Below are 142,576 nucleotides of genomic sequence, written 5' to 3' on the forward strand. Positions count from 1 at the left end.
TAAAATTACGATTAGGATTTATTTGCATAATTACCACAAGAGAAGCTCTAGGTACGTGCTGAGCAGTGCAAGAGAATACTCATGGCTTTTCTTCTTCGCACTTCTGTGTCTTGAGGTTGGTTTGCTCTTGGTGAATCTATTAAAGCTTTTAGTAACTCAATGAGGCAGGAAAGCATTTGTTACAGAATGAATGCATATATATGTATATGCATATTTGTTCCATTGACTGTGGTAAGAACATATGGCTGAGTAAGAGCCAGATCATCCTTGTAATTGTAGTGTTGGCTGGAGAAGGATTCAGTAGGTGGCACTTAACCTCTTCATGGCCAAGTGAGCTGAAGTCCCGGTGTGTCTGTAGAGGGAATGCCCTTGGGATTTGTTTCCCCAGGGCTGTGTCTGAGAGAGGCCAAAGTCCCCATATAAATTTATATTAATGGTCTCTTCCAACCTGTGCTGCCCAGTGTGTCCTGGCCACCTTCCAGCCCCTGCAGAGATCCAGGGCCAGAGCCTTGCCTGGTGCCTGGGTGGCTCTGTTGACTTTGCTGATTTATATCTGCTGGAAATGGAGAGTGTGGAGCACACCCAGCCCATGATGGGGCAGCACTGATTGAAACCAGCCAAAGAGATGACAGCTCTTCCTCTTAATATTTCAATTGACTCTGGCAAACTTGCCTCTCTCCTGTGTCTCCTAAATCAATGTGTAAGTGCTGCTGACAGTAATTCCCACTTTTGTTTGGGCAGATGGCTGCCCTTCACCAGGCTGTGGTGTTTATACCTGCTCAGTTTGCAAACACTTCTCTGCTGCAGCCTCCCATTGAGCAGGAGTTTTCCTTAGCTGTCATGTTTGTGAGATCAAAACAGTCTTTGTTGAGCCCTGCTCAGATGTGAATGTTTTTATATTTCAGGAGGGCCACTGAAGCTGGAGTGGAGGTGTTGGTGCAATGGGTGCTTTGCTCAGCAGGGATGCTTGGGATGAGGGTTGAACAATCTCAGGGGGCTGGATGCTCCAGAGTGGGGTCTGAGAGCTGGTGTTCAGACCCTTGTATGGGTTTGGAACTCATGCTTATGGATCCTATGATGTTTTCATTGTATGTTGAAGTAGACCCCTACGTACTCCTATTAGCACACAGGAAACCTCCAGGCTGGAAGCTGCACTGGGGGTGCTGGAGACACAGATTGTCCTGTGGCTCTGCTGACTCTTGTTTGGCATAAAGAAGCACCTGCTGCTTTTTGGTTTGTTTGTTTAGCTCCTGTCCTAGATGCTACCAAAAATCTGCAATCCACCACTCACTCCCCCACCTTCAACACACCCTCCCTGGTGCAGATCCTGTGGTCCAGCTGTTCTGCTAAGGCAGGCTAATGCACAGTTCAGATAAAACAGAGACAAATAATAAAACTGATCCTCTCTCTCCCCTTTTCTCTGGTGCCCAGGGAGAAGATGCCATTCCACCATGTAACAGCTGGCTTGTTGTACAAAGGCAACTACCTGAACCGCTCCCTCTCCGCTGGCAGTGACAGTGAGCAGCTGGCAAACATCTCTGTGGAGGAACTGGATGGTGAGCAATGTCCTTGGGGTTTTCCAAAGGAATCTGGGAGTGGGGAAAGGCTTGATTTCACCTTCTCTGTGGTGGTCATGCAATAACCAGAGAGACTGTCCCCGTGAAGCAAGGGGTAAAAGGCAGGCCAGAAGGGAGATGGCTCAGCAGACTTGGGACAAAGGAAAAGGCCCTGAGCAAAGCTGGGTTCAGAGCTGGAAGATGATTTTAGCCTCAGATTTTGTCCTTTGGCCTAGAAATAAGGCAAATGTTTGAAGGAATAAGGCTGCTTTTTATGGGCAAATCTTTGCAAGAGAAGAAATTCAGCTCATGTTTTTATAAGGATGTTTTTAGCCTTTCCTAGGAACCTGCAGAGCTGAATTTATCTTCCTAGCAAGTCTGGTTTGCTTTGTGGCCTTTCAGAAGTGAGGTTTCTCTCTGTCTCAATATAACAAGGTATGCAGAGTTGACAGGTGGCTTAAGAAGCTGGAAAGAACTTTAAAATTCCCTTTTCCAGGTCAGTGATTGGGAGCACAGACTGGCTCAGGCTGGCAGAGGCTATCAGGAAGGTTGTCCACTTCCACTCCATCGTTTCCTCCCTGGTTTCCAGCTGGTTGCTGCTCATCCCTTCTGCCCCATTAGCCCAGGTGGACTCCCAGTCTGGGTTGGGGTTGGAAGGTCTCTTTTCTCAGCAATTTGTGGCTCACCAGTGTCAGTTCTAAGCAGAAGGTCACATCACTGACTGCTGGTCTTTGAGGGCTATGGAACAAACTCAAGTTCTTGGTTTGCTTCCCAGTGGACATTTGGTACAAGCAATGATTATAACTGGGGGTCCCAACAGAGACCTTGGTGAGGAGATGAGCAGGGAAATAGTGCAAGGTGGGAGCTGTTCTTCTACCACAGGTTGGAAACATTTTGGCAAAACACAAGGGCAAAGTTTCTGCCCACCCTCCCCCTTTTCACCTGAGATTTGGTAAATCAGACCTTAGTTTCCAAGCCATTTCAGCTCAGAGCCTTTGGATTTGGTTTTGTGAGCTTTGCATTAAGTTGTTTTCAGTAGAAACAGGGGTTTTCTGGGTATTTGTTGCTGCTTCTTCCCAGTGGGTATGTGCTGAATGTGGTTCAGGTGAAATAGGATACGGAAGAAACCACTTTCAGAGCAGCTTAGCTAAGACCGCAGGAGCAGCAGGACTGCAGGAGTGTCTCCTAGGCTCTTCTCCAGGGTTACAGGAGCTTTTTGGCTTGAAGCTTGGAGTTGGAGAGCAAAACTGACCTGGCTTAGTTTAAGTGCATCCTGACATGACAAATTTTATTGCAAAGTAAAGCTTAGCAGTTGTCCCTTATGCAGGATAACAGGGGCTGGCTGAGCAGATAGAAGGACATTGGGTGAGGTCTTGCAGTTTCTCTGATGCTGAAATGCTGAAAGAAAAGGGTTTTTCTGCTGCTCCCACCCTGCTTAGAGCACATTTGCTGTAATTGCTGTTGTGATTTGCTGGCAGCTGTCAAGAGCTGAGTCAAGTGGCACCAGGGCTGCACCCTGCTCTGGGGGCCATCCCATTGCAGGAAGGAAACTTTGTCCTTGGTTTGTTCCCCTGCTCTTTGCACAGGAATGGTCTGTGGCTGGATGTGGGAAGGAAGCCCAATCTCCACCCCATCCTTTTCAGCTCTCCCTGGAGCCTGGGCAGCCCTCTCAGCATCGCTTTCCCAGCAGGAAAAGCAGCACCCAGGAGGCTGCAGATCATCTCAATTAATGGCAAATGAGGAGAATGAGGTGTAGAGGAGCAGGGTTAGGAGAAGGCAGCAAATGCCAGTACTGCAACTGTTTCATGGGCTGTGTGCCCCATGGTAACTGGGAGGTGGCACAGAGTCCATTCATCTCTGATCACAAAGTGTGTCCCCCTTTTCTCCAGAGTACAGCTCTTTAACTAATCATCCTTTTATTCCCTGGCTGTTAAGCACAGGCTTCTTGTTCAGATTTAGTTGTAATATTTTTTTTTCCTGACAGCCCTATGCTTCCCAAACACCTCTTTCTGAGGGCTTTGTGCCTTTGCCGTGCCCCAGTTCTGAGCTGAGCAGGGAAGAGCTCACCCCCAGGCCAGTTTTTTCCACTTGCAAACACACAAGTGGTACCAAATTGATCTGTGTATGCTGAAGCCAGAGCAGCAATAAGAGCCTGGAGATACTTTTCTGTGTTCCAGCTACCAGAGTACATCCTAACCACTGGAATTATGTGTAATATTAGGTCAGCAGTTGCCATCTAACTGCAGTTTTTTACTAATACCACGTCAGTGCCTGGGTGTGCTGGTAATTGGTGAAGGTGCTCAGTGCCCATACCCACAACAGAAATCAGAAATAGGCTTTCTGCCTTTAAGCATAAACTCTCTCAGGGTGTGTAACAAAATGTTCTTCCTTGAGAAGTTAATGTCAGTGGATGGGAGCTTTGTGGATATATCAAGCTGTGATAGCTCGATGCCAATAACATATTTGCATTTAATCTTCCCAGCTTGGAAAGAGATGCCAAATTCTCCTTGGTTTCTTTTTCAATGAGATTTTGGTCCTGAGGGAGTTCTAGCCTAGTGAGAAATTCCAGTCACACACATTAAATTATTGAAGGTTTAAAACTGGGGAAGTCAACGGGAATTTTCTACAATGCTGCTCCCAAATCAGGGCTCCAACAAGTGCCTGATCTGTCAGGTTTTTTTCCAGTGGATTTTTTTTTCTTTTTTTTTTTTTTCTTTTTTTCTCATCTAGCACTGCATGTCTCAATGCTGTCCACTCCATGCTTGCAACTTGCAGGCTGCATTCATTTCAAGAATGAAAAATATTTCTGACTTCAAGTAACATAAGAGAGAAGGAGTCTGGGTTTTTGGTGTGCATCACAGAATGTCAGGTTGGAAGGGACCTCAAGGTCCAACCCTTGTATATTATTGTTTATCTGAGATGCATCAGCACCATCTCAAGCTGAGACTTAAAACTTTCCAAAGTGGGGGAATCCACCCCTTCCCCTGGGAGACCATTCCAAGGTCTGACTGTCCTCCTGGGTAAAACTTTTCCTCTTGTGTCCCATCAGAATCTCCCCAGGAGCACCTTGTGCCCATTGCCCCTTGTCCATGGGACCCCTTGTAAATCAGGAGTCTCCATCTGCTCTTTAAGTACTGACCATGGTCAGAAGGTCTCATCTGAGTCTTCTCTTCTCAAGGCTGAACAGACACAGTTTTCTCATCCTCTCCAGATCATCCTCATGCCTCTTCTCTGGACCCTCTCCAGCCTCCCCACATCCTTTTTGTACAGCAGGGACCAAAACTGAACACAATACACACCAGGTGTGGAGGATGCTGCTCTTGCCTCTTTTCCCACCCGTTATTTTTCTCCTATGAAAACTTTTCTGATTTACATCAGCCATCTCTCTGCTCTGGTTTTTTTTCCCATCCTGCTTTAAATCCAGTGCTGGCAGCAGAGCTTGTCTGTCCCTAGCAGCAGTGTTTGCTCTCTGTGGTTCTGTAGTAGCAAGAGGGTTTTTAGAAGCTGTCACCAGCACAAAGGGCATTAACCTGCAGAAAGCTCTAGCAGGCAATACTTAACTTTGTAATATCAAGGCAAGGATGGAGTTGGAAGTGGCACTCATCCCTACCCTGGCTCTTAGGGACCACTGTGGGGTCTCTTGGAGGGATGTAATCGCCATCCATTGCTCAGTAGTTTTTTGTGCATGAGATTATAAACTAAGGCTGTGAAGATTTGTTTAACATAGATATCTCCTGGCTGTTGCTGGTTGATATCAAATTGGGGCACAGTTTGTGCATACTCTGTTGTTTCCCATCCCTTTCAAAGTCAGCTTCTGTCTTCGCATTACAAACTGCTAGGAGTATTTTTAATAAAAAATGGTGGATGGAAATCATCATGTCAAGTTTGAGTCATCCACCTCCATAGGCACTATCTAAAGGGTATTGTCAGGAGGTAAAAACATTTCCATAGTAGGAATCTAAAAAAATGTCACCTGAAGGGAGGCACATGCATTCTAAGTAGGATTTGCAAATAACATCTGTGAAATGCGTGCTCCTCAGTGCCTCACAGTGAAATGTGAAATGCAGCAGCTATTTGTCCAGAAAGACATCAGGAGAAATCCTTACCTGGCTCTGATGCCTTTAAATCATCAGAGTCCTTGCAGGAGGAGATGAGGCCATTGGCATCTGCTGCCTCAGGCCACAGAGCCCCTGCCCCAGCTGGCATCAGGGTATTTGCAAAGCTTCTTCTAGGCTGGGATATGTTTTGTGTTGTTGTCTTTTTTGTGATTGTAGACATCAACCTGACTGGTTTGAATCAGTCCTTGAAGTTGAGATCCAGAGTGGGAAGGGCAGTGCCTGGTTTTGCCTGCCTAAAGTGGAGACATCAGCAGAACATCCCCATAGGATGGGGACAAAGCTGCTGGCTGCAGGAGCTTGGGGTGCAGGAGGCTTCCAGATAGGGATATGAGGACTTCCCCCTCCCAGGGGACTTATTTTATCATTATAGATTACAGGTGACATTGCAGGATGTGCTTTACCTGGTTCCTGCTTCTTCCCAGCAGTCCTTCCTCTGTCACCTCTGGAAGCTCCCAACTGGGTTGTTCTTTTCTGGGTTCCTGTATAAGTCAGCCATGAGCAGCTTTGGAATATACTGGGAAACAGCTCTTGAAATCATTTAAAGAGCACCTTTAACTGATGCCTGTACAGATTTTAAATAAAGAGTTGTCTCCCACATGCTAATAATGCAGGAAAGGCCACGTGGGTGAAAGTGGCAGTGGCAGTCCTGGGTCCTTGCTGAGGAGCAGGACCAGGTAAAATAATTCCACATCACAAACACAGCCATATGATCCTCAAAAAAAAAACCAAACAAACCAAGGGTGTTGACCCTCTTGTGTGTGTCTGATGTGATGATCCTTGGAGGGTGGTGGGAAGGACAGGAGTGGTGCTGCAGGCTCCTTGCAGGCTCCTGTGGGGTTCTTGTTGAGCAGAACTCTGTGACTCAGGCGGATCAGAGCTGATCCTGATCCCAGTTCCCTCTGGTGCTATTAGGAGCTTGGTAAGCAGCCTTTTGCTTGCTTTGGGGGGTTGTGTGACTCCTCCTGTCTCTCTCCGGGTCTTGAATTTTCCCTGGGAAAAGATTCCAGCAGAGATTTGAATCCTCCTGCTGGGCTGGGCTGAGGACAGACAGATCTCCCCCAGCCCCAGCAGCCTGAGTCATGTTGGCAGAGGTGGATGAACTCAGGTGTCCCAGATGAGATCAAATAAATGGTGCTTTGGAGCAGTGATGAGCTCCAGGAGGGAACCCAGTGGCATCACTCACTTGACTGACTCATGTAGCAGCAACAGGATGAGCCTGCTCCCATTTTTCTCCATGAGATTAAAAAAAAAACACTTGGAAAAGTGGAAAGAGAAAGCATAAAGAGGAAAGAGCAGCCTGGCAAGGCCAGAATTCCAAGGATGTTCTCCTGGGGCAGGAGGCATAAGGAGAGGGAGCCTGTGCTGGGAATGGCCCCACTGATGGGCAGAGTGGATTTGTGGCTGTGTCTCCAAGCCCATCCTTCAGTGGAAGCCCTGCAAGCAGCCTGGTAATGAAGTGGATGAAACTGTATAAAACTCATTTTCTTTTCTGCAGAGTTCTTTTTAATGAGAGCTTTATCCACATTGTCCTCTCTGGGGGTGATCATGGCTGGAAATGCAGTAATCTCTGTCCTGTATTGCACTTTAATGGTGTTTTGTGTCTCTGAATGGAAAACTGTGACATTGCTCTGCAGATTCTGCTGTGGACTGAAGCAGATGTATCTCACATTTCTGCTGAGCTCCTTCTGCTCATTTTCCAGTTATATATTTTAATTACAGTGCAGGTTTCCTTGGGACTCAGTAGTTTTAAGGGTAGAACAACTTCCATTCAAAAATGGGAAAAATAGGTGCAGAAATAATACTCTGTAGAGGATTGTTTTGGGATAAGGTGCACATGAGCTCCAGACAGTGCATGTCCAGAGGAAGAGCAGAGTTGCTGATGGAGAAACTGTGGGTGCCTGGGTCAGGCTGAGTGCCAGCTCAGCCCAATGGGGTTCCAGGGAATTCCTGAGGGAAATTTATCATTGCCATAGAATCCCAGACTGGGTTGGGTTGGAACAGACCTTAAAACTCATCCAGTTCCAACCCCTGCCATGCTCAAGGACCCCTCCCACAGCCCAGGGTGCTCCAAGCCCCATCCAACCTTCAACACTGCCAGGGATGGGGCAGCCACAACTTCTCTGGGAAACCTGGGACAGGGGCTCAGCACCCTCACACCAAACAATTTCTTCCTTATATCCAATTGCAATCTCCTCTCTTGCAGCTGGAAACCCTTCCCGCTCATCCCATCCCTCCAGGCCCTTGTCCCAAGTCCCTCCCCAGCTTTCCTGGAGCCCCTTCAGGCACTGGAAGGTGCTCTAAGGTCTCCCCATTGCAGCCTTCTCTTCTCCAGGCTGAACAACCCCAACTCTCCCCCTGGCTCCTGAGCTGCTCCAGCCCTTGGATCATCTTTGTAGCCTCATTAGAAGTCTCCAGATTCCAGTAGATCCTCAGGGAGAAGGTGATAGGAAGCTATGGACTGGGGAAAAACTCCAGAATAGCATTTCCACCCTCTGTGGAAATGTGCAGCTGTACAGCCCAAGCCTGACACCAAGCAGGTTGATCACCCAGGTCCCTTCTTTGGGTACAGCTTTGGCAAGGCTTTGCAGAGGATTTGTTCTCCCCCATCCCACTGCCAAGGGGGGATGTTTCATGTAGGATCTCTGCCCCCAAAACTGAAGACCCCAGGCATCAGCATCATCTCTGAGGAAAGCATCCTTAGAGCAGGAGAGAATAAACACAATGAGATTGGCTGCCAACAAATGAGAATGGCAGGGACACCATCTGGACAACAATTAAAGGGATTGTTTGACTCCAGCTCTGCTGACACAGTTACAGAACTGGTGAGTGAGTTACCAGTGGTGGTTTTCAGATATCCTTGGTCAGAGGCTTGAGAGTTTCTGGCTCAACGTGATGGAGGAGGAGTCTCTGAGCTGGGATGAGATGATTTTGGGGAGAGGCATGTTGACTGTGTCTTCACCCAACTCCCTCCCAGTCTGCTGGGCTGTCTCTCAGTGCAGAGAAGTGCTGAGGTTTTGGTGCTTCCTGACGTGGCATGAATTGTGCTGGGCTCTTGCAGCCCTTTTGGGTGCTGGCCTGGTGAGCCAGCTGAGAACTCACTGCCTGGATTGCCCCAGGCCACAGGAAGGGAACAAATTCAGATCAAGAGCTAAACATGCTTTAAAAGGCATTTAAATCTTGCTGTGACACTTTTATTCCAATTTTAATATGGATTTTTAATTTTTTATGCAAGATCCTAAGATGGATCATTAATTTTACAAGTTCCTTCAATCTCTTGCCTTCAAACTGTGGCTTTAGCAAGTCCTAGGAGGCTGTTGTATGGGCTGAGGGCTCTCATCCTTACCTTGTTGCCTTGCAGATGTGCTCCCCAGGCAGTGGCTTTTAGTGCCTGGGAGGAGGGGGACCAAGGAAGGGCTTCTTCATCCCAGCCCTTCATCCCACTGAGCTCCTTCCCAAGCTGCAGGGCTGAGGAAACTTCAGCTCTGTGGGAGCCACACCAAGTCTGGAGGGTCAAGCAGTTGATCCCCAGCTGAAAATTTCTCTGATAAACCATTTCTTCTCATTTAAACCCACAAACCCAGACTCTGCCTGAGACATCCCCTCACTGGTGCTGAGCAAACCCTTGGCTGTTTATTTAATTTCCAGTAGCCTCCTGATGGGTGCTGGACTGGGAGGTTGCTGCAGGGCAGGCAGAAGGTCCCACCAAGCAGGCTGGAGATGAATCCCAGGGCAGGTGCTGGTGTGGTGGTTGTGAAGCACAGGAGCAGGATGGACCCCAGGGTGTCCTCAGCCCCAGCAGGGTTCTGGTCACACAGTGGCAGCTTCAGGCTTCACAGGTCCCTCCTCTGATGACCCTGATTTTGAATACTGGGGGGTCTGGAGGTTGTTGTGCTGCTCTGTCTGCTGTGCATGAGCCATCTTTGTGGTTGTGATGTCTCTGTCCCCCCGAGCTGTGGGACTGAGATTTCAGGCAGGCTGTGTTAGTTCACTGTGGCTTTTGGCACATCAGGTTTAATCAAGTCACAGCAACCCATAAGCAAACTGCAATCAATTCCCTCACCTCCATGGGAGCTGCCACCTCACCAAAGTGCAAAAAGCCTCTGTCTGCCCTGCATCTGCACACTCTCTGTAGAGAAGCATTCAGAAATAGGTTTCCCCCCTGAATGAGGAGGTTTAGGAGTTAAATTTCCATATGGAGAAGCAGGAGTCCAGATACCTATTTATGGTTTTTCAGTGGGTATGTTTTAGTCATCTCTGATGCTTTAGTGCCTCAGTTTACCTGGCAGCAGTGATACTTGTGAAGGAGGAGGAGAGCAGCATGTCCACCACTGACTGGGGAGCTGCAGGACCTCTGGGTCAAGCATCACCTGTGGAACTTTCTCCCCATGGCTTTGCTTTGACTCCCTGATCCCTGCACCCCTGTGCCTCTGGTCACAAAGGAGCCCATTGGTGACATGGGAATGGGGACTGGGGAAGGTTGGATCAGATCCTTGTGCTCCATTCCAACCTGGCATTCCGTGACACTGAGTGGCACAGAAGGTGCTGGCTTGGCACAACACTGCTGCAAAAATGACAAGGAGAAAAACTTAGTGCTGGGGAGAGGTTTTCACCTGGCTTTTTTGAAGGTAAATTTTGGAATGCTACCCGAAGTCATGTGATGTCAAGGTTGGTACCAGCCAGCACCTTGGACCCTCTGTGTGCCGAGGCCATCACTGCAACTGCCCCTCTTCATCCCTGCTGGTTCAGCTGATGGTGCCTGTGTTCCCAGACCCCTGTCCCAGGTTTCCCAGAGAAGCTGTGGCTGCCCCATCCCTAGCAGTGTTGAAGGTTGGATGGGGCTTGGAGCACCCAGGACTGGTGGGAGGTGTCCCTGACCATGGCAGGGGGTTAGAACTGGATGGGCTTTAATATTCCTTCCAACCATTCTGTGATTCCATCATTCTGAGGATGAGGCCAGGGGCTTGGCAGAGCAAGAAGTCCAATAGCAGTAACTCTGGGAATTCCACAAACAGACCTGGCTGTCCTCTCCCTCTGGCTGGAAATCTTTGTTTCCTGGTTTCCCTTGCTCAGCCGTGGGTCCTGAGACCACCTCAGCCCCAAGCTGAGCTGGAAAATGGATGCGAGAGCTGGATTTATTAAATGGGCTGTGCAAAGATGCTCCCTCCCAGGAAAAAAGTGTGAAAAGTGTGAGGTGGGGAAGGCAGGAGGAGTGGAGGGGCTGCAGGGAGGAACGCCGTGTGGGGGAAGAATGGGTGCTGGGCAGGGGGGAGAGGAGAGGGCAGAGAGGTTGGAGCTGAGGAGGAGGTGAGAAGATGGGAAACTGCATCCAGCCTTGGGTTTGCTGTTCCCGGAGCTGGATGAGTTGGCAGCACCCTGCAGTCATCAGTCTGCAGCTCTGCCAGGACCCACTGGCTGCAGCCAGATGGGTGCCGGGGGATGGAGCAGGAGCCCCAAGGGAACCGCAGCTTTCCCGGCTTCGGTGGCATCAAAGGGGATCAGTACGAACCCTTTGAAGTCAGCCTTAGCTCCGGTTCCTTTGGAAACAAAGGGATGGGAATGTCCCGGGGGGAGGAGGATGCTCTGAGGAGGGGATGCAGCAGCCAGACCTCCACCAACATTTGTTTTTCCTTTGTGATACTTGGTGTCAGGGAGGTGTCCCAGAGCGCAGGACACGCAGTGGAGCTCACCCGAACCAGGCAGAGGGAGGTAGATCAGAAGCCCCCGGTACCGATACCGGCCCTGCGGCACCGGCTGAGCTCCCTGCAGCTCCCAGGGCTGCTGCCGGTCCGGCTCCGAGGATTCGCTCTCCCAGCTAAATGAAATAAAACTCTGCTGGGTTTTTTTTGCAGACTGAGGTCAGCCCAAGGTCCTGCACCTCCTGCATCACTGGATGCTGCTGCTCCATGCAGGGCTGTCACCCAGGGCAGCAGGAGGGGTTCAGCCAGGGGTTCTGGAGGTTCTGGGATTCTGGAGGACGAGCTGAGCCAGGACCCTGCTCTCTGCTTCTGTCCCTCATTGATCCCCACAGGGAATCTGTTCTGCTCAGGTCCAGCTGAGAGGATGAGCAGCTGAGGGCCCTGGGGGTGTTGGAGCAGAGGAGGCTGAGGGGAGACCTTCTGGCTCTCTGCAACCCCCTGAGAGGAGGTTGGAGCCAGGGGGGGTCGGGCTCTGCTCCCAAGGAACAAGGAATGGGACAAGAGGAACTTTTGGCACAACTCAAGTTGTGCAAGGGGAGGTTTAAGTTGGAGCTGGGGAACAATTTCTGCCTGGAAAGGGTTGTCAGGGCCTGGCCCAGGCTGCCCAGGGCAGGGCTGGAGTCCCCATCATCCCTGGAGGGGTTTGAGAGCCCTGGAGATGTGGGGATGAGGGACATGGGGTGGGGGTGGCCTGGGCAGGGATGGGGGAAGGGTTGGACCTGATGAGCTGAAAGGGCTTTTCCAACCAAACCAATTCTCTATTTCTGCAATCAAAAGAGAGGGACCAGCAGCAGGACCCTTGTGAACATCACATGAAGGAACACTCAAAATCAATTTTGACATGAGGTCCTCAGGGACCTCATACACACACTCCTGGCACCACTGAGCAGAGGGAACATAGATGGGGCCAGACTTTGGTCTGGAATCCAGATGAGTTTGACAGGTAGTGAGTTCCTTGGTCCCACACCACATCCTGCCTGGAACTGAGGTGTTCCAGCCTTTTGAGGGACAGCCAGGAGACAATGAAGACAGAAAAATAACTTGCAGAAACAGGCATGTGAAATTTTCAATCCTTAGTACTGCAGAACAGCACAAAGTCTTCTCATACAATGTTTCCTTTATTTTGATAAAAATTATGCAAAATAAAAACATGGAAAAACAGAAAGCCTCTGTGGGGAAGGTATTTATGTCTCTCATGTTCTCGTGTGCACATCATTAGGAAGGGATTTAAGGAAAAAAACCCTCTTTCTAATAAGCTGGTAGAACACAAGCCTATTAGCAACATGTAGAATGAAGCAGTATTCTGTATTTTAGGATTATTCTTTTGGGCAATTTCTATTCAATACACTGGGAAACACAAATCTCATTACTTTTTCTTTCAGCTTGATCTAATCCGGGGTATGAGGTTTTGTGAACAGGGTTGGATGGGGAGGGGCAAGAAATACACCTGTGTAACTGGGTGTAATAGCTATTACTTTCCAAAGGGAAAAAAAACTGAAGCATTTTCTTTTCTCAGCAGTTCTTGATGTTTCTACATAAGGAGCAAATTGTGCATTGCAGGGACACAGTAATTTCTGCCTTTGAAATGTGAAACCGTGTTTGCCAAAGTGTCTGATGGGGGAAACATCCATCATAAATACTTAAATGGAGCTTGTCACTGCTTTGTAAATTTGATTTTAGTAGTGCAGAAGGGAAAATGGGAAAATGGAGAGAGGCAGAAGATTTCACCAGCACAGCACTGGCTCCTGCTTTGCCCCATGGGGAGGTGGATGTGTGATGGGCTCAGGTGTCCCTGGGCTGTAGGAACTGAGTCCATTTGGGCTGGCAACCAGAGCTCTGCCTCTCAGACCCAGGTGGGCAAATATGGGATTTGTCAGTTCACTAGCACTGTTTTTTTGGGGTTTTTTTTTTTTGCTGTGTAGTGGGTTGTGGGGTTTTTTTTGTTTTGTTTTTGGTTTTTTCGTTTGTTTGTTTGGTTGGGGGTTTTTTTTTGTGGCTTTGGTGGGTTCTTTTGGTGGGGTTTTTTGGGGTTTTTTTGTGGATTTTTTTGTTTTTAAGAATATAAAAAGTAGGGCAATCCAATTCAGTTTGAGCCAAATGATCCCATTTTAATTTAATTTTTTACTTAATTTTCCTCCAACAAATCAGAAGCCAGAAAAAAACCCCACCTCATCTATTCCAAAACAAAGTGTTTCATTTAAAGTTGGAGCTTTTTAGCTTATTTCTCTTCTGATGCTGTGGCAAACTTGTAGATTTTGGCTCACAGAGTCCAAAAAAAGAGTCAAAGCAAAACTTTTGATTTCAGTGGGAGCTGGGGCTTGGGCAGCTGCTGCCAGCTGAGGAAGTGTCCAGTGAAGCCAAGTGGGTGTTTCTGTAGAAACATTTCAGGAGATAAATTCTCTGGTGATGTTTCTTCTTGTGATGGGGTGAGGACGTGTGGGCAGGAGCCATTCCTCCCATCCTGGCCAAACTGAGGACCATCCCCATGCCTGGGGGCATCTTCAGCCTAGTCCTGTCCTGCTCCTTCCTGCAGCTCTCAGTGGTTTCTGTGGCTTTGTTGCTGAGCTCCTGGGAGCTGCACCCACTCTGATGTTTTGTCCCTGAGGGTGCTTCAGCCCAGCAGTAAAAATAAACAAGGTTTGGATGGAGGGCATCCTCCCCCTCCTGTACACAGCCCATTTGGGGGCTGGTTGAGGAGTTAGGAAGCCAGTGACTTCTTCTGAGTTCATTCCAGCTGCCTCCCAGGCTGCTTTCTCAATGGCTTAATTTTTTCTCTATTCTCCATTTGCTTTCTTTTTCTCTCTCTTTTTATTTATTTTTTTTTTTTTCCCACAAGAAAGAGCCAAGGAAATGGGAGCCAAGTGAATAAAGAGGCTGGTTAAATACAGGGCTCAGGAGGGAAGTTCTGGCTGGCCTCAGGCTTCCCTGCTGTCCTGCACTGAGGTCTGGCATTTTCTTCCTGCCCATTTTTTGCTCTGATTAAAACAAATGGGTGATTTTTGTGTTTCTGTACCTCCTATCAATAAGGGTCCTTTGAATGGGATGAGGTGACATAATGGACATGCAGAAAGATATTGGATTTCACAAGCAGCCTCTCATGTAAAGCACTGTTTAGCATTAACTATCCTGGGATTTTTAGAGCGTTTGGGGTTTTTTTTTTGAGCCAGTGATTGGAGGAATTTTTCTGCAGGTTGAGTTTATTGTCTTCTGTGTAACAGTGGCATGAGTCAAGGCTTTGGGCTGGATTATTTCTGCCTGATGGACACTTGGAGTGTAGTGCTGTGGGATGCCAGAAGTTCTGCTGTGGGAAAGTGTCGGCTCTGTAAGGCACAGGCTGAGAGCTCCCGTGGTGTTGCAGTACCAGAGGCCCAAAGTTGCTGTTTTCAGATATTTTGTGCAGGTTTTGTACCTTCAAATGCTTTGCAGCACACAACAACCACTGGGCTGGACTCACAGTGTTAAGTCCTAGCAAATAAAAAGCTTTTTTGATAACTTGTTGACCTCAGCAGGATGTGTTTCTCCACCAGAACCATGTTTAAAGCCAAATATTCCAAGGCTCTGAGTCTCCTAATGGCCTGGTTGCACAGAGAAGCCCCTCATGAAGTGGTTTTTGAGAGGCTGAAGGGTCGATGTTCTCCTTCCCAGCCAAAGGGAGAGTCTGGGAAGGGATTTGTTTGCAAAGTAAATTGTGCTCATTTCACAAATGTGAAATTCTTGTCCCCTTGGTGGAAGGAGCAAAATTCCCATCAACAAAGTTGGATTTTTTTTGTCACTGAAATCGAGGAACTGACTGATCTTCTTAGATCGTATTTTTTCTTTCTAACAGAAAGCTCTTTAGGGCTGACTTGTAGGGGAAGTTTCATCCTCTCAGCTGGAGTTTCAGCTTCCCCGAGTTGGGGTGAAAGCCTGGATGGACTCATCCTGGGGTATTCCCTGGGATGTTGCTGCATCTGTCTGTCTGTGCACCTGAGGACAGACAGAATATTGACACCTTCTCTCTGCTGCCTGCTGAGGATCTGTAAGTTCTGAATGGCCCCAAACCAGTCCCATCCCACTTTGTTATGGACTTGAGTGAGCCTGCTAGGTAACTGGGCTGCCCAAGGCTGGTGTGGGTGTTTGGATGGAGAATTGATGATGGAAAAGAAAGAGGCTCCTTAGTCCTTTGGGTAATTACCAGTATGCTAATTTCTGTAGTTCATTAGTAATCAACTTTCTGCATTCCCACTTAACCTCTTCCAGCATTTGTTCCTGGGGCCTCTGAGGCTTTGATGGGCTGGGAGTGAAGCAAATTAAAAGAATGGACTAAAAAAAAAGAATCTCTGAGGCAGGAGGGCTGTGAACCTGTCAGTTGGAGCTCTAAAAGGGATTCAGTAAGTAGGTTTGAGGCCAACTTGGACATTTTCTTCCCAGCCATGAGGAGAGGCTCTTTCTGTGGCCCCATCATGGCCTTAGCTCTGCTTTGGCTGCTGATGGTTTCAGACTCCCTGTGACCTCTGACCATCCACACAAACCTCATCCAAAAGGGAGGGAGAAACCCTGCTGTGGTCTCAGCCATGGACATGTGTCCCACTTTGTTCCCTCACCTGGAGAGCTCACTGAGACTTCTCTAACCCCTGATCTTTTATTATCCATGGGGATAGAAGGGCATTTCCAAAGCATGACCCTTGGGAGCTCCCAAGGAGCAAGTCAACCTCTGTAGCTCTCTACAGGAGCTATTGAGGGATCCTAAGCTTCAACCTAAGTTTGAAGTTGTGTGGGAAAATGCTGGGCAGTGGTGAAAAGCTCAAGGACATGAGTAGGAATCTTCAAGCCATAAATACTTGGTGAGTGCTGCAGTGAATTTTTAATTTTAGTGGAAAAACAAGAACGTGGCAGCCAGAAAAAAAAATGCTTCAAAAATAGTAGTAGCCCTTTTGGGGAAAGGAAATGATATTCCACTCAGAACAGCAACCCCAATTAAATGAGAGCCTTTAAACAAGTGAATAGCTAATTACCTAGATAAGGATGAGGATGTTTTGCACATGAAAAACAGATTTATTGGGGAACTTTTATCTATGTACATATGTCCAAGATTATTTATTTTCTTGCCACAAGCCTACAGTTCCTTGTGCTTTGTAAATATTGTGGCTGATGGCTGTAAAGATATCTGGGGAGTTCAGGTTTGAAAGAGGCACATGCTCAACCAGAGTTACCAGAACTGGGGAATTTCATTAATGCTTTGAGGGACTGAGGAGGCTCTGGGGGCATGGCCAGGCCCTTTGCAGCCTTGTTCTAAATAACCCCCAGGGTGTGAATGCAATGAGTCCTCTCCTCTCTAAGCCCTCCTTCTCCTTAGTCGCCCAGCCTGCCTCTGTTGGAAGATATTTTAAATTAAGTTTGTGTCATGATTTGACACAATTGTGCAAGAGGGACAATATATTTCATTTTACTTTGCTGCTGTCATGTGTTGAACCTGACTTGTTGAACATCTTTGTGCCTGCATTGCACGGGGGGGACATGGGTGCCCTTGCACCCACGGGAAGCTCTTCTCTGCTGTTACCTCTCTGACAGAAATTCTGATATCTCCAAATCCCTTCTGATTTGACATTAATAACAACAGCAGAGTTCAGAGGAAGTAGTTTTGGCATCTACTGTATTTAATTTGCAGAAACTTTCATGCAGAGTTTAATTTTGACTGATGAGAGAGGCAGTTGTATGAGTATTAAACTCCATTAATTACAGATCCTGTCTTAATTATAAATGGCTCTATTTTAAAGTGAGTTTTACAACGAAAATTAAGACTTGAAGCAGTTCAATCAATACAAACATCAATTAGACCTGACTTTGTACTCCAATTAATTTATAAATCTTCCCAATGAAGTGTAAAAAGTGTGCCACTTTGTACTCCTCTTGCTGCCATTCTCGGGCATCAGGAGGTCTCAGTGGTTTCATTAGCAGCCTCCTAATGATCAGTGTGGATGGAATAACAAACCTCCCCATGGGCTCCTTTTCCCAAATAAACCAACAGAGTTAACTGCTAAAATGGCCAGTGCTGGCACCAGCAGAAAGAAAAATAAATACTCCTACAAGTGCTGAAATTAGATGTATTTTGTGTGTTTGATTGTGAAGTCTGGGGTCCCACCATGGATAGCTCTGTCCCACTAGACCATGGTTGCTCCAAGGAGCTCTGGGAGGCTCCAGGGTAGGACAGTCACTTGTTACAAATATGAACCCATTTAAGCCCTGTTCAAGTTCAGTGTTTACATCCTTATTTCACAGACAGGCAGTGGGAGGGCACAGTGTAGAGTAACAAGGCAACCAGGTGCCTCTAATTGCCAAGGAGTGGGTGTGAGCTTGTATCAAGTCCACCTGTGCCTGGTTAGGGCAGGTCCCCTACTGAGCATGAGCAGGATCAGGGGGCCAATAAAAGATGAGGCTCACACCCACAGGGGGGTTCACTCTTGGGCTAGGCAACAGAGAGGCCAGGAGCTCTTCGAGCTGCAGGACTGATCTAGGCTGGTTCTACTCTGTGAGCTATAGACTTGGAGCACCGCTCGCAAGTCTCTATTACGACACCTGGTTAGACCTTGAAGCGCCGATCCCTAAGAAAGGTTCATCTTGCTACATCACAGCTCCATTTTTCTGCTGCTTTTCCCACTTGGAATACTTGGTGTGGTAGCTGCTGACTCTGGGGACACTTGTCCTTCCCAACCCCAGTCAGGAGCTGAGGATCCAGTCCAACCAAGGAGTCAGGATCTGCTCCTGGTGCTGTAGCATTGGCTCCTTCAATCCCTGCTGGCACCTCCACTCCTCACTGCATCCGGGCTGAGCTCACCTAGAACACTACTACATTAAACAAACTTCTTCAAACTGGGGAAATGAGAGGACCTGGGGACACCCATGGAGAACCCAAGGATTAATAGAGGAAGCAAAAGACCTTTTTTGCTTCTAAACTGAGTGCAGGTCATCTGCAAGCTGCTGGGAAACAGCAAATCTTAATTCTTGGGGAATCATCTAGGAGTCATCCTCCTCCTCCCTTTGTTAGGAGGATGCCCCTCAGTGGGGTACAGCTGCCACATGCAGGCTCTCAGGAAGAGTTAAACCTTCAGGGAATGACTCAGGAAGCTCTCAGCTTTATACTGGTTCCCAGTGTCTTCTTCTCCAGAGGCTCTGCCTTCCCATCCAGACCTCCCCATCCCCCATGGGTGGCTCCAGCCCTCTTGGACCTGCAGGAAAACGCCCAAGAAACTGTGATTTGACCACGTCTAAAATGGTGTAGGAAGTGAGGAGGGGATGGAGCTGAGCATTAGCTGAGGTTTTAGCTCCTCTCTGGTGAAACTGGGTGTTTGAGTAAAGCCAAGCCCTGGGCTGGGGGAGTGTTTGAAGTTCAGAACCGAAAAGCAAGCGCCAAGCGGGCAAAAACCTGCTCTGAATTATCACCAGTTTTTGTTGTTGTTGTTTGAAAAGCCTTTCAAGCAGAGCCATTTGTGCTGGAGCGAATTCTCCCAAGATATTTTTAGACAATATGAGCAGAAAAAAATATTACTCAAGAGCAAGCTGTTTACAAAGCTGCTAACCTTGTTCAGTGCTAGTAAAACTCTGGGCTTGGTGTGCTGTGGAGCAGACTAATTACTTGACAGAAATGATGCAAGGATGCAGTGATATCTTTCCCAAGTGCTGCACCTTGGCTTGGCCCCACTGCTGGCCCGGGGACAGCTTTGGATATAACGAGGTGTGAACGTGCAGAATGAATTTCTGCAGCTTTTCCATTAGAGCAGGGGAAGGGAGGCAGGGAAGAAGCAGACCCTGCCAATTCCTGCCCGCTCTCTCTCCTCTCCTCCTTTCCATAATGGGCCCATTCTGCAAATGGTGAATCCAGCCCTTCCCAGCCCAGCTGAGCATCATTGGAGGCACTGCTGGCCCAGCTGCTGCTTCCCTCTCCGTGGGAAGGTGCTGGGAAGGGTCTGGTTGGTTCCTGGTGGAGATGGCTGCTGCTGGCACAGTGTGGGTCTGGTTTTAGGTACCCATGGCTTGGTCTCTGTCACTCCCTTGGCCATGGAGTGGAGTGCACTTAGGCCACAACAACCCCCAGGAGCAAAACCTTGGGGCTTTTTTTGGTTTTTTTAAATTGGTTGGAAACAGAAGTGCTGAGGTACTAACAGGCTGACTCCTGTGTCTTACCTCTGCTGTCAGAGTGGTTCCAAAGAATGTTTATCAATATGGTGATAGGTGCTTTATATGTAAAAGAAATATATATATAATAAATAAATGTAAAATTATTATATAAATATAAAAATAATATAAATATAAATATAAATATAAATATAAATATAAATATAAATATAAATAAATATATATTGAAAATTTGGAGAGGGACCTGGGGGTGCTGACTGACAGCTGGCTGAACATGAGCTAGCAGTGTGCCCAGGTGGCCAAGAAGGCAAAGAGCATCCTGGGCTGGATCAGGATGAGTGTGACCAGCAGGACCAGGAGGTGATCTTACCCTTGTACCCAGCCTTGATGAGGCTGCACCTGGAGCACTGTGTGCAGTGTTGAGCACAAAGGACAGGAAGGCCATGGAGGTGGTGGAGAGGGTGCAGAGAATGCAACCAAGCTGATCAGGGGTCTGGAGAAGAGATCTTGTGAGCAGAGGCTGAGGGAGCTGGTTCTGTTCAGTCTGGAGAAAAGGAGGGTGAGGGGAGGTGTCATTGCCCTCTCCAGCTGAAAGGCTGCAGTGAGGGGGGTGTTGGCCTCTTCTCCCCAGGGACTGTGATAGGAGAAGAGGAAATGGGTTCCAGTTGTGCCAGGGGAGGTGCAGATTGTGTAAATTTCTTTCCTGAAAGTGTGGTGAAGCATTGGAACAGACTGACCAGGGAGGTGGTGGAGTCACTGTCCCTGGAGGTATTAAAAAACTGGGTAGATGTGGAGCTTCAGAAGATGATTTAGTGGTTAAGGTGGTGTAGGCTGATGGTTGGACTTGATGATCTTGAAGGTCCTTTCCAGCCATGATGATTTTATGATAGCCATTCCCCATGTACATGTACATGGATGTACAAATGTATTTAACAGCAGAGTTTGGGATGCTGAGGTGAATAGGGCATATTGAGGGTTGATGAGGACTCCTAATGACAGGAGATCCCAGTTTCTCCCAGCAAACCTCGCTGATCAGTCCCTCTGATGAGGGCTGGTGATGTGACCAAGATCCTAGCCCTAGTATCCTGCTCATGGAGATCTTTGGGAAGCTCCTGTTACCCTGGGAGCTGCTCCCAGTGCTGCTGGTGGCTGCAGTGAAGTTAGGTGAGATTTCCATCTTCAATATTTTGGTGCTTAATTTTGGGGGCCTGGAGGTTTCTTTAATTCTTTTCTACTGAAAAGGGCTCAGCCAACAGTCTGAAGATCTTCTGAAGGGTTGGGTGGAAGCCCAGTTTTTCTGATGACCACTGAGTGGTTTTCAGTGCCCAAATGGGGCAAGGTGGGAGTTTAGATTCAATGAGGTTTTGTGCTAGTGAGACAAAGACTTTCCAGCCTGAACACAGCTGAAGTTATGGTGAATCCAAGTCTATACAGTGAGAGATTGATGTGGAGAATAAGAATGAGGAACAGTTGTTTGCTGCCTGTTCCAAAACAAGAGCTGAAAAATGTCAGATGGAAGTTGGAGGAGGTGTTTCAGAAGAAGAGAAAGAGGAACATCTCAGATTGCATGGTTAAACCATGGGACTCCTTGCCACAGGACAGATAAAATTAAATGTGACCATAGAAGGAACTGGAAAAATTTGTAGAGGGGTTGGGACTGTTTTAAGAGAACCCTTGGCTGCGTGTCAGATGTTCTCTGTCCTGTTGTCACCATCCACAGACATGGACACACAACTGCTGCTGCTAACTGGAGTCCCATGGTTGGCTTGGGCATTTCAGGGCCTCTTCCCTTCCTTGGGAAGATGTGAACTTAGCTGGAGAAAGACTGCTCTAGGTTGGCTTCACCCAGGCTTTGGGTGGAATATCCAACCTTGTGAGAGCCCTTCCAGTCCCTTGCTGCCTTGCTGGGGTTTGTGCAGTGCGTGTGTAAGAAGCAAGATGGGAGGGAACAGAAGAGGGGAAGCAGATGTGCCCCAGCAATGAACACACTCACCTTCTTGGGATTTTTCCTTTTTTCCTTTTTTTATTTTTTTTTTTTTTTCTGCATTGTTATTTAAATAATTTAGAAGAGAATCTCACATGGAGAGGAAGAACAAGTTTCTGTCCTTCTCCCACCCCCTCGGTTGTGATGTGATGGTTGTGATGTGATGGTTGTGATGTGGTGGTTGTGATGTGATGGCTGTGATGTGATGTGATAGCTATGATGTGATGTGATGGTTGTGATGTGGTGGTTGTAATGTGATGGTTGTGATGTGATGGTTGTGATGTGTGGTTCTTGGTGTCCAGGACCCTCTGGTGAGCTGGAGCTCAGAGCCCCTCTGCAGGGAGCTGGCAGCTGGGGTACAGCCTCGGAAAGAGCACAGCTGGGATTTCCCTCTTCCTCCTTACCCTTGGCCACTGGGAAATCCCCTGGAGCTCCTGGCAACTTGCAGCTCTTGCAGCAGCTTTCCTGATAGCTCTGGGAATGTTGGGTTGGTGTAGTAATGTCTGCAGGATACGAGGCATACTTTGGGGAGGGATGCAGGGAGAGAGGTGGGAATATAACAGAGATATTTTAAATTTTATTTTATTTTTTTTCCCCTGTGACTTTTAAAAACTTCATCTTCTCTGAACTGCCTTAGAGATGTTGCTGCCCTGCCACGGGGTCCTGAGCCAGATGTTTCCTTGGTCCTCTGTCCCCAGAGGTGCTTGCCCAGCAAACTCCTGACTGAAACTGTGAAGGTGTTGGAGCAGCTCCTTGAGCTGCCCCTCTGGAACAGAGGAGCTGCCAGTGGGGCACATTTCCAAATCCACTCCTGTGCTGGATCTGGGGAGTTGTGTGGCAGAAAGGGATTAGTGCTGGAGCATTTTTCTTCCTGCAGTTGGTTTCTTTATGCTCAGAATCTAAACTAGGGACTTGGTTTTCTGGCAAAGCTGCCAAGAGCTGTCAGGTGGTTTCTATTCCCTTCCCTTCCCTTCCCTTCCCTTCCCTTCCCTTCCCTTCCCTTCCCTTCCTTTCCTCTCCGTCTCCCTTTCCCTTTCCCTTTTCCTTTCCTCTCTTCCCTCTATTTCTTAATAATCTAAACAGATTCATATTTGCCGGAAATGCTTCCAGAGTAACTTTATTAAACAGCTTCATGATCGTCATGGGAAATTCGATGCAGTTTTAATCTGGAATGGGTTTCACTTCACACTGCACCTCGACACCAGGGGTTTTAAGGCCAGTGCTGTGTGAGTACCATGTCTGCAGCGTGGGTCCTGCATGTGTCCTGTTACGATATATTGTGCCTGCTGCTGCTAACACCACTCTGCGTGGCTGTGCCAATGTCTCGTGTTTGCAGCTAAATCATTTCAGTGTTACCAATGAGCAATAAAATCCTCCCTTGGCTCTTGGCAGCCGCTGGTGCCTGCAGGTGTGTGAGATGCTGACCCAAGGAACTGGCGAGGCTCAGCTTGGCCAGAGGTACTGCTCCCTCAGCCCCTCCTTTAGGGTGTTTATTTCAGCCACCCAAGCCAGCAAATGAAGCACACACATGGTGTCCCTGCATGGCCATCCTGGGACCCCACTCCCACGGGAGTCATACCCTTTCCCAGTCCTGTGCCGTGCGTTTGTCTCTTGAGCTTCCTACAGGCATTTGTGCAGGTGGCAGGGAAAGGAAAAGCCTGGTGAGTGAGAAGGGTGGTGGGAGATGGGGCTGCTGCTCCAGGATGTAAATCTGAATGGTCCCTGGTGTCCCTTCCCCCTGCCCTGGAGTGCAGTGAAGTCACTAGGACACGAGGAGCAGCGTGCTGAGGCTGCACGGGGGCTGCTGGGCAGTGAGACGTGGGGGAGCTGAGATCAGTGGGAGCAGAGGGGAGGTTGAATTGATTTCCTTTTCTTTTGAGCTGCCAGGAGAGATGGAGAAGAAGTCCTGCTGTGATTGTAAGAGCTCCAAGGAGCTGTCTGTGTCTGTTTATGTGATGGTGGAACAGCAGGTACTCACCCCTTGGCTCACAATCCCAGACTGGTTTAGGTTGGAAGGAACCTTAAAAAGCTTTTCCTGCTGTGTCATGGTCAGGGACCCTTCCCGCAGCCCAGGGTGCTCCAAGCCCCATCCAACCTTCAACACTGCCAGGGATAGGGCAGCCACAGCTTCTCTGGGAAACCTGGGACAGGGGCTCAGCACCCTCACACCAAACAATTTCTTCCTAGGATCCATCTCAATCTCCCCTTTTTCTGTCTGAAACCATCACCCCTCATCCCATCCCTCCAGCCCCTTGTCCCAAGTCCCTCCCCATCTTCCCATCCTTTGTGGAGCCCCTTCAGGCACTGGAAGGTGCTCTAAGGTCTCCCCATTGCAGCCTTCTCTTCTCCAGGATGAACACCCCCAACTCTCTCAGCCTGATTCCAGAACCTCCTCCAGAGCATCCCTGTGGCCTCCTCTAGACTGAGGCTTCTTCTGAGCCTTTTGCTCCCATCCCCTCTTGAGGCAACTGTGGTGCTTGCAGAGCACTGAGCTGCTGGTCCATGTTTCTGGATGAGCTGGAATTGTCACTGTGTGGCAGCACCCAGGACCTGCTCTTGGCCACCCAGCAATGTGAGATGTGGCTCCAGGAAGGAGCATGGTACAGCCTGGAGAGCTTTTCCCTCTCTTTTCAGTACCGAGTTTCAATCCAAATGCTTTCAGGGTGAGGAACTCCCTGCCCTCACTTCTGGTGGGGTTTAACCACCAGGGTCTTTATCTCAAGAGCACAATGCAAAGGAATGTACCAGTGCCTATACTTCCAAACTGGTCCTCTCCTCATCCTTGCAGACCCTGTGGCTCTGTCCTGCTCATGCTGTGCTGGGGGAGGCTGGAGATTTCAGCCAAGGGAATCCACTTTCTGGCTGAGTCCCAGGGGCAGGGGGAGAAGGTTTGGTATGGGTTGGTCTTCAGGTGGAACCAGATCCCTGTAGAGAAGCAGAGAGGTAAGAAATCAAATTTAGACTCTGCTGCTATCAGGAATCTTGTTTCCATTTTGTTTCCTGACGTTTTCTCTATGTTTGTGAAGCAAAGTCCCCAGAATTGCTGGGTAGGCAGCACACAAACTCCCCTAGGACAGAAGTTGCTTTGTGTGATCCTCTCAAAACAGTTCCACGTGTGTTCTCCTGCTGAGGACCCTGAAGTGTTATTTACCCAAGGAAAGCTTTCCAGGAGTGTGAGTTTCTGTGTGGGGCTGGAAGAAGCAGATGTGAATGTGGGAGTCAAAAGCCCTTCCAGAACTCTTGTAGGTTTGGAGAAAGGGAGGCAACAAATGGCTCTTCCAGCACTGGGCTGGAAGTGGGCAAGGAAAGGAAGGCTTGCTGTGATCTTACACCTACCCACTGCCTTAAGGCCACTGCTTGAATCTAACCCAGATGGAAGAAAAAGTTCTTTCCATGATATTTTTTTCTTCTTCTCAGCTCTTGCTGCACCTTTTGTTACGTTCAGCTCTTCATTTCTTATCTTGTTCCTTACATGAATCAGACATGCCACACACTTCCCTGACATGTCTACCTACTATAAATACTCTGTCCTTCTGAGGATAGAGAATATGGGATATATATGTGTGTGTGTACACTGATACTTATATATTCTGTATGTCTCTAGAATCCTAAATTCCTTTTTTTTCCCAATATTGGGTCTTTAATGGGAGTGCAGCTATTAGGTACATAAAAGGCTACCGAAGATGACAGTCTCACTGTGCTCATTTTTAATACAAAGAGTACTATGGTTGCTAAGAGACTGATACTTCAAGTTTGGAAATCTTCATCCACACTAGATATATTATCTTGGCAAATTGGACTTTTCTGAGTTGGCAGCAAATGGAAAAGAGTAACTTTTAAAAATAGAGATAATTTAGATGACGTCAAAGACATCTGGTGTCCTTTTCTAGAAATGGGAGCCTATCTAGTTCGCTTTTGTGTATAAATCACTCTTCACCCAGTGTCAGGTTTTACTGATGCCTACATCAGCATCTGATTTATTAATAAATTCCTTTTACATTTCAGATGTTTAATCAGGTATATTTCAATTCCATTTGCTTTGTGTTTACAACAAGTAGCATCTCTCCACTCTGGGCTGTCTTGGAGAACCTCAGCTTTGTACCTCCTGTGCAAAGCAGAATCTCATGGTGCCCAGAAACTCCCACCAGCATCTGCAGTGACTCAGAGGACAGTCACTGATTTACCTTCCTGCTGAATTTGCTCCCCCATCCACACAAGGACCTGGTGGGGTACCCAGAGTCGAGAGGCTGCAGCCTTTGTGACTGCCTGGCTGATGGGCTGCTGCACTCCTCCCAGTTCCCTCCCTGAACTGGTGGGTGCAGAGGAAGAGGAGGGGAGGTGTGCCTGGGCTTGACCATGCCTCAGCAGCCCTGATGTGTTTTGGTCCTGAGAAAGCTGGAGGATTCCTGAGGGTAGGGAGGTTGGAACCAGAGCTGGGAATCAGCTGCTGCCTCTCTCGTGCTGTACATCAGAGGCAGTGGAGGAGAAAGAGCTCAAATGGGCAGCACGAGGCTGGCACGAGAGAAAGGGAATAAATTAAAAATGACTCAAAGAGAGGGTGTGGGAGGAGGTGGCAGCAGGGTGCTGGAGGAGAAGGTTTACACTGGGGCAGTGGGTGCGAGGAGAGGAGGAGCTCTCCAGGGCTGCACGTGAGGAGAGGGATGTGGAGAGAATGAGCAAGGAGGAGCTCAAAGCTCTGCCAGACAGAGGATTTTCCAGCCATAACCTGTATTCTGGTAGCACCTTTCCTAGAGATATGCCAGGGTGCCAGCACCTGAAGTGACACGGATAAAGCACAGCTCCCTGGGTCACCTTCTCTGGCTTGCAGCACTGAGAAGGCTCTCCCCCCACTTCAGCTCCTGTCCTGCTTCCCAGGTAGAGATAAATGGCAGGGTGTGAATTTCTTTCCTCCTCAGTACATCTTCAGCTGGACATCCCCACAGTCAGAAGGTTTGAATTTTAATATCTCCTCGGAAAGGCAATAATTGCATGCAGCCTGTGCACTTGATTACATGTTCAGGTTATGAGACTTGGTGTTATTTTTAGAGGTGTGCGTTTGTTCCAAAGACCAGGAGATACAGAAATGGCCACAGAAATGTGAGCATGTGATTTATCTTGAAAGGATCAAGTGAACATAGAGTCCAGTGATGATAAAGGCAGGTTACATGGTTTTTTCCAAGCTCAGACAATGCTCTGTAATTGTGTATCAGAAGTCATTCAGGTTTGATATCACGCCAGCTAATTAAAACATCTTCTCTGCAAAGACTTACTGTGCTTTCAGCTTTTGCTGTTTCCTTCTCAAGAAACAAAAACCCTCTGAACTACCTCTTATGTTCAGCCCTCACGTTGGCAATAATTTGGATGGGAACCAGCAGATGGGGAGAGGGAGTGCAGATCAAATCCTCATCTTGGTTGATTGGTGCAAACCAGGTTTGTTTCCACCAACGATGGTGGAAGGTAGAGAAGGGTCACATGCTGTGGGCATCTGCTCTCACTCATTTGGGGGGGGCTTATCTCCTTATCCCAGTTCCCTCCACCTCTTGGGTGTCTTATCACTGTGTTCCTTCCACATATGTCATGGGACATGGCTCATAGTTGGTTCTTTGTTATTCATTCATGACCATTTCAGGGTAAGATAAAAAGGGGAATAAAGGACACTTTAAAGTCAGAAAAAAATTGCAGGATAGGTTTAATGAAGTGGTAATAATAATAATGGTGAATTACAAATACATCCAAATATGTGAGTACAGAACCCATACTCTTCAGTTGGACTTTATGTATTTTTAGGTTTATGTACTATCTAGGGGCTTCTCAGGCTGCTCCCAGGACTTGGTTAGTAAAGAAACCTGATCAGGGAACATTTAACTGCTGATCTATGCCATAATTAGGTTCTGGTTTTTGGTGTCCCAGCCCAAGCAGTCAGTACTAGCAAAGGGTTAGAATTTCATTTCTTATCTACCACACCAGTGAGATTTCTCTTCATTTCACCAGGCAGGAGTTGCCAAACTCACTCCTAGTTTTGGGACAGGAAAAAAAAAAAAAAAAAAAGCTACCAAAACGTAAATAAATTCTTCAACATTATTTAAAGTATCTTCAAAGCCTGAGAGTAAAGAGATTGCTTTTAAGCTGAATTGTCTGTGCTTGCCTCCAACACATATTTTATAATTGATTTCTCAAGGACTGCTTTCAGGTGCACACTGGAGAAAAAGTATAGTGATTTATTCTTAGGAATGTTTTATTTTTGTGTGCCTTTGATGTGCAGAAAGAGCAGTTTCATTCCAGGAATCAAACAGGAAACAAATATGAATATTTCAGACTCTCTCCTGGAATTTTGGGAAGGTGCGAGGTTTTTGGTACAGAGCTTTTCTTGTTTGCTGCACAAGATAAACAGAATAAAAAGAAAACAAAAAGTTTCTCCTGCCCCTCCTGTTAAGCATTCCCTAAGAAAAAGCTCTCTCTGGGTTTGCAGGTGAAACCTTTCACATTCTGGGGGTCCTGAGCAGGTCTCTGGATCTCAGTGATCTGATGGGCTGCATTTCATCTCCTTTGGAAATGTCAGTGTCCAGGTCACTGGAGTGAATCTGTTTGTACCAGTGAGCAGCTGCCAATTCCCCGTGCACATTCCTGGTGGGAGATGCTCTCACATGGCTTTGGAACATCTCTGTCCCAGTTCTTTGGCTGGAAATCAGACTGGGCTTGGGTCAGGAAAAGCCTGGGACTACTTGGTGGCCTCGTCTTTAGCCAGCACATCCCAGGGGAGGCTTCTGTGGATGCACACCAGAAATCTTGCTTAAGGTTAACTTAGTAATAAATATTTGGAAAATCCCTGTGTTTTTTTTCTCCCTGTGGCAGCTTCTTGGGTCATAACCTACCCAGCAGAGTGTGAGCTGAAGGAGCACATCTGGGATTTTGGACAGGATTTAGGAAGGAGATTTATTTGGGTCTCAACCTGAACCCTGCAGCAGTTCCTCCAGCACGGCACAGGGTTGCAGACCTGCTCAGGAGGAAATTTTCAGCTGTTTGATGGTGTCTTTGGGCATCCTCCCCTTTTGTTTGTGTATGGCAGCCTGGGAGCACTGATCTTGGACAATACCCTAAGGTATTGATGTGAGCTGTGAGATGACAGCTTGGGGCTGGCAAACCCAGAGTCAGGAAACCATAGAATCCTTTGGTTGGAAAAGGTTGGAAAAGCCCTTTCAGCTCATCAGGTCCAACCCTTCCCCCATCCCTGCCCAGGCCACCCCCACCCCATGTCCCTCATCCCCACATCCCCAGGGCTCTGAAACCCCTCCAGGGATGATGGGGACTCCAGCCCTGCCCTGGGCAGCCTGGGCCAGGCCCTGGCAACCCTTTCTAGGGAGAAATTGTTCCCCAGCTCCCACCTAAACCTCCCCTGGCACAACTTGAGGCTGTTTCCTTTTGTTGTGTGTCTTGTTACTAGGAAGAGGAGACCAAACCCCTTTCACTCCAACCTCCTTCCAGGGAGCTGTGGAGAGCTGAACAGGTACCATCAGCCAGGACTTCTCTGCCCAGAGATAAAAAACACAGAAATTTCATTCCCCTCAAACAGATCCCAACACAGTTCTATCAGAACAACTTCTGGTTTTTGGGATGCACCTTCAGACACAGGGAACAAACATCTCAGATAATGTTACGTCCAGGTCAAAATTCAGATTTTTTAGTGATTTGCAATGAGTTTTCTGCAATCTGCATAAAGAAATACTTTGGAATAACTAAAAAAGAAAACATGCTGAAGCTGTATCAGTTTTGCATTCATGCTGAAAGCATTGCTGTGCTGAGTTTTGGTGCTTCTTGGCCCTAAACAAGTACAATCCAATGATGATTTGTAGTCATATTAGTCAGGGAAAAGCTTTCTCAAATTGCTTTCCACTTTGTAAAACAATAAACTTGGACCAAAGAGCATGGAGGGAGTTAGGGAGCTTGAGCTGATTGTAATTCTTCCGGTGGAAACATTTTCCATCAGAAGAATGCAGATTTGATTACATTCCCATGTTGACAATGGCCCTTTCAAGTGAAAAGAATAGAAGAGCTTCATTTCAGTAAAGCTGCAATATTTTGGTTTGAATTTATAAATTAACTTTCTAAATATTAATTAAAATGACTGTGAAATACTGGGATTTCACCTCAAAGAGACCTCTTCTGGAGACCATTCCTGTTCAGGACTATGAACTTTGAGTTTGTTACACTGCAAAGCCACTGAAAGGAAAACAAACTGAAGGGGAGATGATTTCAGGAATTTTGTCACCTTTATTTCTACCAGGGCATTTGAAATTAACCCTTTTCATCCATCGTGGTCTGATCACATCCCTTACAAAGCTGAGGAGGAGGCAGTGTGCAGCTCAACTGCCCAAAACTCACCCAAACACAGGACTGTGATTTACCACCCAGCAGAGCTCATGGTTTGGACCCCATCCCTTCTGCCTGCATCCACCACTGCTCCATCACCATGCTTTCCCTTCTCCTGCAATGAGCTCTCACATCAATAGGATGAGAGGTGATGCTTTTAAATTGGAAGAGGTAAGATTTAAATGGGATCTTGGGAAGAAATTGTTTGGTCTGAGGGTGCTGAGCCCCTGGTTGCCCAGGTTACCCCCAGAAGCTGTGGCTGCCCCATCCCTGGCAGTGTTGAAGGTTGGATGGGGCTTGGAGCACCCTGGGCTGGGGGAGGTGTCCCTGGGCATGGCAGGGGTGGCACTGAGTCAGCTTTAAGGTCCCTTCCAACCCAAACCATCCTGGGATTCTGGGATCTGCCTGCATTACTGAGAGCTTGCAACCTCTGGTCTGGTCTCCAAAGGAGCCTTCTCCAGCTGATGGCAATTTGGGGTCTATTTGGGTCACTGAGGGGATTTCCAGTGCCATTAATAATGATATCAGTACCATTAATTGGTGTCATCAGAGGTGCTGGAGCACTGTGCTGCATATGGGATAGGGGCTCTCCTGCCAGGCTGGTGGTGGATTCTCAGGGATTTGTGGAGCTATGAAGATCACTGAGGGGTAGAAGTGCTGAGTTCAGAGATTACAGCACTTGTCAGCCAGAGAAGATAAACAGGTTCTCATTTTCACTGCACAACCAAAACTGAAAATTACTGGAACAAAATGCCCCAAAGCAAGGCAAAAAGGTGAGTATTTAATTCACTGCATTGGAGTTTGAGTTTCTTAGCATAAAGGGCAGAAATTACCATTTGTTTCTGGCACTTTGACCTAGGCAGCAGTTTTGGTCTTACTGAGTACTTCCCAGTTTCCATTCCAAATGGAATCAGATCTGCAGTTTTCCTCCTTTTGAGCTAGGATTGTTGTTTGTAGGATGAAGTTCACTTTCCTGAGCCTTGGAACAGTGAAGAGGGAGAACTGGAGAAGTTGCATCAAAGTGAGATTTGTTTTGCTGAGCTCTTGGTGACAAGATACACTTGTAGTGAGGCAATTCATGTGTTATCATCACTTCTGGCATTTGTGGAGAAAAAAGATTCTTTATCCAGGATAGATTCTGGGACTTGGAGAACAGAAAATGCAGAGGAATGGGCAGCTTTGAACCGAAAAACATTAAGTCATCAGTAATTGGGATTCTTCTGCTCACCTGGGGTGCTGATATGGGAGAAAAGCAGTAGAATGAATCCAAGGGGCAGGTGACAAATCTGCTGAGTGGGAAAGGAGAAGAGGGATGCTGGAGATGATTCCTGGGAGGAGTTGGTGGAAGAGCCATGAGCAACATCTCACTGTGGACCTGGAGGTGAGATTGCTCATCTCAGAACCACTGAGCAGCCACTGCCAGGAGCTGAGATATTCCTCTGGCCCTTGGAATAACCCCAGGAAGGACACATTAAGTTGGGTTTAATGTGCCACTGGGTAGCCACTGGAAAGTCATTAAAGGCAGAGGGACTGGGAAAGCAATCAAACTCCAGTACATTTTGCCACAGGTACTGCCTGGCCTGACTCAAGGAGGGAAGGAGGAACTTATTGTCTCTCAGAGCCAGCTCTCAGGGTGTTTGAGATGCTGGTAACAAATGGGCCTCTTCATTGCTCTGTCAAGGAGATTATTCTAAATGGCAGGTACCAACATTTGAATATTGGGCACTAAATTTCCAACAGAGAGTGCTCAAAGTCTAATTAAGGCACTGTTGCAGAGTCTAGGGAAAGAGCTTGAGATGATGGGTGAGGTTATAATTCCTACACAGTTATTGCCAGGCAGGGCTGCAGACTGAAGCTCTCATTTTGGTAAGAAATGCATGAAGAGTATTCTAGCAGTAAATCAATACAGGATGCAAATTATAGATATATATTAAAAAAAGGAAAAAGAAAAAAGTGGGGAGCCATTATCTCTTCAACATTAATGAGAGCCATCCCTAAGCAATCTTGAAGCAAATCACTTTCCTTCTCTGAAACACTCCAGGGTAGAGCCCTAAGCTTATTGCCTATTTATGTCCTGCAAATGTTTCACTTCAGATGATAAATTGGGTATTGCTGTCAATAAACTAAACCAGCAGGTCCCAGATATTACAGGTTTATATCTAGGCAGCTTAAAAAGAAAATGTTGTGAAGCTGAACCCTTCTCTGCGTGGCTCAGTTGTTCCCAGGAGAACATGTGCTGGGTGTGAGGTTCTTGGAAGGGGTGGAAGGGAAAAGGTTTTGTGCCTGCAGTGTGTAAAGGAGGAAGGAAGGATAAAGATTGTTTCCTAATAAAAAGAATGAGTAAAAGAGGAGATTGGGGTTTCTGTGGAAAACAATGAAAGATTATTCTCTCCTTATTCACCTATTTTGTAGCCGGTTCTTAACTTGTAAACAAAAATTGTAACATGCATCTTAAATTTCTCTGCTTTCATAGTGGTGATCTTTCACTGCCAGGAGTTGCTTTTCTTTTTTCTCTTTTGTCTTTTTTCTCTTTTTCCTCTTCTTTCTCTTTTTTCTAATTTTTCCCTTTTCTTTTTTCCTCTTTCTCTTTTCTCATTTCTCTTCTTTTTTTCTCTTTCTCTTTTCTATTTTCACCTCTCTCCTCTCTTCTTTCTTCTCTCTTCTCTCTATTTTTTCCTCTTTTTCTCTTTTCTCTTTTTTTCCTCTTTTTTTCTTCTTTTTTTTTTTTTTTTTTTTTAAATTCTATTTTATTTTCCTCTTTTCATCTTTTTTTTTCACTGTTTATAGTGACCTGTTTGATGATGGCTGCTCAAACAAAGTCTCCTGTTGTGAGCTCTTTGGTTGAGAGAGTGGAATCACAGAGCCAAGGGTGAGCACCAGGAGAACCAGGGATCTGAGCAAGGCTTTAAAACACAGCTTGGCAGAAGATGATCCCTCACCTAAGAGCCGAAATGAAATCACTTTGGCTTTGTGCTTACTGCTTACTGCTGCAGTGAACAATGATAGATTTAGAGTGAAAAAATTCGTAGCATGCTGAGGAGGAAGGGGATCTTCTGAACCTGGATGGTCTAGTGGTGAGGGGCTGGAGGCCTGACAGTTGGACTTGATGATCTTATGGGTCTTTTCCAGCTCTGAGAATTCCATAATTCTCACCTGGCAGCCTGGCCATTTGCATCCTCTCTGACCTCATCCTCACTTCTTTCATCCTGAGTTCATCCCTCACCACTCAGGACCAGCCTGTACCTTCCTCAGGCACTGGAAACCTGATTGTTCCACATTATTTAATGGGAAAGCTCACAGCACAGGATCTCTAACCCCATGCATTCCTCTCTTGCCATTGGAAGGAGCTGAGGGGAGCCCCACTTGTCTCCTGGATGAAATTCTGGCCATAGTAGGGAAATTTAAAGGGGAAAGTGGAAGTTGCCATTTTGCCAAATCCTTCTGACTGCTCTGCAAATCCCTGCTGGGTGTTTGTGAGCAAATGGTGCAGCCCCTGTTGTTTGCAGGAAAAGCTGCTTTTTAAAAGCATCTCCTGTAGCAACAGAGAACATTTATATCATGCATTTACCTGGTCCCCCAGGTCACTTGGCAAGTGCTGAGGGTGTTTGGGAGTGTAACCACAGGAAACATAATTTCCATAAATCTTTTTTTTTTTCTGGAGAAGGGGAAGAACAACAACAACAAAAGAATCTACCAAATTATGGATGAAGAAGTCCCTCTAAGGAAACACAAGACAAAGCATTTGATTTTGAGGCTGAGCTTTCTGAGCTCAGGTACTTGGTCAAGTTGAGTGATGTTGGCTGGCAATGCCCTGACACAGCTCTGCCTCTGATATCCCAGGGGTTTGTGCCCCATTTCCAGCTGCAGCCTTGGTCCTTGCTTGGTTTTGGTGATACTGATGGGAGAGGTTGCTCCAGGCTGCAGTGAAAGAGTTTGGGGATGTTGAGCTGTTTCACTGAGATGGAGAATAACCAAGGGAAAGATTTTGACACCTTCAATTGGAATATGTTGGGGGGCAGTGGAGTCTCCATTCCATGAAGAATGACACTTTTTAGCAATTGGCAGGGGAAAAAAATTGATAACAACAACACCAACAAAACCAAACTGTAGCGGGAGGAGCCCTTCTTGCTCCTAGGGCTGATCCTGAGGCCTCGGGGCTTAGCCCATTCCTGGACGATGTCCCAGGGCTGTTCCTGGGGCTCCGGGATCTACCCCTTCTTGCCTGCTCCTGGGGCTCCTTGAGCTGTGGGCTTCTCCATCCTCACTGAAGAGTGAGAGCTCTCTCCGTGGGTGTCAGCTGCTCTCTTATTGGCCCCCTGCTCCTGCACATGCTCAGGAGGGAGGCCAGACACAGGTGAACCCACACCCACTCATCAATAACTCAGGGCACCTGGTCCTGTCTCACTACACCAAACAACCAAAAGAACCCCAAAAAACAAACAAAAAACCCCCACCCCAAAACAAAACAGAAAAAACCCCAAACACCACCAGTCTAAGTGTAGCAGATGGAGGGATAGAAACTTCCATTAAAAAAAACCCAAACCCCTTGCATAGTAGTTATGAGACTCACTTAACAGTTCACTCAAGGATGTGCTATTTGCAGCTTTTAGATCATTCAGTTTGTACTTTGGTGCCCAAACCTGCAATTAAGTGAATGAGATGACTTGCACGATTTTGGGTGGTGGTATTTCTCCTCTTATTATCCTAATGAAAGTAACCATAGAGGACTTGGGTTGTACTTACCGTGCAGTTAGGAGGTGGTAGTTACAGTGTAATTACAAAATTTATTCTAGTGATGTTTCTACCTGGATCCATCAGCAGTAGCTGGGGTACTCTGAGTCTGAGTTTATTTGCCAGAGAACCTGAATTCATTCCCATCCAGGAAGGAAAGCAAAAATAATGTGTGTAATGAGAAGAGGAGGCTGAGAGGAGCCCTTATTCCCCTCTGCAACTCCCTGGAAGAGGAAGCTGCAGTGAGGGGGATGTTGGCCTCTTCTCCCCAGTGACTGTGACAGGAGAAGAGGAAATGGGTTCAAGTTGTGCCAGGGGAGGTGCAGATTGGGTGGTAGGAAACATTTCTTCCCTGAAAGAGTGGTGAAGCATTGGAACAGACTGCTCAGGGAGGTGGTGGAGTCATTGTCCCTGGAGGCAGTAAAAAAGTGGGTAAATGTGGAGCTTCAGGAGATGATTTAGTGGTTAAGATGGTGTAAGGCTGATGGTTGGACTCAATGATCTTGAAGGTCCTTTCCAACCATGGTGATTATATGATTCTAATGATATCTTGTTACCAGAGGGAAATAATCTGCAAATAAACCTTCTAGCAGGCAGGAAAGAGGGATGAGCAGGGGATGGGTCAGTGCTTGCCCTGGGGCTGTGGAGGGAAGGGCTGGAGAGGGTGGGTGAGGAGTTTGGGTTTGGGTGCAGACAGAAAAACCAATTAATTGCTAGGCTGGGGGTCAGGTCCAGCTCTGCCACTGGTCTTGTTTGTGCTCCTCAGAAAAGTAATTGAATTCCTTTTTTCTTCCCAGAAGAGCTTGGGATCATCAGATGGTTGGGTGCTCAGTGAGGGGGCAGCTGGATTTAAGCTGGATGGGGGCCGAATTTTAGCCACATCCCCCATATCCAGTGCTTGAATGCTTATGTGATCTCAGAAGTGATCACATAAGTCAGAGAGAAGAGATCACTTCACTGAGCAGTTCCCTGCTCCCAGGGAACACAAATCCTGGGGAAACACACTGGGATGAACTCTCTTGAAAACCACACCTCCCAGCTCAGCACTGGGGCTCCAGTGGGGACCATGATGTCCCCACATCCTGGCCCATTGGCACAGTGCTCCTTCCTTCTTGGGAGGCTTTTTGTCCCAGTGATTCTTTCCAGCTTTGTATCATTTGGGAATTTAGTTCTTGTTTTGGCCACTCCCTCTTTGAGATGAGGAGGGATCCATCTGACCACCCTCCTTGCAGGCATCATTGGTGCTGCTGCTGGAAGTCACTGTGGGAGAAAGAAGATTTAGTGCTGCTCAAGTTGTTTGTCAGGGGGAGCAGGTTTGTGGGGAATCACCTTGGACAGAGGAGCAGCCCCATTGTTCCCACGGGCTGGAGAAACTGAGGCAGAGAGAAGAGCACCCAGATCCTGACCTGCTCTCTCTGAGAAGTGATTTTCCTGAGGCTCAGGCTGGTGCCATCACCAGCAACATGGGCTGCCTTCTCCTCTGGAAATATTTCCAGGGTTTGTTGTTGTTGTTGTTTGGGTTTTGTTTTTTTTTTATCTTTTATCCTCTAATTTGCATTGGTTGCCTACATTTGGCAGTAAAAGAAGGTCCTATGTAATGGGCAGGAGAATAAATCTCAAGTGTTTGCTCACAGCCCAGGGAAGGTGTCATCTGAGTGCAGGACTTTGGGTGGCAGCAGAACCCCTGCACCCACCCAAGCTGGGCAAGGGAGAGGCAGCTGCTGGGCAGAATTACAGCCACTCCCCCTCCTTATCCCACCCTCCCAAGCTATCTTGATTCTTCTTTTTAAAGACAAACCAAAATATTGTGTTTACTGACCAGGGCAAAGCATCCCTCTATGGGGCAGCTTCCAACCCAAATGAAAAAGGTCTCAAAGTTTCTCCCTGGCAATGCCTTTGCTGAGAGATTTACTCCATGGACCACATCAGCTCCCAGTTCTGAGCCAGGAGTATCAGTTGCCATGGTGACTTCTTGGGGAAAGGCATATGGGGAAAGTGCTGATGTATTTTTAGCTGTGGGTAATGAGATTTAACAGCTGGAAATAAAGGTGAAGGCCACACAGTGTGCCACAGTTCATGGACCATTCTTTGGGACTGGTTCTTCAGCAGTGTTGATGGGAAGAGCTGATGAGGGGAATGCTCCTGGGGAGGATGCTCAGCCCTGAGACTCCAACCCTGGGTGCTGTGCAGGACAGGAGGAGTCACTACCAAGAAATACTGATTAGGAGGTGATGTTGAACATCAAGATAAAGAGGAGGCACTGATGGAGATTGTAGCTGCTTTGTGTACAGGGTGTTCAACCTATAAATAGCTCTTCAAATATCCCTCTGCACAAGTGGTATTGATAGAGTGCAGAAGGAAATAAAGCTCCAATTTTGGTCAGGAGTTGGGATGTGAAGGGTGCTCCAGGCTTGGTCAAAAGTTTAGGTTTCTGAGGGGTGTGGAACAGTGTTGGAACCCACTTGGGTGGGGGTTTCCTCCTCTGATGGAGGGTCAAAGGTTGCAGTCCCTTTGAGCACCTTCTGAAGTCTGTACCTGGGGAGGGCACCCACTCCTTGTTGGCATCCAGATGTCCTGCAGCCGAGGTCCTGTGCAGACATAATTTATTAGTGTGGTTTGGATCAGATTAAACTCACATGTAAACTTTTCTGAAGGTAGACTCCTATTTTATTTTCTAAAAGACTTCCTCATCTCCCTGCAATTCTTCAGCTGTCAAAAGTTTATTTTAAAATTAATTGATTTTGATGTAATATTTACTGCTCTTCAGCTTTCAGCCCAGCATATGGAAACAGATTTCACTACAGCTGGCAGTGTCTAATGGGATTGGCTCCTGCTCCAAAGGCTCTTTGCATTCTGTATCCATACTTCCAGCCTGGAGCAGCCCCACCATCTTTTGATATCCCTGAGCTTCCACCAGCTCAGGCTGCCAGAGAGGCAAGGTGAAGTTTAAAGAAATCCTATTTGACACCTTCCTGAGCCCAAAGTGTTATTATTACAGATCTGGCCCAATGTTCACCAGCATGAATAAGCTCTACCCTTTGGCTGGATTAAAAATTGATCTTATCTCCCTGTGACAGTCACAGTTGTGGAGATGATCACTGGGCTATTACCCACAGCCCATGGAAACTGAAGCAGCCTTTGCCAACCCACGGGTGCTGTCAAAGCTGAACTTTGGAGGAAAGTGATTTAGAAGCAGACTCAGAATTGTGAAGTGTTAAATAGCCTCTAACAAAACTGCTGAGGAAACCTCTCCTGCTGGGTTATGATGCTCCCAGCTTTTTCCCAGGTCAGCATTCCCCTTGGTGAAGTTGGTACCTCCCAAACCCTGGAGCAGAGGAATGGACACAGTGCCTGGTAATGGCAGCATCTTCTTGTCTGAGGCTTAATGCCTGAACCAATGGCTGATCAAACTTGTTCTATGAAGTCTGTTTCCTGATAAAGAAAAGAAAATTTCTCCTCCCAGGCCCCCCAAAAAACCCCAAGCACACAACAAAAAAACCCAAAACCAACCCTACAGAGTTTTCCCTCCCTCTTCCCCAATAAAATACTTCCAAGTGAAGAGGAAATTCCTGTGAGCAGCATTTCAGCAGACCCTTGGCATGCTGGGTTTTTATGTATCCTCATTACCAAAAGAATCCTGTGTTTTGCTCTCCCCAGTGTGGTACAAGGACTGTTTAACCAAAACTGAGAAATCATCACCTCTTTCTACCCATCCCTGGCAGTGTCGAAGGTTGGATGGGGCTTGGAGCACCCTGGGCTGTGGGAGGTGTCCCTGAGCATGGCAGGGGGTTAGGACTGGATGATTTTTAAGGTTCCTTCCAATCCAAACCAGTTTGGGATTCAGTGACTATGATTTAAAAGCTGCACATCCACACTTGTTGGACAGGGAGAACACGTACATCCAGACTTTGCTTGCAGAAGAGGACATGCTCCTATTCAATATATTTGTTGGAGAGAGTTAGAGCTTCTGTGGCATAAAGTAAATCTGCCTTCCAGACATGCTGAGGGGCTTGGAGAAGGGCTGCAGAACAGCCCCTGGGGCAGGGGTGTGCTGTGCAGGTTTATGCAGGGAGACTTTGAGATCAGGATGGTTCACCCACAGCAGTCCAGAGCAGATGCTACAGAAAGAAGTAGAGTTTGATGTATAATGAAAAAATAATTTTCCAACGATATTTGGCACAGAAAATGGGCAGCGTGGGTGTGGATGGTGTTACAGCTGTCTGCATCCAGAGACAGAGATGTCTGTGCATGAGATGAGGCTGCAGCTCCAGTCCTGGGGTCAGTTCTGGGCCCCTCACAACCAGAAGGACATTGAGGGGTTGGAGTGTGTCCAGAGAAGGGAATGGAGCTGGGGAAGGGTCTGGAGCACAAGTCTGCCCAGGAGCAGCTGAGGGCCCTGGGGGTGTTGGAGCAGAGGAGGCTGAGGGGAGACCTTCTGGCTCTCTGCAACCCCCTGAGAGGAGGTTGGAGCCAGGGGGGGTCGGGCTCTGCTCCCAAGGAACAAGGGATGGGACAAGAGGAACTTTTGGCACAACTCAAGTTGTGCCAGGGGAGGTTTAGGTTGGAGCTGGGGAAGAATTTCTGCCTGGAAAGGGTTGTCAGGGCCTGGCCCAGGCTGCCCAGGGCAGGGCTGGAGTCCCCATCATCCCTGGAGGGGTTTGAGAGCCCTGGAGATGTGGGGATGAGGGACATGGGGTGGGGGTGGCCTGGGCAGGGATGGGGAAAGGGTTGGACCTGATGAGCTGAAAGGGCTTTTCCAACCAAACCAATTGTATGACTTCATGCCTGACTGCAAACACAAGAGGTTATCTGTGTGTCTGGCCATATCATTATGGCCTCCCTGAAATGCCCAAAGCTGCATCATTAACATTAGAGAAGGGAATATGGGAATATGTGCTGCTCCTTTGTCCCACGTGTGCAGATGCATTGACCAGGAGTCTTCCACCACAACACCTCCTCTCTTTTTCCTTCTCCTTTACAGAAATTCGTGAAGCTTTCCGGGTGCTGGACAGGGATGGGAATGGCTTTATATCCAAGCAGGAGCTGGGGATGGCAATGCGTTCCCTGGGGTACATGCCCAGTGAGGTGGAGCTGGCAATCATCATGCAACGGCTGGACATGGATGGTGAGTGAGTCCCTGCTGCTGGTGCCTCTGTGCTGGGACAGGGGGAGGTTCCCAGCCTGTGGGTTTGGTTCAGATAATTTATGGTGACTGAGGAAGTTCTGGAGAGGAAGCTGTGGAACACAGTATCAGGTACGGGTACACAGCTTGATGGAACAGGCACAGAACTGGGAGGCATCAAGGCTGTAGTTGTTGATGTATAAAGAGATAGAGACAGAAGAGAAAAGGGAAAGGAAGAAAGCACCATCCAAAAATAGAGGGAAGGAGGGGAGAGAGGAAAGGGAAAGTCATGACCCAAGGATCCAGAGGTGTTCCATTGGTCTCGTGGTGGTTGTCCAGTCCTAGGAGAGGCACAAGGGTGAGTCTCTCCTCCTTACATGTTACCAATTTCTTGCTGCTCCACAGCCACTTCCCAATCTTTGCTTGTCCTGACTTGGTCTGGGAGGTACCACAGAGTGGTCACCTCCCTGTAGTTTGCTCAAAGCCCCTAATTGTCTCTTCTGAAGCTTTATGGCCTCTCCTCTTATCAAGGATCTCTCTTCCCAAGCTGTCTCTAGGCCTTCAGACTGTTTGACACAAATGCATCACTCATCCTGCTCGTTACAACAACCATTCTCTAGAAGGTTGCAAACATTCTTTTGAAGGCTGTTGTCACCTTTCTCTTTGCACTCTTGGCCCGGTAACACTGGGTGATAAGCTGAGTGCCCAGCCAAGCAGAGCTGCCCAGTCCCATGGCCTCACCTTTCCATGAAAGTAAAAAAGGCTGTGGATGGGAGCTGGGATGTGTTGTAATGAAGTGTGGATGGTTTTGAAGGGAGAAGTTTAGAAGGGTGGAATAATTTTGAGCAAAGTCCTGCTGTGAGAGCTCATTAAACAATTCCTAAGAGGTAATAAAACAGACAGAACCCACCATTAACAGGAAGAGGGAAATGCAGCATCAGGATGCTGGAGCCAGGGGGGATTATTTTTTTTAAAAAACTGCTGCAGAGCTACAGTCAGAGCTGATCACAATGAGCAGACTGTCTTTAAAATGTCCTTGGCCAGAGCAGGAAGGGAGATTTTACTGGTGCCTGAAGCATGGGGTGAAGGTGGGTTTGGGTCCAAGCTTCTTGCCCCCCTCTGCAGGTGGTTGCGTCAGGATGGAAATGCTGAGCAATGGGAGATGGAATTGGGGGTGCTGGTCCTGAGGGGGGAGCTTGGAAAGCTGGTGAGACTGCCGGGAGCAGAGCCCACGGGAGATGGTGTCTGTGGGAATGAAGCTCTCCTGGATCCCTAGGGGTACCTGAGTGCTCTGTCCCTAGGAGATGCAGAGCACAGGAATCCTCATCAGGGCAGGCAGGCTGGGCAGGGGCTGTCTGCCTGCTTTAGGGTGTCTGGCATCTCCCTGAGACAGGGAGACAAAGTAATGCCAAACCTGATGGATAGAGCAGGTCAGTTACTGAAATGATCTCATACCTGAAAAGAAAGAAAAAAGAAACAACATATCCATGACTTTTAAAAAGCATTTTCTTCAAAAATAATCGCTTGTGCCTTGTTCCATTCTGCTGGCCTTCCTGAGCAGACCAGGTGATTTCTCTTTAGGTTTTGCAGCAGCCAGACTCAGCACAATGCCAACTCTTGAGGCCTTTTACCCAAACTCTGCACTTTTTTTTTGGAAAATGAGTGATGTGAATTTGGCTTCCAGTTTTGATTCATCTCCAGTTATTCCCTGACTCTGGGTCTCTTTGGCACTCCTCCATGTGCACTCCTGGTGTGCAGGGACCTGTAACTGGAGAGGTGGGCTTAAAATGTGGAGTAATGGGCTGCAGATGGGAAGTGTTAAATTCCTCTTTGAGACTTTCCAGAATGTTGGATGTGTTTTCTGCAGAGATGGGACTTGATCCTCCATCTCTTCCAGCTCAACAGTTCCAACAGCTCCAAAGGCACAGTCGGGTCGTGCTGGGGTTTTTAATTGTTCTTTTGTCTCAGCTGCCTGATACAGGATTTTGAGCAGAGAGCCTGGGGGCTGGACACAAGTCTGAGCTATGTGAAGGTCAAATGGGCCATACATTAAAAAAAGACAGAGTAATGGGTAGTTCCTCAGGCTCTGAGCAAATAGGGGAATATTATGTGAAAGATTTAGCTTGCCTGTAAATTGAATTAGTGCTACAGGACTTGAATTAATATTATAAAGCTTATTGCTATTTTTTCTGTGATGGATTGTCATCATTTTTTTTTTCTGTGATTTAACTTGAAATATGTAGTCAGAGGCAACAATACTTTCTTCCTTCCTCTCCCATTGTGTTTGAGCATTATTTGGTAGCAGGGCTTCCACCCAGTGAGCACCCAGGGATGTCAGTTGTGCGCTGAGCTCCCAGGGACAGCCCTACCAGCCCTACATTCCTCCCAAGATACTCCTCTTCAGGGCTGCCTCATTTTTCCAAGACTTAGGCTCTGTATCAGATGGGTGGGAAGTCTGGCTGGATAGAAGGTCATGTTCAACATGGAGACTGTTGGGGGTGTTCATCTGAAGAGAAAAGAAAGAGAAGAGAAGAGAAGAGAAGAGAAGAGAAGAGAAGAGAAGAGAAGAGAAGAGAAGAGAAGAGAAGAGAAGAGAAGAGAAGAGAGAAGAGAGAAGAGAGAAGAGAGAAGAGAGAAGAGAGAAGAGAGAAGAGAGAAGAGAAGAGGAGAGAAGAGAGAAGAGAGAAGAGAGAAGAGAGAAGAGAAGAGAAGAGAAGAGAAGAGAAGAGAAGAGAAGAGAAGAGAAGAGAAGAGAAGAGAAGAGAAGAGAAGAGAAGAGAAGAGAAGAGAAGAGAAGAGAAGAGAAGAGAAGAGAAGGCTGCAATGGGGAGACCTTAGAGCACTTTCCAGTGCCTGAAGGGGCTCCAGGAAAACTGGGGAGGTACTTGGGACAAGGGCCTGGAGGGATGGGATGAGGGGTGATGGTTTCTGACAGAAAAAGTGGTGATTGAGATGGATTCTAGAAAGAAATTGTTTGTTGTGAGGGTGCTGAGCCCCTGTGCCAGGTTTCCCAGAGAAGCTGTGGCTGCCCCATCCCTGGCAGTGTTGAAGGTTGGATGGGGCTTGGAGCACTCTGGGCTGTGGGAGGTGTCCCTGACCATGGCAGGGATTGGGACTGGGTGAGCTTTAAGGTTCCTTCCAATTCAAACCAGTCTGGGATTCTGTGTCTCTAGGAAAGGCAGGGGACAGGCTGTCATCCTCCTGCACATTTCCCAGCACCTGACATAAATTATGATGTGTTGGCAGGTAGTGTAGCCAGACATCCATTTCTCCATGCAAGGCTGCTGCCAGGGTCTGCTAATAATGAGGTAGTACAATTGGCAGTGGTTTATATTTAACCTGCAGCAGCCTGAGCAGACCTAGTGCAAACATATGGTTTCCATCAGAAATTACCTTGGGAGAGCCTTCAGACTGCAGGATGGCAGTATGGCTGCATCTGCCATGGTTTATTTAACTGATGGGCTTCAAATAGGGAGCAACCAGAGCTGGTCTGGATTTGGTTTTCATTGCAAACCCTGTTTTCTGTCAGGATAGAGAGGGTGGCTCAGCCCGTGTGGATCAGGCTGAGAAGAGACTGCACTGTGGGAGCAGGATTGTTGGGATGGAGAAAATACAGCTTAAGAGGAGTAACTGCAGTGTGTGCTGGAGTGGTTTTGTGGCTGAGCATAAACTGATCTGACAAGAGCATTTCACACCTGTGTGTCACCCTCTGCCACAGAGGAGCTCACTGAGCTCTGTAAATAACACTGGGATTGACCCCAGAGATGGCCAAGGACAGTTGTGTCTGGGGCTGGAGCCTGCAGCTCTCCTCAGGAGCTCTCAGGGACTGAAGGCAGGTTTCATAATTCATTGCATTTGAAGGCAAAATGGAGTTAGAAAATGCTGCCTGAAGCTCAGTGAAAATGACAATTGCAGAGCTTGTATTTTGCCCAGGAGTTCCTTAAGGTGTCATAGAGCTTTTAATGCCTCCATGGCTCCTGGGTGACTTTCACTGGTGATTTGCCAGCAGTCCTGCCATGGACAGGGTGGAAATGAGAGCAGGAGGAGGGTTGTCCTCAGAGAACATCATGGGGTGATTCTGAGGATGCTCAAGAACTTCCAAATGTCCTCCAAGGCTTGGAGGATGTCTCATGCCATGAAGCCCATGGTGCTTGGAGAGCCCCGGGCTACTCATCTGCTGGGCATCAGTGCCAGGGCACAGCAAAACTGATGCAGATTTGGGGAAGAAGGTGAGAAGTTGAACCAAGAAACATGAAAACGGGACCCCAGGGGTCCCAGGGGGGCTTTTGGCTGGCAGACAGAGCAAAATCTTTTCTTCTGTGGACAGGCAAATGCAAACTCATGGCAAATCCTATAGAGAGAAATATCCAAACCCAGAGGTGGCTACCAAACATTCCCACCAGGCTCACCACATGCTTGCCCATGGCATTGGATTTTTTTTTTATTATTTTTTTTTAGCCCAAACAGCTGAGGAGAGTTTGGGCCACTGGGGCAGAAGATGTTTTGTTCCTGTGCTGAGGCAGGAGATGAGTGGTGAGAACTGGGGGTGGCACATGGGAGGGCTTCAGCCTTGGCCATTCCTTGTCCTGAGGCCACTCCAGGCTCTCAGAATGGCTCTGCTGATGCACTGATTGCCAGGGAGTTCCTAATTCTCACTGGTCTACTCTGAGGGAAAGCATCAGAGGCTGGAATATCCACCGTAACTCCTACAGTGTAAAGCCTTCTCCACCTTTTCTTCCAGGTCTCGTTGCTGCTCTGCAAGGTGTGCTTCAGCTGGGGGAGCACAGCTGCTACAGAGGGAAATGGGAGAGTGGGTGTAAAAAAACTGAATTAGGCAGAAAAATGAGAATCTGCTTGGAATATTTCAAGGCCTCAAGAGAAATCTTATAAATCATCAGAAACACCCTTTTATGAGCTACCTACTGGAAGCTGCTGTGGCATCTCTGTGATGGGGGATGTGAAAGCACCAAAAGAAAAGAGGAGGAAAAGGGATTTGTGGTGCAAAAAAAAAAGCCTCTTTGGGGGAAGGGAGGGGAGGAACAGGGGTTCTGTCACATGTCAGAGCATGAGATTCACATTAGTCCAAATCTTTGCTTACATCTCAGAAGAAGTGGTGCATGACTGTGCCAGCAGAAGGTTGCTCAGGATTGCTGGGCATCTCTCCAATGTGCTGTATGTGCCCTATGGGGACAGATTGTTTGCTTTGGGTCTGGAAATAGAGGTCAAATCTTACCTTAGTTTATACCCTTGATTTCCTTCATTCTTTGCCATAATTAGCTATTGCATTAACATAAACACTGCAGCCTGGGAGAGGTGCATACATTTCTGTCTGCAATCTGGAGGATGACCTGAAACATTCTGCCAGTATATGGAAAGGAAAAATATTTTATATATTTATGTGCTGGAAAAGAAATTATTTGTAAATTCTTCCAGTTGGCAGTAATGCTAATAAAAATGCAGAGAAATGGCACATTAAATGTGTTGCCTTATCTGGGATGCCTAGTCTTGAAGCAGACTTTTGCAATAAAATAGATAAATGTGTGACTTAAGTGTCAAACTGTTTCGTTACAACAGAAGACACTTTTATCTGAGGAATAAAATAAGCACTCAGTGTACTAATTAGAGGAGCAGCTGCTTTCCAGTATCCTGGAAAAATAACTTCAGGCTAACACAAGTAGGGGGAAAAAAAACCCCAGTGTGTCAAATTGTTTATTATAGTACAAATAGGAAATACTTTGATCAAGCGAAAGATGAGCTGGTTTCTTCAGCATACAAGTGAAATACCTGTTACCTTTTTGTGCGTTCTGTGATGCATCAGCAGGAGTAGTAAAAATACAGCCATGACATCCCCATGAGCAATCAAAACCAGTGGAAAGAAATCCCAGTTTGAAATTCTGCATATCCCCAAGCTGCTTTGCAGTGGAGCAAGGGATAAAAGAGGGAGGGAAAAAAACATCAAAAACCACAAAACAAACAAACAAAACAAAAAAACCCCAAGTAAGCTCTTCGCAGGGACTCTGGCAAAAAGGGTTTTGAAGGTCTGCATCTCTTCCAGGTGGCACTTGAGAGGTTCATCCAGCTCTGGGCAGCCCCATGGTAGAGTTGTTGTTGTCTTCTTGTGCTCTGGAGGCAGAAGTTGTGCAGTGAGGCAGACACACACCTCAGGGCTGCATTTGGGAAGGGAATCATGGAATGGTTGGGGTCAGAAGGGACCTTAAAGATCAAGACCCAAACTCCCTTGCATGGGTTAAGCCATAGTGCCATGACATGGCTTTAAGGGATGGTGCACACTGGCTCTCTAAAGTCACTTCTCCAAACTCCTGTCCTGCTGGTGGATGAGGATTTGTGTGCAGATATTGCTTTGGTTTGCTTGCACTTCCTGCCCCAGCCAGGAAAGGGACATGGACTTTGGGTGCTCCATTGGCTGGAGCCCATGTGCTGTGTCCCAGAGATGGGGAAAACTCAAGGACCTGGCCTGGGGGATCTGGAGAGAGAATAAGGAGGTTTCTCAGGTGGCTTGCAGAAGGTGAGTTCCTTGCTCTGAGAGGCTGTGTGGCCAAATGTTTGCTTGTGCTGCACTGGGTGACAACAGGGACATCCACCTGTTAAAAACAGTTTATCTCTTTTTTGTTTTCTTCTCTCCCTCTCTTCTTATTCCCTCCCCTCTTCCAACTTCACTACCATGAATAATTCCTTGTGTTTCAACATTTCAACATGAAACTGTGTAAAATAGTCCAGGCTGCTGGAGGCACACCAGAAATCATTGCTGTGTTCTAAATGGAGAGTTAATGGGAAAAGCCTGGACAGGTTGTTGCAGACTTTGGATTTGTCCTCTGGACTCAAAAGAATTTTATCTGTGAGAAATGCCTGCAGTGTTTCAGCCTCCTTGTCCTCTACAGTGTGTTGCTGAGCTAAGAAACTTGGTCGGTGAGATGGCTTTGATGAGACTTGTCTGTATTTATAGAGGCCACTTCCTCCATGTCTGCTCTGATTTGTAAAATGGAGATGATCATATTATGTGTTCTCACTGCAGAGAGTGAGGAGGAATTCTCATTGCTGGTGGTGCAGCTGGTCAGATTTGCAGCTGAGTACAAAAAGCTTCATAAATGATATCAAATTCTGTCTTCGATGCAGTGCTTGGATGGTTGAGTGCTTCTGGGTTAAATAGACAGGACCAGGGGAATGACAGAATTACAAATCCCTCCCTGAGCCCAGCCCCTCCTGTGCTCCCAGATGGCAGAATCATCAGTATAGCCCAGCACTGAGCACTGAGCTGGCTCCTCTGGATGTGCCCTGTGATTTGGCTGCATTGTCTTTAATTTTATTTGTTCCTTAAGATGCAAAATTCCTGGTGTTATGATTTTGGTTTCACAGAACATGTATGCCCCAGGGAACACACATATCCACAGAATCACAGAATCAACCTTTTAAGGTTGGAAGGGACCTTAAAGCTCACCCAGTCAATCCCTGCCATGGTCAGGGACACCTCCCACAGCCCAGGGTGCTCCAAGCCCCATCCAACCTTCAACACTGCCAGGGATGAGGCAGCCACAGCTTCTCTGGGAAACCTGGGACAGGGGCTCAGCACCCTCACAACAAACAATTTCTTCCTTATATCCAATTGCAATCTCCTCTCTTGCAGCTTAAAGCCCTTCCCCCTCATCCCATCCCTCCAGGCCCTTGTCCCAAGTCCCTCCCCAGCTTTCCTGGAGCCCCTTCAGGCACTGGAAGGTGCTCTAAGGTCTCCCCATTGAAGCCTTCTCTTCTCCAAGCTGTACAACCACATCTCTCTCAGCCTGGCTCCAGAGCTGCTCCAGCCCTTGGATCATCCTTATGGCTTCCTCTGGACTTGCTCCAACAGCTCCATATTCCTCTGGTTTCATGAACCTATGACTTTTTGGCCACCTAAAATCTGTGTTGAACTCTCTGATAGCAGCCCTGATGCATGCAGAGCTCTGGAGAGCAAAAATAATTGAAGTCATGGGGAGTTGGGATGGGATTGTGCTCCTTTTTTATCCGTTTAACAAAAGGATCAAGTGGTTACAACTTACAAGAACTCTGCAAATGTCTGCAAAACAACCCCTCTTGTACCCTAAAGGTGCCAAGGGACTCTGGGGAAAAGGCACAAGGGGCAGAGGGGATGGTGGGGACCTGCTCAGCCAAGCTGGAGCAATCTGGTGCTGGTGCTTGCAGCAGTAACTGGAGCATCCTGTGGCTTCCCAAGGCTGGTATGAAGCTGACAGACTGCTGGGCAGGGGTCTGATGGATTTATTTTATTGTTTCTTTACTGCAGTCTCTGGTTTTGTTAGATTTTATTTCTAGCCAAGCCCTGCCAAGCATCCTGCTTGCTTTAGTGCTGTGGTGGAGCATGGGACATGTCAGAGCAGCAGAGTCTGAGTCCTCTTCAATCACTGCCTCGTGTTTGGCTCCTGGACAGGGTCCCCTTGGGCAAACATGGGGAGTTAATAGATTTTTATTTTTTTTAATGGGGAAGCAAACACAAGTCATCTGCAGCTGTTTCCTCTGCTTTGTGAGATGAGCCAAGGGGCTGTCAAACTGAGTAACTCTCAAGGTCCTTCTCTTGGTGGCATGGTGGATACACCCCCAGCTCTGTCTTCCTGGACTCTGCTTGGGCTTTTCAGACCCCATGGAAATTTCCTTCCCCAGGAGCTGTACAATTTGCTCATTTTCTGTGTGCTGTTGTCACCAAAGCAGAGTCCACCAAAAGCTCCACACAGCCCCTCCCAAACCTGCAGGACATGGAGGTGCCCTGGAGGTACAGAGTGGGCTCCAGTGCAGATGTTTCACTTCTTTCCTCAGCTCCAGTGAAGTTTGTCCTTCCCAAAGAAGTCATTACAGCTGTAGGATGTAGGGCAGAGCTGAGGACCAAAGGGGCTGCTGGACATGTCCCTGCTGTTCCCAAAGAGTAAGAGAAATGAGAAATTGCATTTTTGTACCTATACATCTTGAGAAAGGGTATGGGACACCCCCTCCCAGTGGAGCCTAAACAGAACTTTTTGTAACCTAAACATTCTTGGTATCATCTTTCTCCATCCTAAGGACAGGCTGCATGTCCCATGCCTGTGGATCACAGGACTGGCACCCAGCTGTGCCTTCCTGTCGGTGTTTGGCAAGGTGATGCTTTGTGCCTCAGTTTCTCCACTGCAGAAAAGGCTGTGTCAGCATTGTAGTGGAGCTTTCTCTCTCCTTTTTGGCCAATTTCAGGGATACCTTGAACTAAAACCGTTTTCAAAGTCAGAAGTTTTGTGAAAGGCTTTCCCTGGTTCTCACTGATGGAAGGGACTGAGGCTGTAATTAGGTGGAAAGTCTCTGGGTGGTGCTGGGGAAAGGGCCAGGCTGTTCTCCTCTGCCCTTAACATCTCTGAAACCAAAATACTTGTCTGGGAAATATCCTGTGGCTGGAGCTTTGCTATGCTCATCTTCTGCATCATTTCAGGACCCAGGCTGGGTTGTTACTGTCCAGGTCACAGCAGGGCACACACAGTTACACAGAGAGGGACAGAGTCATTGCAGGTCCCTATTAAGAGAATAAAAATAAACAGGAGTGTGGTGCATGTGCCTGGGATTTGAGCTGCGAAAGACTGGCTCATTATCTTAAAATGTATCCCCTGGCTGCACTCTGGAGATCAAACTTGAGGAAAAAGAAAAAAACAAAACATAAAGAGTGATCAGGGCAGATCCTCATCCCCCGCTAGATGTGTGCATTGGGTTGGTGCCTTGGCAAGAAACTTCTAAAGAGGAGAAACAACCCAATGGTCCTGAGTCTGGCCAAGGAAAAGATTTCTTTAGGAAGCAGTCAGGCCTGCAGGCTCCCAGCTTAATGCACAAGGCTCTGGGAACCAAGTGTAGTCTCTGCCCTGCCTTGGGCATAGGTGATGCGCTCCAGGCACATTTTCCCCTTCTCTTTTTCTTTCCCTCTCCTGCTCTGGCTTTCTCCATTCCAATGGATATTTAATTAGCTGCTCAGATGGGAGACTTTTGGACAGACACTGGTTGACAGCAGGCTGAGGGTTGGGGCTGTCCCATGGGATGGAGGGCAAGCTGGGTTGATGCTGCTGCTCCTCTGAGCATTTAATTAATTCTCTGAAGCTGGAGAGCTCTGTCAGGAGTTTGCTGCTATGTGGGACATGGGATTTACTGCCCCAGCTCATCCCAATCCCTGTCTCCTCCCCCAGGTCTCGTTTGGTTTGGGGGTTACCAGCTGCCTTCTCCCTGTTCAGCACATCCATTGTGGGCAAACTGAGGGTGGATCCTGTGGGACCAGGACCCCTGTACTAGGGGAAGGGCAGGATGGGGCTTGGGCCCCAGGGATGCATCTTGGGTGTAAGGGTGCAGTGGTTTTGTGCTGCAGTGCCCTCCTTGGTGCCCCAACCAGGTGACTGCAGAGCTCTGCCTGCCTCCAGTGTTTGTGTAGATCCTGCTGAACATCCTCTGGCAAATGCAACCTTCCTCCCTTCTTCTCCTCTTCATCAAAGCCATGGGGACAGAGGGAAGACAAACCAGGGAAGCACAACACCTCTGGCAAGAGGCAGTGATTGGACCTGGAAACCTCCTTGGCATGGGGATACAGAGGCACAACCTGATGAGGAATAAACTGGAGCTGAAGGCAAGTAGCTTAGGAAAGCAAATCCCCCTCCAGAAGTACTGGGGGTTTTTGCAGCTCTCCCCAGCATACAAGCCCAACCTGGAGTTTGCCCCCTGGAAGTGCAGTGGTAGTTTTACAGGCTCCTCTATGTCATTAGCACTTTTCCTTTTCCCACATCCCATTGGTTTATTTAGTAGAGCTAATGGCATTTTTAAGAGGTGCAGACACCCCTTCCTCAGGACTGTCACATCCAAATAAAATTTTCTTGGGCTGCAGTGGCTGGGAGAGCTGGAAAACCTCCCGGGTTCTTTTTTTCCTGTTCTTTGCCACCCTTGCCCTGCTGTGCTTGGCATAAGTGGGTGCTGAGGATGAGGTGGGACCTGGTGTTTCCCCACTGCAGCTCCACAGTGGTGGCCAAGCTGAGACCCCAAGGTCTTTCAGCAGCCAGGGAGTGATCAGTGAGGTTGTGATTTTAGCAGGTCCAGGATACCACACCACACGTGTGGTCTTTGGACACAAAAATGTTCCCAGAGAACTCAAAAATATTTTTAGATTCCTTCAGCATCCCTTTTCCATGATGGAGCAGTTAGTCAGGCTCCCACAGTTTGTCCTGGAGCTGTTGACAGTGCATCTCGTTGTTCTTCCTTTTTATTATCACATTTGCCTGTGGTTTTTTCTGTCAGAACTGAGACAGCTTCTTGCAAGGACTGATTCTTTGTGGGTATCTGGAAGCACTTAGTACCCAGCAGATGTTAATGAAATAGTAATGATAAGCAGATCTGATTTTGTCTCTGATGATGTGGCCAGCAAAAGACTGAGCCACAGCTTTAGTCAGGCAAGGTTTAGCCACATGATTGCCAACCCGTTTCTGACTCTGTGACACCAGTGCCAGGATGAAGAGGAAGGAAGATGATAGGGCACATAAAGAAATAAATGCTTTTGGTGATTTAAATCCTAGGGTTAAGCTAAGCTCTGGTGGTCTGCCAAGATCACTCACTCAAGCAGTGGCCTTCCCTTGGCTGGTATAGCTCAGGGATGGGGTGGCATCTGGATAGCATCCTGCCCAGAACCCCTCTGGTCCCACCTTGTCACCTGATGGTCCTCTGCTGTCCCACCTCCCCATATCACCTTGCCCTCCCAGTCTGTAAAGAAGTTATTGCAAGGTGTGAGCTCTCTCATCAGTCAGGGGCTTCAGCACGGGTCAGGTTTCTAAACCTCAGGTGCCTTTTAGATCTGGTGGGAGCAAGGAGAGGAGCAGAGCCACAGCCAGAGGGCACAACCTTCTGCATCCTGGATGGGGCTTTTCCCCTGCTCGTGCCCAGCCCCTCCTGTTGAGGTTCAGCTTGATGAGTTCTTGCTGAAGGAGCTTATGTGAGTTTGGGTGCAGAGTATGGGGGGTGGATGTGAGCACCACACACAGGAATTGGGACTGAGAGGGGTTGGGGCTGTGTGACCACGACTGATGGTCAGGTTGTTGGGGGTGCTGGATGGGGCAAGGGAAGGGGAGATCAGTGCAGACAGCACATGCTGCAGCCTGGAGTTTCCCTTTCTTTTTTCCATCCTATAAAACCCAGCTAAAAGTTCCTTTCTGAATAAGCAGCACACTGCTTGCTCTGGGGTGAGGAGCACATCTGTGGGGACAGCAAAGCCCTTTGGGGTGTGCATGGTGCTTAGTGGGTCTCCAGAGCAGATCCTTGAGCAGATGCTTAATGAGTTCATCACTCATTAAATTGTAGAGCATCGTGTGTGTGTCTATGGCTGGGAAGAGGAGGGAGAGGAGGAAGGCATCTGTTGCCTCTACCCCACTCAAATTTTAAGCTTACTGCTCCCAGGAGCTGATGGGTGACCTGGGTGCTTGAAGATCCTACAGATAATGTGGGTGTTGGGCATTGCCTAGTTATGCCATGGTTGTAGCAAGAAACTCTGTGAATTTACACCTGGCAACAACTCAGAGTTTGCACTGGGTGGGTCTTGGAACCTCTGTGCTGGTTTTTGTCATCTTTCTCTGCTGGCTGTTGAATACCATAAAATGAATTTTCAACCGAAATAATGAGTACTCTTTCTTGATGTTATGATGCTACGGTCTCCTGAGATCCTGATGGCAGGAAGGTTTGCTTTCTATTGTGTAAAATGGATCTTAAAGGGATATTTCTACCAGACAAAAAAATTTTTGGGATGTAGTTTCCTTGCTTGTTACCAGTTTTAATTGAAAAAGCAGTCAATGAGGGGATAATGCATTTTGCAGTGGCATCTTTCTGCTGAGGTTGTGGAAAATGCTATCACTAGGCTGATAATTAAACCCTGTGGAGCTGTGATCCCTGGCAAAGGCACGAGCAAGGGTTTGCCCAAAGTCTTGTTGAGTCAGACACAGAGTTCAGGAGCCCTGGATCCTGCTTTCTCATGAGTCATGTGTCAGGATAATTCCTGCCTCTCCTCTGGGGATGAAATGACATTGTAGAAGACACATGTGGAGTTTCTCATATTTTGGGGTCACAAATGTACAGACCAAAAGCAGGCATGGGCAGCTGCCAGATTCTCTTTAAAATGCAAATTGTTTTCTTGCAAATCTGGCAATTTCTTCAACCCTGCATCACAGTGTATGTTTTTTTCCTGCCTTTCCCTTGAAGTGCTGCACTGCCTTGTAAATCACTCAAATCCTCTCTCACCTGGCATTGCCTTCCCCAACAGGATCCAGCCTGCTGTCACTGACACAATCTGACTTCATGTCCGCAGCTGGTGCCTCCCGTGGGGAAGCAGAAGTCAGACATTTGCTCATAGACCATAAATGTTTTAAAGAATAATGAACACCCCTTTCCTTTTCTGCTTCATAAGCTGTCCCAGAGATGGTCTCCATCCTGCAAGTGCTCAGCCCACTCCAGCCTTTCAGAGCCCTCCAGATGAGCCCTGGATGTCTGAGCAACTCCAGCAGCTCAGTGAGGGCTTCTCCCACATTCCAGGATTCATAACAAGGAATCAAAATTTTGGTTTTCCCCCTCTGCTGGGCACTGCTGAGGCTGCAGCTCCAGTCCTGGGGCCCTCACAACCAGAAGGACATTGAGGGGTTGGAGTGTGTCCAGAGAAGGGAATGGAGCTGGGGAAGGGTCTGGAGCACAAGTCTGCCCAGGAGCAGCTGAGGGCCCTGGGGGTGTTGGAGCAGAGGAGGCTGAGGGGAGACCTTCTGGCTCTCTGCAACCCCCTGAGAGGAGGTTGGAGCCAGGGGGGGTCGGGCTCTGCTCCCAAGGAACAAGGGATGGGACAAGAGGAACTTTTGGCACAACTCAAGTTGTGCCAGGGGAGGTTTAGGTTGGAGCTGGGGAAGAATTTCTGCCTGGAAAGGGTTGTCAGGGCCTGGCCCAGGCTGCCCAGGGCAGGGCTGGAGTCCCCATCATCCCTGGAGGGGTTTGAGAGCCCTGGAGATGTGGGGATGAGGGACATGGGGTGGGGGTGGCCTGGGCAGGGATGGGGGAAGGGTTGGACCTGATGAGCTGAAAGGGCCTTTCCAACCAAACCAATTGGATGATTCTATGGTTCCCTCCTGGGTTTCCTCTCAGCCCCCATCAGTGGCTCACCTCCAGGATATTCACTCTTGTCTTCATAAAATTCCAGGCTGAGCTTCGTGAAGAGGGATCACTCTTCTGGCAAATGAGCCATTTTGTCTCTGTTTATTTTCACATTGTGTTTCTGCAAAGATAAGGGCAGGGAGAGCTCTCAGCCTGTGCTGGATGTGCTCAGATCAAGCATTGGCAGCACAATACAAGAGACAGGCAGCTGTGGCAGGCAGCACACGTGGGAGAGCCATCCCGTGGGGCTGCTGCAGGCAATAGTGACATTTTAATAGTAGCCCTTGCATTGATCTGCTTTAGTCTGCTGGGTTTAGACACTTCTTACACCTAATGGTTTAGCAACAGCAGGTACATGGTGAGGGGACTGCAGTCAGTTCCAGCTGAATTTGAACAGAAAGCAACCAAAAGTCTCCCTGTTCACAGAATCACAGAATCATCCGGGTTGGAAGGGACCTCTGGGAGCATCACATTGCTGATTCCCTTTCCAGACCTGAAGGAGGGCTCATGCATCCACCCACCCAGATCCATAGAACGTGTAGAAGGACAAAAACCAGGGACTAAGAGCCACAGGGAGATGGATGCAGACACTGAACAGCCTCATGCAGGGAAGGGGGTGGGTGTGAGATCCTCTGGCAGGCAGGAATTTCCTCCTTTTTGCTGTCTTCACTAAGCATGGCAGAAGTTCTCTGAGGGAAAAGCAATATTTGGTGTGATGCTGGGGTGGACTTCAGGGGGTCCCACGCCTCATTTGCAGAACACACAATGTGCTGGAGGGGCCGGAGGCTGCAGAGGCTCAGGTTGTAAATGTGGGGAGCAATCTCCCTGCTAATGGCCCTGGAGCTGTGTCTACACTGCCTGCTCTGCATGCCAAGCACACGGGGTGCTGCAGGGATGGATGCCAATGGAAAGCTGAAATGAAATGCCTGCTGGGTTCACACTAGTCTGGATCTTCCTAATATTCCTCTTCCTTTGCATGTATTCCCTTCCTCTGGAGGAGGGGTTTGGTCCCAGAAAAGCTTTGCAGAGCTGTGGCTGTTTGGTGGCTCTGCAGAGGGGAAAAGCCCCAGCCATGCTGATGGCTGCTGTCCTTCTGTTAAGGACAAGAGGTGATGGCTTTAAACTGGGAGAGGGGAGATTTAGACTGGATATCAGGAAGAAATTGTTTGGGGTGAGGGTGCTGAGCCCCTGTCCCAGGTTTCCCAGAGAAGCTGTGGCTGCCCCATCCCTGGCAGTGTTGAAGGTTGGATGGGGCTTGGAGCACCCTGGGCTGTGGGAGGGGTCCCTGACCATGGCAGGGGGTTAGGACTGGATCATTTTTGAGGTGCCTTCCAACCCAAACCAGTCTGGGATTCAATGAAAATAGGTTTGTTGGAAAGTGACTTCCCTGCAAGCTCTCTGAGGCTGGGGAACCAACCATCCATTCATCTCTGTGCATCACCTGCTCCTGTCTCCAGGAGTCATTCCAGGGTCAGTCCAGGTCAGTCCAGCCAACCTTGGGCCAATAGTTGGAGTAAGAACAGATTTGGGTTTTTGGGCACCGTGGAGCTGATGCAGGAGGTGCCAGAGTGCATGGTGTGTCCATGATGTGCAGCAGGTGCAGTGGTTTGTGGCACTTCAGTGAAAACCTGAAAACCTCCATCATTTTCTTCCATTCCAGGGGATGGCCAGGTGGATTTTGATGAATTTATGACTATTCTGGGACCTAAGCTGGTATCATCAGAAGGCAGAGATGGCTTCCTGGGAAACACAATAGACAGCATATTCTGGCAGGTAAGTGGTCTTGTTTTTAAATACAACTTTAACCAACTATCAGTAACTTCCAGAGCTGATCTGTTGAGGAGCACAAGGTGTTTTGCAAAGCATGGATGATGGTGTAAGGGCTATTGGGGTCTCTCTTGCTGTCAGAGGTGTAAGATGATCCCATTAGGAATCTGCTCTGATCTCAACCCTGTGCTGGAAGCATTTTGCATTTCGTTTTTGGAAGAGAAAAATATTTCTCTCAATGAAGCTTTTGAGTTAGGAGCCTTGAACCTGTCTGTCTGCTGTCTGCTGAGTGTCCCTTGGCTGTGGCAGAAGGATGCTCCCAGCACAGTGAGATGTGCCATGGAGGTCACCTCTGATGGGTGCTTCTGTGGGTAACTGGAGTCAGGGTGATCTTAGTGACATTGTGCCAGTTCTGCCCATGGTGATGCCCTGGGATGGTTTGGTCCTACTGGTTTTTGGGCACTGCTGAGGAGGAAGTTCTGGCAGTGGCAGCTGCCTCATGTCATGTAGTTTGATATTAAACAGTGTTAGACCTTCCTGGGAAAGCAGGGAGAGTCCAGACTGTTGTGGTGAGGATTAAAAATCTCCTGAAACAGAGTTCTGCATGCTGCTTGCCAATGGATTAAATGTGTGGCTTCCTGTGAGATTACTGCTTGTCTCACTGATCATCCAGCAGCCCTCCCTTGCCAATAAACTTTGCCTCTTGCCAAGTTTATATGAATCAAAAAGAGTCAAACCTGTATGTAAGCATTTCTGCCTTCTTTTACTGCCCTCCAGCTCTGTCCAGACTGGATTGGAGTTGTGTAAAAGTCGTGTAAAAGTCTTCTAAAAACTTGTTCTTGGCCTCCTGGTATATGATGGAAATAATCCTGGAAATCCTGGTCTGGGTTTTGGATGTCAAAACAAAAGAGTTTGGCATTGGTGAGACCACAGAGGTTTCTAATGTGTCTGGGAGGGGGATGCAAGAGCTGAATTACCCCCATGAAGGGCAGGACTGGGACAGTCACAAATGTTCTGTTGCCTCCATTGCTCCTTGCAAACCTCATCAATGTGGGGAGCTCTCCTTGGAGCCTTCCCCCTGTGGTGGCCTCAGTGGAGACATCCAAGGAGCAAAACTGGAAAATGAGGTTGATGGGACAGCAGATAAAGTTGGAGTCCTCCCTAAAATTCACCTCAGGGGTTAACTTGCTGCCATTTCATGATTTTTCAGCCCGTATAAATGTTTTTTAGAGGCTTTGCTCAGAGGAGGGAAGGATGTGTCCTGGATCCCCTCCCACCAAGGCTCCTGTGCCCCCACAGCTGTGGTGGGATGGGTGGAAAGAGAGCAGAGACCTCAGGCAAAGAGCCCCAGGGAAGGGACAGCAGAGCTTTGACTGACTTGTCCAAGTGCTCCAGGGCCTCAGGAAAAAAACAAAACAAAACAAAAACCCAAAAAATGTTCTTTTACTTGAAAGGATAAAAAAATACATCTCTACATAGCAGTTCTCTGGATCTGAAAGTCTTTGAAGAGAAGACTTCATCTCACATTTCTTTTCTCCTTGGTTAGAAGAGCTCAGGAAGAATGCAGTTGTCTCACTACTTATTCCTAAAAGAAAGCAAGGATGGAGCCACATAGAGAAATGCCATTCAGGGAACAGATTCTCTTTGTCCATTCTCACCTAGCTTCACCCAAGCAGGGCCATGTCACCTCATCTTTTAGCAAAGCATTTGTGCCTCTCCTGTAGGATTATGCCTGAATTGAAACAGAACCCTTGTTGGAATCAGACCTGGCTGTGTTTCCCACATCCCCCTGGCCTGAAGTTTTCACATTTGCTGGAAGGGGGTGGTGGGGAGAGGGGGATGAGTTTGGGTTCCTGACAGAGCACTTCAGCCTGCAGCCATCCCCAGGGAATGGTTTTTAAGGAGGAGAGAGAGCCCCAGAGCCTGTGGTAGTGACTGGTGCCTGTTGACAGAGGCAGAAAGGGTGGGACACGATGGGACAACTGTGCCTTGGTGTCAGTAATGCCACCAAGAATCCTCTCCTCAAAGGGGCAGGCAGCAGAATCAGAGAATGGTAGAGGTTGGAAGGGGCCTCTGGAGATCACCCAGTCCAACCCCTGGCCCACCAGGATCCCCCAGGGAGGACACACAGGAACACATCCAGGGGGCTTTGGAAAGGCTCCAGAGGAGACTCCACAACCTCTCTGGGCAGCCTGGGCCAGGGCTCCCTCACTGTGAAGGAGTTTCTCCTCATGTTGAGGTGGAACTTCCAATGTTCAAAATCATCTTGAAGAGGCTCTTGGATCAGTCCTGGGGAAGAAGCATCCAGAAAGGGCCCTCCCCTCTTCCATCCCAGCAGCTTCCCTCCAGCTGTCCCAGTTTTGGTTCTCAGGTTATTTCTGCCCAGGGTCTCACGTTCTGTACTGTGACACTTCTGTGCAGAATCTGCTCCAAGTGGGCCTTGATAATGCTTTAAGGGATGGAACAGCAGAGTTAAAAAAAAAACAAAACAAAACAGCAGCAGAAGGAGAGAAAAAATCAGAGGAATAGTCAGGGGGCTGGGGATGCATTTGCAGATGAAACTGGGAGTTGGTGGATCCAGAGGGCAGAAGCTGCAGAGGGGAAAGATCTTTAAACAGCAGTGGTGGCTCAGGAGATGGAAGGGGGTAAAAAGAAGTGGAAGAATAGGGAGGAGAGAGAGAGAGAACATCCCTGGAAGACCCAGGCCTGAAGCACCAGGGAAATGGTTCATTTCTCCAGTCATCTGTGCTGTCTGAAGAGTGATGGCCAGCCTGGGAGAAGCAGGATTCAGCTGAGACCTGAGTATTGGCAGGTGTTAGAGACACAGAGTGTCTCTCAGATGTGTTTTCCATCCTTGATTTCCCATGTGGGCTTTGGAATGAGTGGTCTGGGTGTGTGTTTATGGCAGCTGACTCTTTGCTTTCCCAGTGGTGATCAGCTCTGCTCCAGCTGGAGCAGCTCAGTGTGGGCCCTCAAGCAGGGTCAGGAGGTGTTCAGGGGAGAGGGAAAAATCATCTCTGCAAATACTACTTCAGGCCAAGCCAGTGTAGCCAGTGCTGTCAGGAGAGCTGAGGACACATGGACTCTCCTCCACCTCAGAAAGTCTCTCTGCTAGGTGTGATGCAGCCCGCACCAAGCGCTGTTCTGGGAGAACATCCCTGGTGCCTCTGGTTCCAAATGGTTTTTCTCACCCTCATGCCAACTGTGTGCAGATGGGAGTCACATGTACCCATGCACAGACATCTTTAGCTCTCTTAATTATTCTTTCTTAAGCACACAGCTGCCTGGTACCCATCAGTCAGCCCTCAGGATCCTGGTAAGGGGGAGTTTGAAGGCTGGAAGCACCTGATGAAGCCCCATTCTCTGTGGTTTGGAACAGATCTGTTTGCAGTAACAATGCAAACATCCCCTCTGGCTGCTTCCACAGTGCCTGCATTTATTCAAAACAAAATGTAAAGAAAAAAAGAGCATGGATGAAGTTTTTAGGAGAGCCGGGGTGACTGTGGTTTGGGAGCTGATGGGAGGAGTTGAGCACAGGGTTGTTGGACCTCCCATGATCTCTCACAGGGTGTTTGCCCCTTCCCTTTCCATCTTTTTGCCTTTGTATTTTTTAAAAAAGCAGCTTCCCATCACTTGCCTTCCTCTGTCCACCTTCTCAGAGCTGCTCCTGCTGGTGCTCACACTTGATGTCCTCAAATTGGTTCCTCCAGTGGGTCCAGCAGCCTTTTTACAGTGATGCTGTAGCAATTGCATGGTCAGTGATGCTATTTCATCAGTTTTCAGGCATGAAAATTTGTTTTTCCAGAGCTCAGGGACTACATATCTGGTTCTCATTACTCACTGAGGGCTGTGTTGTGTACAAGGGAGTTTGGAGGCATTTCCAGCTCATGGCCTTGTTGGTCTGTACAGCAATTGAGACTGAGAACCTTACAGAAAGGACAAACATCACTACTGGTAGATATTACCTCCTTCTTTTTGGCAAACAGACTCCAAATCTGTCCACTGTACCCTGCTGTTCTGAGCAGGAGAGAGGGATAAAAAAAAGAGAGGAGAAACTGGGATTTCATGTTAATTTACAGCTTCTGCCCAGATGGTTTCTAAGTGCAAGATCTGTTAAATAGTTTGCTCAGGACACAGGGTAAGTGGATCTCCAGTCCCTGGGGGTAAGCAACAGGAACAGAAGCAATAATCATCTCAGATTATAGGCTTTTAATTAAAATGAACCTCTCTGTCTTGGCTAAAATGCTTTTTGAAGTCAGAAAAACTTTGAATGGCCAAACAAGAAAGCTGCAGCTGCATCTGGTGCAGGATGAGTTCTGTACCCCACAGCACTGATGAGATTGTTCGGCGTTGCCAATGTTTTTCATGGTGGTCATTTGAGAGGCAAATCACTGCCTGGCTTTTTTCCCCCTCTTTTTTTTTTTTTTTTTTTTACTGTAGGAGCTGCAGGGAGCATCCTTCCAGCCAGTGCTGAGGCATTGCCTGGACCAGGGCAGCTGGGAACTTTGTCTTGCATGAGAGGCTGGCATGGGTCACCTGCTCAGACATGATGTCCCCATGTTTGTGGGGCACAAAGACGATCAGAGGGCTGCAGTACCTCTGCTACAAAGACAGAGGGACAGTTGGGGATATTCAGCCTGGAGAAGAGAAGGCTGCAATGGGGAGACCTTGGAGCACCTTCCAGTGCCTGAAGAGCTCCAGGAAAGCTGGGGAGGGACTTCTCACCAGGGAGGGTAGTGACTGGACAAGGGATAATGGTTTTAAACTGAAAGAGGGGTGATTTAGGTTTGATATTAGGAAAAAATTCTCCCCCATGGGGGTAGTAAGATATTGGAATAGGTTGTCTTGGGAGGCTGTTGATGCCCCATCCCTGGAAGTGTTGAAGGCCAGGTTGGAGGAGGCTTTGTCCAACCTGGTCTAGTGGGAGATTTCCATTCCAACCTAAACCATACCATGAGTCTGGGATTCTATCCCACCCAGTGTTACTCACTGGTCTGAGAGCCAGCTGGGAAGGTGGGAGAGCAGAGGGACATGGCAGTGGTTTCATCGTCCTGGCACAGCTGCTGATGCTTTAATGAGTTGCTGTGTCCCCCACCTCATTTGTGGTTGTCACTGCAAATACCACAAAATCCCAGGGGAGAGATCTGGGCTCTCATGACCTCATGGTCAATCAAGTAGTGCTTTAATAGAGTCAAACGAAGGAGAAAATGTGTGGGAACTTCGATGGCCCAGGGCACGGAGGAGCCATGGCAGTGCCAAGGAAGCCACACTGGAGCCTAAGTGCTGGCAAAGAGCCTCCAGTGGCACTGGGGTCTCTCTGGAGATGGTTCTGCTTAGAATGGGATTTTTTTCTTTACTTCATCCATTAGATGAACCTAATGCAAATTGTCCCTGTATAGGATCATGGATCATAAAATCGTTTTGATTGGAAAACCACTTCAAGCTCACCAAATCCAACCCTTCCCCCATCTCTGCCCAGTCCACCACTGCCCATGTCCCTCAGCTCCACATCTCCAGGGCTCTGAAACCCCTCCAGACATGGTTTACTTCATCACTTCTCTGGACAGCCTGGGTCAGGGCCTGACAACCCTTTCAGTGAAGAAATTGTTCCCAATCCCCAATCTAAACCTCTCTTGGCACAGCCTCATGAACATGGGAAAGGTTCATGGCTGGGATGGTGGTAGGAAGGCTGCCACATGTAGTGAAATGAGGCAACCAGGTGCCACTAATTGCCAGGTAGTGGGTGTGAGCTTGAGCCCCCCTGGCTTTTATTATTTATTTAAATATACATATATATTATATATATATATATTAATATATATAATAATAAGAATATTTTTATTATTATTTAAAAGGCCCTTTTATTGGCCCCCTGGTCCTGCTCATGTGCAGTGGGGGCTCACCCTAATCAGGCACAGGTGGGCTTGACACAAGCTCACACCCACTACCTGGCAATTAGTGGCACCTGGTTGCCTCATTTCACTATAGCCACATCCCTCTCACCCCTTTGCCATGGGAACAAGGAGCCAGTGGGCAGGAGTGAGCAATAATATCTGACTGGTCTCATTTGATCTGTTTGTGTGAGGGGACCTCATGCTCATCAGTACTCACCTTTCCCTGTAATTAACTCATTTCTTCAAAGTCATCAGAACCAAAGTTAGACCTTAAATTGGAGATGATAAAGTTTTGAAAGTCCTTGAGAACCAGAGGAGAACTGTCATCAAAAGCAGGAGAAAAGCAAGATTTCATTGTCCAACTGTGGTTTGTAGCATCAACTTATTTGTACAAGCTTAGCTGTACATTTAGCCTTCAGCAACACACTACAGCTTTGGTTCAAAGTCTATTTAGAGCAAGTTGTAACCAGAAGCATCCTGCCTGCTGGGTGGCAATGCTTGCCTGCCCTGGCAGGTGCTCATTTGGCTTTGGGGAAATTCTGGAATGCTCACATAGATGAGCTCCATCCAGCTCTTATGGTATGGAAGTGATTTTTTTTTTTTCTGCCCCAGCTTAAATATAAACTCAGTCCATGTCTCTGTGTCTCATTTTTCTGCCTCTGCCTGGTGGCTGTGGTAGGAACTGTGCTGTGGTGGTCTCAATTATTTGCTTAGAAATGTAGGGAGCAATGTCCAGGAGAGGTAACCCTGTGGAATCAGTGTCTGATGTGGATGTGGGTATCTGGGACTTGGGCTGGAGAGGGAGTTTCTTGCTGGCTGTGGACTTCCCAACATTTCTGAGTGGCAGAGTCCATCTCAGGTGCTGGTTTGTTGGGGGAGGAGGGGTCCTTTTCCTTGGAATGCACTTTGATGCATTTGGAAGGTCCCACTGAGGGATGGAGCGGTGGCTGCATGTTGCATGCAGGGACTTCCAGGGGCAACAGCTCTGGCTTCACATCCCTTATCCCTTGCTCTTCCCATGCCATGAAGGATTTTCTTTCAGAGCAAAGGCTTCACCAGACCTCAAATCCACCCAGCACCAGAGCTCAGGATCCATCCTGCCTCTGCTCAGAGCACAGGAGCCTCAGTTCAGGTGCTCACCAGGGGCTTTGGCTTCCTGAGTGCTTTGTGTTCTTGTCACAAAACCATCTCTTCCACTGCTGTCAGGTTCTTGTGGGAAACCTTAACTGACCATAAGGAAATCTGGTTTTCATGGAAAACAGTGTTTGTTTAAAAGAGACTTGGCCTTTTTCTATTTCTTTTTTTCTAAAGAATTTCCCCTTTGAGATAGAAATCTATATAGTGCCCTGCTTCCAAGCCCTGGGTTTCAGTAGAGTAAAAATATTGTGACAATGTCATTAAGGTTTTAAAGAGGAGAATAAAAGGGAAAAACAGAAAAAAGAGAAACAAACTCTGTCTCATAAACAAAAAAAACCCAAAGGTGTTGGCAACTGTTTGCACAAACTAATGTGTTGAGAAAGAAAAAAAAAAAAGACCTTTTATATGAGAGAAAAGCTAGTGAAAGAAACTATTGTCTGGAAAAAAAGGGAAAAAAAAAAAAAGAAAGAGACAGAGCTCTACAAAAAGTGCAAATGGAAGCTGCAAGGGAGCAGTGGGAGGGGGCAGTGGATCCCTTGGACAATGATCCTGTGGTTTGGTCCTGTGAGCCAGATGAGCCCTGGGTGCTGTGGCATCAAGGTGGGACCTCCAGGTCCTGGCTGCCAGGCAATTTCTCCAGCACAGCCTATAACTCACATTTTCCCAGTGTGTATCCAAGTTTTTCAGTGCAGTTTGTTGCAGCCTTACATCTAAAGCCAAAGGAAAGCTGCCTGGTACCATCACGACCAGGTTAGGTTTTATGCTTCTCAGTTGTATCAGCAAAATACCTGGTGTCCCAGCCCTGAGACGGGTGATGGCTGCTGCCAGCAGTAGCTGCTGGAGCATCTTGGTGCCTTTTAAGCTGCAGCAAGAAGGTGGCAGGAGCTGTCAGGTTTCAGGTTGCAGGAGGAGCAGCTGGTGCTGGGAATTGCCTGTGGAAGAGAGGGACATTTCCTTGTGTCCTGCAGCTCTGCCTCTCCCTGCCGTGCCCACCCAACCTTCACCTCTCTTGGTGTTCCTCACCCTGGCACAGGGCACACCTTGCTGTCCCAGGGTGGTGTTCCTGAGAAGCAAAGGGGGTTGGAAATTTTGGTGGCCCTAGCAGAGAGCTCCCCAGTCAACAGACACCTTGGGCTGCCATCAGGATTGAGACATTTCTTTGGCCAGCAGGAGGGAGATGTTTCCTTGACCATCAGGATGGAGACATTTCCTTGGCCAGCAGGAGGGAGATGTTTCCCTGGTCCTCCACATGGAGGATTTTCCTTGGCCATAAGGGTGCAGGTATTTCCCTGCCCACCAGCATGGGGTTGCCTTGGCCATGCTGCAGACACAGCCAGCTCCATCCTGCCCTGCCTCCTGCTCTCCACCAGCCCTGAGGACAGGAGAAGATGGTGACACAGCTGACATGGCTCCTGGTGGCCCTCAGACCATTGCCGTCTGTGCTGCTTTGCCCATGCCAGGAGATGGGACAGTGCCTGGGCTGAACACCTCCCTCCCAAGGTCTGCACCACCTCCTGTCTTGGTTTCTCCAAGAACTCATGTGATGAGTGCTGCACACAGACCTGCTGCACTTCAGTTTGGGTTTTTTTTTTTATTATTTACTGTTTGGACAGAATTTCATGGTCAGATGGGTGATGTGCAGGCACTTAGAGTGTGTTCCTGGGGAACATCACCTCTCCCAGCAAACTCAGTGCCACCACAGCACCTGAGCCAAACAGGTTCTGGGAGCCCCTTGGCCAAGGTCTGACTTCACTTAATACAATTTCCCATGAGAAGCAAACAGGGTTTTATTCAGTGGGTGGGAAGGTGCTGATCTTCAGGAGAAATTCCTTCAGGTTGTTTTTCAAATTGGTCATTCCAATGAGAAACTGTCCATTCCCTGTGTGTTTTCCGTGCTGTTGTTTGGCTGTCTGGGGAGGTTTGGATGTATTGGATGTATTTGGATACATTTCTGTGCAGGCAAAGTTAGAAATCTTAGGCTCTGAGATGCAGGCAGTCTCCAGAGCCCATAGTCTTGACATGTTCTGAAGTGCCACAGAGAAAAATATTTTACTGTTACTACTGTGTGATGCATAACACTATAAAGTGGTAATTAAAACAAATAATTATGTAAACCAATGCTTTTATTCACAGCTAAGAAAATCTATCAGGGTGCACAAGCTTATGGCAGGAGTCCAAGGAAATGTGTGAAAGGCAGGGGAAGTATTCAGTATCAATGTGAGCTTGGTGGGAAGCATTCAGAACTGATTTTTATCTCTTTTTTCATGGAAATGAGTAGTGGTAGCATGTAAGGAAAAGATCTATGTTTGGGAGGAGCCAGGATGATGATGGAATTCTCTCCTGAGCTGCATTCTAATGCTGAACTTTCCTGTGCTGAGCAGAGACACAAAGCTCAGGAGATGACCCAGTGGGGTGCATGGACATGGACGTGGCCCCATCTTTGGAGCACAGTGTGGGAGACATTTGCCTTACCCTGGAGGAGAGATGGGGGTGGGAGGAAGAAAAACAATCATATAAAAATAATTTGCATGCTTTTAATCTCTTTCTAATCTTGCTGGGTGTTTCAATGTCTTTCCCCTGGAAGCTCTCTTGCTCAGGGGATTATTATTGGTACAAGATGGTGTTGTCAATCCATCACCTCCCTCCCCTGCACATGAAGCTCCAATTCCTTCAAACATTTGGGAGTGTCAGAGCAAGGAGAAGACAAATGAATTGATGCTTTAGAGGGGAGCTGAATCTAAAAAGAGCTGTCACAAAGCAGCCTGTATGCAGGTGCCACATTCAGGGCTCTCAGGCACTGCCATCCCCTGTGAAGATGAACCCAGGAACCTTAGCCTCCAGCCCTTTGTATTGAGAGACAACTGAGTTTACAACAGTATTTATTTTATCGCTATCAGGTGAACACATGTTTGCACAAAATTGCCCAGTATGTTAAGCTAAAATCTGTACTTTCCCCAATACAAACTGCTTAGAAAAAAATCACAGAATTGTTCAGATTGGAAAAGATCTGGGTGATCTTTTAGTCCAATCTGCTTCTTACTACATTTAGAATCTTAGAATTCCAGACTGGTTTGGGTTGGAAGAGACCTTAAGCATTATCTAACCCCAACCCCCTGCCATGGGTGCTCCAAGCCCTATCCAACCTTCAACACAGCCAGGGATGGGGCAGCCACAGCTTCTCTGGGAAACCTGGGACAGAGGCTCAGCACCCTCACACCAAACAATTTCTTCCTAATCTCTCATCTCAGTCTCCTGTTTTCCAATTTAAAGCCATTCCCTCTCATCCCATCCCTTCAGGCCCTTGTCCTAAGTCCCTCCCCAGCTTTCCTGGAGCCCCTTCAGGCACTGACTGGAAGGTGCTCTAAGGTCTCCCCGTTGCAGCCTTCTCTTCTCCAGGCTGAACACCCCCAACTCTCTCCTCCTGTCTCCAGAGCTGCTCCAGCCCTTGGATCATCTTCAGTTATTGGTGTTAGTCCCATTTTTGCATTTTTCTAATTCCACATCATTATTGTACACTGGCATGAAAAGTCTGTGGAACTCCATGCTCAGAAATGCTTTGAAATGCCCAGGCAGGTGAAGAGGGACCTCAACCCCCATCCTGTTGTTCCTGGATCCATCTGAGGCTTTGTCTTCTTCTTCCCTGTCTCTATATTTTCTTGGATTCATGATTCTTCCTACATGGACCATGAGTCGCTTCAATCTCACATAAGCCCTCGATTTAGGATAAAACCCCACAACCAGTTTAGTGCTGCATGTGCCTCAGAGCTGTGAGTTCAACATCAGGGACCCAGGAACCAGCAAACTGGGGTGGGGTAGGGCTGGAGAATGGATCAGACCAGAACCTCATCCCAAAGGGATCTCCTGGGCTGGAAGGGGGATGTGCACTGGTGACCCTGGGTCAGGCTTTTGGGGTTTGCTGCCAGGACTGAAATCTGTGCTTAGCTTTGCATCTTCTTGATTCCTGCTGGGAATCACAGCACTGGCAGAGGAATTCTGACATAGATTTGTTAAGGCTGAGATCCTGGGAGCTGAGGGAAGAGCTGAGCCTTTTCCTGTTAGTGCTGTGCTCCTTCCTCCCCTTTTGAGAGGGTGTTTGTATTTAGGTTGGCTCAGTAATACCATGAGAATGGTGATTAGAGATAATTAGAATGCTTCTGTTAGCCCAATTTTGTTGAAAAATCACCCTTTGTTTTTTCCCAAGTGAAACTTGCTTCAAAGACTCTTGGATATTGCCATTATTCCCAGACTTGGTTTTACTGACTGTGTGCCTGGCTTTTATCAATATGTTTTTAGATCATAGAATCCTAAAATTTTCAGGTATGGGAAGGACCTTTCAGATCATCTGGTTCCAACCTCCCTGCCATGGGCAGATGCTTTTTTACTCACATTCTTATTTATCTGCAACTTGTTTTTCAGACCAGAAATCAAATGGCTTTTCTATTCTATTGTTTTTAAAAGAAAATGAATCCATTTAGGACCTGGCAAAATGCAAATGACCTAAACACAGCTGATGGGTGTTTTTTCCATTTTTTTTAAAGCTGTGGGAATTTCCCAGGTATAACTCTCAGCATAGCTTTTGGCTTGCTATCCATGGCCTTGCTGGCCAGCAAGCCAGTAGAAAAGCACCTGATTTGGGTAATTAACACCTGATTAGGGTGTTTATCTCTACAACAGGGGGCAGGTATCTGGGAATCTTGCTCCACTACTATTTTTATTATTTTTTGGAGCGCATTTTTCTCTGTTGTAGTGGTGCAAAACTTCCTACAAACTTCTCTGGGTTCCCATGGGATGAAAATGATGATGATCCAGATATTGAAGAGGCATCACTCTTCTGGCAGCCAGCATCTTGGTTTTCTGAAAGCCCTTCTCCCTCTGACACTTGTCCCTGATCCAAGCCAAGGACAGGGAGGGAGCAAGGGCAGGGCAAGATTTGGGAGAGCCTCAAGCCCTGTCCAGCTCTTCTCCTCAGAAGGGATGGTTTGATTGCTTTGGAGATAGCTGCCTTGTGATTGCTGTGCAGGAATTAAATGAGGTGAGGTAAAACCCCAGATCAATCACCACCATGCACACTTGCATGTGAAACGGGGACTCAGAAGGTTCATGGTAATCAACATGGAGTGGCTGATTAAAGTCCATTAAAATTCACTAGGAAAAAAATGTAATCCTCTCTCTCCACTTCTCCTCCTGCCCCCCTCATGTTCTTTTCCATGTTTGATAATCACCTCTGGCTTCACTTATCACCCCTGACAAGGTGCTCTGGGATGGGACATGTTACTGGTGGCATCATCCCAGCCCAGTACCTGCTGTACCTGTGTGTGGAAGCAGATGGGGAGCCAAGGTAGGAATACTGTGATTCATAGCAGACAAAACCTCAGCAGGAAGAAACCTGCTGGATGTGGTCTGTCACTGTGCATCCAGGGATGTGGAAGACCTACAGATGATGTTAAAATTTTTAATTGCAGGGGAAATTGCTGATTTTGGAAATCCTGTGGTTTGTTGAGCCTCAGAAATTCCTGTTTTATATGGGATCTCCCTTCTAAGTTTGTTCCATTTCTGAATATGAAGCCAATATGGTCTGCACTGAGGAAATCACTTCTAACTTCCCTTCTCTGGATGTGTCTCTTCTACAATAGGCAGAAACATCCCAGTTGTCATTCATACAAGGTCATTTTGGATCTTATTACAAGGCAGTCCCCACAACTAAACCTCTGTAGTGTTGTCTGCATTATTAGTGCTTGGCTCTGGCTCTTTCCAAAGCTCCAGGCCTGGCTTGCATGTGCCATTTGATAGACATCTAAATTGCTCCTAGAATGAAATCTCCATCCAGTTAATTTAACACCTGCAAAATTAAATCCTGGGCACAGAGACTTCTGATGGCATTGGAATTGGGATTGAAAACCTGCAGCTAGAGGTCAAAGCCTCTTCTTGCTTCAGGGATGTCCTCATGTCCCCTGAGGTCACTGCCAATAAGGCTGAAGCAAAGAGCAGAGAGAGAAGATACAGCTGATAGGAAGCAGGGCCAAACGCAAATAGATCCATAAATTTGGTGCAGACTATTGCTAAAACTGAAGTTAGAAGTGGTAAGGCCTAATATCGGAGATGGGCTCATGTCTTAATTTCTGGAATCAGGTTTCAGGATCTTTTGAATTGCTGGATTGTCACGATAAGAGAGACATTAATTCAGATGTTGATTGGAAACACTCCACAAGTGTGAAGAACAAGGGCATTTTCTGTCAAGTTATTTTAAGCCAATTGCACTATATTTACTAAATTGGAGGCTCTTTGGGGCTTAATGACAATGGAATTGAAGCAGAAGAGGCAGTAACATCGTATCTCAACCTGCAGGTCATTGTGGGTGGCTGGATGATGAAGTCTCATTCCCTTTTAGTATGAACAAGACATTCCCAGACTTTCAGATCTGACTTAAAATAACATTGACAGTAAAAAGGTCACATTCTTTCAATATGAGGAACCCCATGATTCATAAATCTCACTTCTCTTTGGAAGGGGGTCAGGTACCTAAGCTGGAAGTACACCCTGTGTTCTGACCTGGAAAACCTGGTGGTCAGTGTGTAGCAATGGGAAGGACCCTTGCTTAAGGGGAAGCACAGGTTTAAGAGGTCTTGGGGCCACAGTTGGAAAGCTGGAGAACCCTGGAGGGCACCTGGAAGCTGAAGAAGGCTACAGCAGGGTGAACACCCCCTGTCAGCCATCAATCACCCATCAGGGAACAGAATCCCATGAGCAGATGCTGTGGGATTATCTGTGCTGGGAGATGGGAGCTGTGCTAAGATGCTTCTTCCCTCTCCTTGCTAAAATTGAGCAGTGCAAAAGCAGAAGCTGGGGCTGGTGCTTTGGAAAGTTATTTTCACAGAGCTCAGGGGAAAAGCAAATCAGTTAATGGTTTTAATTAGCAATCCTTTCATGTGGTCCACCAGGAGCTCTGTGGATGGGGCTCTTTCCTCTATGCAGGTTGCAAAAGTGGCACTCGACTGTCCTGGGATTTGCAAATGGCCATGGCAGCAGGACTCAAACCTCCTCTTTCTCACTTTGATGCACTGTATGGTGGACAGAAACACCCCTTTTTTTCTGCTTAAAATGGACTTGGGGATCCATTTTAGGTATCACCTCCTCTCCAGTCCATAGAACCTCTGTGGAGGTCCAGCCTGGACCTGGACACATTTTTTGTAGCTGCAGTAGTTTCTCTGGTCTCCCTCATTCCATTCCTCCTCTGGCTACTTGGGGAATAAGTTCAAGTGCTGCACATTTTATTTCTGTAAGTGTAAGCAGCATCAACTTAACATCTCCTGGAGCACTGTCTCAGTGTGTAATGAGGTATCAGGGGACCACGACTTCTGAAATCCCAGTAACTGATCCTATCACACAGGCAGAACTTTTGGTTGTTTTTAGGATATGATCAGATCGGTGAGATAAATTTTTAATTAAATGAGTATGATTCCTAGGTTTGATAGTCACAGTTTTCACAGTTCCTGAATGACATAAGATCTGAGCAGATTTGAGATGCTGAGGGATATGGGGTTCATTGTCCCCATCCTCCTGGGGCAGCTGGGGTTGCAGAGGAGGCAGGGAAGGCTGCAGGTGGTGGAAATGTGAGAAAGATGGAACTGGCAATTGAATGAGGTCATCTGGGGATCACTCAAAAATTCTGTTGTCACCTCACTGAAGTGCCACCTACTAAAGGCCCAGGAAGCCCTTGGTCACCAGCCTCAGTAGCACAAAGCAACTGAGAGCTTTGGGGAGCATCTGGGGGAAGATTCACACAGGTGACTCCTTACATTAGTTTATCAGCTCTCCAGTTTGTGGAGATTGGGCAGGTTTAGCCCTGAGGAAAAGCTCAGCTGTGGAGCTGATGTGTCTCTGGCACATCCCCCAGGCTGTCACTGCTTTGGCAGCATTGCAAACAAACTCCTCCCTGCAGAGAGGGACATTTTATAGACTCACAGACTGGTTTGGATTGGAAGGGACCTTAAAACCATATGGAAGCCACTGGAAGGTGCTCTAAGGTACAGCCTTCTCTCCTCTGTCCTCCTTCTCCTTCTTTCTCCTTCTCCTTCTCCTCCTCCACCTCTTTCTCTTCTTTCTTTCTTTCTTTTCTTCTTTCTTTTCTTTCTTTCTTTCTTTCTTCTTTCTTTCTTTCTTTCTTTCTTTCTTTCTTTCTTTCTTTCTTTCTTTCTTTCTTTCTTTCTTTCTTTCTTTCTTTCTTTCTTTCTTTCTTTCTTTCTTTCTTTCTTTTCTTTCTTTCTTTCTTTCTTTCTTTCTTTCTTTCTTTCTTCTTTCTTTCTTTCTTTCTTTCTTTCTTTCTTTCTTTCTTTCTTTCTTTTCTTTCTTTCTCTTTCTTTCTTTCTTTCTCCTTCTCTTTTTTCTTTCTCCCTCTCTCCTCTCCTCTCCTCTCCTCTCCTCTCCTCTCCTCTCCTCTCCTCTCCTCTCCTCTCCTCTCCTCTCCTCTCCCTCCTCTCCTCTCCTCTCCTCTCCTCTCCTCTCCTCTCCTCTCCTCTCCTCTCCTCTCCTCTCCTCTCCTCTCCTCTCCTCTCCTCTCCTCCTCTCCTCTCCTCTCCTCTCCTCTCCTCTCCCCTCCTCCTCTCCTCTCCTCTCCTCTCCTCTCCTCTCCTCTCCTCCTCCTCTCCTCTCCTCTCCTCTCCTCTCCTCTCTCAGCCTGGTTCCAGAACAGAGCTGTTCCAGCCCTCCCATCATCTGGGGCCTCCTCTGGACTCTCTCCAGCAGCTCCATATTCATCTCGTGGTGAGGACCCCAGATCTGGACCCAGCTTTACCCCAGGGGGATCTCCCCAGAGCAGAGCAGAGCAGAGCAGAGGGGGACAATCCCCTCCCTGCCCTGCTGCTGACACTGCTGGGGATGCAGCCCAGGACAGGGGGGGTTCCTGGGGATTTCTGGGCCTCCAGCACACATTGCCAGCTTGTGTTGAGCTTCTCATCAACCAATACCCCCAAGTCCTTCTCCTCAGAGCTGGAGAAAGTTTGCCCAAAGCTCTGGCCCAGTGTGTTGAATGAAACCCTGTTTTTTCCCCCCATCCCTACCCACGTTTGCTAACTCAGCTGCATTCTTGCCCATCCAGGCTCTGATGTCCCAAAATATTCTCATGCTTATCAGTTTTCCTCAAGAGCTTTTGGCACATGCAGAGTGGTTTTCATGCTGCCCATGTGTATCTTCCTTCCCCATCTGTTTTTTTAATTGCATCTGAAATACTTCAGAGCAAAAATGTCATCCTATTAAAAATAGAGATCATAGTCCCCAGGAACAGAGAGGGATGGGGCACTCGCTCCCCATGTCCTCTTCCCAGCTGCCCATGGAGTGGATAATTAGAAATTACTGCAAGTATCTGTGTGTAGATATATTTATTTTATTAATACCCTCTTCTAGCAGTGTTACAGAGTGTCACTCTGTGAATAAATGCTGTGGCCTTGCCTGTTCAAAAGTAACTTGTCCTCTGTCTAAACCCTTTGGCTGTGCATCTCACCTGTCCACAGCACCCAGATGTTAGGACCCATCATTCTAAAGTCACCAGAAGTGATAACAATAAAAAGGAGGAATTGTTAGACAGCTCTGACATTGCACACCCCAAAACAAGCAGCTTCTGCCACTTCTGCCACTGCCACTGCCAATTGCTCCAGCAATTTCTGGGTAATTTCTGGGCCAAACCTTTGCTGTGACCAGAAGGCTCAATGCCACCACTCTCCTGTTTTCTAGGAGGCAGAGAAGGAATTTACTACTTTGCTTTCTTCTCAGTAAAACACCCAGAGAGCATTTATTCCTCTCCCAGTCTGTCATTTTACTGGGAAACATTGCTTGCTAGGGAAAAATAAATGTTTCATGTCTGCAGTTTTGAATTGCTCCCCTCTTGTCTTGCTCTTGATGGCAAGCACGGTGTCTTGGGTTTTTCTTAAAGCCTGTGGAGTGCAATACATTTCTGTAAGGTGTGTAAAATGGTTTCAGACAAACAGCACAAGGCAGGAATGTGGCTTTCTTTCTCCTGTAGTGCCCACCTCAGTGTTGGCCATAGCCTTTTTCATGGGGAGATCTCCTCCATCCTCCTCCAGTCTGCACTGAAAAGGATTTAGCTGCTTTGCTTTGTTGTTTGGGCGCTTTCTGCTACTGCTTTGGCTGAGATTTCCTCTATCATTGATTTATTTTCATGTGTGTGTGGAGTTCCATATGAAATAAGGAGCTCTTGGAAGGACTGCCAAGCAGGGGAGCAGTCTCAGAAAAAAATTAAAATAAAATCATAAACCCAGCACCCCCCCTCACAAACCAGGACCATTACTTTCTTGCAGCCATGCTGAAAATGCAAAATCAACTTATTAGCTAACCATTAAGTCCTGATTTCATGATTTTATGTTTGGCTTTTATATCTATAATATCCATTTTCCACTTTCATAACACCCAACAAAAAAACCCAACATTTTACAATCCACTTTTATTTTGGTTTTGCCTATTGCCAGTTCAGACAAACTTGGCAAGAAAACAGCTGCCATTTCAGATGCAAGTGTGATTGCAGCCTGATGTGGGAAATTTAGGGAATTCTGGACCTACTGTGCTGAAAATGAGGCAGTAACTGAATCTTGTGTCAAGATGCAGCCCCTGGCTGACCAAATACAGATGCTGTCAGAACAAAACTTTGATAAACAAGCTGGTTTCCTGCTTTCATTTCAGTGGGAAAACTGGAATTTTAGTCAGAAGTGTTCAATAGTGTGTTTTCCAAGTGGATTTGTTGTGGAATCCCAGAAATGTTTTACCTTTTTTGACCAAAGTGATGGCTCAGGCTGGGTTCTCATGCAAAATAATGCAATGTGACAACCTGATGGGGTCACAGCAATGATCTGTGTTATCCATTCCCCCATCCATGGGGGGCAAATGATCCAAATTTCTATGGATAATTAGACAAAAAGGAGCAGGTGGTGTCAGGTTTTCCTTTTTACTGTCAGCACCATAAGTAGTTCCCACCAACCATTCAGCTGGAAAAGGGGTCTCCAAAATGTTGGCTCAGCAGTTCCTGGACACAAGTGAAATTTAAAATGTTGCTTAAAGATCATAATCAAATTTAAAGACCTTTTGATCTTGATGGAATCCATGTGTGCTTTCTAAGTCAAGTCTTGGCTTCTTGGTCTATCAAAACAGCCTGTTTCTTAGATAGGACATTTGCCCAAAAGGCTTCTCTCAACTGGCATCAAAATCTTCTTCATGTGAACATTGCTGCCCAAAATGATGCTTGGCTTTGTGTGACTGATGGCCCATCAGTTGCTTTTTCTTCAGCAGCTCAAACATATCTGTGATTCTCTGATCCCAAATCCTTCCATGCACACTGGTGACTCTGTAGCACTCCCACAGCAGATGCTCAGCTGGATGGAGCAAGGATGCCACATCCCTGTGTGAATCACGGAGAGGCTTTTCCAGGACTGAGCTCACCTTCTCTGAGGCTTCTTGAAGTCCCAACAAGCAAGGAGATCTCCAAACACAATGGTTGGGACAAAGAGGCAAACTGAGAGACCAGTCCATCTTGCAAGAAGCTGAAGTTTGAGCAAGTCCTGGTTCTCTCAAACCCAGCAGCAATCCTGACTCACCCCTGGCACTGATGCACCAGAGAAAATGGGAATCCTGATTCCTAATTCACTGCCTGTGTCAGGTGATGATTAAAATTGCTTCTACCTATTTCCATTTGGCTGCTGTACAGGTTCTTGAGATACATTTGGTACCTCAGCTTTTCCTTAAGGGGTGAATCACACTCTGCTGAGTATTAATAAACACTCCCCTCTGTTAGGCAGGGGAGAGTAGAGGACACCGATGTTTTTATAACTTAAAAAGCCTGAAGAATTAGAATTCCAGGTGTAAGAGCAAGTGCTGGAGGAAGGGAGCTGCCTGGATGTCTAGACAAAGCAATGTGGAAGGGATACAAGACAGCAGCAGGGACAAATTTTTACATGGGGATTTTGGAGAAGCTGTTCCACTGCTGCTGAGCATAGGTTGGACTGGCAGATGGATTCTGCTCCTTTCCATGCCAATTCAGAGTGTTTTCTTTGCTTCAAACCAGTGTTGATGCTGTCTCTAGGGTAATGGTGGTGTCTTCCCCTGCTGATTCCTCTGCCACTGGATACTTGCTGGTGGCCAGAATGGTTTCCAGAATTTAGGAGTTTACTTCAGAAGTGAGACCTCAAGCAAAGCTGATGCCTACATAATCATGTCTGGTTTAGAAACATGACTAATGCTGGGCCAGAATCTGCAGAGCAGTGGAAAGGGTTTCTGTTCTTCTGTAGTTTGCAGGGACCTTTCTGTCATCATCTGAAGGCAGCAGCAATGAACCAATGAGACTCCTGAGAGAGCATCTGGGTATTTATCAATTTACTCCTGGTTCTGCAGTAAGTCTTGGCAGAGATTTCATCAGGGCTGCTTGGACACTCCTAACACCCCCAGTCCAACACAAACTTTTGGATGCAATGGCTCAGCTGGGAGCTTGCAGTCAACTTAGAGAGATTTTGGGAGCCAGCCACCACTTTTTTACTTCCCATGCAGCTGGCAGATCAGCCAAGGTGGCAACACAGACCAGTTTCCCCCCACTGGTGTCTGGCAGGTGTGGAGTTCTTGGGCATTGGTTCTGCTGTATTTCACAGCTGCTGCCATCCTGTGTCAAACTAGAAATTGTTCTGAACCCCACACAGGGAGCAAGTACACTTCATACCCTCCAGCACTTACCTGCAATTTGACAAGTATGGTTCCCAGCCCCAAAGCTTTCTCCTGATGTGTGCTGAGTGGTTCTTCTTGGTAAAGCCAGCTAAAAGTTCTTGGCAAGTTCTTGGCATTGGAGGCCACTTGAGGCAGCAGGTGATGAGTCCTCTGTTTTGGCAGAGTTTGAAGAGCATCAGCATCATCATCATCGAGCCAGTTGTGATGTTGCTTGGATACAAACCCAAGAGCTTTCTGAGCAGGGCAGAACAGCAGCACCACAGCAAGTGCTGGGCCTGGATCATTCCCCTGGAGGTGTTTCTGCAGCTGCCCAAAGGGCAGGACTCCCATTTCATGTGGGATGCTTTGATTTCCAGGGTTTGCTGTCCTGGTGGCTTCAGTGTCTTCTCAGATCCCAGAGGATGATGTTAAGGTGAATGATCACTACTTTGGCAGGTGATTGGCCATCCCAGCTGGTCAGGGTATGGAAAACACCACCATATGCTAGAAGGATGGGAGAAGAAAGATGTTCTTGTTGCTCATCATCCTGTAGCCACTTTTCCATGATAAAAATAAACAAGCTAGAAGTGACAACTAACGTTTTCCATATTGGACATCTTTAGAGCTCTGAACAGGCTCAGAAATGAGATCTTCAAGTTATTTATAACTAATAGGTGCATGAGGATGTCAGCATGACCCTCAGCAGCAGTCAAAACAGCAAGTGGAAAGCTGGGAAAGTTTCTGAAAGGAAGAGGGAAAGAAACAGAGCTTATGGCTAGAGTGCTGTGAATCACTGTCCATGTCTTGGATGTTGTTGGTTTCTGCTCCACTGAATCTTGGAAAGAAGGTGGTGGGTTGGGAGAAGTTACAGAGCAAGGAAAAGGTCACAAATTCCAAGAGGTGATTCTTCAATTGAGAAACTTCATGTAGGGAAAAGGATAAGTGGGAAGGGAACTGTTAGAAGCCTGGGAAACAGGGTCTGAGAAGGGCACCAATGAAATGACAGGAGACAGTTTCAGAACAAGAGAAAGGAGAGGATTTCTCCTATGAGGTGTGACATTTCTTGACAGCAGAAGTTTTGTGCCCTAGAAATTCACAGGACTTTCAAAACTAACCTGGGCAATTCTTCCTTTGAAGTCTCTCTTCATCTACCTAGCAATAATTATTTTCTCCTAATGTCTGTATTTGACCTCTGTCCCTACACAGAGACATGTCCAGCCACAGATCATCACATCCACAGAGCTTCTCCCCAAAGCAAGAGATGGCAGGTTAGGGAGCAGTGAAAACCTTGGGCATTGCCATCCTTACCTCTGGTGCTGGGGGACAGTGCTGGGGAGCAGTTTTTAACCACAAACCAAAAAGCAGATCTGGGGTCTGTACCCCAGCCTGGCATTTCTACTCTACTTTAACTAAAGCCTTCAATATCTCTTTCTCCTCTTTGCAAAGTACTGAGATAAGCAAGTAGCAGTGGTAGCCCATTGATCTGAACTTCAGCCATCCCCACCCCATAGTTCCTACCCCCACCAGTGGGAAAGTGGGCATGTACACCTACTTCTTGTATTTCCTGTTTCAGCATTCAGTATTTCACAAGGAATTCACTTCTTGTAGACCTCTAAACCCCCCCATTGACCTGAGATGGCACCCAAATGATGGATTGCACCATTAGCATCTAATTACAAGGTAAAAAAACTCCCTATTTCATCCTCCCAGAGTCAACAGAAAACTCCAATTCAAGCAGTCACTTTTTATTTTTATTCCATAAATTACAACTGAGACCAGTGGTGTTCAGGGATTCCTTATGCCTTTCCTTTCATTCTGTCTGCATCATCCTGGCTAATTGCCACAGACTGCCAGGCTGAAGCAAGTCCCTGACAAGGCTGAAGCATAATTAAGGGGGACATGGTTAGAGGTGGGGGGGAAGGATTTACTGCCCACTGTGGCTGCTGGGAGGGCTGCTGGTGAGGGACTCCTAAGGAACCACAGCACCAGTCCCAGAACTGCTACACATGGGTCAGCATCCATGCTCTGAGCCACCCAGCTGCCTCTGGACATCCCTCTGCATTAACCTCTTGGGTGCTCTCTCACATCTTCCTGTTATTTCTCAGAGGATCATCAGCCCATGGTGCTCAGGAGCCTGGGATGCTTTGGTAACCAGACACTGGTTTCCCACTGGGATCACCACAGTAGAATCATGGAATAATTTTGGTTGGAAAAGCCCTTTCAGCTCATCAGGTCCAACCCTTCCCCCATCCCTGCCCAGGCCACCCCCACCCCATGTCCCTCATCCCCACATCTCCAGGGCTCTCAAACCCCTCCAGGGATGATGGGGACTCCAGCCCTGCCCTGGGCAGCCTGGGCCAGGCCCTGACAACCCTTTCTAGGGAGAAATTGTTCCCCAGCTCCAACCTCAACCTCCCCTGGCACAACTTGAGTTGTGTCAAAAGTTCCTCTTGTCCTATGACCTGTGATCTGGGAGCAGAGCCCAGCAGTGGGATCTCAGACCTCTAACACCAGAAAAGCTCTGTCCTGATTCCTCCTGTGCTGGTCCCTACAGCAATGTGTGGCTCTGCCCAGAAAGTAGAAGAAAACCCTGCAAAGCTGAATTTCATCTGCAGATCTCACATTTCACAGCTGACAGCTGTTTACTTACAGCTGAACAGATTGGTGATGGCTCCTACTACTGGCAGTAAAAATGAAATCAAAAGTTTGTGCCCAGAGATGTTGTTTGTAGAAGCAGGGTTACAGTTCCATATCTGGGTCTGTAGGTGACTCTGAAATACTCAAAAACTGAGGTTTTTTCTTTCTAGAATAGAATAATGGAATAATGGTTTGAGTTGGAAGGGACCTTAAAGCTCATCCAGTTCCAACCCTCCTGCATAGGCAGGGACACCTCTCACTAGACTTTTTGAAGTCTGTAGTGAAATGAGGCAACCAGGTGCCACTAATTGCCAGAGAGTGAGCACGAGCTTGTGCCAAGCCCACCTGTGCCTAATTAGGGTGGGCCCCCACTGCACATGAGCAGGACCAGGGAGGACCTCAGGGTGAGGCTCTGAGAAGTCTCGAACCCGGGGCCTCAGCATTGCAGTACCGTGTCTTAGCTGGCTGCACCACCCAATCCTCACCCTGAGGGTAATGAGCGCTAGTGGTGCAATGAAGGTAACACAGAGCTGCAAGAGCTACTGACCTCTCTGCAGACATGCTCAGGACTGAGCTGAGCCGGTGCTTCAGGACTCACCTTTTATTGGCTCCCTGGTCCTGCTCATGTGCAGTGGGGGCCCACCCTAATTAGGCACAGGTGGGCTTGGCACAAGCTCGTGCTCACTCTCTGGCAATTAGTGGCACCTGGTTGCCTCATTTCACTAGAGAAGTCTGCACTGGAAACTGTTTCTTAAACTTACCATGCTGTCGGAGGACTCATGAGAAAACAGGTACCAGCTCCATTTAGAGATGGCCACAATCATCTCACATTTTTTTCTGGGTCCCCAGAACATGAAGAGACTGTGCAGGCTTCCTTGCAAAGCTCTGTCATTGCCAAGTAAGAAATCCTCCAGTCCAGCCCAGCAAGCTCTTCAATTCTTCTCCCTATTTATTGATCTGAGCCAGGGCTTAGCAGGCACAGGGAGAACCCTTGAGCTGGAAAGTTTCAGGTGACAGTACTGACTCTAGAGCTGGCTCCCCAGTGCAGAGAATCATAAAATCATTGAATCATTTGGGTCGGAAAATACCTTTAAGATCATCAAGTCTAACCATTAACCCAGGCCTGCCACATCCATCACTAATCCATGTCCCTAAGAGATTATGCAGCTCTGCTCAACAAATTGATCACCAGCTCTAACTTGGCAGAAGCTTCCTCAATGTTGGCTGTTTCATTGCTGCAGGTGGAACCCCTTGCACTACTTCTAATGAAACTCAACAAGACTGAATTCGAGGCTGCCAAAACTGAGTCCAGCCTTGGGAAGAGAAGGCTTTGGGGAAACCTTTTCATGATGTTCCAGTACTTAAAGGGGGCTACAGAGCAGATGGAGATTCCTGATTTACCAAGAGTCCCAGGGACAAGGGGTAATGGGCTCAAGGTGCTCCTGGGGAGATTCTGATGGGACACAAGACAAAAAGTTCTCCCCATGAGGACAGTCAGACCTTGGGATGGTCTCCCAGGGGAAGGGGTGGATGAATGAATTCTTCATGTCTGATGGGTATGGAACATTCTGCCTCTGTGGTGCTGCCTGAAGTGGGATTTTGGATCACCAGAAGAGTCAGAAAACAACACTCTGCTAAAAATGCCATTATTCCTAACCCCCATTTATCACCTGTAGGGTTATTTCAGGTGCATTCTCACCAAGCCCTCTGACTGATAAATAGTTTGTGCTCACACAACAAACTATTAAAAAGCAATTAACTCGAGGTAATGTATTGACACTGTTTGCAGGGCTGATCTAAGGGGTGATAACATTTCCCAGCCAGAGACATGTCAAATTTCCGTAGCCTGACAGGCATCAGTTTCATAAAATCCTCAGGACTCCCCATGCCCTCTTAACTTTGAGAAGTCTTCATTAGCACTCAGAAGGACCAGCTAACAGGAACACCTATTCCTGACATGCCCTTTCCTGTCTTTCCCAGGGGACTTTGGCTGTTTCTAGGCTTGGAGAGATGTTCTCAGATCCTGAGCACCTCATTTATCCTCATTCCTTTATTAATTGACATTGTGTATAAATGAGAAATGGGGCTTTATGCCTTCTGACTGCACATTGGGTTGGTTTGTCAACTCTAGTGGCTTTTTCAACATCATTTGAGAATTATGCATGAACACTGCAAACTACTAAAAATTGTATTTTACAGTGCCTTCCTTTTAATTATATTCTGTTATGATATAGATGTATATACATATAGCTCCAGGCACACAGAGCAATAGCCGTGCAGTTGCTGCTGGGCTCAGGTTGTCTCTGAGCTCGGTGATTCTGTGGCAAAAGCTCCAGGGGAAAAGGCTTCAGCTGATCTCTCTTCCCTGCAGCTCTTCTCAGCTTTCCCCTTGGAAAATCAACAACATCAAACTTCTCCGGAGAGAGAGTTGGGGTGGGAGGAATAAAATACTGAATATGGAAGAAGGCAGAGTTGTCATGGACTTATGTTACATAGATATGTAAATTCTATTTGATCATAACCTGATTGTTGAAATTATCTCCATTAGCTAAATCTCCTCTGTGGCTTTTGGAAGCAGCTGTAGAGTCAGGAAGATGAAGTGCAATTGTTTTGTTTCAAATGAAAATTAACTCTTTTCCTTGGCTGCCTGTGGGGTGAAGGGTCCCAGCCTCTCTGCTGCTCTTTCCCTTTGCATAAAGAAGGGTATCCCTGCCAACACTGGTATCCTCAGCGCAGGAAGGATGAGCCTTTTCTTCCTTTAGTCCTTAGTCTAATGCATGAGGGGCTTGTTCATAAAACCTGAGCAGCAATACACGTGCAAAATTCGGGCACTTTTTCTGACGAATCCACATTGCCTTTTACTGAAAACAAATCCATCAGTGAAAAATGGAACCATTTTGATGCCTGGGCTACAGACAGCTATGACAGAGTCTTCTCGTCTCCCCTGTCTAATAAAATCCAGGTAGAGAAGAAATATTTCATCCTAGCCACAGCAGTGACAGCAAGATGAATGGATAGTAAGTAAGCAGCCACCATGGTGGGCAGCAGAGCTTTGGGGGATGAGTTCCCACAGTGCAGTAACACTCATCAGTTTTCCATTGTTCCTTTCCTTTTGCTTTCCTTTACACACTTTTTCTGAAATCTGATGTTGCAAGATGAATGCTTCAGGGCAGCAGAGGATATGGTAGCCCAAGAAATTACTGCAGAACCATGAAGAGCATGGTGTGGGAAGAGCCCACTGTCTCCACCTGCCCCTCGCTGTGGCTGGACCAAAGAGGAAAGAAAAGGAGCAAGTGAAAAATGTAGCCAGATATGGATTTTACTCTCCTGAGGTATTTCAAAGCAATTTCACACAGATGAAGTGTGCCAAGAAAAACATCAGAGATGACAAGCTGAGAGTAGTCAGTCAGCTGGAACAGCTGGCCAGGGACCACAGCATTCTTGCAGGGAAATCCAGCTGTTCGAGGCATCTTTTTTTGAGAAAGGGAAAAAAGAAATCTTGAAATGTGACATCAAGAGGTTCTTCTGAAAAGCTGAATAGCTGGCACTGGTATGAACACAAGTTGTCCCCTGCAGGTGACATTGGTGTCAGGGTGGCCATGCCCTGGAGCACGACTGCAGCCACCCAGTCCCATCCTACTTCTTCATTCTGCCCAGTAGTTCCTTGGATACAGAACCTTGTCCATCCCTTTCCCACCAGGAAAACACAGGAGATTTTGGAGGGAGGGAGGTTTTCTGTTCTTACCAACGATTTTGCAATGCACTTGAGTGTTCTGAGCAGGGGGTGACCTCTGCAAAGGAGCCCTCTGGGCAGGAAGAAGTTCAGAGCTCATGAAAGCATCTACAGAGTGCAGAGAGAACTCACAAGTGCAGAGCTCACAGTGCCCGTGCTCACTGATGGCTGTGTAGGCAACCTCTGTATGCAGTGCTATCTTGATCCGCTTGGATCATTACTGTCCTTGTCCTTACATCTTGTCATTCACTGACCCCTGGCAGGGTCCAATTCCAGGTTGATGGGGCTTGGAGAAACCTGGTTGTCAGGGTTTAACACTGGCCTGGCAATTACACTGAGTAACAGATGCTCTCTATTAGTCCCCTTCCCCTCCCTGATAAAGAAAGGAGAGAGAATAAGGGAGACAGACTGATGGGTTGAAAACTGAACTACACAACTTTAATGAAACAGTAATGATAAATGGAAAAATTACTAAATATATACAAATACACAGGAAAGTTGATCCCATGTACCTTACCCCCTCTTCCCAATAACTCTTAAGTCACCACCAAGGCTGCAGGGCAGCCCTGGGAAAGTCTAGGCTGGAATCCTGGGATCAGCAGCAGTTGGGAGCTGGAGGCAGGAACACATAGATTCAGGCTGGGATGGATCAGGAGCACAGACAGAGGAATGGATGGGATCCTCCCAGGATGCTGAAGCAAAACAGGGAATGGGCAAAGAAAGGGAAGCAGGAAAGGCAGGAAGGGCAGGAAGCTGGCTTGACCCTTGTGATCCCTCAAATTTATACTGAGTATGAGGTGTATGGGATGGAATCCTCTGTTTGGTCAATTCTGGCATCTCTTATTCATTCCTCCCCAAAGGAGGCTGCAGGTGGGACCTCTTTATTCCTTCTGGAGGGTAAAATGTTCCTCAGAGCTGAGCAGTGTCCTTGTCTCTGCACACCAGGCTCTGGCTGTAACTATAAACATCAAGTGTTATCAGTCCTAGAAGCAGACACTGACTGAGAAACTTGCTGTTAATTTCAGCAAGTGCAGCTCCTTACAAGAGACTGAGCGGAAAGCAAAAGTACAAGACAGAAAATCCCCTTTATCCTGGCCCAAACCAGGACACTGGTCTAGTGGGAAGTGTCCATGCCCCCCATGGCAGGGGGTTGGGACTAAATGGTCTTTAAGGACCAAACCCTCCCATGACAACATGTCAGGACACTTTCCTTCAGCAGCACTGTAAGAAGCTGTGCCCAGGGACCATGCTCTTCCTGAGGACTGTCTCAGGGGCTACTCTGGTGCAAATACCCAGTATTAATGACAGGGACGTTCCTGGCATGAGATCAACTCCCAGCAGCCACCCATGGGTTACAGATACAGTGTAAATGCTGCTTCTGAGTTCCTGCCAAACATAGGCTCCCAGTGTTGTCCCATGGGGGCCATGGGACAGACAGGACATGGGTCCAAAGCAGCCAAAGGCTCATGGACCTGCTCAGCATGGGAGCTCTGACCAGCTGCCCCCCCCCAAAGATGTTTTCTCCCTGGTTCATACCACATGAGGATACTTTGGGTTCAAGCTTCCCTCTTGCTTCCCCTGCAGAAAGCAGTGGGCTTGCCTTCAAAATTCACAACATAATCACTCAGAGTTACTCTTGCAAAGTGGGAAGAGGTCAGAGGAGAAGGAAGGGAGAAGCAGAGGTCAGTCAGGAAAAAGAAAAAGGAAACGGAAAAGGAAAAGAAAAAGGAAAAGGAAAAGGAAAAGGAAAAGGAGAAGAAAAAGAAAAAAAGGAAATGGAAAAGGAAAAGAAAAAGGAAAAGAAGAAGAAAAAGAAAGAAAAGAAAAAAGAAAAAGAAAAAGAAAAAGAAAAGAAAAAGAAAAAGGAAAAGGAAAAGGAAAAAGAAAAAGAAAAAGAAAAAGAAAAAGAAAAAGAAAAAGAAAAAGAAAAAGAAAAGAAAAAGAAAAAGAAAAGGAAAAAAAGAAAAAGAAAAAAAAGAGAAAAAGAAAAAGAAAAGGAAAAAGAAAAAGAAAAAGAAAAAACAAACAAACAAAAAAAGACCTAGAAATATCTGCCTCAAAGCTGAAAAAATAAATGCTTAAAAAGAACCTGCTGGGAGGCACTAGGTGAGGGATGGCAGGAACATATGTGAAACCCTCCCAAGTGAGCTGCTTGATCTTGACATTGTCTCAGGGAAGGAAAAGGAAATTTGGGTTGTGGTTTTCCAGGCAAATGTGTCATTCAGGCATTACTGTGACATGAGTAGTCCTATCTCTTCCTTACCTCCTTGTTAGTTCAGGGCTTGCAGGTCTTTGCATCTGGTACTAAAGGATGGATGTCTTGGTTCTGGTTCTCCAGATGAGCTCAACTCTCCAGACCATCAGTGGGACTCATAAAGTAGGTACAACTCAACAAAACCCACTGATTTTTCTCCTGGTCTGCTGATTGTAAGTGAGATAAATGTTTGCTCCTAAAATTTAATCCCTGTGAAAGTACTTTGCTGAACTTTGACTGTGTGGTGTCACTTGGTGGTGATGCTCCTCGTGGCACATGCTTGGCCTGAACCAAACCCCTGAAGGCAAAGGCTCCATGAACCTGCCAGGGTAACTGCTGCTGCAATGTGCTGGGAGAGCCCAGACACTGCCCAAAAGGGGTTTTGGTATTGATTTGGTATTGGCTGATGGGGTCAGGATGATGGAGGCCACAGAGCAGATGGGGTCTGGTGGTGTAGGAGACCTGACTCTCATGTGGCTTCTTCTGGCAGCAGTGCAAACACCATGCCAGGAGAGGAGGATACTCATCCCATGGGATGAGTAACCTGGGAATGTGTTTGTCCAAAATAATCCCCTCCCTAACTCATCAAGTGTCTGAAGTTCCTGAGTAGCTGCAACTTACATCTTGCAACAGAATGTAACACAGGAGTAAGTGAAACCTTGCTCTCCTTTTTCATCTCCCTTTCCAGTGTGGGTCAGCTGAATTCCCTCAGGTTTTTGGATGTTACTCCAAGGGGTTCAATGAGAGCTGAGCACTGCAGAAAACCCTTTGCTACAGCCAAGAGTCTCCACTGGGCAGCACTTTTCACAGCTCCTAGTGTTCAGGCAGCTCCTTTAATGCACTGTCCTGAGGAAAAAGGAGAAAAAGCCCTTTCTGGAGCTGGTGGAGGAGCTTAACCATGGGCAAGGAGGAGAGCAACACCTTCATGGCCTTTTCCAAAGCCACTTGTGGAGTCAGAGAGGGTGTCAGAGTGGGTTTCTCAGTCCTAAGAGCTGTGTGGCTTTCATCAGCACCGACCAAACAACCCCAAGGGTTTTTGGTGCCTGGACACACAGGGCAACAAGATTTGCATTCATTAACACAAGCAAAGTTCAAGATAAATCCCAGGACAAGTTGAACCACTCCTCTCGTGTTTGTAACATGCACGTGATAAGACCTGAATTCCCCAGGGGACACCAGCTTCCCCTTTGTCTTGTGGACTTGATCCAATGTTTTGTCTGATGCAAATTGAGCTGCAGAGATGTTCAGAGGTTGGGACTGAATGAAAGACAAAAGGGTGTAATGGTGTCCTTGCTTTCCACACCACTGTCTGCTCCCTCCTGCCACAAGATTAATTTGATTCTCTCTCTTTTATTATCCTTTTTATTATCCTTTATTTTATTTATTTTTTTTTTGCAAAAGTCTGTTCACGTTTTCTTTTGCAGTTCTCCAGCAGGGGGATGGGATGATAAGGCTGCTGCTGAGCCAAGGCTTCTGGGCAAACAATAAGCATTAAATTACATTTGCAAAGGAACTGGATTCAAAGTCTAATGAAACCAAGACCCCTTCTAGGCAAAAGGTCACCCCAAAACTCGTGGGGTGCTGGTATCCCTCACAACAGACCCTTTCTTCTAGGGAAGGAATCAGTCAATAAGTAGATGCCATTCTTCCTGCTCCCTGCCCAGGGTGAGTGTCTGCAGTCAGCCTGCAAGGTCTGCCTTGGAAGCCAGGACCAGCAGCATCTTTCCCTCTGCACTGTCAGGCCTCAGTTTTAATGAAATCAGGGTTTAGAGAGGAGTTTTCATGGATCAGTGACATTTTCTATTAGAAAAAAACCCAATCAAGCTGTTGTAGAATCATGTCCTTCTCCAGAGCTGAAACAGAAGCTGATGACTCCAAGGTTGGAAAAAGCTTGATTGTAATAATACATTTCATCATTTGGTCAGAAAATGGAGATTGGCAGCTGTAAAGCAGAGGAGGTTTCAGCAAGGATGCAGCCGAGTTCTGAGTTCCTTGGTCTGGTGGGATAGAGAGAAATGGGGAATTATTGCCAGGTGGACAGTCTGGTGTCAGAAGAAAGCAGTGAGTGAGGAAATGGCTCATGTGTTGGAAACCTTATTTTCCATATCCAGAAGAATTATGAATTGTAACTCCTGACCTTATTTGTCTCAGAAATGAAGCACCTTAGGGATGGGAGTGCACAGGGGGCAGACAGGAGCTTTCTCCAAAAGGCAAATGTCTTACAGCATGAAGATCATCTCTGCAGGGCTGAGGCATCCTGGTCTCCAAGCTGGTAAAACAGGGGTTTGATGGATGTGGTATGGATTGGACGGATGGATCCATGTAGTGGATTAAGAACTGGCTTGATGGCAGCACCCAGAGAGTGGCTCCCAATGGGTCCATGTCCAAATGGAGGCCAATGACAAGTGGAGTCCCTCAAGGATCAGTGTTGGGACCAGTCCTGTTTAACATCTTTGTTGGTGACATGGTTGTGGCACTGAGTGCACCCTCAGCAAGGTCCCTGCTGACTCCAAGCTGTGTGGTGTGGCTGACACCCTGGAGGGAAGGGATGGCATCCAGGGGGACCTGGACAGCCTGGAGAAGTGAGCCCATGCCAACCTCATGAAGTCCAACAAGGACCCTGGTACAGAGAGGTGGTGGAAGCCCCATCCATCCCTGGAAGTTTTTAAGGCCAGGCTGGATGGGGCTCTGAGCATCCTGAGCTGGTGGGAGGTGTCCCTGCCCATGGCAGGGGGGTGGAACTGGGTGAGCTTAAAGGTCCCTTCCAACCCTGAAAATTCTATTTTTCTATGATTCTGTGTCTTGTCCTTAGGGAAGGGGTCTCAGAGCAGGACAGTGTCTCCCAGCCTCAGTACAGAGCAGAGGTTTGCTGGCTGTGGTTTTTTTTTCCCTATATCTTTTTTCTGTGGATTATCATGTTTCAGATCATTTATGGTATACCTAATAAAAGCTGCTGTCACCTTTGCTAGGTAGGTAACATTCTTTTTTAGGGAATCATCTAATTCTGAACTGAAACAAATTATTCAAATATTTCTGTGCAACTGTGCAAAGAGGGTGGCACAAGATTGTGTTTTCCTTGTTATCATCAGAATTATCAACTGCTTTTTGATTTTCAGGCATTTCTCACTGCTGCTAAAAGTCAGCTTCATGTTGTGGCTTGAAGAGGAGAGTGAGCACTTAGGAAAACTGCCTTCTTTCAGTGCAAGTAGGAAAAAAAAAAAAGGGTTCTAGAGTTAGAGCTGCATGGCATCAGGAGTGTGGGGTAACAAACATCCTGGGGCTGCATCCAGTCAGGTGCCATGTTCCAGGGCTACCTGTGAAGATGATCTTCAGCACAGAAAAGCTTCCCTAGCTTCTTGAACAGCCTTGTTCATAGAACCACAGAACTGTTTCAGATGGAAAAGCCCTTTAAGATCACCAGGTCCAACTCTTAACCCAGCACTGCCAAGATCACCACTGCACCCTGTCCCTCAGCTCCACATCTCCATGGCTTTGAAATCCTTCCAGGGATGATAACTCCACCACTTCCCAGGAAGTTTCTCCATGCCTGGGAAGCTTTGGAAGAGTAGCCCGGAACTTTTGGGTGTTTGGGTTAGGGGTTTGGTGTCTGAAGAACTCATAAAATCATACAATGGGTTGGAAATCACATGCTTTGGATTGGAAAGGACATTAAAGATCCTCTAGCTCCAGCTCCCCTGCCAGGAGCAGGGACACCTTCCACTAGACCAGGTTGTTTCAAGCCCCATCCAACCTGGTCTTGGGCTTTGATTGGAAACACAGCAATGATTTAGCACCCAGACCTTGTCCCTGGGGTGCACCCAGCACAGCTCCAGCTGAAAGTGCCCTTTGCAGGGTCAGGGAGTTGAGTGTGACAGATTATTTTAGTGTGAGAAGAGTCCTTAAGCGTCACTGAACTAAATATGTCTCTAATTCATGCATAACTTCAGTGCAATTAGCAGCTCCATCTCACAGACTTGGCTCATCCCTTCCTCCTGTGAGATGGAGAGCTCAGGGCTGGGACTTGGCTGCCATGGGGATGATCCAAGGGCTGGAGCAGCTCTGGAGCCAGGGGGAGAGAGTTGGGGGTGTTCAACCTGGAGAAGAGAAGGCTCCAATGGGGAGACCTTAGAGCACCTTCCAGTGCCTGAAGGGGCTCCAGGAAAGCTGGGGAGGGACTTGGGACAAGGGCCTGGAGGGATGGGATGAGTGGGGATGCCTTTAAATTGGAAAACAGGAGACTGAGATGAGAGATTAGGAAGAAATTGTTTTTTGTGGGGGTGCTGAGCCCCTGTCCCAGGTTTCCCAGAGAAGCTGTGGCTGCCCCATCCCTGGCAGTGTTAAGGTTGGATGGGGCTTGGAGCCCCCTGGGCTGTGGCAGGTGTTCCTGACCATGTCAGGGGTGGCACTGGATGATCCTTAAGGTCCCTTCCAGCCTAAACCTGTCTGTGAGTCTATGGTTTGGCTGAGCTTCCTGGACAGTGAGCAGCAGTCCTCAGATCCCCATCAGCATTCTGTGGTACTGTGGAGACATCCCTGAGGCCCCAGTTTTCTGTGCATTGCCAAACCCCCCAGTCTAGGCATAAAGCAAAGACCCCAGAGGGTTCCCAAGAGACTGGAACAAGCTCAGGTTTTGGACAAAGTCAGAGGTCCAACTCTCTTCAACTTTTTCTTCTCTGTCTGCTGAGAGCCTAAAGGTCAGATCTTCCATAAAATGTACCCCAAAAGGATCCAAAGGCATTTGTGTGTTGTGACATAGCACAGAAAAATCTTACAATTAAGCTGTTCAGACAAGATAACAAAGGAATATATGCTGAACCCAATATCCTCTGTTTTGAGGATTGTCCCCTCTGAGCCACTCAAGCCCCAGGGACCTTGTCTCATGTTTGTGAGAAAAAGGGGTTGGTTGCTGGGGGGGTTCCCATCATGTCCCTAAATAAACAGTGGGTCTGATGTGGACCTCTTCAAGCTGTCCCCAGCCTCACCCTCCCTTCTTGTCCCAACCCCAAGCTGTCTCCAAACCTTCTCCTTTTACTCCATTTTACCTTCACCCCGCTGTCCCATCTCCTTTTTGGTGGGCAGGGGATCCCAGGGATGAGCAACCCCCCTGCTCCTCTTCCTCAGGGTCTCCTCAGCTTTTCTGCAGCCTGGCAGCAGGTAGCCACCAAAATGGGTATTTTCCCCAGTTTGAGACATGTGTGCTCTGTGCCTCCCTCCTCGGTGCAGAACCTGCTGCTGCTCTGACTCATGCATCAAAATTATTTCCCTGAATTTGATGGGGTTTTTTGCAGTGACAACTGATTTGTATTTTGTTCTGTCTCTGCTCTGGGTGGCTGGCAGGAGGTAGCAAATGCCAAGTGAATTGCTGGGGGGGACTTTGGAATTGATCACCTTGTTTTTACCAGGGCAAGGGAAAAAATCATGTACTCCTAGCAACAGAGTAACTTAGCAGTTACTCCAGGCTTTAATTTAACTTTCCACCTCCTGGTTTTCAGTTGGATTAATCTTGTTTTCAAACAATGGTCATTATGTGGAAGAGCATAATGTTGTGTAGAAATAATTACAAAATGCAAATAAAAGAAAAGACAGATCCACATCCGAGCCCAATGTGACAGAGAGAAACAAATCAGAAAATATTCAAATCCCCTATGTCCTTTCTTCACATCTACTGAGGTTTGGTGCATGAGCACCGATTTTTCATATGCTCTGCTCTTGAATTAGTAAACTGAAGGGCAAAAATGGGGAGGGTTTTTGCTGTGTGTTTCTGCCTGTAGCTGAATCAGATATTCAGCTCTTCAGGGTTTGTCAGGGATGATCCATAGCAGACACAGTGGGGACCTTCCTTGCCATCGATGCTCTTTCTAAGCCATGGGCTTTGCAGGCAGGTGGGATGGACTTCGGAGGAGCTCCAGTTTCTACAAGATGTTGGGGAGGTTGTAAATACAGCTAAAAGCAAGTTCTTCATGTGCCTGGGCTGGGCAGCTGCTGGGAGCCCCCAAGCCTCCCACTGGGGCAGACTGGGGCAGACTGGTGCAGGCAGCTCCATGCTGGGATGGGGCCAGTCTGTGTGTCAGCTCCTGGGCCCTGGAAATAATGTCAATGACTTCTGGCATTTCAGTTTGTGGTTTTTTTTACTTTTTACTTCCCTTTAGAAAGTGCCAGTTTGACAAATCATTACTTTTACCTGCACAGATTAATTTCTTACGCTGTTTGTGAATTTCTAACTGTGAACAAAAAGAAAATAAAATTGCTGTTTTAATATTAGATGTCATCCAAATGAGAAGGTCCCACTCCTGAGGTCATGAAATCTTTCAGTTTCTAAATACAGGCTGAAAGATAATGACAACTGCAGTGTGAATTAATAGAGGTGAAAAGGAAACCCCACAGACTGTGTTATAATTAACAAAATGAAAGGTTTTTACTGGCTACTTTACCGGCTCCTTCATCTTCTCTTTGCAGTCACTGTCATTTTAGCTCAAAGCATGCAAGGATGCACATGGAAATGCGGGAAAAATCCTTCCTGCTCTGGTTTCATGATGCACCAGGAGAAGAATGGTCCCCAAAAGTGACATTAGATTTCCAAACAGGCTCCTATATTTCTCTCTATATATGCCACAATAACTCAGTTTAACTTAAACACACAGTGTAAGTCTTGGGAAAAAGGTAACATAAGCACAAAGGGTGAGCTGATCACATTATCCCAAAGCAATTAAAAGTGACCAAGCAGTTAGACATGAGGAAGTCACACAGGCCTTTGAGTATCACGTCAAGTTTTGACACTTAAGTTGACATTGGTGCCTCCAAAATGTTTGCAAGGCTGCAGAGGGCTGCAGGTAGGGGCCTCACCACTGGCAGGGAAAGGAGGAGATGGCTGCACCCAGGCCATGTCCTGCTGCTCCCTTTCCCTGCTGCTGATCACAAATGTGCTTTGGTTAACAAGTCATTGAACCCAAACTGGTTTGGGTTGGAAGGGACCTTAAAGCTCATCCAGTCCCACCCCCTGCCATGGTCAGGGACACCTCCCACAGCCAGGGGGCTCCAAGCCCCATCCAACCTTCAACACTGCCAGGGATGGGGCAGCCACAGCTTCTCTGGGGAACCTGGGACAGGGGCTCAGCACCCTCACAACAAACAATTTCTTCCTGATCTCTCATCTTAATCTCCTGTTTTCCAGTTTAAAGCCATTCCCCCTCATCCCATCCCTCCAGCCCCTTGTCCCAAGTCCCTCCCCAGCTTTCCTGGAGCCCCTACAGGCACTGGGAGGTGCTCTAAGGTCTCCCTGTTGCAGCCTTCTCTTCTCCAGGTTGAACACACCCAGATCTCTCCCCCTGGCTCCAGAGCAGAGTTTCAGGCATCATCTTTGTAGCCTCCTCTGGACTTGCTCCAACAGCTCCATGTCCTTGTTTTGGGGGCTCCAGAACTGGAAAAGTTCAGGAGTGGAAGGGCTATTAAAAGACTGATACCTGGTGATGCTCCTTTGCTTTCTGGGCCAGGCTGCTCTGTTTTCCAGCCACACCGTGTTGATTTCACAGAGAGCCCAGCTGGGTCAGGAGGTGTCTCTGAGGCCCAACCAGTCCAAATGCTGAAGCAGACTGGGGAGGTGTGTACTGCTGGGTCAGCCTTGCCTGCATCCCTACTGATGTCAGCACATCAGGAACAGCAGGAATGATGAGGTTGTGCCAGCTCAGCTCATACTGGAGGGACCATGAGCACATCATATTTCTTAAACCTTTTTTTTCCTTAGTGCCTGTGTGACTGCACTACATCTATTCTGTGTTCACAGAGCATTGTGGGGCTGAGCAGACACTCATGATCTAGGAAATGAGGAAAATAACTTAAAAAACAAGTGTCATCTTGTTAAATACAGCAGCCTGAGAAGCTGCTCTCCATCTATCTTGCTTTGTCTGGTGCTGGACATCAGTATCAGGAGGTCTGTTTGCTGCCTTGTTATTACTGGGTTTTGTAACAATCATTTGCAGTCTCAAGGATGCTTCAGGTTCCCCACAGCAGCTTTTGGTTTCCCTGGTAAAGTTTTATTAATTATTACTGTCCCTCACACATTTCAGGAACATGTTTTACCTTCTAACCCACTTCTCCTGGCATCCTCAAAGCAGTTGGAACTGCTAAATAAAAAATTGGTTTCCTCTGGCAAAAGACTTTCAGGAGACGTTTGATATCAGGGTTGTGTGGACAGCTTATGTCTCCTCTTTTGCTGAGGTTTCTGCTAATCTAATCTAACCTAATTCAGAGGTAGCTCAAAGAATGCTTCTCCAGGGCAAAAAAACTGGGGAGGGGGAGCAGGGGCTCAGATTCAATCTGTTTTGTAAAGCAGGCCTGCATGTGTTTTTTTGGCTTGATGTTGGCTTTCCCTGACTCCAGAATCCCTCTGTGCTTGCTGGGTGTTGGCTTGGGCTGGGTTTGGGTTGCCAGGGACATTGTACCAAAGCAGGAGGTTCTGCTCCAGTTCTGGCACCTTGCAGGGCATGAGCTTTGGCTCTGGAGCAGCTATCAGAGCTCAAAGTCCCCTCCCTGGATCCAGACTTAAATCCACCTTAGCTGGCACAGACAGACACAGGACGTGCTGTCCCACTCCCCCCCTCTATCCCCTCTGTCCTCATCCCCATGGAGGGCAGCTTGTGGGGCAAAGCTTGAAGTTCCTTTTTTTCTTGCAGAAAGTGGGGTTTAAGCATGCCTCACGTAGTGCTCTGCCACAGAAAAACAAACCAAACCAAACCAAAACAAAAAACCTTGTTTGTCTATGGGGCTGCAAATATCCTCTGCCCACAGCAGGGTACGGGAGCAGCAGCCCCGAGCACCTTTCACTTGGTGACCACTGATGGATTTACACTGGGGAGATGAATCCATTAGAAACTCTGTATCTGTGGGGTAGGCTGGAGGCTCTGGCTCCCAAATGGGAATTCCCAGCCTTAGCCCTAATTAAATCTGCTGAGTTTTTTCTCCGGAGAGGCTCCCAGGGGGCTCACATTGGAGGTCAAGGTGTTGCACGCCTTCTTCTTTATGCACTTTGATTGGGATCAGGCTGGGAGCTTGTTGTAAAAGCCTGGGAACATTAAAATGAGGCAAAAAAGTATCATTAGGAGCTGTTAATTTGTACTTCAGCCTGAGAACATTCTCTAAAAAAAAAAAAAAACCCAAAAAAAAACCCCCACCAAACCCCACCAGCACTTCTCTGTAGTTAAACTCTTTAAAGTTAATTTAATGGGCCCAAGATTAATTTTCCTACTGTGTTTCTGTGGAGATGTGTAACTGCAGTTTACCTACCAAGGGACCTATTTCTCTTTGCCCAGTTTAATCACCATTATATCCCAGCTGTGAAGCAAGGAGATCAGCTCAGAGGCGAAGTCTGTGACCCATTCCCTTGCTTGAAACCTCACCCTGGAGAGTTAAAGCCCAGGTCTGGTAAAGGATGGCAACAACTGCACTGGATGGGGGATCTGGCAGAGGAACTGCCCCTCCAGGATTGGTCTTGGAGTAGGAGAGCACAGGGGAAAGGAGCAAAAAGTCAGCTTTGCCTGGATGATGAGCGTAAAAAGGTTTGGCTTTACTCTCTTGAAATTGTAGAATCCCAGAATGGTTTGGGTTGGAAGGGAATTTAAAGCTCATCCAGTCCCAACCCCATGGTCAGGGACACCTCCCACAGCCCAGGGTGCTCCAATCCCCATCCAACCTTCAACACTGCCAGGGATGGGGCAGCCACAGCTTCTCTGGGGAACCTGGGACAGAGGCTCAGCACCCTCACACAAAAGGTTTTCTTCTTAATCTCTCATCTTAATCTCCTGTTTTCCAGTTTAAAGCCATTCCCCCTCATCCCATCCCTCCAGCCCCTCGTCCCAGGTCTCTCCCCAGCTTTCCTGGAGCCCCTCCAAGTACTGGAAGACCACTGTGATGAACCATATGTAGCCATAGGGATGTGAAAGCAGTAAAGATTTTAGAAAGTGCAGCACCAGTATTTAGAAAATGGTATTTGGAGCATACTGTTAGGACAAAGGGCCAAGTGGGACCACCCCAGAAAGAGTAGGAGAGGGGTGCAGAGCACTCAGGCTGGCTGTGAGCTCCTAGTTCTGGGCTGTGGAGCTCTGCAGGAGTTTCTCAAATGATTGTCACTGTTGCTTGTCACATCATTGCAGCAGCTGGGGTGTAAGTGCCCCCCAGAGCAGAGGATGACACTGAGCCAGCAGCTCTGTGCTGTCAGGGCAGACTGCAAGCAGCAGGAGGGAGTGTGGTACCCACCTCCATCCCCACTGAGCAGATCAAAGGGAAGGGGTTTGATTATATTTAATTAGATTGATCCTAGGGGCTAAGGGGTAATGCTGAATTGTTATTTTTCCAGGTGGGAAAATGTCAAGCTGCCAAAACCTGAACTGGTCCCTGGTCACGCATTAGTTCCAGGTGGGGGTGTGGATGATAGAGATGAGGATGGGGGCAGGCAGGGAGTCAGCCTGCAGTTTCCCCACCTGTACTCACCCTCCCCAGGCAGGTTGCCCCCAGTGAGCCTTAGTGGCCTCCTCCAGGTGGGTGGCTTCCTGCCTCTGGTGTGGCAGGCTCCAAAATATTTCTAGAATGTTAACAAGGAATTCACAGGCATCCATGCTCCATCCTGTCTTCCATTTTTGTTCATTCTTTCTCCTCTTTGCCTGCTGGAAAAGCTTTTCCTATGCTGAGCACCATCTGGGCCATCCTGACCCACCTTGTCCTGCTCCCTGGTCCCCAAGGAGTCCCCACCACCACTCCTGTTTATCCCTCCTGCTGAAGAGGAGAGGGCAGGACTTCTCTTTCCTGGCTTCCAGGCTGGTGGGAGAGACCATGGCTCTTTACCATGGGCTTTTTCCACCCAGCCAAGCTGGCAGAGAAAGTTGCTTTGAGTCATGCACAGAACAGTTTGTAGTCTGCAGACATCAGTGACTGCAAAACACAACTGGTCAAGCCCAGATTTTCATTCAGGGCAATTCATTCAGACTCACTGCATCCCTTGGAACCTTCAAGCCTCACCATTTGCTTCTATATCTCTGCTTCCAGAACATCCCAAGAGCACCAGTTCAGAAGTAGCATCATTGATTTCTTCTAATTATAAATCCTACAGAAAGTTCTCAGCTTGCAACAATCACAGTTTTCCTTTGAGTGGAGCCAGTAGAAGTTAAGTGTTGTTCTCTGGTTGCTGCCATTACAATAAAAAAACAAAACCCAGAATCATTTAAAAGTGAATCAGGGAAACTGAGAGCAATGATAACAGAAGAAATCACCTGGGAGACAGTCTTGTCTGTGGCTGCACTGAGTTTGAGCCCATTTTGGACCAAGTCCTGTGCTAGGATGTATCCACTGGAGGATGTGTGAAGGTACTAGAATGCAGAACAAAGCAGGAACAATGGCCATGTGCTCACCAACAAGCCAGACACTCAGTACCTGAGCCAACAAGGGTGATTTTAAACCTCATCTGAGCTGTTTCCTCTTCCCAAAAGCCAAAATGACATCAGAACAATTAAAAAAAATTAAAATATCTCCCTATATAAGCATAGAGCTTGAAAATAAGAGTTGGAGGTGCAGCAACAGATGCAAAGCTGTCAAGAGAGCAATTATTTCCCACTGGATAGACTGACTGGTACAGGAAGCCCCAAACCCCACAGGTTCGCTGCTTCCCTCTTGAGATGAACTGATAACCATGGCTGTGTTTGTAACCCAGGTAGCATCACAGCAGACTCTGCAATAACTTCTTTGTGGAATTGCTGGCACAGGGACCAGCAAAGGCTTCCAAGAGTGAGAGGAAAGAAACAGGAGATGTCACCAGAGGCAATGGTGTGTCCTGAGGTGTCAGCTGGAGCTCCAGGGGCAGCTGTGAAGGAGCCAGGGGCTGATCTGCAGTTGCTGTTCTTCCAACAGAGTCATCCTGGGATAAAGCAGTCACTTGTCTTTTACTTTCCCCTAGGACAGGCTCCATGCACTCTGTTGGAAGTCCCATGCCCATGTAAAGTCTGTGAGTATTTCTAATAAGTACTCAGGAGGGTGACACATCCCTGCAGGTACCCTAAAACAGGCTGCAAGTAAAGAGCAGGTCTTGGCCCTGGGCTGTGAAGCAGTCACAGGGGCAAGCAACCACCTGGTGAGGGGTAAAGATGGGTTTTGGACAGTTTTAGAAAAAAGAAAATCTCAGAAGGGGGTAAAAAGTGCATAAACTACAGGAAAAAATTGTGTTGGCCTCAGAGAACTGTCCCTGAGTCAAGAAAACTCCAGCACAGGTTGGGCATCACACCCTGAGGACATGGGATAGGGCAAGTTCTGCTCCTGTTAATGTGAAGGGACCACGAGGATGAAATGGTGGCCTTGGCATCTGGGGGGACTCAGGGAGTTTCCCGAAAACAAAAACCCTGAGTGCAGGGTTGGGAATAAGGTGAGAAATGATTGCTCTTAGCTCCAGGGTAGGAACCTGACTGGGAGGGTTGAAAACCCTGCGCAGCTTCAGGGCACTCTGCAAACCCCGGACACTGCTGCAAGGGAACCATAGGGATTAACCCCATTTTCCCACCTCATTTCCACACCTGCAGTTGCCAAGAGAAATGCTTTGTGCAGTCCTGTTCGTGGTGAGGTCCTGCTGGGTTTGCCTGGCTCTTTGAACATTAAAGCAAGCAGGGTATTGGTGCTGAGATTTCTCCCTGCACACAAAGCAGGCTGGAATTTTGTGACTAAATCCCAGGGGGATTTGCAAACCAGCTTTGAACTGTGCAGCAAGGAGCCACTGGTGACAACTGTGCCCTCACTGGTTTATCCTGGGCTGGGCAGTGTGAATGCTGAATCCCTGGGGAACAGGAAAAGCAGCAAAACCACCCAAGCCTCCAGATGTGTGCTTCAGAGAACTCAGCTGGGACATCAATAGCAACTTAAGTTTTTGTCCCTGCTCTCTATTTCCCTGCAAGGTTTTTTTCATCAGGTTTTTGACTGTTGCAGGAAACAAAAAAGAACTGCAGAAATTGGTGCTGCTAAGGGTAGAGGGAGAGACATGAATGTGTGCAGAACTGCCTGGGCACACTCAGGAGGGCATAAATATTTCAGGATATTTAATCAATCACTTCCATGTCTTGGTTAACCCCTGGGAGGATGAATGATTTCACCTGTGCCAGCAGTGCTCAGGGAAGGCAACCTTAGATAATGCCCCCAGCATTAGGTCTGACAAACCATAAGGATTGTCCTGGCCAGAGCAGGCTGGGGGGGGAGGAATGAGAATTTCTTAGAGAATGATAGATTAATTTGTGTTGGAAGAGACCTCTAAAGGTCATCTAGTCCAACCCTCTTGGACTTGCTGCCCCATGGGCAGGTCCTGGTGCTCACTGCTGCTGGGTTTTGCTTTGGGGTCCCAGAGCTGAAGATGCTGTTCAGGGGATGCAGAAGGGGAGACTTGGGGTGTCTTGGAGCAGCTCCATCCTCATCCACTGACTGCACTGATGCTCAGGGACCCTCTGCTCGTCCCGTGGCACTGCAGGTCAGCCATGGGAATGTCACCTCTTTTGTACCATTAGCAGAGAGTAATAGCACAAACCTCACACATGTGCAAAGTTCCTCTGCTGCAAAATGTTCATTTCTTCAGGAATCATCTGTTCTTAATCTCTGCTGTGTGTAAGTACCACGTTTACCTGCTGGAGCTACAGCAGAAGTCAGCTAAGAGGGAAATGTTCTCTGCTTGTGCTCAGCATGCAAGGACAGCTGGAGAGTTAGAAGGAGAAAAAGGGGCAGAGACAAGGTTGTGGCTCATGGTAGGGTGGAAGAGCCACCAGGAGAATCTCTCAGGGGTTTATCTCTGGCTGGATGGCCAGGACCGATACAGGATTTCTGCATCTCAGACCATTCCTGAGATAGCCTCTGTTTCTCTGCTGTTCTCCTGGCATTAAGAGCTCTAGCAACATCCATTTGCAACACTCATTGCTGGTGGGTTTAGTTGAAATGAAGCCAAAAGAGCAAACTTTGCTCTTTTATAATATATTTAGTTGTTGAAATGAGGTTGAAGAAAAAAAAACAACCCACGAGGAGGAAACTGTGACTTGTCCCCCTGCCTCTTGTCCTCCCGGTACCAAGTCTGTGACTGGTGGCTCAGCCTAACTCCCTCCTCTTCCCACAGTTTGACATGCAGAGGATAACTCTGGAAGAGCTGAAACACATCCTGTACCATGCCTTCCGGGACCACTTAACGATGAAGGACATTGAGAACATCATCATCAACGAAGAGGAGAGTTTAAATGAAAACTCTGGCAACTGCCAAACAGAATTTGAAGGTGAGAGACAATGTTCCACTGTTTCTGTCCAATTATTCTCTTCCTGCTTCATCTGTAGAACTTGGGCTGCTCTGTGATGTGCAGTGGGCAGGGATGCCCGGGGCTGGCATGGGGTTATTTTAGAGTAAGTGGCAGTGACACAGTAAGGGAGCTTGAGAGCTGCCATTAACCTTCTTCCATGTGGTCTAGGCACAGCTGATTGTCCTTCCGGCAGGAGGAGGAAGCAGTGAGTCTTATGGCTCTCCTTTCTCCAGTGGGACTCAGTTCAGCCCCTGCTGAGGTCAGGGTCTGCCACAGACTGAATTTCCCCACAGAAAGAGGCAGAGCAATCATGGAATGACTTCACTGGTGCTGGGTCCTTCCCTAGCAAGCTGCCTTAGGCTCCACCACTTTTCTGTTGTCCTCCCATAAGCAGAAAAGCTCTCCTGGTGTGGCCCCCCAGGGCTGAGCTGCTGCACAAGGTGCTGAGCTGGGTCCCTGAACCTCCTGCCCTGTGCTTTTCTTGGGTGCTGCTGGCACTGCTGGACCTTCCACTGGCTGCCCAGGGACACCCTGGGACAGCTCCTGTCAACACCCATCAGGGCATCTGGAGGATCCAGGATGGTTCCTCTCAAAAATGAGTGTCTGGAAGGTCAAGGTCCAGCAGTCCTCCCACTCCCACAAGTGATCCCTGAGCAGGATCAGACACAGCCTCCACTTTTTCAGGGGAATTTACACTTAGAGCAGAGCTGATGCTGGCAGGAACACTCATCTTTTTTAACCCACCTTGGGGAAGGATTTTTTTGTCCAGAGGAACTTGTGCTGCTCTGAAGCATCACTGGGTGAAACAACCAAACAGACAGGAATCATCCCAAAGTGCAGAAAAGTCTGGGAGATGCCTACAGAGAACCTCAGGGGCTGTGCATGTCACCCTGGGACAGCTGCCATACATCTCCCCTACAGCACTGCTGCTTTCTGTAGGTCCTTTGGAGGGGAAATTCAGATCCTCTGAGGGGGTTAAACAACTTCTGAGAGAGCACTAGGCAGAGGCACTGAAGCATCTTTAAAACAGAGCAAAGGATAAACAATTCCTAGCCTGGCTTATTAATGGGATTTAGCAGCTACATCCAGCACACTCACCCTCTGCTACAGACTGAGGAACACAGCTGAATGTTAAGAAGCCTGCAGGAGGGAGGCAAGTTGCAGTGCTCTCCAAAATAACCCAAGCAACTTTTTTTTGCGTTCCCCATGGAGAGCAGCAGGGAGGAAGAGATGCTTTCTTACACAAAAGGAGTTGTTGATCTCCACTGACCTGCTGCTTCTGTGGAGATATGAGCCACACCACTGCAAGAGGTGTCCAGGTTTCTTTCAGCTTAGGAACTTGGGGGAGCCACCCCAGTTGCAAAAAAAAAAATTAAAAAAAAATGCTCAGCATCTCGTTTGGGAAGTCCCAGCTTCCAAAAGTACAGCAAGAACAGCTTTTTTTTTGTGGGATGTTGGCATTGCTGGTGCTAGGCAGAACCTAGCCTTTTTTTTAGATGTTAGAAATATACACACAGACACACAGAGCCACCAGAGAATAAAGATCAACTGAATGCTGTCAACAAACGTGCAAAGTTTTTCTTCAGGTTCAAGATGAAGGGGATGGTTCTGGTCCATGGCAGCTCTGACATGAGCATTTCTCCCAGGAGCAGCAGGCTGGAAGCAGGTTTCATCCCTGCAGCTCTCCAGGCTGGATATGCCATTACCTGAATGACCCACTTATGCCCTCTCTGGTCCTATTTCCCAAACACTGAGATTCCTACAGGGCTCAAGAGCAGAAATTCTAAGGCCTCATGGCACGGATCAGTGGCACCAAGGGAGAGCTGTCAGGACAGCATCTCAGGCTGTGTCTCCATGTAAGGCACTCACCCTTTCCTATTTAATTGGTGAAGTGAAGGAGATGCTTTTTGGGTATAATTCATAGAAACCTAGCATCATAGAATGGTTTGAGTTAGAAGGAACCTTGAAGATCATCTAGTTGCAACCCCCCTGCCATGCCCAGGGACACCTCCCACAGCCCAGGGTGCTCCAAGCCCCATCCAACCTTCAACACTGCCAGCGATGGGGCAGCCACAGCTTCTCTGGGAAACCTGGGACAGGGGCTCAGCACCCTCACAGTAAAAAATTTCCTCCTTATATCTAATCTAAATCTCCCTTCTTCAAATTTTAAACCATTACCCTTTGTCCTCTCACTACAAGCCTGTGAAGAAATCCTACCCCTGCTTTCTTGTAGACACCCTATAAGCCCAATAATGTCATCTTGAAGCCTTCTCTTCTCCAGGCTAAATGACCCCAAATTCCTCAGTTTGGCTTCCCAGGGGAGGTGCTCAGCCCTCTGATCATTCCTTAAGCTTCTTTTAGGTACTGCCTTGGGATGAGAGGAATTGTGCCTTAAAAAGCACCTCTTCTTTTTAACTGTAAAGGCAGCCTGAAGGGACTAGCTTAGAGGCTCGCATCTATATTTAATGGACATTTCATGCACCCCATTGAAGTGCCTTCAATTATGGGTAGGAATGATGCCAAGAAGAGCCCTGAAAGTTTTCACTGAGATTTAGGGATGGGTCCTAAGGGAGGAGGCAAAGCAGACACTTTGAGCAGTATCATACTGAAATAGAGGAACTCCAGTCTCCTCAGAGTGTGTTCTTGCCATCAAAGAGAAGCCCCATGACCCTTCTCCATCCTGTGCACAGAGTCCTCCCTCCTGCTCCATACATGGCATCTGGCTCAGCCAGGAGCTGAGCAGCCCTGTAGGAATAACATTGTCAGCACTACAAATATGTGCAAATTTGGGGCACTCTCACCATTTTGCCTTCTTGCCTTCTTACCATAATAAGGTCTTTACAACTAAAAGGTCTTTTCCTCTTCTATCAAGAGGGATTATCTACTTTAGCTCTCCCTCCCACCCCAGTGGCACACACAGCCACACACACTCTCTAGCCCCCATAAAATACTCATATTCCAGTTAGGGACAAGTCCAGGGTTTTGTTCAGTTCACTATGAAGATAGAGTCTGCAAGACATCAGCTCTAGGCTTACATTACTGCTTTCCCTCCTGTGCCTTTCTAGGGGTTTTTATTTGCTTTTTTCTTGATGAAGAGCAAAGCAATGAAAATGCCCAACTCCTGGGTACAAGCAGCCCACAGCATCCCAGTGATAAAGAATGTGATGAAGGGATGCAGAGCTGTCTCCAGCCTTTCTCTTGGTTTTTATTAATGCTTAGGGCAGAAGAACAAACATGAGGGCCCAGAGGAGCCCTTATGAGGTGCTTATGAGGAGACACACAAGAAAAGAACATTACTACCAAAGTTTGTAGCAACACAATACTACCAAATATTTATAGAAAAAGATAAAATAATTTGTCTGGCAGCTCTCTTGACTGAAACATGAGATTAAGCTTGTGACAAACAAGTGCTGGCTGATCATGATGACCCATGCTGTCTGCCTCAGGTATTTTTTATTTCATCCTCAGCCCTGACACTCACATGAAGTGGCTGAACCAGAGCTGCTCGCTGCTCCCCTAGATGATCATCTGCTCCTCAGTGAAGGGCTTGGGAATGACAAACTGGCCTCCTAAACACAAATAACTCCAGGTAGCCAGGGAAAGGAAGTGTCACTCACCTTGCACAGGGTGGTAACAGAAGCTGCTATAAATACACTGAAGCTGTTGGTGTTAGCCCATCTTTCTTTGCAGGCAGGAAGGTTCTCAGTGCTTACCTTGACCATCTCAGACCCATTGTGGGCATCCTGACCATCAGCCCAGCAGCTGATGCACCCTGAAATGGGCTGGACCCATTAACCCCTGTGCTAGTGCAGAGGTGATGGCAGCTCTGTCCCTGTCCTCCCCTCCAGCCCTCTGCCCACTGAGAAGATGAAGGATAAAGGACCCAAACCCAATTTGCCTTTACTTGTTGAGGTCTCATTGACACTGGTCAGCCTGTGAGTTGCTCTCCCCAGTGAGGGGCCAGGATGTGTCTAGAGAAACATCAGGCTCTGTGTTCAAGGAAGCTGCTCACATCCAAACCCTGGCATGGCCCATGGGTATTAAAACCTCCTGCTAGAAAACAAATGCAAAACGGGTCAAGGATCCAGCCCTGTGACAATGCCAGCTGTGAAAACCAGCAGGAAAAAGCCCAGATGCCATGCTCTAGGACCTATGGATTCCAAGAAAGGAGAAAAGTGAGGGCAAAAAGTCACTGGTTAGCTGGGTTGACAAATGGGTCTTGATACTGAAAGGGGCAATGCACAGGGCAGGACAAAGCTGTCTTCACAGTGAAGGAACTGCAGCTTCCTTGTCTTCCTGTACACAGAGGCAGAGGAACTGGAATTCTCATCTTGCTGCAGGAATTTCTGCTGAGCAAGGGGGTCTCTCGGGGTCTGCAACCCCTCCATGTTTCAGAAGAGACCTTTCCTCTTTCTTCTGGAGTTGTATGCTGGGTTAGTGGGCTGTTTTACCTTCAGTCAGTAAAAAACCAATACCAGTGACTTCCCTGGATCCTGCTGCCTTAAGTCTCAGATTTCACTTGCTAATATAAGAGAAAGTTGAAGTAACTGGTCAGCTCAGAACCACTTCTGCAAGAACCACTGCACATGCTTTATTCTTCACCTTTGAACAAGAACATCAGCATCACAAAAAGCCTTGGCCAGGTCTTCAGCTGCTGCTCCCAGACCCCCTGATGGGCACCCCATGAATGGCCGTGCTGGCTCGGATGGGCTGTGGCACTGCTTTTGTCTGAGTGTGTTCAAAGTATAGAAATAATAGAAAAATAAATCAAGGAATACCTTAAGCTGTGATTTAACAAGCAGCTCAAAGTGCTGGGGCAGCGGGCACAAACCCCAGGGGCTGCAGTATTGATTCTCTGAGCTTTGTAAAAGCCAATGAAGGAGCAGAGCAGTGCAAGCAGAAAGCAAGAGAGAGAGAGAAGGAACTGGCAAAGGGGATTTCATCAGCTCCTCAGAGCAGGGCATGGAGCACAGGGTGTCCCTGCCTATCCAGTTCCAAGTGCTGCTGAGCTGGGGACCATGGGGGAGAAGGGATCAGGCACAAGCTCTGCTAAATCCTGTCCAGAAAGGTGAGGAGGGATTGAAAGAAGCGTTCAAAATGTAGCATCCAATGCTTCCCCCTCTCTGTGCAATGAGGTTCAAGCCTGAATCAGAACAAGTTTTTTTTCCCATGTATTCTGCAAACATCATCCTGGAGTTTTCCAGATACAGGCACTCAGGTACAGCCCTTTTCCTGGCTGCATTGTAGGTTTATTGTTATTTTAAGCTTGCTGTCAAGCTCAAAACATCTGAAAGTCTCCCATCATCACTGGCCATCCATGAGAAAAAGGTGTTGGGTCTTCATGGGCCAAACCAGGATCTTTTGTTACTGCCCACAGCACAGGACAGGACTCTCCATCCCTTGCTGAGGGTCTCCTGGCTTTCTGGGATTATCTCCGTGGACCTTCAGAACCTTTCCAGGCAGATTCATCTTTATAGCACCCCAAGGCCACAGGCTGTTCTTGATATTCATAGGCAGGGAGGCAAAGACAGAGAAGTGAACTGTCTTTAGTGAGTGACAGCATGGATCCTTGCTGATGAACTTAAAAAAAAAATAATTCAAATTAAATAAAATAAGGCAAAGCTAAAAATCCCAACTCTGTCTGCATTTTTAGCTGCTGCAAATCACTCTCACCTCTTCTGACAATTATTCTGCAAGCATTCCTTTGAAAAGGTTCTTAATAAGTCTGATTTTGCTTAGGCAAAAAAAAAAAGACTAAACCTAAAGACAGTCAGAAAACCTAAAGACAGTTTGGAAAAATGACTAACACAGTGTGCATACCCATGGGAATGATCAGGGGGGATTTGAGTGTTACCAGAGAGCACGTCTTGAATCTCTGCTCATTCCCAGTTGATCTCGATGAAGTCTGAGGGATTCACAGAAGACTGATATTTCTGATTAAAGAACTTTAGAGAGAAGCTCATAAAGAACTTAAAAGAAATACAAACATAAACTGGAACACGCCTACCAGCATTTGAAGGGTTTAAAAGCCAACAGGAGAGAAAAAAGGCTTCCTGCAGTGTGAGAGGGTGGTCTGCTGGGAGAGCTGATTTGGAAGCAGTTAAAGCTAAGATGTACTATTGGGAAAAATCCCAGCAGGGAGAGGTGAGACTTGGCTGGGGCAAGGATTCTCTGAGGTGTGATGCCAAGGGGGTGTCCTGGTCTGGGCCAGGATAAAGGGGATTTTCTGTTTTGTACTTTTGTTTTCAGCTGAGTCTCTTGTAAGGAGCTGCACTTGCTAAAATTAACAGCAAGTTTCTCAGTCAGTGTCTGCTTCTGGGACTGATAACTCCATGTTTATAGTTACTGATGGAGAATGTTCTGCAGAACCAAGGCCACTGCTCAGTTCTGAGGAACACTGTGCCCTCCTGAAGGGGAGAAGGAGTAAAGAAGTCACACCTGGAATCCTCCTTTAGGGAGGAACAGACAAGATAAATGACCAAAATTGACCAAACAGAGTATTCCATCCCATACACCTCATACTCAGGATAAATTTTAGGGATCACAAGGGTCAAACCCTTTCCTGCTTCCCCTTCTTCCCTTGTCCCTGTTTGCTTTGGCATCCTGGGAGGATCCTATCCATTCCTCTGCCTGTGCTCCTGATCCATCCCAGCCTGAATCTGTGTGTTCCTGCCTCCAGCTCCCAACTGCTGCTGACCCCAGGATTCCAGTCTGGACTTTCCCAGGGCTGCCCTGCAGCCTTGGTGGGGATGTGAGAGTTATTGGGGGAAGGGGGGATCATTTTCCTGTATATATGTATATACATTTAATATTTTTTTTTTCATTTTATCAATACTGCTTCATTCAAGCTGTGTAGTTCAGTTTCCAACCCATCAGTCTCCCTCCCTTATTCTCTCTCCTTTCTTTAGCTTGGGGGATTCACAGAGAGCATCTGTCAGCTGTTTAATTGCTGGGCAGTGTTAAACCCTGACAGGCTGCAGCAGCAGAGGGGCAGGGAGCAGGACTGGCCCTTCTCCAGTGCTGGACATGGGCTTGCATCCTCTGCAGCTCTTTTATCCCCTCTTTTTCCCACCTGCTGCTCTTGCGATTTTTGCTCCTGACTGTAGGGCAACACTGTGCTGTGCTGGGCCCAGTCTGGATCCAGCTCTTCCTCTTCCATTTCCCCTGCTCACATCATGAGAGGTGTAAATCTTGCTTGTTTTGCAGCTTTGGCCAGGTGGGTGCTGTGTGATCACTGTCCTCTGCCACATGGAGCAGCTTTGGTGACACCTCACCTGAGCTGTGTAGTTCAGTTCCCAACCCATCAGTCTCTGTCCCTCATTAAGAGCCTGGATGTGGCACTCAGTGCCATGGTCTGGGAACCACAGTGGAGCAAGGGTTGGACTTGATGATCTCAGAGGTCCCTTCCAACCCAGCCAATTCTATGATTCTGTGATTCTATGATTCTATGATTCTATGATTCTATGATTCTATGATTCTATGATTCTATGATTCTCTCTTCTTTCTTTATCAGGGAGGAGAATTAACAGACCATCAGTTCTTTGCTTTAATTGCCAGGCCAGTGTTGAACCCCACTGGGGTGGTGGTGATCAGAGGCCGAGATTTCTGAGCTCAGCTGATCCAGGTGGGAAACAGAACCTTTTCCTTTGGCCCAGCAGCTCACCTGTCCCATGTCTCCCTTGCAGTGCACGCCCAGAAGCAGAACAGACAGACCTGTGTCCGGAAGAGCCTTATCTGCGCCTTCGCCATGGCCTTCATCATCAGCGTGATGCTGATCGCTGCCAACCAGATCCTGCGGAGCGGCATGGAGTAACCTCAGCACCACACTGTGACCCCACTGCCCACGCATGACCTCCCCCCTCAACCTCTCCTCACACGGCCACGAGACAGAGGCAGGCAGACAAAGCACCATCTGACAAGGAGCCTGAGGCCGGCGGCGGCTTGGGAGTCAACTCCATCCTTTTGGCAGGGACGTAAAAGGGCTGTCTTAATGCTTTAAAGGTTTTGTTTCCTAATGCAATAAAAAAAACAAAACAAAACAAAACAAAACAGAAGGTGGGAGTCCCGAATTAATTGCTTTGAAACAGCAGTGGAAACTTTGAGGAAACTCTCATCCAGCAGCCTGCTTGGGGGTTGTAAGGAGTCACAGCCTCAGGACTGGGTGCAGCGGGGCTGTTTTAACCCAGGGGCCAAGTGACTGTTCCGTGTAGCTCTCTCTCCACTGGCCCCACATTCCCAGGAAGTTGATGGTAGCATTGCCACAAGCAAGTCCTCTTCGTTGGATTTCATGTTTCACTTTGGTTTTCCCTGATGACCATGCCTTTGAGTCCCCATGGCATCAGAGGGGAGCTACAGCATCCTTGTACAGTATTTTCAGAGTGAAACAAAAAGAGGAGCATTTGCCAGCATCACACAGAATTTCTATTTTTGCTTCATATACGCCGCCTTCGACACAAGACTGTGGGGTTAGCATGAGTCCATTTTGCCATTTTTTTTTCTGACTGGGAACCAGGGCTTGAGAAGCAGCACCTGTTTCCATACATGGGCATTTCTGAGATTTGTGCACAGTCTTCCAACCGACTCTGCAAGCACCAGCGCCAGGTACAATCCCCTCTAATTGATTCTATCTGCATATTCAGCAGAATTGTTTTCCACCAGCTTTGCCCTTCCTCTCTACTGGTTTTCAGTAACCTTATGAGAGATGAAAACCTCCCCTCTCCTTGCCTGCCCAATTTTTATTTATTTCGTTTCATGCGTCCTGGTTGTAACCCGCAGTGAAGCCTCCTCCAGGCTAGACACCTTCTCCTGGGAGGGGTTATGGTTTTGCCTCCATGGCACCGTGTGGCTTTGACCATCCAGTTGCCTCAGTTCCTGCCAGGAGCCAAGCCACCACCACCACCACCATCCCATGGGCTGGCTCCAGGCTGGGTAAGCTGAAAAGCAAACTGCAGCAAGAGGAGGAAGAATCAAACTAGAGCACACCACGTGTTATGGAGTGTGTCAGACTTTCAGATCCTGCAAGTGCTGGTTGTTTTTCCTAGAAGAGATTTGAATGAGCAGCAAGGAGAAGATGCAGGGATGCAGCCTGGAGACACAACACATCCCACCAGAAGTGCGAGGACTGAGTGAGCCTGGAGCCAGGATTACACCTGCAAGCCTTTTTCCTTTTCAACTTGACATTAATCCTTGCATTTACCTTTGGATCAATTCTGCACCTGTGTGTCATCCCAGGGGTAGAGCTGGTTTCTTTGCCTTCCTGAAAGAGGTTTCCCAGCTGGTGCTCATGGAGCTGGTACAGGGAGTGCTCCATGGAGGCACCTGGGCACTGCAGTTGTAGTGGTTGGATGAGCTCCAGAAACACCAAGGTACAGGGAGATCTTGCTCCTGTAAATATAGGTGACTCTTTCCTGTGTCACCAGAGGGGCAGGATCTCTCCTTAAGGCATCACAACCCATGAGCTTTCCTCATCACACGCAGAAGTTTAAGCCTGGATCCATCCCAAAGACTCCTTTCAGGTCTTTCTTTGATCCCAAGTTTGATCATTGACGTTTAACCTCTATTATTTAGTAGCCTGGTTTGAAAATTTGCTTCTCTTTGTTCTTTCTCCCATCACCCATCTTTGGACTTTGCCTTCAGGTCTGTGTCTCCATCCCCCACCTCCACATCCTTGTCATCTCCCTGGTGTGTCCCCTCCATCTTCTCCAGAGCAGCCAAGTTATATTTTTTTCTGCCTCTCACATTCACTTCTGAATTTCTGTTCTGATGTGACTAATAGAGGTCAACTGCAAAATAGTCTGCAAAAAAAATTGTTACATCTCACAGAAGATGGAGAGATTTATGTTTGCTGTAGGGCAGCAGCAGACTTCAAACCAAGAGGGGAAAATCTTGGGCAAGCTATGAGTGTGGGATTGGCACTGCTGGGGAGCCAGGGCACACTCCAAGCACTGGACATTGCAGATAATGAGCTTTGAGATCATTTTAGGGGAACTCTCTTCTACATTATTAGGTCTCAGGGGCATGTGAAAAGGTGGCAGCAGTAGGAAGAAGAAAAAAAAAAAAAAAGAAAAAGAAAAAGAAAAAGAAAAAAAAAGTATATTAGTTGCCACTGAGCAATTCTTATTAAGATTTTTTTCCCCTGGGACAGTGCTGGAGTGCATGTGGGGTTCAGGGGCTGATGGAGATGGGAATGGGTCCTCTCTGTGAGCCCAGAACACAACCTCAAACACATGGACCAGGCATCTCTGCAGGTTCCCGTCACTCCCCTGACAGCACAGCCAGACTCCAATGCTAGCAGCTGCCTTCCAGGTGAGATGCTCTTCTGCATTCCTTTAAGCTTCCTGGAAGGCTCCATAATTCCTGTGTGCATGCTCCATGCAAACCTCTGTACATACAGGCATTTTTCAGAACAATCCTTCACCTTGAAGCTCCATTTGTAAAACCAAACCTAGAATTACTCCCTGGGTAAAAGCCATAGCCTGGTGTCAGTGCAGAGCTCCTCACTGATTTTACTGGGTACAGGATTCAAGAGGTTTTTTTGGGGTTGTCTTTTTCTGTAGGAAACCCAAGTTGTCCACCCTGAATCAGCATCATGCCTTGCCAGAGGTCTCCTTTTCCTTCCTAGAGCAGCCTTCTCACCATCTCCATGTTTAGGGAGATCCCTTCTTTAATCAGCCTCTCCTGGTAGCCACTGGCAATGCAGGAGGGACCAGGATATTTCATCTTTTCCTCTCCCCACAGTCTTTCCACCAGCACCTCCCATCCTTCCCAGCCAGCAGCACTGGACCTGTGTCTTGTACCTACCTCCCTGGCTCCATTTATGTAACATCCATTTATCTGCTTTTTTTTTTCTTCTTCTACACAAGAATATAAAAAGAAGAAAAAAAGGGGGGGGGGGGGACAGGGAGGAGGCTTTTTGTTGCTTTAACAGACAGTAGGTAAAAATAGAGGAGTAAAATTTTGATTGGAACCTGGTGGCAAAAGCTTAGGGGGAAGAAAGTCTAAGAATCAAAGAAACAAAAATAAAAAAACACGTCCCTCACTTTAAGAAAAAAAAAATAATTCAGTGCTAATTAACATACTTAAAAAAAAATTACCCATACTGCAGCAGGGCTAGGTAGAGCTGTCATAAAAAGCACTGTTATGCTCTTGCCAGCTCCATGAGAATTTAAGTTTCTTTTCAGCCCTGTGATTCTGTGTGATTGCTATGGCAACCCTCTCTCTTGGTGACATGGGTGCCACTGTGTCACAGTGACACCCAGGGACTGCAGACAGGCTCCCAGCCAAGCCAAGGGTGGGCAAACAGCACCCAACAGCCAGGAGAAGCTGGATTAGCAAATTATTGGGAGCACCCCAAAGACAACTCTCTGGACTCCGCCCCCAGAACCCAGATGGGCAATGAGATGGATCCCTTGGTGTGCAGGGAGAGCTCAGAGATGGATGTGGTTATTTTAGCTGAGAGGTTTGGGTTGGTTTGGGAGCAAATGAAAGCAATGGAGTGTAAGCACTGCTCACCCCAGGCTGTGCTGTGCTGGGCAAAGACACTTTGGGCAGGTCCCTCATGGAATCTGATGGGAAGGATTTGGGATGCTGCTCCTGCAAGGCACCAGGTTTCATTGCTGATAACCACTGACTCTGACCTTAACCAGGCACATCCTGGGTTTCAGGCAGTGCAAGGAATCTACTCCTGGAGAAGCCAACCATGGGCCATGGAGAAGCTGAATTCCAGCCAAAACCGCTTTCCAAAGCCATACTGTACCTTCAGCCATGAGGAAAGGCATGGGTGAGGAGGTACCAGGCAGGTCAAGCACAGCATGGGGGTGGCATGAGCTTGGAGATCTCATCAGGGCCTTACCCTCTCAACAAATCCATCACTGAGAAGTAGTCAGATACAATATTATCAGAAATTTAAAGAACTGAAGAGGGTAGGCGACTGGGAACACTTGACTTTGTTAGGGAGAATCTGCTCCTCACACTGCTGGAGGTCACAGAGGATAAGAGAGAGCTGAAAAGGGAAAAGATAGAGAATCATAGAATGGTCAGGGTTGGAAAGGACCTTAAAGATCATCAGCACCCAACCCCATTGTTTTTATATTTGATGTACCCACAAGTGGGTCAGTTATTGTTAGCAGACAACACATCCTGGGGAAGGTGATCACAGACCCCCAGGAGAAGGGTGGGAGGTGGTAGAAGACCACCCCTGCCCCTGCATGAGCCAGAGCTGAGTCTTTGGGCATCATCTGGAGACCTGGAGAGATTTCAGGCAGACTACTGAGTGGCTACTGGGAACTCTGGTGTTGGATATGGTGCATTGGTAGGGTTGGATGCTGCCTGCTTTATGTGGGAGCCTTCCAGCAATTTTGTAGAAGAAAATATAAGGACATTTATACCCACCTCTTTAAGCTGAGGCCAAGTAAATGGGACTATTTTTTTATCCTTCTAGCATAAGAAATAGGGAATCAATCAAGCAAATTAAGAAAAAGCAGCAAGTATTCCTATGGATGCTGCTCTGGATGACTGAAGTCTGTTTGACAGACTGGGATGAGCAAAGTGCCCACTGGTACCACTTCGTGCCATGGGAAGCAAAGGAGTTTTCTTTCACAAATAAAATAAATAAATAAATAAATCAGAGGGCTGTGATGGCCATTCAAGTCCCAGTGCTGGCACTGCTCAAGATGACACATGGCCTTGGGAGGTGCCCAGTACCAAAAACTCAGCTTTTCCCATAAGAAGCCCCTTTCCCCTTGGCTGTGCCCATATCCCTGGAGCCAGCACTGCCAGGGGCTGGCATGGCACAAAGCAGAGTCTTGAGGCAGACCCAGAGCTGCAAGGAGAAAAGCAGAGGGAGGAATACATTAAGATCACTGAAAACAAAGTTTTATCCACTGATGTAATAAATTATTTAGTTTCTGCTTTATGGATGACTATTTGAAAGGAGAAAAACCAACTCTTCTAAAATGAGAATCTGATGAAGTATCTTTTTTTCTGAGTCATGCTTACACTCCATAGATGAAGATGTACAGAACTTGCAGGGTTTCAATCTATTATTTTGCTGTGCTGTGTCCTGACAGTGCAATCACATTTCCTTGGCATCACTTAAAACCTGTTCCTTTCAAAGAAATTTAATACAGAGAAATAAAAGGCTCACAACATTTTTTCTTCTCTCTGTCACTGGTTGTTATCAGGACTGGATCTTGGTTTTCTCCAGTTTAAGCAGGGTGGTTTGGGCAGCTCTAGGATCTGTAGAAACTTCACCAAGAGTAAGATGGACAAAAAATCTGACATTCTCTTTTGAAGAACACTCCATTCCTACCTCTCCATTGGCAAAAATATTAAAAACTCTCCATTTGGCATCTCCACTAGGAAGGAATTTCAGCCCCAAAGTGAGAAGAGGGAGACAGGAGAAAAAGGAGGCCCTCTGGATCTAAAGATCTTGACAATTGATGATGAAAATGCTGTAGGGTTTGGGGCTTTTTCGTTTTCTGTTAGAACAGAACAAAATACTTTGTAGGCTTGAGGAACATTATTGAATGAAATTCCCATTCTCCAACCACTTTTTGTCTGCAGCTGCTCATGGCCACTCTATGCCAGCAGCATGGATGAGCAGCTTCAAACACTGCCATTTTTACAGTGGTTTAGGTGAGCTCCATAATGTGACTTCTTTATCAGCTCCTCTTCTGCCTTCATCAGCCAACTAGCAGACATCTCCCCATCCCTGCTTGCTTTAGGAGCTACCCCTCTGCTCCTGCCAGCACTCAGGCAGGTTTGGTCTCTTCTGAGCAGTCCCACTAAACCCAAATCTACCCCAAACCAGGTGTTTCCTACCACCTCTTTCAGAGAAGCCAAAGTTATCCCAGCTTCATGCAGAAGCTCTTGTTTTCCCAGATTTTGATTGGGGGAGAGAAGAGGAAGAGCAATGAAGTTTCTCTCAGACAGCAGGGTAAATCAGAACTAACCCTTTAGAATTAATTGGTTCAAACTGGAATAAGCCCAGAATCCAGGCAGTTTCCATTTAATCCATACTGGGGCCTAAGTAATCAATGCCTCCTGATTCATCTCTAGGAAGTTCTTCACTAATCCATGCCTTTCCTTTTTGTCATCATTTCATCCCTCACTGTTTTCAGGCCATTTCCATGGCTTCATTGTCAACTTGACTTGTTCGTTGTTCAAAAAAAGTGACCATTGTTTGCTTGTTAACAAAAGACATGGCATTTTAATTAAAGACCACAACCCATAGAGTCAGCAGCATAATGGAAAAAATAGATAAATAAAAAAAAATATAAAAAACCCCCGACAACTCAACCTTTGTAGAAATACTGTAAATATTAATATAAATTAACTTGGCATGCAACTGAAATAAATCCTATGTTATTGCAAGTTACCCAAATGTATAAAGATGTGTATAAAGGAAAACAGAATGCCATATGTATCGGCTGTTTCCTCTAACCAAACACTACTGTAAATATATAAACTGTATAAAAGATTTTAATTTTACCATTATTTATGCAATAGAAATAAAGGTTGTTTCTTTTTTCTTTTGATGAGGGGTGAAGTTTCTTTTTTTCCTCATTTTGGAGCAGTCACAGATAGGTATTCATGCCTAAGTCCAAGAGCTAGATTTGCATAAAATATTAGGACAGAGACCTTTTCTTCCTCTGAGGGATACATGAACATTTTGGGGGTGTTATTTTGCTTTGAAAAGAGATTTACATATTTTAAAGACTGTTACTCCAGAAAGAGGGGTGAATGGATGCCTTGCCTGTTCAGGGCTGGGATCTGCAGAGGACTTGCCAAGGCCAAGGAGAACTGGAAATGAAAGCCCCAGTTGGTGTGGTTGGTGGCACCACATGCAGATCTCCAAGAGAAAGGTCAAGTCATGCCATGTGCTCCTTTCTGGCACTTGCTTTAAAACTTTAACCTCCTTTTCTTACACCTACCAGAGAGTCAGAGCCTGGTTCCCTGAGCTCAGATGGGCTCAGGCCCAGTGCTTTGTTGCTGGGTAGAGGATGCTGACCACAGGTTTTAATCCCATGTCTGCTGCTGCCAAGGCTCCATGGCATGAGGGCTGCTGTGTGAGACCAAGCTGCACTCCTGTGTAATGAGGAGCAGCTGCTCCCTTAGCAAATGGAAATCTCTGCATTTTTCTGTAGACCAAACTCCCCAGCCCCCAGTTATCCATGTCCTGCAAGCCATTTTGGCTGGAGAAGATGAGGATGAGGTTAATGATTGTCCTCAAAATTGCTTGTACTGGTGTCTAAATTAGAGCTGAATAGTAAATAGCTGATGTAGGTGTCATCTCCCCCACGGGGACCCGTGGCATATTGGTTGGATGGCTGGGACAGTGAGTGCAAGCCCCCCAAAGCTGCCACTCTGCCCATAAGTCGTGTACCACCTCACCCTTGTGCTTGGAAAGGAGCTGGAACACTTAACTATTTTTGCAAAAATAGCATTTCTGATCCCTTTATTTAAACTCTGAAAAAAATGGGTGATTTTCCCCAGACAAGGCTATATTTCATACTCCACTTCATGGGCTCACATTATTTATTACCTGCAGCCACTTAAGCCTGGCAGCTCAGACACTGTTCCTTACTCCTAGAACCATCACAACTTTCAGTATGAGCAATTGGCTACACATGGAGTACCCCAGCAAAACAAGGAACCTCATGTTTACAAAATTAGTGATCTAATAGGTTTTTTGTGAAAAAAAAAAAAAAAGATACTGTGCAGTCTAGTTGACCTCATACATTATGTAACTGGAGAGCACTTTAATGAATGGATCAGGAATGATCCTGGATACATGGTAGGAATGAATCAAATGTGTTGTAGGAGTTCCTATACATTTATCACAGGAGTGAAAGAGTAATCAAAGAAATTTGCTGGAAGGAGAAAGGTACCTAGACCACACAGCTCTCCTTTGAGAACAAGACTCATGTAGATCATGGTGTCCTCTATCCTCAAGGAAAACAGAGGTTTTTATGTTGGAGTTCAGAACTGTGCAGAAATTGAAATGGGCTGGTGTCATTTTGAGTACAAACCCTCTCTGCCCATCAGCCTTGGTGAGGACGAGCTCTGTGCTGGAGGGGTGAGTACAAAACTGTGGGGAAATCTTCACTACCTGCAGGGAATGAAACTTGAAAAGAGAAAAACACAACTTGTGCTGAGACAGAAGTGCTCTATCTCACCATAAAGAGCCCTCTAACACTACGACTGCTCCAGCTCTACCAAAACCTGTTCAGCTCCTGTTTTATTCTAATATTCTGCATTCCCCAGAGCCATCAGGTGGAGGACATCACATCAGGGCTCCATCCCTCAGCTCTGCCCCGGTGTCAGCTGCCAAGGAGCAGGCACTGCCAAGGGACAGGAATTAGCACAGGGCTGATCCAGCTCCCAGGGATCCAGTGGAAACATTCCCAGGTTTAGTGGGATTTGGATTAGGTCATCACACAGCACAGTGCTTCACACCCTGGCTCTTTGCTTTGTTTAAATGGAAGCTGGCCAAGGCCTCAAATTGAATTACTGAAATACAAATAGTGAAGAAACGAAACCTTTCTGCCTCTGAGCGAAATTCAGGCCCTGGCTCTATCTAAAACCTTTTGTCCTGAGTGGTCTCCTCAAGCTCAACCCCCCATCAGTGTCCTTGGTCAGAAGCAGAGAAGCAGATTCTGCCCAGCACCCTGCAGCTGGTTCTGCTGCTGCCACTTCACCCACCCAATACACCCCTTCCTGGCTGACATCTGCAGAAAGCATCTGCTGCTCCAGCCAGTGATTCAGTTGGTATGAGCTACTTAATCCTGGCAAGGCTTTCCCATGTAAGCATAGACTAATATTATCTTGTTTTAATTGCTTCTTGTAGAGTTCCTCAAAAATAAAAAAACATTTTAATTAAAAAATTCACCAAGAGTATCTCCCAGATCTTTTCCCATTTATTCTTCTTCCCACCAAAAATTATCAGCACATTTGTAAAGTTCTAAGGAAGTAATTACAGCAGATGTTCATTGCTGCTGCTGGCACTGAAGTTGCTGGGAGCTACAGATCAGTCTCCCAGCTTCTACTGAAGCTTTATTATACAGAAATTGCCATTCCTGGTCTTTGCTCAGAAAGGAGGCTGTCTACACAGGAGCTGGGATGCTGTCATGCCAGTAGCTAAGGTTAGGAAAACCAGGGGGTGGGAGGGAAGGATGGGGGTGAAAGGGGGAGCCACAGTTAAGCACCAGGTAGGAACCCAGAGATTTGGGCAGGGAACAGCAAGGTTTGGCTGAAAGCCATTTCATTTTGCCTGTAATACCATTTGTGCTGAATGAAGGTTTTCCACCACCATCACCAAGATGGGAAGTCCACCAGAAGTGCCATCAGCACACACAGGGTTACACTTCTCTGGGGTGAGGGTGCTGAGCCCCTGTCCCAGGTTTCCCAGAGAAGTTGTGGCTGCCCCATCCCTGGCAGTGTTGAAGGTTGGATGGGGCTTGGAGCACCCTGGGCTGTGGGAGGGGTCCCTGACCATGGGGGGGTTGGGACTGGGTGAGCTTTAAGGGCCCTTCCAACCCAACCCACTCCATGATTCAATGAACAGTGTGGAAGTCTCAGACTGAAGATGCCAAGTGCATGCCTGCCAAGCTCTAAGAAAGTCTTTTAACCCAAATTTCTTTCTAGACTCCCACTTGCCCATAATGAGTTGGCTTTAGAATAAGCTGTCAAACCCAGTTCCCCATATAATGACAGAAAGCTGAGATAATCACAGGGAGAGCATACATGTCACTGCAGACAGAAATTCGGTGGGACAGTGGAAACGTGGGGTCAGGACCCAGGAGGATGATGCTGACAGAGCAGGAAAGTGAATTTTCAGTGTCCTGTGCCTGCTCAGAGAGAGGGCTGCAGAACCATGCAGGGAGCAGTGTTTCCCACCTCTATTTGGGAATGAAAAGTGGATTCAGCAGCAATGAAGCATTCAGCAATGCTTTTTTCATAGTGCAGCTCCTCTAGGTCTGAGCTTAAGTTACAAACCCAAACAAATGAAGCAAGCCCTGGAGAAGACAAACAGGGGTTTTGCAAAAGCTCCAGCTCTTCTTTCTCAAAATCACAAGTTAGTTGCACAAAAAATTCAACTCTCTGCCTTCAGCCCATCAGTTTTCAGCCTCTGTCCTGAAAATTTCAAGTTGCACCTTCCAGAAAGGCCCTGGCTCCACTGAAGATGCCAAACAAACTCCCTGCAGATGTAGAGCCAGATCCCACAGGGCTGCTTGTGACACATCCAAGTTCATCACATCTTAGAGAGCAGAAGCTGTATTCTGCAGAGCTTAATTTTGCACAGACAAATCCTTGGGCAAAACCAGGACTACCACAAATAGTTGGCATTAGGGGTCTCCCATGCAGGCAGGGTCACCAACCAGCCAGCAGCTCAGCTCCTGGTACAGCTGCAGGGGCAAAGAACCCTCTCAGAGGCATCTCCACCCCAAAAAGAACATGACCATGGCTGCTCCTGAGCCCTTTCCAGACTCAACAAGACCCAGCCTGCAGAGTGTCTTACAGAAAGCATCAAAACCTCCTGAAGTGAAGGATTTCAAATGGAGGGGCTAAGAGACCCCAGGTCTTGCAGTATGAGCAGCCCCTCTCTCGTAAGGGTGATCACTGCATGTTATATGGAAAAAAACTCTCAAGTGATTGCTGTTTGCAGAGACTGATTAAATATAAATTAAACTCATCTGCACGTTCAGCAAAATACATGAATAGAAAATATATGAATAGAATAGCAAGCTCCTTCCCATTGGCTTAGTGGAACATTTGGGGAGCTTGACCCCTGGCCTGGCACAGCCACACACAGGAGCTGCTCTGCACCTCCTGGACCAGCACCAGCAGCTCCAGTGTCTGCTTTGTGCTGAAATGCAAAGAACCACCTTCCCTTGCACAGAACAGAGTTCAGGTAGAGTGAGAACAAGCAATTAATTAGCCACAAGTTGGCTGGGGGGAAGGATGGAGTTCCCTCTGCTGCCCCTGCCATGTTGCCAGTTACTGCTGCATTTCATTCCACCTCTCTGAATGTCTCTGCGTGTGTGCCTGGGGCAGAGATGAATAGAATAGAATAGAATAGAATAGAATAGAATAGAATAGAATAGAATAGAATAGAATAGAATAGAATAGAATAGAATAGAATAGAATAGAATAGAACAGAGCAGAACTGTTGCAGCTGGAAGTGCCCTACCACTAAGGTGGATCCCCTACAAGGGGCTCATCTGGTCCAACTGCTTGACCACTTCAGGGCTGACCAAAAGTTGAATTATGTTATTTAAGGGCATTGTCCAAATGCCTCTTAAACTTTGTCAGGCTTGGGGCTCTGATCACCTCTCTAGGAAGACTCTTCCTGTGATTGAACACCCTCTTGGTGAAGAAGTGCTTCCTCAGGCTCCTGGCAATTCTCTGAGTGCTCCCCAGGACCTTGCCATAAAGTGACCAAACCAACCAGAAGTGGTGAAGGAACCAATCTGGCATCACCAGGTGTCCTGGCTAGGATTCAGAAGAGATTTCTTCATCTTCTCCCCCATTGTATAACGAAAAGAAAGCCTTAATTCTCAGTCTGAACTATCATCCAGAGACCCCAACCTCGTGCTATCTCCAGCTGGGGAGCACCATGGACCTCCCTCATCCAGGAGGGATGGGACTAACTTGGGACTAACTCTGACCACTCTGAAATGGGAGGTGTTGGGCAAACCTGTGGATTTCTCCTGCCTCCATCTAGATGGGTCTGGTGATCCTAGGCTGAAGGAATGACTTGCTAAATGAAATCAAGGAATGATTGGTTTTGGGAATTATATTGTCAGAAATAGCAATTGAAGATATGGTATTTTTTCTCACTCTTTCTAAGGAAGATTTTTGCACTCAAGAAGGAGCCCAGAGGCTTTGTCAACGCACAGATCAAGGGGGATGTTTGAAGAAGCTCATGGCCAATGCTGTAAGATGTGAGGCAGAGGGGATGTTGCTTCCTACCATGTTGTGTGAGCTCCCACTGTGCTGGTGCCAATTTTAGTGCCTTCTCACTTCAAACCAGGCAGAATCTAAAAGCCTGAAAATTACTGAAAATAGGAATTGCTTCTTATGCTGAAAAAAATCTCCAAGTACCAGAAGCAGGCTTCAGATTAGGGCCTGTCAACAAAGTCCTTCCAAAATCAGCTGTATTTGCCAGTGCAAAACCCACACGTTAATAGTGAAGACCTTCAACCACCCACTTTAAGTATTTACTATTTCTCAAACTCAGTTTCAGAGAGCATTTTTTGCATCAAGCAGCTGATCCCCTCTTCATTTGCAAACTGACCACAACATTCACTGCCTCTTGGACGAATTAAACCAGCAATTATTTTTAAATGTTTGTACTCTCTAGAGAAAAAAACCAAGTGTTGGGTCAGAAGACAGAAGGGAAGGATCAGCTCAAGCAGGACAACACTGCTGAAACTGGAGAAAGGGGGAGGGTATGGATGTGCTTATGCTGGTCTCAGAATTAAAGAATGGGAAAGGTAGCACATGAGGAGTACTGCAGGGCAGTGTTATTTCTTGGGAAAGCAGTTGCAGTGCTGCTGAGACAAAATCCTTCTAAGAATTCAGGATATGGACTGCTGACATCTGCAGCTGGAAGCTGGAGCTCAGATCACAACTGCTATTGCTGCAGTATTTTTAACTGAACCAGAGAGTGCATGGATAGAAAGACTCCTTTACGGAGAAATCGGCAAAAAAAGAACACATTTCTGGCTTTCAAGAAACCCAAAGCAATCTCCATCAGCCTGGGTAAACACAGGGTTTCTTTTAACAGGCTCCCAGAACTACTGCCATGGTCTCACAGAAAGCCCTGTGCTAGCACAAGGGTTGTTACTGATGCAGTTGCACCAATGCCACACTCCCCAAGAAGGATGAACATTTAATTCTTTCTAAATTTGGTTTATGGAATATTGACCTGCCACTGCCTTTGCAAGAAGCTGTAAAAAGCAGCTCAGAGATGTTTATTTACTTATCCCTTTCACAAGGTTTGGCTCTGAATTGTTAGAGAACACCCCAGGCTGGGTTAAGCAGATCCCAGCTAACAACCAGTGTTAATAAAAATCAATGAAGCATTCTTACAAAGCAAACAATTCTCCCTTTACAGCTCCCAGCCTCCTCACGCTGACATAAGATGATGATCAACAGATGTAGAAGCATCAGCTGGGGGCAGCTCCAAAAAGCTGTCTCTTAAACACGTCCTTCTGCAGCCCCAACCATCTGATTTATATACTTGCAGACATTTTTTTCATGCTTTTGGGACACCTTATCTCATTGGCTGAACAAACCCACTTGTGTCTGCATCATTTCTAAGTGTGAAATAATGTGTTAGCAAAGTTATTGAGGCCCTGGTGATATCAGAACCCTTCCAGTCCCAGTGACCTCAGGAATGCAAATCCTTTGTATCGGAAACGTTCAGCTCTGTGAAGGTCTCACTCAACAAAAAAGGAGTCTGGGGAGAACAGGATCCTCATGACCTTACAAACACACTTCCAAGACATGACCTCACTGCAAGGCTTTATTGCCTCTTGCTGAAACAATTCCTTCTTCTGCGTCCCAGGGAAATTGTTCACTTCTCTGGAATGCCAAGGTAGGGATGAGGAGCAGAGCCTGTGGCTTGTACCTCTGAGCTAACCCAAACCAGGAGCAAAAAAGCAAAAAGCACACTGTAAAGTAGTAATCTGCCTTCCTGATGTCTCTCTGAAAAAAAGGATGAGGGCTTATTTTCCCTTGGCATTTTCAGCAGGAATTACGCTGCCCCATGGGCACTCATGAGTAATGCATCTGCTGCCCAGCAGCATAAGAAGCCCCATCCAGGAGCTGGAAAGCTGCCACAAACCCCATCCTGTGCCCTGTCCCTCTGATGTCCCTCTGTTGACCCAAGTTCTTAACTTCACAAATCTTTCACTGAAGTCAGAGGCAGAAGTGACCTATGCAGCAAATAAAGGATTTATGGTCACAAATTCCCAGTGTTTTTTTTCCTTTGCAAGAGGAAATGAGTGAATACAACACAGTCTATGGCCCTTCTGGAGAATAAGAAAAACATTCTTTTTCTTTGGTTTGGTTTTCTCTCTGCATATACAAGAGCTACCTTAATTAATGCAAGTGTATTATGAAATTAGAGCACCAATATAATTAAAGCACTGATTAAAAAGTCAATAAAACAACCAGCTAAACCTCTCTTGAAAGTGGAGCAATATGAATACTACTTGATTAAATATTACAATTCAGTCAATATTTAACCATTCGATTGTATTGACTTAATTTCTACAGTGGGCTGGGAACAAGCATCTCTTGGGGCCTAATTATGTTAGTTTTGCTTCCTTTGTTGTTTGCTAAAGTTTGTTTGTGTGCTTGTTTTGATGTTTCCTATACTTCTGACAGAGCAGATCTGCTATCCAGGGAACCATCCTCCATGAAGATAATTTATGGGTAATGAGGACTTCTGATTTATCTTTGGAAATGAACTGTAAGAGATCCATCACATCTATAAAAAGAAGTCATCTCTCCTTCACATAACCCTGCAATGAATTTGTAAATGAACTTGGCAGCTAGGTGAAATTAATAACCTTGCCCCAAGTACTGAAAGTCTTAGTGAAGAAATTTGCCTCCCTCTTCTCTGCATCCATCCTAGAGAAACACTGATGAAACATCCAAAGCAACCTCCATCTCCTCACTGACATATGGAGGCCACATCTTTGGAGCCATCTCTAGCACTGGGTGAATCTGCAGCACAACAACTGTGAGGAGTGAGCTCAGCTCCAGGAAAAACCTAGCCTCAGAGGCTACAGACAGAAGGCACCAGGCAAATGCAACTCAGACTCCCACATTTGGCATTAAGTGACTCTCTACCTGCACAAGAGCAATGGGGAAGTCATTCCAGAAGGGAGGACAGAGAGAAGAGGAACTGAAGGAAAGCTCAGAGTTGTCAATTTGGATCATACATCCCCATCTCCTCCCTCTCAAAGATAAGAAAACCTCCATCAGAGAGGAAACTCAGGTTTGGAGCTGAGTGACTCAGGGACTGTGCTCCATCAGCTCTCACACAACAGGGATTCCTGGGCTCCTTCTTGACTCCAAGCTCCTTGTGGGAATGTGTCTCATTTCCCATGGCTTTGAGCAGATATGGGCTGTGAGCAGGTAAGTTCCACAGCTGCTCACTCACAAAGTCTCTTCCAGGAGAACTCAGCCACCATCACCCCACAAACTTCTCTTTCACACACACTTGAGCCAAACTCCCTCCACTGGAATCACATATGGATTCATCCATCTCACAGCTGACACCTGACTATGAATTGTTCTGCTGGGTTCCCACTCCAAAACTCAAAAGCTCAGAAACCAATTGGTTGTGACCACAGGGAAGCCATGAGCACCCCATCCTTCCCATCCACCCTGCCACCTAAACAGGACCCCCTGCTCCAAGCAGACCCCTTCCTCTGGGGTCAGGACCCCACACCACAGCCCCCACCCTACCAGAGAGCAATGGGGAGAGCCCAGAGGAGCTCAGCAGTGCTGAAGGATGCAGTCCCTCTGGATGAGGATGACTTCCATCTCCTTTCCTCCATATCAAGGACCATGGCCATGCTCCTCTCTGTGAAGAGCTGCCCCAAGCAACCTCAGTGTGATCCTGGCACTTCCTGTCCTCTGCTCCATTAACACCTCCGGGAACATTTGGGAACATCACAAAAGCCTGGAGGAGGCCACATGCCCAACTTCTCCCTGAAGTTGTGTAGGGTGAGGGAAGCAAGGTTGCTCTTGGGGTGATCAAGACCCTAAATGCATCCAAGTACTTGCTGAGCAGATGGTTGCAGGATAGAACATTTTTAGGAGAAACAAGGTTATGTTTCAGATTCTTGCAGACTGTTTGTTCTGAACCTGTAGCTCACCTTTGTTTGCCTTTTCCTTTTCCCTTATGATTTTCTCCAGTTCTTTTTACTTCAGGAAGCAAACTAACTATGAAGTCAGCACCAAAGAAGCACAGATGAAAAGGAAGAGAAGGAGTAGGTTTTCTAGCACTTTGGGGTTTTTTGCACAGCATTTGCATTGGATCCTTAATTAGGGCTGCAGGAGCGTCTGGTCTCTACCCAGTATGCAGCTCCTAAAGCAAAGCTCACCCTATACACCAATATGTGTGTTTTCCATATGTGTGTTTGTCTTGGGATCTCCTGGGAAGCAGCCAGGGATCTGGCACCACCACAAGTTGTACTCTGTGCTTGGCTGTGCAGTTCAGAGCAGAGGTTTTGCAATTCCTGTCCTCAAATAAAGCTCGGCTGAAGTGTGAAAAATCCCTGGTTTGTCCTATCGGGTGAGTGCAGCTCTTCCAGCTCCAAACAGGTTAATACACGTGGTGGAACCCTTCCCAGTTCCCCTCTGAGGAGGCATCACCTCTTGGCAAAAAACACAAATCACCCTCCAGAGGGAAGGTTGGGTTGGGTTGAGTTGGGTTTAACTTCCCAGCTCTGCCACAGTGGATACACAGCAAGCTCTGAGCTGGACCTGATCTTAGAAAAACTAAAACTCCCACCACCAGCTGATCAAGCAGGAGCACATTTCATGCTATCACTGCTTTTAGGAAGGACACGAAGCAGTTTAAAGTTAAAAATGCAAATCTAAGCCCAAAGGAGTTTTGGGATGGCAGCAAACACATCAAGTGGGTCATTTGCAGCGTGGCAGCAGCAGTGTCCTGACTCGTGTGTTAAAAAAGCACATTGCAGCTCAGGGGCCGTCTGAGGCAGAGGTATAAAAAACAACAACGCCCAAACCCCCCCCAAAAAGGAAGCTTATCCAGGGGGTAGCAACGTGACTGTCTTTAACAAGCGATGTCTCACGCCCAGAAAGCAGAAAAAGAGGAAGAAAAAAGCCGACGCGTGACATCTAGTGGTGAAAGGAGAGGTTCACACACGCACTGTCCCTGCGTGGAGCCCTGCGGGACTCTCTGGGGTTATTCCAGTCGGGAGAGCCGGGATACTTTCGGCAGGGAGTTCAGTGAGTGTCCAGCTGCACTTCTCGGATAATCTGTGTGCAAAGTGTCAGCTCCTTTTCCGCAGCTCCATCACAAGTCAGGGTGCTACATGGAACGGGTGAGTGCTTTCAATTCCACCACCGACTGCACTGCTCGTGGAAAACCAGACCTTGGTGTGGGCAGATATCATCCCAGTGAGAGGAGATAGCTTTGCCCCAAGCCCAGGTATCTCTGAGCTTTTATTACAAACCTCACAGCTTGTTTCTCAGTCACCATGTGTGGCTCCATCCTCCTTGTTCAGCAGTGTTTGGACCAGAATAAGAAAAGAGCTCTTGAAACTGAGACAGAAATGAGCAGGACCTGATCCCTGCCCAAACACCAGGAAGATGCACAGAGGCTCTCTGACCCCCCCCGGGGTTTGCATCATTTTAGGAGCAGCTCTGCAGCTCTGTTGCAGTACTCAGGTGCAGCACTGTCCTGCACAACCATCCCCTGCATGCCCTCTGTTATAGAATCACAAAATGTCAGCTTGGAAGGGACCTCAAGGCCCATCTGCTCCAACCCTTCTATATTATTGTTTATCTGAGATGCCCCAGCACACCATGAAGCTGAGACTTAAAGCTTTCCAAAGTGGGGGAATCCACCACTTCCCCTGGGAGACCATTCCAGTGTCTGACTGTCCTCTTGGTGAAAATTTTCCCTCTTGTGTCCAATCAAAATCTCCCCAGGATCACCTTGAGCCCATTGCCCCTTGTCCACAGGACTCCTTGTAAATCAGGAGTATCCATCTTCTGTGTAGATGCCCCTTAAGTACTGGAACATATCCACCTTCTTCTCCAAATAGCTGATTATTTGCATTCTTTCTAAGCACCTTTGCATGGAATACTGTGATCCTGCCAGCTTGCTGCTTCAGGATAAAGGATCAGCTCACCATGATTCCATCACAATTCCAGTCATGCAGGGCACCATGGCTGGAAGAAACCCCATGGACCTTCACAGACTTTCTCCATAGTGAAGCCTCTGCCACAGGATCACTTCCCCCTGACAGAATTAACTCAGGAGTGCAGCAAGGGTGCTTTTCTCCAGGAATCCAATACAAATCTAATCTCTAGATTAGCAACCACTACCAAAGTTTAAGCACTGGACTCTTCCTCGTGATCTCCTCTGTTTCAGAAGGCTGGAACCCTTCTCTGCACTAAGGACTGCTGGTGGTGGTGAGCAAGCTGAGAGCTTCTGCCTGCAAGGCAGCTCAGCTCTGCTTAGGTCCTGGCACCCAACGGGGATGAGCACAGATCTGTAGGGTCTGAGAATGAAAACATCTTACCCTAAGTTCTTCCTATATCTCAGCAGCTGAGTGCAGACTTTTCCTCCTGCTGATGGCATCCCTGTCAAGGAAGCCTCAAGGCTCAGGGGTGACCAGCACTCCATCAGCCCATGGGAGATGTCACTGTCTCTCTCTCTCTGCCTTCCCTCTATCTACACCTTCTCTCTCTCTGTGCCTTCCCTCTCTCTCTGCCTTCTCTCTGTCTTTGCCTTTCTTCTCTCTCTGGCTGCTTTCTCCTTCTCTTCCTTCTCTGTCTGCCTTCTCTCAACCCTCCATCAGCCCCTGTGTTTTTGTGCCTGCAGGTGGCCTGGCCAGTGTGAGCCCTGCACTCAGGGTGTGTCACAGACTTTGTCCCTTGGGCACCCCTGCAGCCCCTTGGCACTTGAGGCTCCTTTGGCCTCCATGCAGCCTCTGGGACAGCTCTGAGGCTCTGCTCTCCTGCTCGGTGGCAGTGGGGATGGCTGCCCAGACATTGGCTGCACAGGGCTCATTCCCCTTATGGGAACTTCTGTCCTTCCCTGTGTGTGTGTGTGTGTTGGTGTCAGTGAGTGACTGAGATTCTTTTTTAAGCCCCTTTCTTCAAATGCCTGCAGTGTATTTAGCCTGAACTTCCCTGCAGGGAGAGCCAGGGCTCTGTGCAGTAACAGGGGGGTCCCCACTGAGCCCGCCAGTGGAGGGAGGGTCCAGGCTTACCCCTTTTTTGGAAGGATGAAGCAAAGCCACTTAATGTTGACATGGGAAGGGGACCCACAGCCTGGATCTGTCCCTGTGTCTGCCTGTCCTGCCTGTGAGCTGCCAGCCCTACTGCCATGCAGCCCTGAGCTTCGGGGTGTGTGGCACAAGCTGTGGAACCCCCTGTTCCCAGAGCAGCCCCAGCTCCCTCAAAGTGTGGCTGGGGAGGCTGCTTTAGTCAGCTCACAGACACGAGCCTTCCCCTATAAGTCACGGAGAATTACAGAAACATCTGGGTTGGAAAGGACCCCTCTGAGATCACCAACCCTGAGATCAAGTCCAACCCTTGATCCACTACCCCCGTTGTTCCCAGCCCATGGCACTCAGTGCCACATTCAGTCCCCTTCTTAAAAACCTGCAGGGATGGAGAATCCACCCCCTCCATGGGCAGCCCATTCCAATGCCTGGTCACACTCTGGAAATAATTTTTTCCTAATATCCAACCTAACCCTCCCCTGGCAGAGCTTAAGCCCATGGCCTCTTGTCTGACTGATGGAGCAGAGCCCAACCCCCCCCCTGGCTCCAACCTCCTTTCAGGGAGTTGCAGAGAGTGATGAGGTCTCCCCTGAGCCTCCTCTTCTCCAGCCTGAACACCCCCAGCTCCCTCAGCCCTTCCTCACAGGACTTGTGCTGAATCCCTTCACAGCCTCCTTGCTCTTCTCTGGACCTGCTCCAGCACCTCAATCTCCTTCCTGAGCTGAGGGGCCCAGAACTGGACACAGGACTCAAGCTGTGGCCTCACCAGGGCTGAGTACAGGGGCAGAATTCCTTCCCTGGACCTGCTGGCCACGCTGTTCCTGAGCCAGCCCAGGATGCCATTGGCCTTCTTGGCCACCTGGGCACACTGCTGGCTGACCTGAGCACACCCTCCCTGGCCCTTCAGAGGGTGCAGGGTGAGGCAGGGCTGTGCTAGAGGGCACAGTTCTGCTTTTGGTTCTGCTGCTTTTGGCAGGGGTGACCTCTCTGGAGATGGTGAGGGCAGCCAGAGAAGGTCAGTGCAGGGAAGGAAAGGGCAAAGAAAAGAAGAGCAGAGCAGGGAAGCTAAATGAAGAGCAAGGAACAGGAAGGGAAACTGGGAAGGAAGACAAGAAAGGGTAGGAAAAGGAAGGAAAATAAAGGAGGGCAGGAAAGAGCAGAGATATGAAATAGGGTGGGGAAGGGCAAGGAAAGGAAGGGCAGGGCAAATTTAGGGTGGGAAGCAGTACTTGCAAGTCCTAAGCACCAGCCACTTGGGTGCTGCATTTGCACAGGGTGCACTCCTCCCAGCCCACCTTCAGCACCCTCTGGAACTTGGCAGACAGCAGTGGCTGGAGCATCAAATCGGTGAGAAAAGAAAAGCTGAGTTTTTTTTTTTATTATTCTTTTTGTTTTTTAATTTTTTTTTACTTTTTTTTTTTTACTTTTTTCCCCTTTTCTTCTTTCTTTTTCTTTTTCTTTTTCTTTTTTTTCTCTTTTTTTTTTTTTTTTTTTTTTTTTTTTGAGAGCGGGCAGGGGGTACCATCTCCTGTTAGGGGCTGTAGGGGATGGGTAGTGTGGGAGGATGGGCAGCTGTCGGGAGCTGTCCTGCTGCCTGTGCTGCAGCTGCTGGAGGAGAAGGAGAGGAATCCATGGTGCTAGGATAGGAAGGAGCGAGCGAGAGGAGAAGGAGCAAGAGGAAGAAGGAGCAAGAGCAAGGCACCGGTGGGAAAGGGATCGGATCCCCCCCGTCTGCGGGGCTGCGGCCGCATAAAGCATCCCCGGCCCTTCGGGGCTGTTGGTTGCGCCTCTGGAGCCTCCCTTTCCCCCGCTGTCCCCAATAAAGTGCTTTTCTGTGTTCCCCGTGTTGCTCCGTGCCTGCCCAGCTCCGCCCGGGCGGAAGCAGCCGCCGGGGGTGCGGTGTGGAGGTGCGGGATAGGGAGCCGGGAGCGGGGGGGTCTTCCATAGAATAAATGGAAAGATGATTTCTATTTCCATTATGGAAAAGAAACTTCTGTCTTCACGTTCATTGCTCTATGCTTAAAATTTTGCAAAGCTGCAAAACCACCGTTGTCCTCTCCCACTCTCAATTATTTTGTTTGGGGTTTTTTTGCGTGTGAGTTGCTTTGGGATCCGGAGTAATTTAGTATGGAAGAAAGCTTTTATCTCAGTTCCAAGTTGCTCTCGGACCCCATCCTAAGAAATGCTCTGTGAGAGGTGCACAAAATGCTGTCAGTCAGGCTGGTGCCTTTCAGCTGCTGTTTAATAAAGGGAGGGCTCACAGGGTGGATCTGCTGAGCATAAAAGGGGGTAAATTAATAAAGAGGAACGGGCCTCGTGTCTGTGAAATTGTGTTACAAACACTTCTTGCTCTCTGTCCCCTCCACCTGGGCAGGTGAACACTGTAGGTTGAACTCCTGCCCGTGACTCGTGGCAGGCAGCTGGAAGTGATGTGAGGGCTGCAGAACCTCCTGAATTTTGTGTCAGTTCTTTCCCTGCCCCTCTAGACATGGAGAATGCAAGAGGCAAGTTTTCCTCTTTTCCAGTACAACTGGAGGTTGCATTGCAGCAGAGAGAGTTCCAGAAGCTGAGGTGAGGTTCCTGGGGGAGATGAGCACCCAGACAGGCCCAGGGGATGAGTTACAGCCCTGTCCAGAGCTGCTCACATCGGGTGAAGGTTCTGGCAGACGGGACCTGCACTCACCCTGCTCCAGCTCCTTGTCCTCCTGTGTGCCAGAAATTCCTCTCTTTAAAGATCCTGTTTACTGCCAGGGTTCCAAATACCCCAGGACGGGAAGAAACATGGAAAAAAGTAAGCAGCATTATTTAAGGTGGACTTTTATTTTTTTTTCAGCATTTTTTAGCTCTCCAATCTAGTTTCATGAAAGATGTTGCAGACTAATCTTCTGGTTACCTTGTCTTGCACTTACTTCCTAAAGCAGAACCTTTCTGCATCCCAAATCTGACAGTGAAGCCCTCAGTGTTTGTAGCAGGGAGCAGAATATGGTTGTATTTTATGCTTTTATTTCCTGTTCTTCCTCTTGTTTGTCACCCATATACAAGGATATTAAAGAAAAAAGTGTAATCAGAAGGAATCCTTCTTTGGCTTGGTACTAAATAGCATCATGCTCTGATTTTGTTGCTGAACTTTAAGGCTTTTGATTTAAAGAGCTCAAGAGAATTTGGGTGCTGTTCAGTGAGCTTCACCTTCCTGTGGAGGAACAGCTCCAACCAGAACACAGCCAGGTGGGAGAGGAATCCTCATCCCTCATCCTGCTGCAGATGAGCCAAGCTAATGGTAGGAATGGTAGAAATGGTGAATAAGCAGCTATGTGCAGTGTACAGAAATGCTCTGCTTTCCTAATTCTTCATTGTGCTTTATGACTACCAGACTTCTATAAATAACAACATCCTTCCCATTGAGGTGGAGCTAGAAATGGAATTGCTGAATGATTTCAGACTAAAATGAAGATTTAATTCCAAGCTTTCCTTTGTTTAACAAAGAGGAAAAAATCTGCCTTTAAGTGGAAGAACACGTTCCAGGACAGACATCTGCTCTTGAGGTATCATGAGACCCCAAGATGAAAAGTACAATTGTCAGGGGGGGTTGGAGAGTCACCAGAAACACCTTTTCTGTGGAACAGTAAGGGTGAAAGGAATGAGTAAGAAATATGAAGATATAACTGCAATATGTAACCCCAACGTTTCTCTCCAAAACAGAGCAACAGTGCTGCTGCTTCAATCTGTGTGCAGTAATGTGTTCATAGAGGACAATTTCAGAGACCTTTGTACCATTCTTCCTGGGTTTTGGGTAAATTCTGTCTTGGCAAGCAGGAAGAACAAAAGAACAGCACTGAAAATATCCAGTCTGGGCAGTCTGACTGTCACCATGCTGCAGGTTTGGGCAGCAATGAAATGAGACAGGAGACTGCCCAGGTCTCTTTATGGTGAGTTTTGGAGTCAGTTTGGTCTTTAAAAATTTTAAAAGGTCTGGGACAAGTGGAATCTAGGTTTTATGTTCTAAAGTGTTGCTCTCGTCTCAGGAATATCTTATTATTTCCCCTCCCGCCTTCCTGCCAAGTTTGGGTTTGAGGATTCCACATAAGCTAAAAAAAGCTTATTTGGGGACATACCTGTAGTTGATACTTCTGTCAGTTTGATAAAGAATCAAGAAAATCATATAACCCACATGGGAGTGCACAGGAAACTGGAATCTGTGGACATAGTTGGGTTTTTTAGTGAGTGCAAGACCCTTTCTTTGGCCAGTACTGAGAGTCCACAGGAAATGTCTACCTGGAAAAGAAACCAAATCTAGGCAAGAAACCTAGTGAGCAGCTCTCAGACACCAAAGTTACTGCAAATTATTCCAAAGCATTATGTCCTCTCTTTGGAAGCTGTGTAATGGGATTTGTCTTCTGAGTGGAAGAACCAATGGACTCCAAAAGAAGCCCAGGAGTTACCTGAATGACTGATTCAGTTCCAAATATGCACTGATAAAATTGTACTGAGTGCTTAGTTTATAATAACTCTTGATTTGATTTTAAAACACCAGCTGATGTTTATAGCAATGTCAAAAGTTCTTTCTGTCACTGGAATGTGTTCCTCTTTGCATAAACATCACACACTTTATGCATTGGGTAGAATATTACAGCCCTGTACACTCCTGCTTTTTGTTTCCTGCTGTGCTGGGTAGATTTCTTGCTGGTTGGTGTGTCCTAGATGGAGGCATTTCCTTTTTGCAGAGCCTGAAGAGTAACTGCTGGTGCTTGTGCTGATGACAGACAGCCTTAAGAATAAGTCTAAAGTGAGCAAAATACCTTTCTTTTCCCCAGCCTGGCCCACAGCTTGCACAGTGGGTCTTCAGCTGCTTGGTGAGAGATGCATTAATGTTAGATGGAGCTCTTCCCTTTGGAGAAGGTGTCCACAGAGGATTCATAAAACAGGGAACAAAGCCTCATCAGTTAGCTGCTTTTTTACATATATATTAAATGCCAAATATTGATGTCTGTGTGGAGTTGGCAGAATGGTTGTGAGTGGTCTCTAAACAGTGGAAATCCCATCACCTCATCTGCAAGTAGATAATATGCAAAAATCAGTGTTCTTTGAGCAAGGGAGGGGTCTCCAGACTTTGCAATAGAATATTGCTCATGAAAGGTCATTTCTTGTCTGCTTGTTTCTATAGTGTGGGTTCCATAAGTCCTGTAGGCAGTGGTTCTTCCTTTCAGCCAGATGCACACTCTGGATCAGTGACACTGCTGCTTGAGAGTCTTCTGGCAAAATGTTAATGTACAAAATCCACTTCAAATGGAAAAAGTCCTGCCAGGTGCCCTGCCCAGCTCCAGATTCACTGGGTTTTTGATTGGAAGTGTGGTCCAAACAGCTCCAGTAGCCTCAGATGTCTTTAGGGGAAAACACATGCAGGGGGTTGGCTCAGGTTCTTTTGTCCCAAGCTCAGCTTCCTTAAATTATGAACACCCAAAGGACTTATTTGAGTACTAATACCAGGAACCCATATTAACTCTCCTCCAAAAAAGTTAATTACATCAATTTGCCCTGATCTGATGTGTTCCTGGAAGCAAGAGGGGTCAGTACTGTGGGAGGAGAGTTGTTCAACTTCCCTTTTCCTTCCAGCGTGCATATTATTGTGTGTGAAATTTCAAAATCTGATCACCAGTGGGCTGGGTGCTGGGCAAGGTGAGGGATGTGCTGAATGGGTGGGAAAGGCTGTAATGAGTTTAAAAGAATGGAGTTTGATCAATGGCTGTCTTTGAACTTGGCCTTCTGGACCCTCTGCAGTAAACCAAAGATTTTGGCAGGGGGAAAATAGTTTAAGGTGGTTTTGGAACATCAGGGATTGCAGGTGTAATGCAGTGTTCGTTTGAAGTGTCTGCCTGTAGCCTGACTTGGTGTAAAATAACAGCTCTCTAGAATTCCCTAAAAATGAGAGTCCTTTTCCAGTTGAAGTACAGAATTCATTCTGCTGATTCCAGGCAGCTTTCCAGATTGGATAGTGTACACAGAAACACAAGCTGCCAACTGCACTTCAAAATTGTTTCTGTTTACAGTTTTGCTCGCCAGTTCCAGACCCTGGAATTCTGCACGAGAAGCTCCGGGTGAAAACCACCCCCGTTCTGCGGGAGGTGAGGTAGCCCAGGACTTCAAAACACTTTGACCAGCCAGGAATTGCATTGCTGACGGTGTCATTCTCTGTCTCCTGCCCCATTACTGTGTCACCCCAAGCTCCGCTTCTCTCCCCGCACCCTGGCAGCCGCGGTTTTAGGTTCTGGGCACCTCTCGAAACTGAGAGCACCCTAAAATCGGGATTAATGCAGATGCTCAAGGAGACCTCCCATAGGCTGAGCGCCTCTCTCCTCACTCACTGTTTGCCAGAGCTTCTTCTCCTTGCTCCTTTCTCCTCACATCGCCGGAGGGATCCGCTCGGTCCCTGCCCGGGGTTGCTGGGTCCCCCGGGGGGTGCGGGGCAGCGGTTGCCGCGCTCCAGAATACTCCGCGCCGGTAGGGGGCGCTGGGGGGGGAGGGGGCGCTGCTTGGAGGGGCCGTCCCAGCGCTGGCCCCGCCCCCTCACTGTGATTGGCTGTTCATAGAATCATAGAATCATAGAATTGGCTGGGTTGGAAGGGACCTCAGAGATCATCGAGTCCAACCCTTGAACCACCGTTGTGGTTGCTAGACCATGGCACTGAGTGCCACATCCAGTCTCTTTTTAAATATCTCCAGAGATGGAGAATCCACTACTTCCCTGGGCAGCCCATTCCAATGCCGGATCACTCTCTCCATAAAGAAATTCTTTCTAATATCTAACCTAAATTTCCCCTGGCACAACTTAAGACCCTGCCCTCTTGTCTTGTTGAAAGTCATTTGGCAAAAGAGACCAACGTCCAGCCGGCTACAACCTCCTTTCAGGGAGTTGTAGACAGCGATGAGGTCTCCCCTGAGCTTCCTCTTCCTCCGTGGGAACCTCCGCGCGTGTCCGTGTGTCCCCTCTGTGCTCCGCAGGGGATCAGGGATCACAGGGATCTTGGAATCCCCCTCCCAGGTTTTTTTCCGGAGGGGGGATCCGTCTCCCGGTGTCTTCCTCTGTGTTCCCACTGCCCCGGATGCTGCTGCCCCTGGCTGCTGCCGCAGCTGATTTAACACCACCACTGATTTAACATAACTGATGTAATAGAAGTGATTTAACAACTGATTTAACCGATTTAACCCATCTGACTGCTGGCTACAGGCGGTAAGTGCGCCACAGAACGGCGGAGCTGCCCCCCCCAGAACTCCCGGTGTCCAACCCCCTTTCAACCCTGCCACCCCTCCTCCCCCCCGTTCCCGCATCCGAAGGAAAACCCCCCACTCACTGTGGGGTTTTTGTCTCCTTCCTCTCCCCCGCAGCTGCATCCCGGGACCCGTCGGAGCTTCCCCTGGGATCGGGGCAGAGAGCCCCGCGTGTCCACGTCCTGCGGGAGGATCCCCCGCACCTCCAGCAGCGGAGCCGCGGGCATTGCAGGTGGGGAAAATCCTCCCGACCGCCCCCTCCCTCCCACTGCCCCCCCAAAAAAACCCCTCTGCTAAATCCGCCTGTGCTTTCTCTGTCCCCAAATCCCCCCCTCGCTTAGGAATGCCGAGGGATGAGGGAAGGGGCGGGGGGCTCCGAGTTTTGCTCTCAGTTTTGCTTAGGGTTTTTCCTGCTCTTTCGTTGTTGTTGTGTTGTTGTTGCTGTGGTTGTGAGTCCCAGGTGGCTGCGCCACAGTTTGCGAGATCCACACCGAGTTCGGAGGAGTTGGGAGAGGAGCGGAGCAGCAACACCGGGTGGGCAATGGGGAGGGCATTGGACCGGGACTGCGCTGGGGGGCACGGAGCGGGGTGGGTGGTGGTTTGTGGGGTGTGTGTCTGTGGGGTTTCTGTTGTGTTCTCTGTGTGTTCGTGTTCTGTGTCCCGCGTGTGTTTCGCACTTTGCTCCTGTGCCCGCGGCTGCTCCGCACCCCCCCCCGCGTCTCCCCTCCCGTCTCTCCCCGCTGCCCCCTGCCCGCAGCCGAGCTATGGGGGTGTCTGAGGAGCGCAGCCCTTCCTGCTCAGTGCAGCTCCTCTCCCTTCCCAGCAGAAAGCACACACACCGTGTCAGGACGAGGTCCCCAGCTCAGCACTGACACCTGGGCAGGAGCTGCTGTAATCCCCCAGTAATGCTGTAGCCCCCCTGCCCTCTCAGAACTGACACAGCTTTTCTTTCTTTGATAATAAATTAAACAACTCTTCCTTCCTTTCCAAGAGTAAATAGTTCAGCTTTTCCTTGATGTCCAGTAATAAACAGTTTCCTTCCTTTCCAGTGATAAATGATGCAGCTTTTTCTTCCTTAATAATAATGCATAGTCTTTCCTTTCCTTTCCTTTCCTTTCCTTTCCTTTCCTTTCCTTTCCTTTCCTTTCCTTTCCTTTCCTTTCCTTTCCTTTCCTTTCCTTTCCTTTCCTTTCCTTTCCTTTCCTTTCCTTTCCTTTCCTCCTCTCCTTTCCCTCTCCTCCACCCCTTTCCCTGTTGCCCACTCCCCCTTGCCCCTCTCCTTTCCCTCCTTCCTCTTTCTCTCCCTCCCTCTGTGGTGTCACAGCCAGTGAGTGACATTGATAAACACCTGGGGATGGGAGGTGGTGGCTCCCAAACCCCTGGGGTCTGCCCCTGGGAAAGTCACCCACCTCATGTGAAGGGAGAGGGAGATAAGGAGGAACCAGAAGAAATAAAAATACAAATTGTTCCTCAGCAACAAATCTTTCTCCTCACAGGTACGAGGGCCACTAGGAAGATGGCACCAACATCAAGAAAGCCCAGCAGTTGCTCAGCTCCCAAGTACATTGATTATTTGATGACCTGGGTGCAGGACCGGCTGGATGACCAAACCTTCCTCCCTTCCAAGATTGAGAAGTGTGGCCATGTGATGCAAGGGGACCCGGACAATGCCCTAAGCCTCCCTTTGGTCTTGTCACCCAACTGAAGGCCTCATCTTGCTGCCTTTCAGGTGTCCCTTCATCCAGGAACCTCATGTTGGTGGCCAAGACCATCATGAAGTGGATGCTCTGCATCTACCACCAGCACATCAACTCCATCCTGCAGCTGCAGAGGAAGCCCAACTAAACACCTCCTTCAAGCACTTTATCTCTTTGTGCAGGTGGATTGGAGTTATTTTTCTGTAGTTCCTGACGATCTGTGCTTTCTCGCTGCTTTTCCTCTCTATGCCTTCTTTCTCTCCCTCTCCACTCCCTCTCTCCCGTCTTTCTCTGCCTTCTCTCTCCCTCTCTCTACATTCTCCCTCCCTCAATCTCTGCCTTCTCTCCCTTTCTCTTTCTGCCTTCACCCTGAGAACACCCAGTCTCTTCTGATCTCAACAGCTGAGCAGGATACACTCTGGGAACAGGCAGATCTTGCTAAACCTCTATTGTATTCCAGAAGTCCTGGCAGTCCAGTGAAGTCCCCACTGACTGGAAAAGGGGAAACATAACCCCAATTTTCAGAAATGGAAAGAAGAAAGATCCAGGGAACTATAGGATGCTCAGTCTCACCTCTGTGCCTGGAAAAGTCATGGAGCAGATCCTCCTGGAGGCACTGCTGGAGCAGAAGAATAATAAAGAGGTGACTGGGTATGGTCAACACTGCTTCACCTTGTGGCCTATGGAAAGGCCACAAAATCAACAGACAAGGGGAGAGCAACTGACATCATTTACCTGGACCTGAGCAAAGCCTTGGACACAGTCCCACATGACATCCTGGTATCCAGGCTGGTAAAACAGGGGTTTGATGGATGGACCACTCAGTGGATTAAGAACTGGCTTGATGGCAGCACCCAGAGAGTGGCTCCCAATGGGTCCATGTCCAAGTGGAGGCCAATGACAAGTGGAGTCCCTCAAGGATCAGTGTTGGGACCAGTCCTGTTTAACATCTTTGTTGGTGACATGGATGTGGCACTGAGTGCACCCTCAGCAAGGTCCCTGCTGACTCCAAGCTGTGTGGTGTGGCTGACACCCTGGAGGGAAGGGATGGCATCCAGGGGGACCTGGACAGCCTGGAGAAGTGAGCCCATGCCAACCTCATGAAGTCCAACAAGGACCCTGGCACAGGTTGCCCAGAGAGGTGGTGGAAGCCCCATCCATCCCTGGAAGTTTTTAAGGCCAGGCTGGATGGGGCTCTGAGCATCCTGAGCTGGTGGGAGGTGTCCCTGCCCATGGCAGGGGGGGTGGAACTGGAAAGGTCTCTTCCAACCCTGAAAATTCTGTGGTTCCCCCTTGAACATGGGCTCAGTTTGTTCTCACTGTGATTGAAGATCAGCAAGTGGAAAGCATGAGGGCTGGTGGCAGCGCCTAGAGAAGGTCAACCAGGGTCCCTTGAGTCCAAGGAAAAAGCCTGAAAAGGGGAAGCAGGAAGGAAAAAGGAACTATTGCAACTTATGCTTAGTCCAATAGTGCTGATAAAGCAGACACTGCTCAGCCTCAAAACTCAGCACAAAAATCCTAACAGTGGGTCAAGTTTGTCCACAGTGAATTAATGAGGCTCAATTTAGAAGCACATTAATGTTTACATAAGATAAGCCAAATCTCTGTCTGCCTTTTAAAAGCAATTCTTTGAACTATTAAAAAGTACCAATTAAAAAGGTCTGAGACACCTTTTTACTGCTGGGAACCCTTGATGTAAAGAGTTGCCTCTCAAAGATCAGCAAAAAACTACAGTTTCTGCTTTAGATTCACAAGCCAAAATCTTTTGAAGCCCAGGAGACTGTGTAGATACCAGGGAAAGGACAAGGGGACTGATCCAGAGCACCTGTCACAGTGGGCACCTGGCTGACACCACTCCCTGGGGCCTTAGAGGGACTGAGCTGCATAAAACAAACCAAATCAGTAAACAGCAGACTCTCCCAGGTTCCTGCCACTTTGGCCAAGCTCTCCCACCAAACCCCAGTCTGTAAGAGAAGGCAGCGTCTTCGTTTAGAATGAAAGTCTTTCGACAGAGCCAGCTGCAAACACCTTTTGGTTAATCTTTCTTTTATCTCCTCTCTGCATCAGGAATGAGAATGGTCACTGGGTGAGTTTAAACAGACCCAAAACAGTTGCAGAAAGCTTGTTGAAGGAGACATCACCCAGAGAACTCCCCTCCTCCTGTTCTGTGCTGAAGTGGATCTTGGCTGTTGCACCCAATGGAGACAAAAGTGACAAATGACAACATCCCCTGTCCATAAACATCCCAAGGAGAGGAAGCTCTCTATGTCCAAGCCACATTTCCCCGCTCACAGCTGGCTTGGCTACCTGTGAGAGGACACAGAAATCCTCTCTTCCCATTCTCGGTCCTTATTCTAAAGTGGAGGGGAAGATGCTAAGCAAGAAATAAACATCTCTTTATTCCTAACTAAGACCAAAAACGAAATAAAAACCCTTGCAGAGGGGACATGGGAGTGCCCTTCAGCAGTCCCAGCTCACACTGTGATGAGTTTCCTTCCACTCAAGAACCACTTAGGCCATGTGGGATGGTGATGGTTCTTTTCTTCTTTTCTGCTGTAAGAGCATCTTGACACCCAGACCTGCAGAATACACCATGTAAAGGTGTAATTAAAGAATATGGTCAAAGAAAAAAAAAAGTATAGTTTTAAATGCCAAGAGAAAAATCTGTTTCTATCCACCTGAAAGGAAGTTCCCCTTCCTCTTTTTCCTCACACCCAAATAGCATTACCCTTCATTAACTTTCTCCCCTGTATTAATGGGAGAAACACTGCCTGTTCCCAGACTTTCTGGGCTTTCTGGAGAGGTATCTCTTCCTTCAAAGAGGATTTTTGCATAATTTAGTACAGGACATTGAGGAAGTGTCATCAGAGTCATTTCACCAGGTCTTGTACTCAGGACCTATAATTAGAAGAGGTGATGTGAGCACTGGTATCTCCCATGTTCCCCTTTCCCCCACCCTACAGGATTTCTCCAGGTGCTGCATTACTCATCTAGATCTTAAATGGCAACTCTGGGACATCATTTCTTTGAAGCCACTTTTTTTTCAGCACAGCTGCCATTGCCTTCAGCAGGACTTGGAGCACATTCAACAGCCACATTTCCCTCAGGAAAGCTGCTGCAAACCCTGCAGTGAAGCAGCCCAAAAAACTGAGAAGGTTTCACACTCAGAAGGTGTTCACCATCTTGTAGGAGTTAACCATCTTGTAGGAGGCGACTGTCCATGCAGTGCTGAATAAATATTATTTGTGCATAAGGTCTGTGCCTTACAGCTCAGCTGCTAAAGGATGAACTTCATCTCCCTCCTCCATGAAGCACAGAATCATTTTGGTTGGAAAAGCCCTTTCAGCTCATCAAGTCCAACCCTTCCCCCATCCCTGCCCAGGCTACCCCCACCCCATGTCCCTCATCCCCACATCTCCAGGGCTCTGAAACCCCTCCAGGGATGATGGGGACTCCAGCCCTGCCCTGGGCAGCCTGGGCCAGGCCCTGACAACCCTTTCCAGGCAGAAATTGTTCCCCAGCTCCAACCTAAACCTCCCCTGGCACAACTTGAGGCCAAAAGTTCCTCTTGTCCCATCCCTTGTTCCTTGGGAGCAGAGCCCAACCCCCCCTGGCTCCAACCTCCTCTCAGGGGGTTGCAGAGAGCCAGAAGGTCTCCCCTCAGCCTCCTCTGCTTCAACACCCCCAGGGCTCTCAGCTGCTTCTGGGCAAACTTGTGCTCCAGACCCTTCCCCAGCTCCATTCCCTTCTCTGGACACACTCCAACCCCTCAATGTCCTTCTGGTTGTGAGGGGCCCAGAACTGACCCCAGGACTGGAGCTGCAGCTTCACCTCTGCTGGATCAAATGGTTCTGTGGTTCTGTGAAGCATGGGGTATTTTCTAGGGAGTGGGGTGGGAAGAAGAAGGAGGAAGAAGGGAAAGCATTTCTCTAGGAGAAATTGCAGGTTGCCTCCTGTTAGCATGGCCAAGGAGTGCAGTGGCAAATTGTCCCCCTTCCCTGAGCCAGTGTGGGGAGCAGGTTCTGCTTAATTAAAAAGAAACAGGGAGACCAGGTTGTAAATCATTCTTCCACCACTCAAAGGCAAGATCTAAGGAACTGTCCTTGGAAAGGAGTCAAGGTCAAAGCCAGATGGGTTCCTCTTGTTTTTTCCGTAGGAAACAGAAAGGAAGAGCTCACCTGATAACAAACATGAGATGCTTCCTTAAAATGAGAGAAGAAAGAGGATGGAGAGTTGGGAGAAGTAGAGTATTTTGGGTGATGTGTTGAGCTCTTTCACAGCTGATGTTTGGAAGCTTTTGGCCTCACATTTCCCAGCCACATCCCAGCAAGAGCTTGAGTGTTTTCATTTCCAAGGGTAACTCATTGAGCTAAACCCTCTTCTTCCCATTTAAAGCACCTTCTTTTTTTCCCGCAAGTAAGCTTCAACTTTAATCTCACTGATTTAGTCAAGGGTAATTTCACTTCAAGAAATTGAAGAGCCTGAGAAATGCCACCTCAAAAGGAGCAGTGGGGTCCACAGGTTCATTCATGCAACTTCACTTGCAATTCACTTCATTTTGCCTCACTGTACCAGTGACCTATCCCCACCAATGACATTGCACAAACAGTTTTAGGATGAGTAGTGTAGTGAAATGAGGCAACCAGGTGCCACTAATTGCCAGGGAGTGAGCATGAGCTTGTGTCAAGCCCACCTGTGCCTAATTAGGGTGGGCCCCCACTGCGCATGAGCAGGACCAGAGGGCCAATCCTAATTAGGCACAGGTGGGCTTGACACAAGCTCGTGCTCACTCCCTGGCAACTAGTGGCACATGGTTGCCTCATTTCACTACAGAGTAGCCTGGACCAGGAGAGTGCTTTTTTATATTGTCCTGGTTCCTTCCCCTGGGAGGCAGCTGGGTACACATTCCTGAGGAAGTGGGATTGGTAGAAGGAGGATCCTGTGTGTGCTCAGTAACTTCTTTCCCACAGCCCTGATCTGGTGTCTGCTCACAGATATCCTCCTCAAAATTCCCCCTTGGGACACAAATTGTGACTCCCACTCCTCACCAGCCACTTGAGTCCTGGCAGCACTGAGCTCTTCAGTCCCTGACCACATCAATGAAAATCTCAACATAAGCACTGCTGCTTCATTAGCTGCCACCCTCTAATTACTCCTCCCTCCCCCAACATTCCCCCTGGTTCCATCACAGTCTGTCTGATGCTGTCCTGCCCAGAGCTCCACTCATGTTCTCTCCTGATGCTCTGTCAGGAGGCACACACACACACATACACACTCTCTCATTTCCTTATGAGAACCATGCTCCAAGTTGTCCCAGTCCATCTGTCAGGTCTAGCACAGCCCTTTCCCCCTCACAGGCTACCTGGGAACTCTGGCTTTGGGCATCAGCCTGAATCCCCCAAGCACAGACATAGTGGGATTGGACACATCTATCACCTCCAAGTGTATCACCACACAATGAACACCAGACTGTCAGAGACCCAACACACTGACCAATTCCTGGAGATCCTTAGGTTGGGGTCCTTGTTTTTGTCCCCAACAGAGGTGTCCAGTGCCTGGAGATCCCAGGTGACATAACTCAGCATCTCAGCAGGACCCTGGTCCCTGGAGACTTGGTTCTCCAGCCAGACTGAATGGATTACCGGCTAGCTCTGTCAGCATGGACTTGGGTAGGACATCAGAGGGATCTAGAGGGCTTGAACATTGAGATCTAAAAGTAAAGCATGGACTGAGGCCAGGGGGTAGGACTCAGCACCAGGATATAAACTACACAGCACTCAGCCATCCATGCACAGCATGCAGACAGCACTGCAGGAAGAGCAAGGACAGGAGGGATAAATCACACACCACCAACTCTGCCTGCAGAATAAGGAGAAAGGTCTCTATTACCATTTAAAAGGAAAGATTGTTTCACTCCTGCCTGCTGATGAGCAGTCTCATCCGTAGAACAACCCACACTGACACCCTGTGACGAGCCTTTGAGCTGCACCAAAGTGTTTGTAATAAAAAGAAAGCTCAGGACTCGTACATCTCTCCTTGTCAAGGTACCTCTGATCTAGGGGAGAAGGGTGAGAGAGCCTGTGTTTCCCCAAAGAGGGGCTGAGGGTACCCAGATCCCATGGGCCTTGCACACTATGGTGGTGGCCAAGACAAGGCTGGTGTGTGGGAAGAGGAGGACAAACATTTCCCCCTCTTTTCTGGAAAGACAGCCATGGAGAAACAGCCCAGGCCAAACAAAAGAGATCTGCACCATTCCCTTGGCCACGCAAAGGTTAAATGGGGGGGAGTTTACAGCTCAGGTGAGGTGCCACCAAAGCTGCTCTGTGTGGCAGGGGACAGTGATCACACAGCACCCACCTGGCCAAAGCTGCAAAACAAGCAAGATTTACACCTCTCATGATGTGAGCAGGGGAAATGGAAGAGGAAGAGCTGGATCCAGACTGGGCCCAGCACAGCACAGTGTTGCCCTACAGTCAGGAGCAAAAATCGCAAGAGCAGCAGGTGGGAAAAAGAGGGGATAAAAGAGCTGCAGAGGATGCAAGCCCATGTCCAGCACTGGAGAAGGGCCAGTCCTGCTCCCTGCCCCTCTGCTGCTGCAGCCTATCAGGGTTTAACACTGCCCAGCAATTAAACAGCTGACAGATGCTCTCTGTGAATCCCCCAAGCTAAAGAAAGGAGAGAGAATAAGGGAGGGAGACTGATGGGTTGGAAACTAAACTACACAGCTTGAATGAAGCAGTATTGATAAAATGAAAAAAAATATTAAATGTATATACATATATACAGGAAAATGATCCCCCCTTCCCCCAATAACTCTCACATCCCCACCAAGGCTGCAGGGCAGCCCTGGGAAAGTCCAGGCTGGAATCCTGGGGTCAGCAGCAGTGTGGAGCTGGAGGCAGGAACACACAGATTCAGGCTGGGATGGATCAGGAGCACAGGCAGAGGAATGGATGGAATCCCCCCAGCATGTCAAAGCAAACAGGGACAGGGGAAGCAGGGTTTGGCCCTTGCGATCCCCAAGGTGGTGGCCTTGGTTCTGCAGCCTGTTCTCCAGCTGTAACTATAAACACTGAGCAGTATCAGCTCTAGGAGCAGACACTAACTGAGAAACTTGCTGTTAATTCCAGCAAGTGCAGCTCCTTATGAGGGTCTTAGCTGAAAGCAATATTACAAGACAAAAAATTCACTCTATCCTGGCCCAAACCAGGATGCAGGCAAAAGGAGATGGGTCACCAGGGTGACCTGGTGGTCAAAACCCTTCTGGCTCACATCCCATCTCTGAAATAACCAAGAGGGTTTTGCTGGCAGAGTTTCAGAGGGGGTTTTGAAGGCACAGCCCCAGCAAGAGCCCTGCACCTTCATCCCCCTTTGCTGCTGGTGATTCAATGTCACAGCCTGAAGCCCATTGCTGGACCCTGACTCCTCACAGCCTCCAGCCTAAAATCCTTTACAACATGAAATTGCATGAGCCATTTTTCTGCCTTCAAACCAAAGTCTCCCAAGTGCACAGCAAATTGCCTTTCTCAGTCTTTGCACCCCATGGATGGGAGACTGGGGACTCTCCTGGCATCCTGTGCTAAATGGGACTGGCTGCTGGGAGCTGTGTTGGGCCATAGATCTATTCCAGTAACAAACCCTATTGTAACCTGAGCTTTATTAATTTCTGCACTGAAACATGTTTGAATAGGGCTTGGGTTACTGTGAGGCTCAGAGAGAGGAGGACACACACCTGAACTGTTTAGAAAGTCTCCAAGCATACGGGGTTCTCACAACTCTGCATTTCACACCCCATGAAAACATTGTGGCACATGTTAACAGAAATGTACTTCTCCTAATAGGGCTGCACAATAAGAATAAACTGCTCTTGGCTGGGGAAGGGGAGAGAAACTGAAATTTGCAAACATGACTGCAGCCATGAGGAGACCCTGACCACTGGGGAGGCAACGACCTTGTCACAACAGACACCCTACTTGGGGCATCCTATAGCTGAAGAAATTAAGTTTTCCCTTGAAGCAGAAGCTTCCAGACGTTGCAGGGAGCACTGCATCTCTCCAACCTGCTGAGAAAGTTTGAAACATCACTCTCAGGATGCAATCCTAAACAGCAAGAGAGGTGGGAAGACAGCAGTTTCCTTCCCACCACTGGTTTGGCATTGCTTCTTCCAAACCTCCCTCCTAGGTTTTTTCTTTTGTCCTGGGATCCTGGGGACATCTTGTGGTGGAAAGAAAAATTGTGTTTATTTGAGAAGAGTAGGAGAGGACTGGGAGGTCCAGGCTGTCAGGCTCTGTGGCTTCTTTGAAGAAACTTTAGTGACAGAAGGGAGGAGAGAAGATGCTCCAGAGCA

At 47.7% G+C, this 142,576-nt stretch overlaps 1 protein-coding gene across 1 annotated transcript; it reads left to right on the forward strand.

The window, feature by feature from the left end:
• The first annotated feature begins 1,438 nt into the window (after window positions 1–1,438).
• Window positions 1,439–106,074, forward strand: CALN1 (calneuron 1). The gene is made up of 6 exons (XM_030462456.1): window positions 1,439–1,556; window positions 39,546–39,689; window positions 55,513–55,625; window positions 98,087–98,240; window positions 99,233–99,235; window positions 105,947–106,074. Exons 1-6 carry the CDS (start codon window positions 1,439–1,441, stop codon window positions 106,072–106,074), a joined length of 660 nt encoding a protein of 219 aa, XP_030318316.1.
• The last annotated feature ends 36,502 nt before the right edge of the window (window positions 106,075–142,576 follow it).

Source organism: Calypte anna, chromosome 19 (assembly GCF_003957555.1).
Source record: "Calypte anna isolate BGI_N300 chromosome 19, bCalAnn1_v1.p, whole genome shotgun sequence".
In the NCBI taxonomy this organism is placed as follows: domain Eukaryota; kingdom Metazoa; phylum Chordata; class Aves; order Apodiformes; family Trochilidae; genus Calypte; species Calypte anna.

Coding starts and splice junctions, on each gene's coding strand:
- CALN1 (XM_030462456.1), top strand. CDS start 1,439: ATGCCATTCCACCATGTAACAGCTGGCTTGTTGTACAAAGGCAACTAC. Junction 1,557..39,545: donor CTCTGTGGAGGAACTGGATG/GTGAGCAATGTC, acceptor TCTCCTTTACAG/AAATTCGTGAAGCTTTCCGG. Junction 55,626..98,086: donor TAGACAGCATATTCTGGCAG/GTAAGTGGTCTT, acceptor CTCTTCCCACAG/TTTGACATGCAGAGGATAAC.